General features: G+C 33.5%; 10 protein-coding genes and 3 long non-coding RNA genes across 22 annotated transcripts; 7 read left to right on the top strand and 6 right to left on the bottom strand.

The window, feature by feature from the left end:
* The first annotated feature begins 15,018 nt into the window (after positions 1-15,018).
* Positions 15,019-19,772, top strand: LOC105340657 (aquaporin AQPAe.a). 4 transcript variants are annotated; one of them, XM_066084904.1, is made up of 4 exons: positions 15,019-15,159; positions 15,266-15,802; positions 16,615-16,737; positions 19,000-19,772. In XM_066084904.1, exons 2-4 carry the CDS (start codon positions 15,347-15,349, stop codon positions 19,192-19,194), a joined length of 774 nt encoding a protein of 257 aa, XP_065940976.1. In that variant the 5' UTR covers positions 15,019-15,159; positions 15,266-15,346; the 3' UTR covers positions 19,195-19,772. The 4 variants fall into 4 exon arrangements, with proteins under 4 accessions (XP_065940976.1, XP_011445128.3, XP_065940975.1 ...); XM_011446826.3 differs by lacking the exon at positions 15,019-15,159 and having other exon boundaries at positions 15,166-15,802; positions 16,615-16,695; XM_066084903.1 differs by lacking the exon at positions 15,019-15,159 and having other exon boundaries at positions 15,166-15,802.
* Positions 19,773-36,843: 17,071 nt separating this feature from the next.
* Positions 36,844-50,858, top strand: LOC105340656 (protein OS-9). Of its 3 annotated transcripts, XR_010713960.1 has the most exons (17): positions 36,844-37,015; positions 37,740-37,922; positions 38,885-38,948; positions 39,248-39,324; positions 39,425-39,532; positions 42,554-42,755; positions 43,693-43,743; positions 43,926-44,147; positions 44,332-44,560; positions 45,005-45,096; positions 45,252-45,376; positions 45,652-45,757; positions 46,294-46,389; positions 48,276-48,530; positions 48,677-48,792; positions 48,966-49,129; positions 50,565-50,858. XR_010713960.1 is itself a non-coding variant. In XM_034455309.2 (16 exons), exons 1-16 carry the CDS (start codon positions 36,872-36,874, stop codon positions 49,074-49,076), a joined length of 2,178 nt encoding a protein of 725 aa, XP_034311200.2. In that variant the 5' UTR covers positions 36,844-36,871; the 3' UTR covers positions 49,077-49,960. The 3 variants fall into 3 exon arrangements, 2 of the variants coding, with proteins under 2 accessions (XP_034311200.2, XP_011445125.3); XM_034455309.2 differs by lacking the exon at positions 50,565-50,858 and having other exon boundaries at positions 44,335-44,560; positions 48,966-49,960; XM_011446823.4 differs by lacking the exon at positions 50,565-50,858 and having other exon boundaries at positions 48,966-49,960.
* A 1,733-nt stretch (positions 50,859-52,591) lies between these two features.
* On the bottom strand, positions 52,592-62,305 carry LOC105340655 (uncharacterized). Its single transcript, XM_066084214.1, has 9 exons — positions 62,028-62,305; positions 61,831-61,921; positions 60,423-61,652; positions 59,958-60,295; positions 59,022-59,181; positions 58,800-58,859; positions 57,857-58,712; positions 55,745-57,756; positions 52,592-53,194 (listed from the first exon to the last, which is right to left on the bottom strand). Exons 1-8 carry the CDS (start codon positions 62,100-62,102, stop codon positions 56,565-56,567), a joined length of 4,002 nt encoding a protein of 1,333 aa, XP_065940286.1. The 5' UTR covers positions 62,103-62,305; the 3' UTR covers positions 52,592-53,194; positions 55,745-56,564.
* Positions 62,306-66,210: 3,905 nt separating this feature from the next.
* Positions 66,211-68,900, top strand: LOC109620289 (uncharacterized). The gene is made up of 2 exons (XR_002200977.3): positions 66,211-66,269; positions 68,303-68,900. It is a non-coding gene; the product is annotated as an uncharacterized lncRNA (long non-coding RNA).
* A 3,829-nt stretch (positions 68,901-72,729) lies between these two features.
* LOC105326351 (uncharacterized) lies at positions 72,730-77,982 on the top strand. The gene is made up of 11 exons (XM_034455271.2): positions 72,730-72,886; positions 72,977-73,161; positions 73,428-73,602; positions 73,896-74,083; positions 74,184-74,328; positions 75,128-75,364; positions 75,687-75,803; positions 75,936-75,998; positions 76,247-76,303; positions 76,421-76,493; positions 76,574-77,982. Exons 1-11 carry the CDS (start codon positions 72,820-72,822, stop codon positions 77,874-77,876), a joined length of 2,610 nt encoding a protein of 869 aa, XP_034311162.2. The 5' UTR covers positions 72,730-72,819; the 3' UTR covers positions 77,877-77,982.
* Positions 77,983-78,758: 776 nt separating this feature from the next.
* Positions 78,759-87,949, bottom strand: LOC105326350 (cubilin). The gene is made up of 15 exons (XM_034455264.2): positions 87,791-87,949; positions 86,347-86,534; positions 85,865-86,039; positions 85,390-85,580; positions 84,991-85,144; positions 84,535-84,743; positions 84,115-84,262; positions 83,529-83,713; positions 83,245-83,368; positions 82,730-82,914; positions 82,279-82,474; positions 81,037-81,138; positions 80,290-80,340; positions 79,784-79,850; positions 78,759-79,425 (listed from the first exon to the last, which is right to left on the bottom strand). The coding sequence occupies exons 1-15, from the start codon at positions 87,837-87,839 to the stop codon at positions 79,302-79,304; spliced, it is 2,148 nt and encodes a 715-aa protein (XP_034311155.2). The 5' UTR covers positions 87,840-87,949; the 3' UTR covers positions 78,759-79,301.
* Positions 87,950-89,916: 1,967 nt separating this feature from the next.
* Positions 89,917-92,032, bottom strand: LOC105326346 (adenomatous polyposis coli protein). The gene is made up of 4 exons (XM_011426325.4): positions 91,900-92,032; positions 91,741-91,773; positions 91,479-91,575; positions 89,917-91,104 (listed from the first exon to the last, which is right to left on the bottom strand). The coding sequence occupies exons 1-4, from the start codon at positions 91,949-91,951 to the stop codon at positions 90,150-90,152; spliced, it is 1,137 nt and encodes a 378-aa protein (XP_011424627.3). The 5' UTR covers positions 91,952-92,032; the 3' UTR covers positions 89,917-90,149.
* Positions 92,033-93,269: 1,237 nt separating this feature from the next.
* On the top strand, positions 93,270-104,374 carry LOC105326345 (INO80 complex subunit D). The gene is made up of 11 exons (XM_011426323.4): positions 93,270-93,404; positions 94,335-94,594; positions 94,852-96,386; positions 96,575-96,689; positions 98,405-98,623; positions 98,909-99,012; positions 99,528-99,661; positions 99,940-100,111; positions 100,303-100,569; positions 101,367-101,459; positions 101,597-104,374. Exons 2-11 carry the CDS (start codon positions 94,374-94,376, stop codon positions 102,697-102,699), a joined length of 3,963 nt encoding a protein of 1,320 aa, XP_011424625.3. The 5' UTR covers positions 93,270-93,404; positions 94,335-94,373; the 3' UTR covers positions 102,700-104,374.
* A 3,583-nt stretch (positions 104,375-107,957) lies between these two features.
* Positions 107,958-110,930, bottom strand: LOC105326344 (uncharacterized). Its single transcript, XR_899856.4, has 3 exons — positions 110,863-110,930; positions 108,734-108,884; positions 107,958-108,437 (listed from the first exon to the last, which is right to left on the bottom strand). It is a non-coding gene; the product is annotated as an uncharacterized lncRNA (long non-coding RNA).
* Positions 110,931-111,091: 161 nt separating this feature from the next.
* Positions 111,092-116,169, top strand: LOC105326343 (transcription initiation factor TFIID subunit 11). The gene is made up of 9 exons (XM_034455232.2): positions 111,092-111,253; positions 111,749-111,913; positions 112,094-112,164; positions 112,816-112,885; positions 113,222-113,363; positions 113,801-113,858; positions 113,959-114,030; positions 114,579-114,735; positions 115,834-116,169. Exons 1-9 carry the CDS (start codon positions 111,171-111,173, stop codon positions 115,895-115,897), a joined length of 882 nt encoding a protein of 293 aa, XP_034311123.2. The 5' UTR covers positions 111,092-111,170; the 3' UTR covers positions 115,898-116,169.
* Positions 116,170-121,637: 5,468 nt separating this feature from the next.
* LOC136275783 (uncharacterized) lies at positions 121,638-123,546 on the top strand. 3 transcript variants are annotated; one of them, XR_010714276.1, is made up of 5 exons: positions 121,638-121,798; positions 122,132-122,204; positions 122,416-122,461; positions 122,637-122,837; positions 123,249-123,546. It is a non-coding gene; the product is annotated as an uncharacterized lncRNA (long non-coding RNA). The 3 variants fall into 3 exon arrangements; XR_010714274.1 differs by having other exon boundaries at positions 122,416-122,485; XR_010714275.1 differs by lacking the exons at positions 122,637-122,837; positions 123,249-123,546 and having other exon boundaries at positions 122,416-122,515.
* A 4,356-nt stretch (positions 123,547-127,902) lies between these two features.
* LOC105326341 (AAC-rich mRNA clone AAC4 protein) lies at positions 127,903-129,903 on the bottom strand. The gene is made up of 3 exons (XM_011426321.4): positions 129,328-129,903; positions 128,789-128,951; positions 127,903-128,547 (listed from the first exon to the last, which is right to left on the bottom strand). Exons 1-3 carry the CDS (start codon positions 129,448-129,450, stop codon positions 128,357-128,359), a joined length of 477 nt encoding a protein of 158 aa, XP_011424623.4. The 5' UTR covers positions 129,451-129,903; the 3' UTR covers positions 127,903-128,356.
* A 1,423-nt stretch (positions 129,904-131,326) lies between these two features.
* Positions 131,327-142,976, bottom strand: LOC105326340 (signal transducing adapter molecule 2). 3 transcript variants are annotated; one of them, XM_066084021.1, is made up of 17 exons: positions 142,825-142,976; positions 141,418-141,499; positions 140,999-141,074; positions 140,426-140,524; positions 139,981-140,066; positions 139,749-139,815; positions 139,390-139,465; positions 138,585-138,706; positions 137,972-138,057; positions 137,328-137,422; positions 137,112-137,191; positions 136,487-136,632; positions 134,784-134,928; positions 134,346-134,557; positions 133,318-133,627; positions 132,586-133,259; positions 131,327-132,515 (listed from the first exon to the last, which is right to left on the bottom strand). In XM_066084021.1, the coding sequence occupies exons 1-15, from the start codon at positions 142,865-142,867 to the stop codon at positions 133,423-133,425; spliced, it is 1,620 nt and encodes a 539-aa protein (XP_065940093.1). In that variant the 5' UTR covers positions 142,868-142,976; the 3' UTR covers positions 131,327-132,515; positions 132,586-133,259; positions 133,318-133,422. The 3 variants fall into 3 exon arrangements, with proteins under 3 accessions (XP_065940093.1, XP_065940092.1, XP_065940094.1); XM_066084020.1 differs by having other exon boundaries at positions 132,586-133,627; XM_066084022.1 differs by having other exon boundaries at positions 132,586-133,624.
* Positions 142,977-144,179: the final 1,203 nt, after the last annotated feature.

Below are 144,179 nucleotides of genomic sequence, written 5' to 3'. Positions count from 1 at the left end.
AATAATTTTAAGAAGTTTATTTGGCAATTTTCAAAGAAATTTCCAATTGCTGATGAGCTTTGATATGAATTCTGCGAAAAAAATTATTTTTATTTAAGATATCAATTTTGAATTTAAAATACGAACTGAATACATGTACTATGCTTTCCATGAAAAACAGTACCAGTTTTCTTTTTTTCAAACGAGGAATCATTACACAATGATTGCCAATTTCACCTGAAACGTAATTGCATGGGAATTTCATATGAAAATTAACTTCCAAATCCAATGCTTCGTGCCTATGTCTGCTGATTTCAGACAACGGTATTTCTACTGCTAATCTTGTAATTTCACGAAGGTCGCGTTGTCAGTTTCTTCTTAGTGTATAGTGTATCCACCATGAATTCCCCAAAGGATAAATTGTTGTACGTAGTACACAAGGTCCAAGACCTTAAGCTCCGTCTGGCAGGATCCAATAATTCCCCAAGGGTTAGCGTGACGGGCCTATTTAACGTCGAGGAGTTTTCAATATCCTTTGCGCAAATATCATCAGCATTCATCTTCAGGCGGTCATATTTTATAACCATACTAATGAAATCGTGTAAGAAATCTTTCAGGAGTATTGTTCCATAACTTTTAATTTGACATCTTCTTTTGGGTAACCACAATGAAAGAGTTCGGCCATGGCATTACTCTACATAACGTATCACCTTTTCCCTAATAATGCATACATACTGCAAGTTAATGTACATCTTTCCTCACGTAATCTGTTATTTTCGTTAGCAAACGCTCTTTAATATTGATGAATTCGTACAAACATATTCCTGAACGAAGCCAACATTAATTAAGTCAACGTCTGCTAAATTACACACATTTACCTCTTAGGAGAGTTATACCGATATGGTACTTGTAATGACCATTGAGACTCTGGGTCTCTACAGTTCACCTCTTCGTGACGCAAACAAGTACATGTATACATCCCATCGAGAACGGGGTAATTATTTAAGACATACCAGAAACCAACTATCGTGCTGCAATTTCATGACTAAAAGCTCGACAGATATTGGGTCCCTAGGCATGCGGTGTAACACCGCCTTGTTCGTCTATATGTCTTAAGCTGTTTACATTGTCTAAATGACGAAGTCCCTAAACAAAGAGGTCAAACGTACATGTATCTTGATTGACTCTGGAAAAACGAACAGGAAATATATTAAAGGATGTGTCAAAATGGAAATTTTATCCTCAACTCACATTAAAGCCGACTGCGATATCTGAAATCATTTTATTTCTCTTAAAGTGCATGTCAATATTCACAAGGAAAGAGGTATCTTTATGAAGTTATCTTATTGCATTTTAAAGTGCACAAAGCTCTGAAACCGACGGCATACCCTTTCAAGACCGTTTATTGAATATTAATCTAAATGCATTCTTATGAACTCGTAGTACCTCTACACCGCATAATAATGGAATCCGACTTGATATAGTATGATTTATTATAGTTATCTGCCATGTTGCGATGAGTAAGATAAGAAGCGAACAAGTCCATAACCTACTTTGGAAATTTCTTAACAGCATTGCTAGGAACGTTTTGTCCCTCGTTTCTTTTTATTATAAAAAAATCAACTCCATTTAATACAAAAGGTCAACACAATTTTGTTCAGTTGCGAGATGTAATTATTTTTTTTATTGAATTCAAACCATTGTACTATGGCCGTTCCATTAAGGCGCAAAATTCGGTTTTGCGATGATATTGTTTACTCAGAGAAAGAAATAATGCCTCAAGAAAAAGCTGCTGGAGTAGTTTCCGGAGGAGGCAGGTTTATGTGGCATTGTATCCTCTTTAATTTGGTAAACAACTCAATCCACATGGAATAATCGACTTTTCTATTTGAAATATTGTTGCTGTCGTTTTACATAATAAAAGACAATTTAAAGAAAAAGAACAGTGAAGAACTCGTTTCAAGTAATTAAACCGTATAATCTTTGTTTCATCATTATCCGAAGAGAAAATTTATGATTATACATGTAATCATTAAAGGGACTTGGACACGATTTGACTTAAAATTTTCAAATTTTATTTTTCCATTTTCAATGTTTATACTGATGTAGAAGTTTATAATACTATGTCAAAATTTGAAAGTAAAATATCAAGTTATAAGCAAGACACAGAGTTCATAATTCTTTGTAAATTTGTAAACAAAGCTCGGATATTGTCATTTTTTACATATGTATTGTATTGGTGTAAGTGTCAATCAAATGTATCTTCCTTTAGTTGATAATAGACTAAGTATTTATGAAGATATTGAATTAGCTTAAATAGTTTTTTACATGTCATTTTGTCTACGAAATGGTAATTCTATACATTTTTGAAAACAACTATGAGACTCGAGCTTTGTTTACATAACAACCAATTCTTACTTCTGTATCTCGCTTGTAACTTGACTTTAACATTCAATATTTTGGTCAATCGTTTTAAATGCACCAGTTAACCATTTTATACATAAAAAATAAGAATATTTTTTTTTATCTCAAATCGTGTCCAAGTCCCTTCAAAGTCATTCCAATAGCGTTATTGCGGCCAGTAACCGAAGATTGCAACCATTCATGTACAAGTACGTATATAGATGTTTACAACTTCCTTAATTCATTGTATATATCTAGTAGTCGTCACCCCATCTTACTTCATTCTACGTATACGTTGCACTGAAAGGATCAGGTAAAGATTAAATTATTTATTTGATATTTTATAGATATTTGTTCGGACGAATTAATAATGCGTAGGATGTCATTGTCAATTTTTCGAACGAATAATCTACTTATTTTGACGGGCTGTCAAATGTCTGCGGAAGAATTAGTATTTCGCTCGTATAAAGAACATATTGGGAAAAGATCTTAGAATCTTTACTCTCATAAGAAAAAAAATATTAGAAATAAAGAGTCTTATTGTCCCCAGATTAAATAATTTGCTCATTTCCTTGCCAAATCCAAAGAAAAAACCAATTGCTAAGTACTTTTTTGAAAATTGAGCATTTTAGATTTATATGGATTTCTAAGTGTGATAAGTCAAACAATCGAATGTGACCCAAAACTTTTGTACTGAGGGTTTGAATATGTTGAATTTAAAAAGTTATATAATTTCTCTTAGATGTTCTTAGATAAAAAGAGTTGTGCAAAGGGGGGGGGGGGGGGGGGGGGCAAACTATGGGTATGAATTTTTAAAGGTGTAAAACTTGAAGTTATGCAATAATATATTTTGGAAAGATGTTATTGATGCTTGGCTTAATGTAACGAACAAACACTTTTTACCAAATGTCTAACTCCAGCAAGAATATAATATTTGATATTTAGCGTTTAATTTCCGAATCAAGTAAAAATTGCAGCAATTATCATTGAGCGCATTTGCTATATTGTATATATTTTAATGACGTTCTTGCGCATTTCATTCACCGTAGCAAAAGTTACCTATAACAGAATTTCACCAATTCTAAATCAAAAGAAACACATGAATCAATCAATTATAAGTTGCCTTTAACCCCTTCTCTCTTTCCTAAATGTGCATGTAAAAGGTGTAAGACATTACAAGTATACAATATATTGTAACATTTTTATGCGTATCTAATGCAGTCAAAGTGTCATATTTTTTTATTTGTGAGTCTGTGTTTCATATGGTCCTACATTGTATTTCATCAATATTAAAATACCTTAAAGTGTTTCATTTTTCTTACTAAATGATCTATCTAATGAATTGAAAGCGGTTGCCATCAGTTCAGCAAAACAAAAGCTCCTAACCGCATTTCCATAAGTGTATCTTTTTCATTATATATCTGATATATCGACAACACAGAAATCAAAGAAAAATAACAATTACTTTAAATTCTTAATGAAAGTGGTGTTGAATGGAAGTAATCTTTTTTTAATATGATAACAACGTAGTAAAAGGTATGCTACCCCCTGACTGAATTGTTATTTATACACCTATTAACCTGTCGTAAATATAAGAATACGAAGTGCCCACGCAATTGTTTTTACGATTAAAATGGATATTGTCAATTTCATGATATTTGTTTTGAGATTAAGTTCGTATTTCTATATTTGTAATGTATAGCTAGTGTATTTAGTATCTCCACATTGAATCAGTTTCAAGTTTATCAAACGTCCCACTCTAGGATGATTTATTTACCAATAGTTATATTGATCCGATCAATAACTCCCTTTGCGGACTAAGCTTTACATCATTACGATTAAATTATAAACTAACGACGTTATCACAAAAAGCAAACAATTTATATTTAAAGTTTGAAATATTTATTATCATCACGCAATAAAGATGTTTTTGAACAGTCAGTCAGTTGGTCCTGGGTTTTTTTTATATTGGGGTTTATCTGTAAGCGCAACTTCTCTTAATTTATCTCCAAAGACTTTTGGACAGATATTGAATATTGAAATGAATAATTTGTATAATTCCATTAGTTTTATGGGATAATGTAAACTTAGAATGTTGGCCATAATTAAAAATAGAATTTAATGGTTTGTAAGCGCATCTTCTCTTATCCCGCTGGAGGTAATTTCGAGAAAGGTACCTAAATTAGGAATGTATGACACGATGTGTAGATGTGAATATTACAATGTACCAGAAAGTTCCAATTCCGTTTTTATTTAATTTAGAATTTGGTTATTGTTAAAAACAAAAGTATAATGCATACATGCGGGAAGTTTTTATGTGCTGATTTTTGGGGGGATTTATGCCCCTATATTTGTTTATTTTGTGTATTTAAAGCGTACCCAGCCAATCATGTGTAGTATTGTCAAGTAATGGGGGAGGTGAGGTATGTATGAGATATATAGCGTGCTCAAGGTTTTTTTTTTTATTAGAATTGTTTTCATTTCAGAAACCCGATATGGAAACAAAAATGGAGACACAAAACATTGTTGCAAGTTGAAGACCCTCTGCATTTTGAATAATAATTTTAACCAATGAAATAAAGTCAATTGTTAAAAACAAATTCATGTATATAAATACATACTATTTTTCTTTCATACTCGACAGAGTTTTCATTCCTGAACGTGAAGAAATGTCAATTTAAATTGCTTTAAATCAATTCTATACCAATTTTATCTGTAGCTTATATGTACATGAAGTTAAGTTATTCAGGTTGTATCAAACACAAATTGGAGCAATCAAACATATTCATAAACGATTTTTCTCCTTCAAAGGACAATGGAAGTCGTTTCTTATTGACAAATATCAGTATGACAAAAAGCACGGACGAGGAACACGGAATTTGACACTAAACACGATAAAAGCTTCCTGTAATTAATCAATGAATTGGTTTAATGAGAATCACATATTGACCAGTCTCAAGTAAGTGGCCCTAAATAGCTAATAATAAAAGACAAACTAAAAAGCGGTTCTGACAACCTAGGACAGATAACTGGGTTATGTTTAATGAGGGTTTGGTAAATTATGACCTATATATTAAAGCAACATAGTAAAATATTCAGAGTACAGTAGATTAATTCTGATAGGAGTTAAATTGGCCCCGCAAATCAACTACCGGTATTTGAAAAGTATATTAAGTACATCAGAAATCAAAACAAAATGATACAAAACTATGGTTTTCTGAGCAGAGTGCATTTGAATAAAGTTAAAAATTATGAAAAAGATTCACCCACGAAACATAAATATGATTAGCGTAAATGTGATTTATGGGATTCAAATCAATGGCTTTTTAATGAAAAATAAAGTTTCTTTATCACTTTTATTTTTTATTTCAACCACTCATCCATTAAATCAGAGGTCTTCTAGGACACTACCCTTGCCTCCGAATAAGATCCAGTGGTAGTGACTCTCATATTGATTAAAAAAATATCTTTTTTCTATACTTGATCTAGAAAATATGGATTGTAAAAGACCCTCAGGTGCCATTCCAAATGTTTAATTAGTTATCACATCATTGAAGTACGTGTGAGAAGAAATGTTCGATTTTCCATTCCAAACCGTTCTTGTTAAGAGACAGATAAAGTTAAGTCAATGCCCTTTACTTACACGACAAAGTACTTTTTTTTTAGCAAACAAGATAATATCTAATGATAAATTAATAATTATAATGGGTTCAATGGATTCTTTTTATGAATACATATCTTATTTACCCCTTTAAATGAGAACTCATTCCAGGATAGCACTATGTCATAAAAATGGTTTTTCATTCTCCTGTCAACAAAATGACGTACTCTTTTAATGATTAATGTGAGAACACATCTAAAATAATTTTTTATAAACATCAATATTGTAATGTCCTTTAGTTGGGTACAAAACAGATGTTATAAAAGTTCATATTAAATTAAAATTTTTCATTGCGTTAAGAAAAGGTAAAATCAAAAACTCGTACGATATGCTTGTTATACCCCTTTTTATCGAATGTTACAGATATGGTTTAAGTAACAGTCAAAGCGTATTTACATTATGCATTGAGTTTGCAATATGTTTTCGTAACAGTTGTATATTTTGACTTATAATTCTCTTCGGGGTTTTGCAAGCATCCTCTGGGTTCATGCTTATTTTGAATTGGAGATGATCTTTTGTTTTTTATATAACGTGTGGGAATTGGTTTTTTGCCTACAAATTGCGAAGATGTGATCCATGTGTCATATGATGCTAAGACAAATATATTTCAAATATCAATTAATATGACCATCAGGAGTAATGCTGTCAATAACGCAATAGGGTTAATCCAACGGTTTAAGTCACTTTGTACGGTATATTATGTTTTGACAAATATGTTTTGACCAAGCCTGACGAATGAAAAAGCAAACTTGTTTTGCACTGGCTTTCCGTACTGAACGACTTCTTATACAAGTACCGTGAACCGCAAGTCTGTTAATTATTAATGAGTTATGATGAGGTCGACTGTGATGAAAACCATGCAATTACCCTGACATTGTACTTGTTTTGTGAAACTGCATTTAGTTTAAACTGTTTGAAAAGCTCATAATGAAAAAAATAGAGCATAATGACGTATCTAAGCAAAAAAAGTTATCTTATGTCTTCTTAAAAATATAAATATATATATAGCTACACCGAACTAAATAAGTTTGGTGACAGTACATTTATTATAATACTATATCAAAATATTTTAAATCCTCCCTTAACTGTTTCTTAGGTGCATTTTCTAATGTTTGTGTTGTTTTTACAGACATTCGTTGAACCAATTGAATGTTTTTTATAGTTAAGATTGTGTCCACAAAAGCCCAGAAGGCTCATTCAAGATTTGAAATACGAAATTCGAAACACGAGCCCTCGGGGGACAGTTCCTATCTCAGGTATGATAAAAGAGCCAATGGATAAGTGTATAATATGAAATCAGTCCGACTTTTTAGAGCAACCTTTAGTCATTATATTAGTATTGACAACCTAAAAAAAAATTGCCTTGACATTGGAAGAAAACCAACTGTTTCTCTGATGAGCGATGTGGCCCATGGAAGTTTGTGTGCTTTGTTTTTTTTAACTTGATAGCATGTTTTCGTTTTAATAATGATTTTCTCAGGTGTGATATTATAAAGTAATCATGGCGACTTCAAGAATATTCTTATCACCATTTCTTCACATATAGGGAATAAATAAGAAAGTAGTTACAAAGATGAAAGTTCCATTCAGTGAGGTTCAAGAATACGAAGTTTCATGTCCGCGAGGCTGTACTACTCATACTGTTACTAGATGCGACCATCTATTTTCTAGATAAACTTTCATATTTAATTCTTATTTTCCTACGTTATGTAATTGCCTACCTGCCGTGCTTATACAGAGGATAAATAAATTGATAAGGCACATCATGTAGTTAACTTTTCAGGTGTATGTGTATTATCTATAAGGTGTTTTTTTAAATAAATGCCAGTCAGTTTATGTTATATCAATGGCGCATCGCATGCCATACCCCGTGAATTTTTTTACACATCCTTTTTACATTAGACTAATATATATATTTGATTTATGACGATGATTTTTCTATAGCATTCATTTAACGTTTGAACTGTTTATGGACTCCACTGTAATATAAATATTGGATACTATAATTAACTGTAAGTAGAAAATATAAAGGGCAACTACTCTGCTAAATGTATTTTGACATCATTACCTGTATTATTAATAATCTTTTCCTCTTTAGAGAAAAGACAAATGTAAATACTGAGTTTTTTTATATAATAGTTTGCAAAAAACCTCAAGTCAGCAGCTGCTATTATTTGCTCCCTTTTGGTGTTAACAGGTTTAAGGTAGAATGATGATTTGCAATGCAGTCGCCCAGAGATAAAAAGAGCATGCGTCCCTAATATAAAACATCTTTTAACGGAAATAAAACAATATCCTTAAATGTATTTTATTGCGGTAATTGTACAGTAGATTTGATTCCCATTTACTTTCAGCGCAATACTTCGTTTAAAATGTCTAGAATACGACATCGCAATTATGGGCGACGGTCCAAATTCAACATTTTCGCGTATCTGCACAGAAACCCGCGAATACGTTATGAGTATGACCGCCGTAATTACATACATCAAAGTTGCCATTGTCCGCACCATGTCATCAAATAAGGTCAAGTTTCACAAACTAATGTTTTTATTTCAGATTAAATTTCATAGTTGAAAAAGTTGAAAATTTGAGGACGCTAAAAACAGTATCTATTCAAAAAAATTTATATACATGTAGAGTAAGAAAGTTTTTTAAAGGTTTATTTATTATGCAATACTTGAGGCAACAAAATTAGCCATCTCTTGGAAAAAAACAAGATAAAATGTTTTTATTGTTAATATACCTCTCCAACATTCAGCCTGTATCATGAGATTCATCAAAAGAGTTCAGGTCGTGATTCATCAGCAACCGCCATCGGGGCCGAGAAGCTGATTGAACTGACCTCACCTGTTTGGACATACCCGCTTCCAGAAAATCATTCATGCAGACACTCCTGTGCATAGCAAGCAAGAAAGTGGGGCTAAGCAAATTGGACATTAATGACAAGATACAAAAAGTCAAACATTACTCAAGGACACTCTGAAAATGTCATCAACTTTTAAACTGATGCGAGGTACAACAGTATCACCATCTTTAGACAGAAACCCCTGGTCAGAATGCCAGTCAAACCTTTTCTCTGGCAGTAGAAACAAATTCAGATAGAGAGTACGTTCTTACCTGTGATATGTACAGAGCAAACTCTTCTGGACTGGTGCATAGCAAAAGAATATAAGTGGACTGTCCCAGCTTGGCCTGCAAGATGCTCTAGTCTGATAAGTTACCTCGGACGGCGATACCTGGTGCCAATGGAGTGGACGATGCCATGCGGACTCTTCATCCCTTTTGGAAGGTAGAGCGCCTAGCATACCCTGTCCATCTTGGGCAATCACAGTTCCGTGCCACCAACCGAGCAGTATACAGCGATGAAATGTTCCATTCTAAGACAAAAGAAGAAAAAAAGAAGTTACAGGGGGTGTTTAGCAATGACTTAAAATCCAGATGTTCATTCGTAGTGAAAAAGCTATTCACCAAGTTTGGCAGAGACCTGGAGAAAAATAGCAGTTTTTTACCTAGAGTCCTGGAAGCAACAGTTGCGTGTTACGACAGAGACGGTTCAATGTCTGCTATGTGTAAAATACTGGTATATAACGTAATTTTGGTACTAGTATATAACGTAATTTTGGTTTTCATGTAGGACGATCTAGATCTAAATTAGCACCTTAAGGCAGATGGTCGTGACCATTATTAGACCATATTATTCTCCATTATTGAAGAGCTCCGAATAAAGATTAAGGAAAATATTATTTAAAGTCATATATTAATTACATGTATTTGATTTCTCTAAAATATCAGAAAACACTGTAAATATTTGAAGTAGATTTTGCCAGTAGATTTGGCAGACAATTTGTGATAACTTTAGCCATAACATTAGTGTTTTGGAATAGTCAGCGAAGAAGCGACCAGGCTCTAAATTCTTCTAAATCGCAAACATTTTATGCAATATGATCTAACATACAAAATATTTGCACCAGTTAAATGTTAATTATTACTCTTGTTTTTGGCTCTCTAAGCTGTCGATCGAAAAGAAGATGGGGAATAAGATAGCGCAAATGCCTATTGTGTTAAGTCGTTAAATACAATTTCAAATTTATTTTTTTTTCCAATTGAATTAATTAGATAATGTTAAAATACAAGTTTTAAAGTACAATTTCTAACTATATTATATTTAGTTTTAAACTCATGGTGGTATCGAGCCCATTAACTAAAAACCTAGTTCTATAAACTAACTTATTGTCAGGTACTCTAACCATTCACTCATTTCAGTCATAACAATGTGCATTGGTTAAATACTATATGCGACTTTGTTTTGCCTCGGACTAGAATGACGCGACGTCATTGGATGAAACGCGTCACGTGGCTGCCTTACAAATTTCTTTACAAGGCAAGCGTCAAAATTTATAGCGCAACATGGCGGACGTAACGTTATTTGAACTGATTTTCTACACAAACGTTTGTTTACATATCAAACTTTAGGTCCTCGACAAAACAAAACACTTATTAGGTTTGTTACTGACTGTTTAAAGAAATTTGTGGGGTCGGTAAAGTCCATAGAAGGCGAGGCGAAGCCTCGCCTTCTATGGACTTTACCGACCCCACAAATTTCTTTAAACAGTCAGTAACAAACCTAATAAGTAATATTGGCCACGAATTTGCGGACTTGCATTTGTTTTTGAGAATGTTCAATTGTTGGGATACAAAATTATGTTTTTAAAGTATAGTGGGTCATTTCTACACGTTTCTGTTGATTTCGATTTGATCTCCATTAGACCTTATTCAGACTATGACAAAAAATATCGAGCCATGCGGCAACGCACTTTAAAAAAAATTAGGCAATGTGAAAGAAAATTTCAATGTGCATTAATTTTAGTGTTACAATGCACTTTGAAATATTACGCACTTTGAAGATTTTTTTTCTAAGTGCGTTAATTTTGGGACCACGTCAACGCACTTTGAAAAAAAAAAATTTTAAAGTGCGTTGATATCGATATTAACGCACTTTGAAAAAAAATTGAAGGGTCTGGTCGAAATAATTGATACCTATATATACAATAAACAATCGGATTAACCTTGTTTAGCTCAATGGGATATATTTAAAAAAGAACCCAAGACATTCTCAGCTAACTTGATAACCAATTTCTCCTTTAGACTTTTTCCTTCTTTTCACAGCTTATGTAGTTTCACAATTTATACACAAAAAGAACAACTTGCGAGATTTGTATTATCAAAATATGACATAAACTTTATGATTCGCTTAGCAACTTGGCAACTTATAAACTATTGTTTATTGATGATATGTGCAATGCATGACACAAGCGCATGCTTGTCATTGATATGTAGTGTTTTGAAATGGGTGTAGATGGTTGCTAATTGAATATAAAATGATGTCAGAATTGTAGCACTTTTCCACTGAGTTGAGATGCGGACGATAACTACCAATTCTTTTAAAAAATTGATCACGTGGAGAAAAATAACGTTTACAGTACAACGAATTATATTTCATAACAAAAATATTGGAGAAAGTTGTGGCTCTTTAATTTGGAATTGATAGTCACCTCAATGCAAATTCTCTGCGAGATCCACTTCAAATGGTATATCGCAGTAGACACTCTACAGAACCAGTCCTCATAAAGGTCCACAATGATACTGTTACAGCACTAGCTGGGCCAACAATCTTCAGCAGTTTTGGTCCACTTATATATATCCGCTGGTTTTGATGACATCCACCACAACATTCTGTCCCAACGCCTGACTTTATCATATGGATTTCGTGATAATGCTCATATGTGGATTGAATCATACCTCCAGGGTGGGCGACAGTGTGTCACTGTTGGATCCATAAAGTCAGACTCTCGTCAAACTTCCTTTTGGTGTTCCTCAAAGATCTGTGCTTGGACCCAAACTGTACTTTCTTTTCTCCAAACCAGTTGAAGCCATATGCCATCAACATAAAAAGTTGTATCGCTTGTATGTAGATTATACACAACTATATATGATTATCAGACCACTGGTAAATTCTAAAGACTATTTCTCTCGACTCGAAGACGGCTCTTGGGTGACATCGAATCCACTAAAACTTAACCAAGACAAAACTGAATTAATAACCTTCATCACAAGGAGGCATCACAAGCATCTACCAAAATTTCAGCTTAAAGTTGGCGATTATGTCATTGAAGGTGAACGTAGATGTAATTTTCGATTGACATCTTACTTTGGACAAGTAAGTATCCTTGATCGTCAAGTCGTGTCATTTTCAGATATGCTTCCTCACAAATGAAGCCTGCAAAGCCATGGTTAACGCTGTAATCACTGCCAGACTGCCTTTTATATGGAGCTGCAAAGTGTGACCGCGTAGATTTTACGGTGCTAGAGAATTCGTCTGGATCTGCATCCGTCGTGTGCGGTACGAAAGGGGTGAGGGAATGTGGGCGTTGAGGGTATAAGGTATAAGGTTGTGGCGCGTTGTAGGCCGTAAGGTAAAAACGAAGTGTAGGTTTGCCGTATTCCAGAAGGTCCACCAGTATACAGTTCCAGAGAAATAAACAGGCAATTGATGCAGGATCATTCTGAATTTTTTGGACGCGAATCAACGATGGCAACATTATAACAATTTAACAGACAGTCATGTTACAAACAAGTCGGATATGGCCAGTAGTTGCCTCCGGACTAAAGACTCTGGGTGAGTCGGACGGGGCCGAGGCTGCCCGCCGTATTCCAGACTGCCAATTGACAATTGTACATAACTATATAAAGGAATTTGAACAATGACTATAAATTGAGGTGATGACATTAGTAAACTGAGTGAAAGGTTCACAGATATAAAATAATTAAATAAACTTAATGAGTGTTTAATGTCCAAGACATGAAAAACTGATAAATGCACAATGTTGTTTTAAGAGATAACAGTCCTTGAGACATGGCACTCTGTCTCTTTGAAATCCCATATAGAGTCCGAAAAGTGTCAATCACAAAATAAATAAGTAACTTTGTAAGAAATAAACTGTGAGGAAATATTACGAAACAAATGTTGAATTTTAAAAGTATTAAGTCTAAAATAAAGTTATATTTGAACAGTGAATTTTGCACGGTGATAAAAGCACGACAATTACAGCTGCACCCTTTGAAATAATTCAACGAGTCCAAAACACAGCAGACATTCCAAAGGCACCTGACGTTAAAAACATTTCTTTTGATAACAAAATTATGGTGGCATATCTCTGCCCCTTGTGTGCAAGTTATTTTTCTATCAAATATGTCGACATGCAAGATAAATATGTTGACCTGCAAGATAATTATGTTAACATGCAACATAACTATGTTGACATGAAAGAAAATTGCAATCAGATAAGAATTATACAAAATCTCAAAAAATCTCAAATATCGCCTACCTGTGACATCCAAGAGGCTACATGTTACCTTTTTATGTCAACATGCAACTTATTTATGTTAACATGCAAGATAAATATGCTGACATGCAACTTATCTATGTCAACATGCAACTTATTTATGTCGACATGCAACTTATTTATGTTAACATGCAACTTACGTATGTTGACATGCGAGATGAATATGTTGACATGCAACTTAGTTATGTTAACATGCGAGATAAATATGTTGACATGCAACTTATAAGTTGTATGTCAACATAAATAAGTTACATGTCAACATATTTATCTTGCATGTTAACATAACTAAGTTGCATATCGACATAAATAAGTTGCATGTCGACATAAAGAAGTTGCATGTTAACATAAATAAGTTGCATGTCAGCATATTTATCTTGCATGTAAACATAACTAATTATAAGTTGCATGTCGACATTAATAAGTCGCATGTCGACATAAAGAAGTTGCTTGTTTACATAAATAAGTTGCATGTCAACATACTTAAATTGCATGTTAACATAACTAAGTTGCATATCGACATAAATAAGTTGCATGTCGACATAAAGAAGTTGCGTGTTAACATAAATAAGTTGCATGTTGACATCAGTTGGTAGCGTATCTAGCATCTTGGATGTCACATGTTGGCGATATTTGAGATTTTTTATAACTCTTAATATTTGATTGCAGTTTTCTTGCATGTCAACATAATTATGTTGCATGTTGACATAACTATCTTGCATGTCAACATCTTTATCTTGCATGTCGACATAATTAAAAGAAAAATAACTTGCACACAAGGGGCAGAGATATGCCACCATACAAAATGATCCTCTGCACTATGATAGTACTGGGGATAATCTATTATTACATGTTAAAGAAATATTTTAAACTTCAGGCGCCTGACAGCTTGTTATTTAACGAGAACATCGAAATGGGAGCATATCACACCTATCCTGGCAGATCTCCTTGGCTACTTTAGTCCGCAGTTCAAAATACTGACATATATGTCTTAACAATCGCTCCACGGGAATTTCTTAGGTAGCTGAAGGTTTCGACGGAACGATAAACTGTTTAGAAGTGGATCGTGTAAATCTTAGCTCAGTGTCAGTTTCTTTAGAGCTTTGAATCACAATCGACGAAAATATATTTTCGTATTTAAGTTAAAAAAATCATGGACCATTTGCCTGTAAAATGAAGTCATCAGGCGTTAATATTTTATAAAAAAAAAATGTGCCGTGACTTATCGGCGTTATTTTTTCACTGACATGTCAGTCATAATGCGTAATTATCACACTTAAATGTAATATCGTTTCATTTAATCAATTTTTAAGCTGTATTTTGTGTATGCAATTTTCAATTTGTTTTTCGGAAGAAAAAAAAAAACTCGTTTTGAAATTTTGTCGTGAAGGGTTCATTTTGCTGGGGGAAGATGACCAAAATTCCCTATCCCCAGAACTAGCACATTAACTTGCTATGAAATTAGACATTACCGAGAAATACGCTTACGTTAGTAAGCATAGGGTTGAATAACATCTGCTGCAATGTAAATCCGCTTACCGCGCGGCCTATTTAAATACAAATGCACACACACACTTGTAAACTTTCCGCCGATATGCATCATATCCTCTTTTGCTTTTGAGATATACTGTATGTAAACAAAACACGCGTGTGGCAACAGGAATTTAACCGAATAATTTAAATATCCTTATGTTATAAGCAGACCGGAACGTATAAGTATGTTTATAAATGTATCTGTATATATGTTTTTCGTTTCTGAAACCAATATCACTTGGTAAATTTTGTGATGGCAAAACAGTCTATCCAGGAGCATTTGTTTCAGAGGGAAGTGAAGGATGTCAAGTCTCTGGATCTCTGGCGCGCATGCTTAGCTGAGTTTCTGGGCACGGGCTTGCTATGTTTTATGGCTGTAGGGGCTGGGCTGGCGCCGGAGGGTAGCCCCCCAGTATCCAGCGTTCACGTCGCTTTAGAAGCCGGATTCTTTATTGCAGCAATCATCACTACCTTAAACACAGTAAGCGGGGGTCACGTGAACCCAGCCATCAGTCTGGGATTCCTGCTAACTGGTCAAATAGGACTTGTGCGCTGCTTTCTGTACATAACATCACAGACTGTGGGTGCAATTGCAGGATGCGGTTTACTTCTGGCCTTGACACCGGAGAACCTTCAACAAGGCAGTTTCGGGGTCATAGCCCCGGGTCCAAATGTCACGGCAACACAAGCTTTTGGGGCAGAGGTTGTGATCACTTTTTTGTTGGATTTTAGCACTTTTTCATTTGTGGACAACGGAAGACATGATCTGTCGGGATCAGTGCCATTTATAATTGGCATCATTGTTTCATTAAACATTTTTGCCATGGTAGGTATAATTAAAAAATTAAGTGCTAACTATTCTGTTTGACTATATATATACATCTACGACAAAAACGCCCCCAGGTCTTTCTTTAGAGTATAGTTAATTTTCTAACAAATGCATGTATTTTCTTATACAAAAAATCCTTATGAAAACATCATGGGTTTTAAGTTGATAAACGAAAGTTAATTATTGACTTCGGTCTTTCATGTTTTGTTTGTTTGTTTGTTTTTTTAATCCTGTTAAACTTTATTTGCCACAAGTACTGTAAGGGCTATTTACAGCAATAATTTACCTGGAGAAACGACTTAATTCTGACACTCGTGTCGTAGGTACATTTAACTTCGTTTGTCAAGATCCCATTTTCGGAAATGAACGAATACGGAAACACTTTGACAAGCAAATAAATGTAGCATCTAAATACATCTACAAACAAGATGAAAAGAATCAATTCATCATTTGTTATGGACATATCTTGGATTTAAAAAAAAAATAGAATCAAAAAAGGTAATTTTTGCATATTAATGTCTTTTTGAGGTGAAAATGTACATTACAATTGAATAATTATATACCCATTAGATGCAACATGACGGATTTCAATGCTTAGTTATACTGCTGCAAAAGTACCAATTTCTCACTAGTACATGTACATATAAAAAGTGCGAATACATATATATTTCAAATCGATATCAGAATAACTTGTTTATTATTATTGTTGTAACAGTCTGTTGTATATCAATACTCATGTGTAAACAGTTGTTTTATTTGCCTGTAAGTAGAACTACAGTCAATGTCCTGTATAATTTTTTCCCTTACAGTTTAACGTTTCCGGGGGTTGCATGAATCCTGCCAGGAATTTCGGCCCTATGGTGGTTACGGGGAACTATGCATACGCTTGGGTAAACGTGACATCCAAAACTTCATATATAACTAATGCAAATGTATATCGCATTTTCGTTTCCTAATATTATTCTTGGCTGTCTAGAAAGCGTGATTAAATAATCGTCAAAAATGTACTAGTATTTAAAATTCCTGAAACTAGTCAGATCGCGTAAGAAAGACCTTGAGTCTTGCATTAATTACCAAAAACAAAAACCTCATAATTAATTCCATGTATTGTATTTTCCAGTTTGGAAGAAAATAAACAAATTGTAAAGTAAACGATAATAATAATTTTTCCTCAACATTACAATTTTTAACAAATGGTGAAGGTATGATATTACTAGTATTACAATTGTTTGGCGTTCTTTGTGACGCCTTTTTTTAAATGGACCGTCCTCTTACCATTGCAGTTATGATACATGTAACTAAAGAATTTATAACACCAAATTCTGAATGCTCTAATCATGCGCTGGAAAACCAATCTGTAAAGTCAGATATTCACATTTCGCCAGTACCCAGACACGAACAAAACGTACAGACAAATACATCTGTATCAGATTTATCAGATCGTTTTTATTTCAATTTTAGACGTTTTCAGTATAATTTTCTGATGTATGTATATTAGACCATCCTTTGGACATCAATCTCTAATTAACCAGATTTGACATTTTATCATGTATTGCATTGCTACATTATCTCTAGCAAACTAAGTAGTGACATATTAAATGAATTTCTCGTGATTTTTGATGAGAAATCAAATCAAACAGTGTTTTATTTTGCATTTTTATATGTTTGTTTTACTTTTAAGTATATACAGAATTTCTTGTTGGGTTGGAAGGGAGGGAGGAGGAACAACGTAATAAGGGCACGAACAGATTTCTTTTCATGTGAATTATTTTGAATTAACAATGAACTACTTTTCGAACGTATGTTTTTAAATCTCCTTGAACCTGCTGAGGAGCATTAAACTTTTAGTAATCCATATTATTTTCTTGTAAGAAGAAGGGTAAATGAACGTCGAGGACGATACTGTATACAAAGTCCCTTGTAATGATATACACTGTACCCTTCATACAAAAACCTTCCTATCAGCGGGAGTTCAAAATGATTTCGATGATGCGGCGATAAAAAAATCCACTTAAAATATACAGACTGTGTAAATCTAGGAGAGAAGGGATGATTATGTATCTTAATGAGCTCATTATATGTACGAGAACGTCTAGATTTTTACGATTGAATACACTATTTTATACCAGTTTGGCTCCCTACTTATTTTTCTAAGGTAGACTTTGGGCGTATCATGGTTTCAAACATTCTTTTTTCTTTTTTTTTTAAATCGTATCATTTATTAACAATTTATTTTGTAAAAAGCCGAATGTTGTAAGATTTTATACAGGATGAATTCGAAGCTGCTTCGAAACGAGAACAATATCTATATTGAAGAGTTTACCTTTTGACCCATAGGGTAAAAATATCCTCAAAATGGTCAATATTTTTTAGCAATAGAAACAGTTTGATTTTTATATGTTCTTTCTGATTTGCACTTTTAAAGTCTTCCAAACACTTTTCTGTTTTAAAGCGGTAGCATTTACAGATTTTGCAGAATAAGTAGTGTGATTAGTTATGTCATGGACCTTCAAGAACGGACCTAATGGAATACATGCACGGGAATATAAATGATGTCCAGTCTTGACCAGTCTTTCGTAAAAATGACAACATGATATATGTATATGCGCGTTTGCTCGGCGTTAGTGTTCTTTGGTGGATGGATAGTATATAAATAGTGCCTGTTTGGGAGGGTAACAGTTGAAATTGACACCCCGAGAAAACCATTGTCAACCGACGCGAAGCGGAGGTTGACAATGGTTTTCGAGGGGTGTCAATTTCAACTGTCATCCTCCCAAACAGGCACTATTTATTTTGTTACACTGAATGTCTTAATTTTTAAGAACATTTTACTGCTTTTATATAGGAATAACGTGAATTCTACCGCGAACCGTACGCGCATAATTTTCGCGCATGTAACAATTTGTAATGTTACCGGTTGCTAAGTGCGTTGCTAACGCTGAGGGTAATAGAACGGATTATGAACTGCGTCTTAACCAATCAGATTTCAGTATTTAACATGAAAGTATAACAATGGAAGATATTGACCATCATACTTATTCGTATTTTATGACGCGAACAATCTGACTCTATACAAGCTGGCCTCTATAACTATGCGTTATACATATACATAACCACAATACAGTCCCACTTACATGCCAAATGGATATGTTCAGTGATATAAGGAACTCAGTTTGATTTGTATGATATTGTAGGTGTACTGGGTCGGTCCAATGGTTGGTGGGGGCCTAGGTGCTGTACTGTATGATAAACTGTTTTCTACCAAAGTCTGCAAATCGAGACTGAAGAGCTGTGTGAGTGGCGAGACCAAAGACACCAAGGAATTGGAGATTACGGTGGAAGAAAACGACAACAATATCAAACTGCTTGAACCTGAGCGGACATCGTGAGATAGAGGCAACATGATGGTTACGAATCTATGCAAAAATATGATATTTGTAGACTGCCGTAGTAAAATATTACGCAATATGTGGCGAACGATGAGCATCTATTAACATTATTGGATTCCTTAGATTCACAATGATGTAAATCTATACTATAACATACTGTACTAAATTAGATACACAAAGATGTTAATCTATTAACATACTGTACTAATTAGATTCACAACGATGTAGATCTATTAACATTACTGAATTCGTGAATCTGTTGTAAATCTATCAACATTATTGGATTCATATGATTCACAACGATGTAAATCTATTAACATTACTGGATTCGTGAATCTGTTGTAAATCTATCAACATTAATGGATTCGTTAGATTCACAACGATGTAAATCTATTAACATTGTGATATCCGTTGGATCCACATTAATTTTGTATAAAGACTGTGTTCATGTTTTTGTATATTTCAGGATAAAAACAATACATACATCGACATATGTTAGATATTTAGATAGAGTTTATTATTACTATTTTCATTTTGTTATTGTGTATGTTAGAATAAAATGTGCAATGTATTTCAAATGTTTTGTTTTAACAGTAAAAGACGGTGATCTAAAAAGTTAAACATGCGAAATGTTAAATTTGTTTTATCTAAAAAAAAAAACAGGGAAAAAAAGATATAAGTAAATGTTGATATGAAATTGAAGCATATATAATTGCTAAAAACTCGAAAACTCTAGTAATGCAAAGATTGAGAAAGAATCGATAAGATCAGCCCTGTAATTATCTATTAAAGATCGTTTACCCTGAAACCATGGTCACCTAATGTTCATGGTCAGATAAATGAAACTACATTAATGAGGTGTGGGAATGGAAAGTGGCCGCAGGGGGAAATAACCATCCAAAATTGGGGGAATGTAGAATTATGGAAGGAATCACGGCAGCAGAACTATAAGGAAAGGCCATTGCTTGAAATGATAATTGATCGCCGTCAATATCCTCATGCAAGACCGGGTTTGCTCTTATCGTATGAATAAAAAATCAGAGGAGGTTAAATTTGGGAAAATACAGCTTTTTTTAACTGAACTCCAACATGGCCATAGCAAAAATAGATGGATACCCCATCGGATATTAAAATGTGTATTAGACAAAGTAAATTGATACGGATTTCCGGAACTTCCATTCATTAGATATCACATCCAATTTATTTTCGAGACTTTTGGACAGAGATGTTTAGAAATTAAATATAAGAATACTATGCTTAAGCGTATCTTAGATTAAGTTAATGTATTTCTGATCCGGTTGTTATTTCGGAAGTTTAAAGGTAATGTATTCCAAATTCAGTGCAATTTATCAATATCATAAAATGAAATACAATTTCCAATACTCTAGTTTTGAAACTATATAAATGCTTGAGTTTAACTTTGTGGGATTAAACATGAACTATAGAGAGGTTTTTCTCTGCATTGTGATTTCTAGGACGGCGGGGATTACTCAATATGGTTGGATAAGGTTCAACGAGGTCAACTTTTGCAACTAACTTAAAACTTGAGTTTCTTTTGCAAAGATTCTTCTTCTTTGATGTTCTAATACTAATTGCCTAGGAGAGGTTCTCCATATTTAAACAAAATGATATATTTCAAGAAGAACAATGTATAAAGATATACACAATTGTCATTTGATAAGATTCTTTTACGAGCAAACTTACAATAATTACCTACATAAAACATGTTTTTACATGCGCCGGGTTATTTTTTTCTACATGACATGGTATGACAAAGTGAAGTATGAAAATAGTCAATGCATACAGACGACCATGCACTCAATGTGACGTGTTTATACTGGTTTTGAATTATTTATATATGGTGAATGACCGAATAATGGTACTACATGTACATGTACAGTAATTGTGATTTTAATTTAGGTGTTTGAACTAAGAATGTCTCAACAAAGCGCGGAGTGCTGCTTTAGATCGTATTTCATAGGAATCTAATTCGAAAACAGCTTTTATTAGGGATAAAAAAAAATGGGCTGATTATAATTAAGATGGTTTTATAAATCCAAGGTTTCTGACAGAAAAAAAACTCTATGCTATTTTCTTCGAAAGACTTTATTTCAGAGTATGTTCATGGTAAAGGCTTCCTCAATTGCCATCTACGTGTGCATGTAATTGAAAAAAAAAATGGGTTTCCGGAATCATATGCATATGTTATCTATGGAAAATAATGATACAACGAAATTGCAGTAGCAGAAGTTAATTGAAAAAATTCAGAAAATAATGGAAAAACAGTAGAATGTATACACTTGCAATGTTGAGACAATGGATAGGAATCTCTGATCCTCACAGTACATCGGGTTTTCATTAAATAAACAAATACTAATCTCTACTTGTTCACTTATCTTTAACAATGCAAATAAAAAATTGTTTGTTTCAAGTGTATTTAATTACTGTGATTTTTTATCTGGGTTTTCCGTAGGAAAAAATCTTGTAATTGAAATGTTGAAAATGGCGGAGGGAAGGGGTGGGCGAACGACTGCCAGATGGTGCCCCTTTTGTACGGTTAGCCCTTCCAACAGTTTTTTAAGATAGGAAATTTTGTTTTGCAGATCAATTGTACATATATCAAAGATGTGCATACTGCTTGGATTTTGATCTTTGATAATTTATGCTAGCATTACCAGCTGTGTACCTTGCTACAGTTTACAAGATAAGAACTGTTTTGTTTTGCATTTCCATTGAACATATATACAAGCTTTGTATATTACTTGTATTTTGTTTTGTGAGTATATGAGAAAAATGCCAGCTATTGAATTTAGTACTTTTCATCCATAATATTGCACACATGGTGCATCATTTGTTCAGATAGCTCCTATTGCAGTTTTCACGATAAAAGGTTATCTGCATTTTAATTGTAAAAATATGCACCATTGAGGTAATTAAACATCATCTTTCAATTTTTTAAATTTACCAATGTATTATGGTTACTGATCCCACAACAGAAACCCGGATGCTGTCACATTGACAGCTTTTTCTTGTTTGACAAATGTAATGTAAGTTGTTTCTTTATCCAAATGAATAACTTTTCGTTTTAAACGTATGGCGGTATATATCTTCAACATAAAACATAATTTGAAGTTCTATTTCTTTCAAAGGATTGATGAAAATACGATTCTAATACTCATAACACTGTACACCATCAAAATGGTACATATTATCAGGACATCGATTAATTTGTGTTCAAATAAGTGAAGAATGGTTCTTTTCCATAAATGTTACAAATACATAAAAATGTACATGTGAAAAAAAAGTAAACCTCTTTTTTCATTTCTATTGATTATGTATACAGTAAATCAGTTTCTGACTCAAGATCGCATGGTTTCGGCAATATAATTCCTAAACTTATTTTTCCAAATCATCCAATACCTTACTCAACCCCTTAGTGCACTAGATAATGACTAGTGTCCCTTACACAGCCAAAAATATCTATTTCAATATACGTCAATTATAGGAACCTCTTCCGTCCATCAAGGAAATTATAATGCTATAGGAGAAGTTAAGCAATTTGTTATTCGAGCCTCGTGGACTTTGCGGTATACATTTGCTGTAACAAAAGGCTGATCAGGTACAGAAACTTGATCAGAATCCGGAAAGGGGGGCGGGGGGTATTGGGGAGGGGGGAGGGTGGGGGTTTAAAAGGAATGCTATTATGTCCTTTTACTGACTGTGTTGGAATCAAATGTCTGACGTCTTGTGGGGGAAATGACGAAGTCTTTGGCCAATTTTAAGGACAAATTTCCCATTATTCTTTGTCATTGTAAAGATCAACACGTTTTCCCGCATAAGACCAATCACTTTTAGCAAAGCTTTACTGACAGAATTTTTTGTTTTATGTTATTGCATATATGAATATCAAGCGGATCTGTTAGATTTGCGGAGAGAAAGCATTACTGTTTTGATAGATATAACCTTATCATCTGCATGGCCTTACACAAATGTATATGTCATATTTGGAAGATCTGCACCTTTTACAGGCAAACAAAGATAAAATGAGATATAATACTTATAGATATTTAAATAAATTTCTTAGATTTGGCAGAATTCCTATTCTTGATCATGACTCTCGTTCCTTACTTTGGGGAGAGACTCACTCAGTGTGGATGAAAATAAATATCTTTTTTTTCAATCGTTCAAAATATTCAAGGTACTGGCAGATTTGAATAATCACAGATCACATTTTTGTTGATAACATTTTGCTTATTTATCTTTATTTATCTCATTCATCCTTGCATACATGTTAGACTAATATTAAATAACATTAACTTTTTACTATCAAATATCTAAGCACTGCTGTAATTTATTATTATATAAGTACAAACTAAGACCTATTTGCAATAACATTGTATTTGTTGTTACACATGTAGGGAGAGGGCGAATTAAGTTTTTATAACTTGTGCCCAATCACATTATAATATAAAATGCAATAAAATATGTTCAAATCAAACGCATAGATTCGTTTATGCATGTATGAGTATATCTATTTAAAAAAAAAAATATATCGTCTAGCGGGCATTTGAACATCTTCGCTAGCCAAGAGTTTTCGGTTTATTGGGGCCGATAACCCTTGGCTAGCGAAGATGGCATTTGTAATATTTTAAAACTACTGCCCATATGTAACAAATAAAAATTACTTATATCTATACTCCAAAAATCGTATCAAAAAAACAACGTCGATTTTCAACATCTTCATTGAAATGTTATCGCTGATTTTATACAAACAATTACACATGTATGTAGTGGTCACTTTATCGCGAGAACGACAACGATTTAAAGTACTAGTAATCGGAATCTCACTTGGTTACAATATACATAATTACTAGTATATATTAGATACATGTACTTGCCAAAAGTAGTTAAGTTATAACCTTTAGTGTGATGTTTTATTTACACAGAAGTATTTCAGGAATCCGTCATGTTGTAAATTTTGAATTTACTGGGTGGGTGTAAATACAAAATTTACACTGTCATGTTGTAAATTGTAGATTTTGTATTTACACCCACGCAGTAAATTCAAAATTTACAACATGACAAATTTATCGCACTTCAGATTTAAGTTGTTACGTACAAATTTGATTATCGAAAGATTTATTTTGTTCAGGACAATTGTCTTTACATTTTTTCTTGTGTTATAAATAAGGAAGAAATGGTCCTATTTTGAGAGATATCAATTATGATGATACTGCTTTCAAGCATGTACTAACTCATTTACTAGTATATCAGACTGCCAAAGGTAATGCGTAGACAGCAAAAGGAAAACAAAGGAACGGTGAAATATTTTGATAAATGGGTGGGTGTAGATACTCGGAAATGTTATGAGACCTAGATAAAATAAAATAATTCGAATATTCAATTTACATACTTTATTTCCTAAACACAGAGTTTATAAAACTCAGGTAAATATAATATCATAAATGATACTTATCATAAACAATTGTTTTTATTACATGTACACAATAGGAGAAGACAAGGAGAAATAAACAAGCACAAACAAAATACATGTATACCTAAAATACCTTTTTGAATGCGTTTCTAAATCTGAGAATTTTATTAAGCTTACTGTAGCAATAGGCACTGAGGAACATTGAACCTCAAAATGCCATACATATATGTACAAAAGGATACATTCCCCGGAAAGCATTGTTAGTATCTTAAATGGTTCTTTGAACTAATTTTCCATCAATCCCAATTTGCACCTCAATTTCAGGAAGTGGAGATGAATGGAAGTCCGATAAGTCTTGTTATGTATGTCATTAGCTTATTTTTTGCCAGAAGTATATTGTTTTGAGAGAATTCTTTTTTCAATATTAATTGGTTTTGCCTTCAAAACATAAAATAATCATAACGTATACCTTCCATTGCTTTGAACATCCCAAGGTTGAGTACATTGTACAATATGTCCCCTGGCAAACATTCTCTTTAATCAATACGTTGTTAATGGAATGTGTCTAAAAGTATCGTTAATTATTCTGTTAAAGCTCTTTACATTTAAAAAGCGTTACCAGATAATAACGTAGTTTTTCGTTCTTTTGTTGCACAAAAACCGCAGCAAAAGTTCAAAGATGGGATTTCTTGCAAACATTTCCACAAGGCCATGCACTAGATGGCTAGTCGGCTGCATTTTTAATAATGTCTACAAAATATCAGAAGTTTTGGTGTGAAATAAGAAAGATATTGGGCGAGTTCGATCATTAACTAGAGTTTAACCACGGTAGTAAGGAAAACTTATGGTGCGCATGTCTGTGTTCGAACGCACATTGGTCGATGTCTGGTTGAAAAAATGAGAAAGATGTTAATTGCTACTCATGATTTTATTGTTCATGAAAAAAGAAGGAAAATTATAACTTGCAAACACATTGAATCATATGTAACTATGTACGCTAAAATTTAACACATTGCATGTTGTGCTGATTAAAATAAGCAAAATTTGGAGGTTTCCGCCGCCATCTTTAAACTACCTGACTAGAGACAGACCAGAATCTCTCCGTTGGTTGGACCACGGTTTCATTTTAGTCGGACTAAAGTGAGTTCGATCTCATTTAAGTCGAACTACGGTGACCGTAGTTTGTGATCGAACTCGCCCAATATAAGTTAATATTGAGCGAGTTCGATCACAAACCACGGTCGCCGTAGTTCGACTAAAATGAAACCGTGTTCCAACCAACGGAGAGTCTCTGGTCTGTCTCTGGTCAGGTAGTTTAAAGATGGCGGCGGAAAGCGAAACCTCCAAAAATTGCTTTTTTAAATCATAACAACATCCAATGTGATAAATTTAAGCGTGCACACATATGATTTAATGTGTTTACAAGGTATTGTCCGTCCTTTTTCATGAACAGTAAAATTTGGGTAGCAATTAACATCTTTCTCATTTTTTTAACCAGACATCGACCAATGTGCGTTCGAACACAAACATGCGCACCATAAGTTTTCCTTACTATCGTGGTTTAACTCTAGTTAATGATCGAACTCGCCCATTTTAATGCCCCTTTAGCTTTTAAGAGAGTGTACATTCATGTATATAAAATTGAATAACTTTTTCAGTCCATAATCAGAAGTTTAATTGATAATTCCTTTTTTTTCAAAAAAATTAACTGTATAATAGTTTCTGTGTTGTAGATATACAAATTATCATTTAATATGTATCTTTTGTATCAAACTAAATTTCCTTCTTTCTGAAAAGGAAAAAAATCTTTATGGTATTAATAATTTAGTGAGTGAGGACCCTTTTCTTCATAGAACACAAAAGGTGGGGGAAATCGCTCCTTTTTTAAGTACCACAACACACTTATGATTAATTGATGTAACATTTCACATAAAACAGAAATAAAAAGGATTTTTTCGACAAACGCTTTCCTTTTAGGTGGGACTGTGTGCTGAGATTGGGGTAAACAATCTCTGGGGGGATATTGTTATAAAATCTTCTAGGAGACGCAATTCTAACACATTTCATTCTTTATAAAAGATAAAAACAGACAAATTTGTAATTGATACTGGGGAGTTTAGATGTTTCCACTTTGGTTTAGGAGGCAATATTTCTATCTCTGAATTTTGAAGTATATAAATGAATTTAATCTGGGATGAAAATATATCATTGCAAATAGTTATTGTATCGACTCAGAATTGAAAGAAACAGAATCCCTTCAAATGGGCCACCTCGTGCTAAAATAGAACTTGATATTATTTCTTTGTAACTGTAGGCCGTTACGTATTATTTACGACCTTCTCGTTTACTTTATCCCTTTTAAAATAGTGATATGAAAACCATTCCTTTTTGACAAGGGAAACGTCGTCTTTTTTTAAAAACTGAAACCAAACCCTACGTCCTTTAGATACTCTGTTTTCAAATATGTCACTAGATCTGTGGAGGCTTACATATACATGACCTTATAGACTTACATTTGTGACATACAGGCAAGCGACTAGATATAGGTTATTATGATTAGATTGCCGGGACATCAGCGGGGGTAAATGATTGCATTGCACCACTTGTCCCATTCTTTTTCATCTTATGACCATGACTAAATTTCCAATTAGAATTCCGTGGGGAATATCCTACATAGACCTCATATTTTCTGGCAAAACTAACCAGCATAGTGTGAAGTGGGGTGACAGTAGGGATACCCGTGTGTCCAATTACTCAGAAAAATCATTAGTATGGGGCTTTTTTCTCACTTGATTTTCAGGTTTTCATGCAAATGTGTCCTTGCCTATAGTAAATAGTATTTGCAATCCATCAATTGTATCAGAAATTTGATTACCCTCCTCCCAAAAAAAAATGAAACTGTGCTATTGTCCTTTTTTGAAAAAAACCACCTATATTTCAGTAATCAAACGTTTTGAACAAATTCTTTGAAATAAATGAAATAGGTGTTTTAAAAGGGCTCTTTTAAATATTATATACTTCTTGCTGTTGAAGTTTGTAACAATGTTTGTAACCTAAGTATTGATAGGGTGAAATGCTTTAAAAGAATCTAACCAAAGAAAGACAACATCTTTACTTTTTCTTAATTTCTGTAATGTTTATAGACAGATAGCTCGATCAGTATGAAAAATGTTACGTTTCTACAAGCGAGTAAAATCGATGTTAGTGGTTTGTTTTTAGGGGATGGGGGTGGATGGGTTGGTATTATTGTTGTGATGGGAAAGAGCTGTTTACAAGTATTTCTCGTATTGATTTGTTATTCAATTAATCGCATTTTTAAACATCGGTTTTTATCACTGATTTCATTTTATGATGGTACAAATTATTATTAATCGTTCGACGAATACTGCGTAATGGGGCATTTATTACTAATTCTTGCGCTAAAAGGAATCAATTCGAAATGATCGGCATGAATATGAGATAATCATAAAAAGTTTTGCTATAATTCGCTGCCTTTTCTGAGTGCAAAACAAAGCTATTAGACCATTTATTATACGTTGACCTTACTCGTAAAAAGGGAATATTCTTGTGGGTGTTGAATAAATATATTTAGAAAACTCTTTTACTGCTATATGTAAGGTCAATAAAGACAGCACTCTATGATATATTGACGCACTACAGTTGTGATGAAAATAAAAAATACCTCTTAAGAAAACATCGCACCCTTACGTGCATTCCATCCCAATGTGGTTGCAATAATGGTTCTAGGAGGTGAAAGGTTGCATTTATCAATGTTGAGTAGCTGCGATAGTCCCAAATCAACTCAACACTTCTTCTTTGGGTGTCTCGACAAAATCAATCCTGGTAGACTCTTAATTTTTTACATGTACCTTAATTTTCTAATATAAATGCAGAATATATTTGGAAAAACCAAGGCATCTTATCCGACCAACCAAATGATATTTCAAACTGCAAACAAATTCATTATCACCTCCTAACGATTTAATGTTTAACTTAGCCTTGAAGTTTTTCCATTTGATAAGTATTTCATACTTCTTTTTTTTCCAACTAACTTCATACTACATTAAATTGGGCAGGCAACTTCGAACACAGAAGTAATTTGAAGAGAAGGAAATTGAAAGTATACGCTTCATCACTTGTGTCAGAAAAATTTTGTTGATTAATTCGTCCTACTGTGCATTTATGTATCGTATCTCTTTTTGCAATATAATGTTTTTATAATACAAATACTTGTACTTTTGGATTCCATATTTAATCCAAAAACTGGCATTTATATTTTATATAAGTCGGTATTTATATAAGTCGGTTAGTTTTGTGTTCACGTCAACACCACATCTTAAAGAATCCGCCATTTATAATGACCCCTATCGATATTTAACCTTTTCTGGACATCTAACGAGAATTCAAGAGCCGACTTTGTAATAGATGTGGAATTCCTCCTATATTTCAAACGTAAATAAAGCGGTAAATATAAAAAATCAATATTGAACGAATTTATTTTTTTGACGTTTAATGAAGTGATGGCATTAGGCAAAGCCTCTTGTCTACACTGATTACAAACTTTATCAAACCAATCAATTGTACAGGTAATTTATGGCTGCTGAAGAATCTGGAATTTTATTTTATTAAAAAAAAAGTACAACTTAGGGCCTATATACACTATGTGTTTTAAAGGTGCGGTCATGAGTAGGAAAAATAAATTTCGCATTATTACAAAGAGCAACCGTCAGATTAAAAAAAATCAGTGAGAACTTTTATGGCATTTATTACATAACTATTTTTTCTGATTTATACTTTTCCTTTGAGTCACCTTATGATTTGGAATCTAATATCGTTGTACATGACAGAAACCCATTCATCGCCGTATTGAAAATCAAAAACCATTTCCATGAGTCTAACAAGGATTCACTACTTCTAATCATAAGAAATCATCATTAAAGGGTCTTTTTGACTGTCTGCAGCAAAGGGAGTGAGGTAGGAGGGAATCAGCGAGTAGAAGAGACGCACAGACTGGTGATTACTGCCAACGGCAAAGCTCGGCAAGAAGGATTGCATATAGCAAACAACTTTGTCTAAAAGTGCAATTGCAACGTCTTAAAGTGGACTGCAGACAGATTAAATATCTGAAGAACAGCAATTGGGACAAAGAAATTGAATTACTAGTAAATATGATATATTTATGGGACTGTATAAGATAAGCCAATCACCAATTACGAAAAAGGAGTACATGTAAATGTAACCATATCTGTATTCATGACATATTGTCCTTCTAGAATTATACGCCGTCCATTCTGTTGTGTCTAACCGATGCAAGCAATAGAAGTCTTGTATAACTGATTCCAATGAAGTCTGCTCCTAACATGTACATGTATATTTGACCTCTGTCTAAAGCTCTTATTTAAGTCACACCAGTGTTCCAACAGAGCAGGTTCAAAGAAACATTCACAATACGTTTAAGGATCACTTCAAAATATATTTGTTAACACAAAGTATATGAACTGAATTTCTTGTATATTTTTGCGTAGAAAAACAAATTATTATTGCACGTTTGTTGAGTTTAATTTAACACACAGGTATAAAAATACGCTGTTTGCTCCTTGCTGTAAATATTATAAAAACACAAATAAAATATTTTATATCATGTTCCCAATATATTCAATTCTAATTGTGTTTTTTCACATCCTTTGATTTTGTTTTTTATTCCATTTTTTCCTAGTAAATTAATAGTGTAAGGTGGAATGTCCCTCTGATAAGAGAGATAACTTTATAGAAAATATTCCCACTTTCTTTCTGATAACTTAAAATTATCAAGGCATGTAGCAACAAGGAAGGCGGTACTTGGCCCAATTTTATGCTAGAAAAAGGCGGCATTTTTTTTTTGAAACTCAAATATTAAAAGATGAAATTTGAACGGAACGAATTGAACCCCAACTTTTACCGGGGGGGGGGGGGGGGGGGGGGGGGGGGCAAAAAGTTAGAAAAGTTTTACAAAAAATTACAAGAAACCAGTCATATTATATTGATCAAATTTTTATGAGATAATATCTACATGTATACCCCTCCCCCTTCTCCCACCCCCCAATGCATTGTTGTTGTTATTGTTGTTGTTTTCAAATATAACTAAATTACATGTACTAGAACAGTATATGAACAATACGTGTTTGATATTTTGGGCCAGAGAATCTTTAGATGGAAAATTTTATTTTATTTTTTGTTTTTCTCGTTCACAAAGATAAATGAACTAAAATTTGAAAAAACATACTAAGACAATTGCAAACTTAAGTCTTAATCATCATCATTTGAAACTTAAAACATTTCAAATGTTTAAAGTTGAATCGGGTTTTTCTTTTCTGAAAGATCAGATATGGGAAAGCAAAATTTAAAACAAAGAACAATATCACATTTGATTCAAGATAATATATCCCTATATTGAAATTATGCCAATTACGGGAAGATCATTCATTTGATCCCCTTTTTGTGTTATAAATAAAATGTTCTGGTTTACAATTTTAGCAATCTAAAACATATGAAATTATTTACTATTATCTTATCAAAATTAAAAAACAGAAAAACTTTTCTGAAAAATTAAAAACTATGGTAATTTATCATATACTGTATGTAAAACCTGCATGCAAAACCTTCAATAGTTCAAGATAAAGAAAGATAACTCTTGCTGGTTGAAGAAGTTTTTGTTACAAACCCAACAAAGTTGCTATTCTGAACTAAAAAGTAGCGCTTCACTGTGTTCTGTAAGATGATTTGACATTGTATATAACTATATATTATTTTCATATGTAATTAATATTTTTAATTTTATGTTGCGATGGTAAAATTTTGGTTTTATTAATCACTTTGTCTAATTTTTTTATATCATGATTACACACATTATCAATTTTTGAGAAATCTAGCAGCGCTTCATCACTTTAACTTTGTTTCATTAGAATCTCTTGGTATTGACTTTGATGAAATTTTTTTTAAAATATTTGGTAAAATTAATAGCTGAGGCATTTTACACCTTAATTGAAACAGGCCGCGCTTTATATGATTACTTATTGACATTGACATTGACATTCTTACTCAAATATGTAAGATGATTCAGGACAATGGAATATGATTTTAACAAGTATATCTTAAAGCATTTTATTCAACTTATGTTTATCATTTTACACTCACAAGCTGTGTTGACTGCATGGGGTACAAGACTGACTGTCAAGTTGCCAACAATGCACTGACAGTTCAATAGGCATTGTCCCTTGGTGCCCCCTGTAGTCAAGACAACACGTCAAAAACTTTTGTTCCTTTAAGCTGGCCTGAGTGCTTAGGGTACAAGACCGCACAGATATGGCTCTGACGAAATGCATAGCCACATGCTGCAATAGGCATTGTCCCTTGGTGCCCTATGTGGTCAGGTCAACAAAATTACAGTTTTCACTCCTCTATATAAAATACTATCCTTCCACTAACTGTCCTACCTTGAAAATATATCACAAATAATGTCTACATACAATTGTATATAGAATACAAATACATATGTGGGGCTGTATATAATGTGTTTGTATCAATAATAACACATTGCTTTGATTGATTGTGGACTTGCAAATAAATGTATACCCTTGCATATGTGTATGACAACTTGATGTATGTTATATCACATGTACCTCCCATTGTAACTTAGTATGCCTACTTAACTGTACAATATTTATATATTTCATCCATTATTTGTTATAATCATGTTGTTTTATTGTTATAATGCATATGCCCCCCGAGGGGCCTTGATTGCTGAATAAACATATATAGAGATATTGATAAGCAGCGTAGAAAGATGTGTAATAGAACCATTTTAACAAAACCTTGGACTTTCCGTTTGACGTAGCTATCTATTTCTTGCGTCAAAACAAGTTGAAAATGACGCAGTTTCAAGCGAAATATGCACCGATTGCGTAGTCTTAGATCAAAAGCCAGACAAATCTTGTTGATTTCAAAGAGCAGTGGCTGAGTGGCCAGCAATGAAATAGACAAGCCTACGTCACATTGCTTTTTTACACATCTACCCAAAGTCCAAGCTGTTGTTAAAATGGTTCTATTTTTCTACTGATTTTTTTATTGACCAATCGTGTTGCATATAAAGAAATAGTACGCGTATAATTTACATTATTAAATGAATACCGGTATCGTGAAATACACAATAGATTAAAGATTTCAAAAAGAAGGTTGCAATACACATAAAATTATGTACTCTATTTAATTGATGAACTTTGCAGCATCATTAAAAAAATCAAGCAAACAGTGGCGCGGAAACCAGATAACATGCTGATCCAAATCTTGTCTGAAATAATCCATATAGAGTTCACATTCAAACACGTTATAATCATGATCCCCTGGGATTGGGTGTGGTCTCAATAGGAGATTGAATTTTTATCCAAAAAAAAAATTGAGAGAAAAAATGCCACTCACTGCTCTCCGAATCTTTTTGGAAACGTTGATATAGATTAGATTCAAACATCTTAAAAACACGGGATTGGGTGTGGTCACAACAGGAGGTTTAATTTTTTATAATGAAATCGATAATTGGATAATAATGCATACTGTACACAGGGTAAGAGATATAATTTGTGATATTGTGTTTAAAGATATTTGTGTATATTTACATTTTCCTGTGTCTTTGCCTGTGATAACAATACGTATCGATTTTTTACTATATAACTCATAGAGCCAAATTGAGGCGCCAGCGGGGTTGCTTATTTATATTTAAATATTTAATCGTAAGATGCTTTAAAATAATATAAATATAAGTAAAAAGAAATCATTCTTTGAATATTATGAGGTGATAATTTCGGTCGGGGCGTGATCAAATCTATCATAAAGCCCTTCGGGCTTTATTGGATTTGATCACGCCCGACCAAAATTATCACCTCATAATACTCAAAGAATGATTCCTTATTCCTTATTTAAAGAGATATGATTTTAGACATTGTAATTCGCCCAGCCTACACTTCGCCCGCTGACAATGAGGTCGAAAATGGCGAAAATAAAACGGGGGCGAATATTTCCCTGTATACATTATCACTGTTCTCCGTAACCAGTTAACAAGGTGATGCAAAACTTGTTCGTAATCATCCTTATATAATATTTATTTTAAAATTTAAAAACATTAAAATCATGATCCCCGGGAAAAGGTTGTGGTCCCAATAGGAGGTTAAATTTTTAACCAAAAAATAAACAGAGAGAAAAAGACAACTCACTGCTCTCCAAACCAGTTCTAGTGTTGATCCGAATTTTTATGGAAATCATCCTTATATAAATTAGATTCAAACACATTAAAATCATGATCCCCGGGGATTGGGTGTGGTCAAAATAGGAGGTTGAATTTTTAACCAAAAAGTAAATAGAGAGAAATTGCAACTCGCTGTTCTCTGAAACCAGTTTACGTGTTGCATGATCCGAAACTTGTCAATATTGTCTTATCTATAGATTAGATTTAAACAAGTTAAAATCATGATCCGCGGGGATTGGGTGTTGTCAAAATAGGGGGTTGAATTTTTACACTGAAATAGAGAGGTAAAATGTAATTCACTGTTCTCAGCAACCAGTCAATGCGAGACTATTTGGAAATCATCTTTATATTATTAAGATCATTTTAAAAATGGAAATCATGTTCCCCGAGAATTGGGTGTGGTCCCAATAGGCGGTTGAATTTCTTAACCAAAAAATAGAGAGAAAAAATACAACTCACTGTTTTCCGAAACGAGTTTACGTGTTGATCCAAAACTTGTTAAAAATCGTCCCTCTATAGAAAAGATTCAAACAGTTTAAAATCACGATCCCCTTGGATTGGAAGTGGTCGCAATAGGAGGTTGAATTTTTATTTAAAAAATAAATAGAGTTGAAAAAATGCAACTCAGAGATATCCGAACCCAGTTTACGTGTTGATCCAAAACTTGCTGGAAATTATTTAAACAATAAAATGCTTTCTTTGGCGATTCATTCGGGATATGAAGGTAGCGACATTGCAGAAAAAATACATAACCCGCGTTAGCGGGTTATGTTAATTTTTTTCTGCAATGATCGCTACCTTTAATTAAATTAATTAATTAAAGAAAGCATTTTATTGTTTATATTAACATCTTTCTTTTAACTTATTAATAAATTGATTATGAAAAATTCACTAAATTACTGTTAATGTACATAAGTACGTTAGCTAAACGAAACAGTTAAATCGTCTCCTGTGACACTTTGAGTCTGACATCATCATGATTATGTCGTGCATTCCGTGATTTTTTTTAGGCTTTGCCCAATCGATAATCAGGGCGTGTCCATTTCAGTCCTGACAATTTCTCGCTAGTTTCAGCCGCTGTAGATTTCGACCAATCGATAAACGGGACGTGTATATTTTAGTCTGGCTGTTTCTATAGAGCTATGAATTAACTATAAGTTTCCGTAAGAAATAGAGGAAATAATACTTGGTCGATGTAAATATTCTTATATACACTAGTAGATTAGATTCAAACAAGTTAAAATCATGATCACCGGGGACTGTGTGTGGTCACAATAGGAGGTTGAATTTTTCACACTGAAATAGATAGAGAAAAAAATGTAAATCACTGTTCTCAGCATCCAGTTAATATGGCACGCCAAATTCACAAAAATGAGCTAAACATAGTTTCACAGTCGATAAACTAGGTTTATCAGCTGTTAACTATAGTTTACGGATCCTAAACTATAGGTAACGATTCGTTAACTATAGTTTACATCTGTGGAACTATATTTCACGAATGTAAACTATAGTTTACGAATGATAATCATAGTTAATCTATCTGTTAAAAACGTTAACAATAGATTTTGCTGATAAATATGGATTCACATTTGTTAATTATTAATTTACAATCGTAAACTCTTGTTAAGAGTTGTTAATTATAGTTTCACAAATCGTGAAACTACATTTATCAGACAAATTCACAAAAATGAGCTAAACATAGTTTCACAATCGATAAACTAGGTTTATCGACTGTTTACTATAGTATACGGATCGAAAACTATAGTTAACGACGTTTATCTATATTTCACGTCTGTAAACTATAGTTAACACTGAAAACAATCATTTGCGATTGTTAAACATAGTTTATCTGATAAATATAGTTTCACAATTGTGAAACTATGATTAACAACTCTTAACTATAGTTCACGAATGCAAATTGTATTACTTAGACATTAAGGCGCCAAATTCACAAAAATGTGATAAACATAGTTTTACGTTTGTAAAGCATGGTATAAATAACAGTTAACTATAGTTTAGAACCGAAAACTATAATTAACGATTGTAAAACATAGTTTATCTGATAAATATAGTTTCACAATCGTGAAACTATATTTCTCAACTCTTAACTTTAGTTTACGAATGTAAACTATATTCTATAGATGTGAATCTAAAAACAGCAAAATCTATTGTTAACGTGTATTTCCAGACAGAAAAACATAGATTTGCATTCGTAAACTATAGTTCACAGATGTAAAATATAGATTAACGTCGGTAACGTTAGTTTAGGATCCGTTAACTATAGTTAACAGCCGATAAACCTAGTTTATCTAAACTATGTTTAGCTCATTTTTGTGAATTTGGCTTCCCAAAAGTTAATGTGTTGATGCGAAACTTCTTGTATAAAATCATCATCATAAATATTAAATTCAAACATCAAAGTCATGATCCCCGGGTATTTGGTGTGGTCACAATGGAGGTTGAATTAATAAATAATTAAGCACCATCCTAGATGGATTCGCAGACCTTGAGGAAATTGGACACTGTGATATTGTCTTGAGATAGTGCGAAATTATATATATATAAATCCTGTCATAAGGATTATATATATATATATATATATATATATATATATATATATATATATATATATATATATATATATATATATATATATATATATATATATATATATATATATTGGTTGTTCCTAGAAAAGTATTTTTAGTAATTTTAGGGATATTTCGGTAAATTAGCGTATATCGCTATAAGTCGAATTCGTTTAAGCTCCTCTATAAAGTTTAAAAATTAATCAAAAGACCAAAAAAATATAAAAATTATATCATATTATCAAATATTTTATCATCAAATCACAAGAATGATGCTTTTGAAATACTTCAATAGTTTTATTTTATTTTTACAAAATATATCCCATCAGGTCAATAAGGACATAACACTCATTCAGGTCATTAAACTCTACCGTATATAAAATGGAAACAAATGCGACTAGCTTCTTCTGTCTGTTATTATTAATAATAAGCGCAACAGTAACGGCCTTTCTCGATATCGATGAACTCAGGAATATAAAATATGGCATAGATATACTCAACAAACCAGTTCTTTTATCTACACAGGTATGCATTATGCAGAATCACCGTACGATGTAACCGTATGTTTTGGCATCTTGTTGTTCGAATTTTCTCGGTCTTTTCTCTTTTTTTCGGGGGTGGGGGTGGAGTGGGAGAGGTAATGTTTATTATTTTTTAATGGAGGGTTCCTTTGACCTTGGAGGTACACTGGGCAGTTACGGATAATTGACAGTAATAAGCTGATGAGTTACTTTGTTCAATCAACAGATCAAAACTGGAAAGAATGTTTTCAACAAAAATCTTACGAGCGAGGACAGCTTTCAAACTCTTGACCCGAAAATCATTACGTCATGACATTTTCTGAAATTTCATACATAAATTACAACGCCCAATGCGCTTCTGTTAGCCACACTGGTACAGCAGCCATGACTTTCAGCTTATACATGTTACATATCAGGTCTCCTTAGCTCATCGGTTAATTAGAGTACTGATACTGTACATGTTCACCAGACACACAGGGTTTGAGTCCCAGTTAAGACTTCACTTGTAGCATATGTTACAATAAAAATACATGTATTTTTTTTATGATGTTTAGCTACAAGTTTGATAAAGAATACTTAATAGTTTATATACGTGTATATTGCACAATTTAATACAAAGACTAATTAAATCTAATTAAAATGTAATCTTGAACTATAGTAACCAGTTACTGGTACTAGAGTTATGTGATGATGATGTCTGTTGTATTTTTTTATATTTATCTTTTTAGGGTATTGATAAACAACTAAGTGAAACAATAGATGTGACATCAAAGCATGGCCAAATATATCGCTGCATCATTCCAAGTCAGATGGAGGCAGAAAAACAGAAAGAAGAAGAGGAGAAGATAGCTATGGAGGCTGGAGTTCCAGAGTTACTGAAACCAATGGAGTCTGGCCCATGCCTCTTCAAGGTTAAAAATCATTCCACAATTGGAGCCCTAATGGCCTATTAAATAATGAATATTTTTTATTGTTTGAAAGTTAAGGCATTTTCCTAGTTTGATTTCAATTCTTGTAGGATTACGCAAATAATGATTTTATAGGAATGATGCATTAAAATTTGAATGCTGTTTAAACACCGTAAACTACTGCATTAGGATTTGTATTTGGTCACTCCAGGCTTTGGGATGCACAGGGCTATAAGTAGTACATGCATGTTTGTTCATTGGTCACTTTGACTGTCAACGAGAGAAAAAAACTTTTACTGGTCTAGTATTTCCAGGTTCACAGACAGAGTTGACAGAGTTATTGAAAACCTTTTAATATGAAGAATTCTCTGAACTGACAGAGACAAAAAACAAAAATTAAATTATCATGATTATATTTCTAGTTTAAGTGCCTAAAACAGACCTCCATCTATGATCAGTGATATTATGACACATGATAACTCATGTTGTTGAAATGTTAAAGATGACTACATCTACATTTTTTTACTCCCTCACAATTGTCCAACACTATTCATAATTGACAACAAAACTTAGAAAAAAGAGTTAAATTGTATAACAATAATTACTTGTGAATTCTTTAAAGCACATATTTAAGATTACATTTCATTTTTTGAGAGAGAGAGAGAGAGAGAGAGAGAGAGAGAGAGAGAGAGAGAGAGAGAGAGAGAGAGAGAGAGAGGGGGAAATGCAATTTGTCTCATAGAAAAACCCAATTTGTCTCATTATTACACTATTTTTCATCATTTCTAACTGGTAAAAAAAAAAAAGTGGTTGGAAAACCTTAAATGACTGGAATCATTAAATGTACTGGTGTGCATCCTTGTGATTGTTGTAGTATAATAAACTTGTATTTAAAAAGTAAAGATGAAGGAAATAGGAAAAAAGGAGAATGATTTATTTATGTGCCTTGTTAAATTTTATTACAGACCAGAGATTGGTGGAGTTATGAGTTCTGCTATGGAAAACATGTTCGCCAATTTCATATGGAAGGTACTGTACTTTAAACTGTTGTGTATCTTGTAAACATTTCATTTTGAGAACACATGCTTGACAGATACACAATGTCAAGCCCCTTGATTGACATTGTGGTCACTTAGTAGATCATACAATATGGTGTCTGACAAGTTTATATCTTTCATATTGTTTCTAAAAACTAAATGGTTTACCTGGGAATTTTACAATTATACCTTTATTTAGTGTAAATACAAAAAAGTTTGATCTTTTAAAAAAAAAACAAAAAAAAATTGCGTTATCATTAAAGATTTTTTTTTTTTAATTTTCAATTGTAGATGGTAGAATAGTTGGAAATGTTATCATGTTGGGGTACTACGAATCTGAGTTTGATTGGAAAAATGAAACAAATATGGTAAGTAAACAAACAAATATGCTAATTTATTAACCTGTATGGTGTAAAGAACTTTCCTTCTTTTGCCAACTTGTAACATCAATTATGTTTTAAATAACAGGAAATAAAATCCAGGAACAAGAACCGATTGAATCGCTACCACAGCCAGCAGTATATTAATGGCTCCAAATGTGACCTTACAGGAAAAGCAAGGAGAACAGAAGTCAGGGTCTGTAGACAATTAAATGGAAATAACATTCTAAATGTTGTATACAATGCCCCTTATGGTAGTTTGTGTTTGTATAAACTTTAATAATTTGTATGCTGAATTAATTCTTGTGAAAACAAAGTAGCATTGTTCTGAAAAGGAATTAGTAAATAACTCATTTCTCAGTTTGGTTTTTTAGCTCACCTGAACCGAAGGTTCAAGTAAGCTTTTCTGATCACCCGTTGTCCGTCGTCCGTCCGTCCGTCCGTCTGTCTGTCCGTCCGTCTGTAAACTTTTCACATTTTCAACTTCTTCTCAAAAACCACTGGGCCAAATTTAACCAAATTTAGTACAAAGCATCCTTATGGAAAGGGGGTTATAAATTTTAAAAATAAAGGGCACAGCCCTTTTCAAAAGGGAAATAATTGCGAAACAGTAAGTTTAGGGTGCATGTCTTTAAAAATCTTCTTCTCAAGAACCACGGCACCAGAAATGCCAATATTTACAAAAAAACTTGTATATATAGTGAAGATTCTAAATTGTAAAAATCGTGACCCTCGGACCAAAACTGGGGCCCCAGGCGGGGTTCAAAGTTTAACATAGAAATACATAGGAAAATGTTTAAAAAATCTTCTTCTCAAGAACCACTGCACCAGAAATGCCAATATTTACACAAAAGCTTTTATATATAGTGAAGATTCTAAATTGTAAAAATGGTGACCCTCGGACCAAAACTGGGGCCCCAGGCGGGGTTCAAAGTTTAACATAGAACAACATATGGAAAATGTTTAAAAAATGTTCTTCTCAAGAACCACTGCACCAGAAATGCCAATATTTACACAAAAACTTGTATATATAGTGAAGATTCTAAATTGTAAAAATCGTGCCCCTCGGACCAAAACTGGGGCCCCAGGCGGGGTTCAAAGTTTAACATAGAAATACATAGGAAAATTTTTAAAAAATCTTCTTCTCAAGAACCACTGCACCAGAAATGCCAATATTTACACAAAAGCTTGTATACATAGTGAAGATTCTCAATTGTAAAAATCGTGCCCCTCGGACCAAAACTGGGGCCCCAGGCGGGGTTCAAAGTTTAACATAGAAATACATAGGAAAATGTTTAAAAATCTTCTTCTCAAGAACCACTGCACCAGAAATGCCAATATTTACACAAAAGCTTGTATATATAGTGAAGATTTTAAATTGTAAAAATCGTGCCCCTCGGACCAAGACTGGGGCCCCAGGCGGGGTTCAAAGTTTAACATAGAAATACCTTAGGAAAATGTTTAAAAAATCTTCTTCTCAAGAACCACTGCACCAGAAATGCCAATATTTACACAAAAGCTTGTATGTATAATGAAGATTCTAAATTGTAGAAATCGTGACCCTCGGACCAAGACTGGGGCCCCAGGCGGGGTTCAAAGTTTAACATAGAACTACATATGAAAAATGTTTAAAAATTTTCTTCTCAAGAACCACTTCACCAAAAATGCCAATACATACACAAAAGGTTGTATACATAGTGAAGATTGTAAAAATTGTGACCCCCGAACAAAAAGTGGGGCCCCAGTAGGGGTTTAGATTTTAACATATGTAGGAAAATGTTTTAAAATCTTCTTCTCAAGAACTATAGTGCAACTGTTTGGGATATTACTATGCATACATGTACATCCTTAAATAATGTAGATTCAAAAAATTGTAACTCCCGGACAATTGATGGGCACCAAGAGGGGTTCAAAATTTAAACATTTTAAAAAACATAAAGGAAAAGTTTAAAAATTATCTTCTCAAGAACTACAATGTTTTAGTTTGTGGAATTTCTATGCATGCATCCTTCGCTTATGTAGATTCCTAATTGGTAAAATCGTGACCCCCGGACCAATACTGGGGCCCCAAGATGGGGTCAAAATTTATTAAAGAAATATAAAGGTAACATGTTAAAAAATCTTCTTCTCGAGAACTACAATGCTTCAATTTGTGAGATTACTATCATGCATACAACCTTGGATAATGAAGGTTCGACAGTTTTAAAATAGTGACCCCTGGACTAATACTAGAGACCCAAGATGGGTTTAAAGTTAAATGTAGAAGTACCGGTATATATGGAAAATGTTTAAAAATCTACAATGCATCAATTTGTCAGATAACTACGTCAGCACCCTCAAATAGTGTATATTCGAAATTATAAAAGCCGTGATCTCAATCTAATACTGGGGCCCCAAGAGGTGTTCAAAGTTTAGCATAGAAATATAGAGGGAAAATGTTGAAAAATCTTTTTCTAGGGAACTATAATGCTTCAGCCTGTGAGATAACTAGGCAAGCATCCTTAAATAATGTAGATTCCAAATAATTAAAACTTTAGCACTGGACTAATACTGTGGCCCCAAGAGGGGTTCAAAGTTTAACATAGAAAGATATATTGAAAATGTTTTTAAAAAGTTTTTCTCGAGAACTGTAATGCTACAGTTTGTGAGATTACTATGCAAGGATCCTCAAATTGTGTAAACTCTAATGTAGTGGAACCAAGAGTTATCTTTCTTGTGTTCTGTACAGTCTGAGAGTTATTCCTCTTGAAGTGGAACTCTGCTATGTTCAGTTTTTCAGGTTGTGTACGTGCGGTCCCACCGCAGTGCTTCACATTTTCATTCCTATGTTACTATTTATGTTGTTCAAGCCAACCATAAACCTTGGACCATAACTGGGTCCCCAGAAAGGGGTTCAATGTTTAAAATAGAAAAAGCATATGCTACGAAATGTAATGTTACAAGGAACTGCTGTTCAGGTGAGCGATGTGGCCCATGGGCCTCTTGTAATTATTTTGTCTGACTTTGCTGTTTTTGTAAATCATAAAAGCTGTTGATAAATAAGAATTGATGGCTACACGGAAACCTTGTGTTTGAAATTAAGTTTTGTAACGATAAAAAAACCTACCAACTTTTGAATTTCAAGATTAATTAATGAGATATTAAGTAAAAAAATTTCCAATTTTCCCTGTACATTGAATAATATAATAAATGATCTGATTGTTCATAATGCTTTTAGTTTCTGTGTGAAGAAGGAACGGGTGACTACATAGCCAGACTGGACGAGCCGGAGACGTGTACGTACGTGATGACCGTACACACCACCAAGATCTGTCACCACCCCTACCTGAAGCTCCCCTCCCAGCAGAAACCCGTCTCCATCACCTGTAACCCCGCCGTCACTGACCAGGTCTACCAGGACTATCTTAAGGAACAAGAAGGTATTCTTGTTCAGTGTGTGTATGAGAATTCATGATGGCCCATTTTTTGTGGATTTAGTGGGTAACTCCTCATCCTCATTCCTAATGTTCTAAACTAGGATCAGAATTTTTTTCACATGATTTCCATATCCTGTTTGTTGCTATCATTCCATGTGGATTGAATGAATGCAGTTTACCACATGCCGGCGATCTTTTAAAAATTTAAAAGTAAAATGTTTTTTACTGATATGAATTAGGCCATCCTTAAAATATTGTTTGTTTGGAATTGCCACCTGGAGGTTTCTAGACCCAGGAGGGAGGGAGGGGCATTTTTTTTTATTTTTCAAACTTGAAGTTTAACTAAGAAAAAATAGGTTTAAAAATAGAAATTTCCATATAAAAAGGTTCTTTATTTTAAGCGAATAAAATTTCATTAGCAGGGGGCAATTCAATGAGACAGGAGGCAATTCCAAACAAATAATAATTTTGTTTGGCCTTACATGTAATTTATTCATGTACTCTATTTGATTTTACACCTTGTACATTTCCACCTTTTCATACAATTGTGCATAAAATATTTCCCTGGCAGTAACACAAACCTTGAAAATTAAAAATATTTTGCAAAATAAAATTTATTCCCTCCAATTTTTGTAAAAAATTGACATCCATGAATTTAAATGATTCCACAGAATTCAGTAAATTACCCCTCTTTAGTTATAATTATAACGTGCTTGAAATTTTATCAAATATAGCAAGGAGGATATATAATAAGTAATGTTTTAAGTTGTTTTTAGGTTAAAGATGTATAGATATATAAAACAGTTTGGTAAATAAATGGTCAAGAATTTCCATGTCATATTTATCAATAAATGTCAGAGAATGAATTAAGGTTTGCATGCTTTGAGTGTTCATCAGATGAATGGTATGAGGATCGTTGAATATTTGTTTTTATTTTTAGAAGAAAAAATACGAAGAGAAAGCTTGGCAGAAGAACAAAGAATCGAAAAAGGTAAAATAATAGGCCTACATGGTAATTTTTGGTGGCCATAGTATTTAAAATTGCAATCATATCTTTACATTATGCTTAACCGATGTCATTAACAAGGAAATATCTTCTTGAATGTGTCTTCTGATAATTGTCCTTTGTTTGCATGCAAAATTTATGTATGGCAGATATATGATTTGTTTTAGAATTAAGAGATGCAGAGGCTTTGTTTAACTCTGATGAAAAAGTTTTGGACACAAAAGCCAGCAGGGAAATCCCAAAGCCAGATTCCATTACGAAAACCAAGAATGGAAGGACATTTGAATTTAAGGATGTTTCAGATTTGGATCCAGATATGTCAAACATAGAAAAACTGATTTCAGAAGGCCTGAAGGATGATATGGTTAAACTCTCAGATCAGTTTGGAGGTAAGGCAGTTTTATTTTCCTTCTGGATTGAATTTAATTATAAATATTTTTTTGAAAATTCAAATAAATTGGGTAACAGTCAAAGTCTATGTAAACCCCATCCAATTACACTGTACTGGCTTGAATAAGTTACTGTTTGATTTAAATATTTTTGGAGTTTCACACTATTGCTGAAATTTTAAAGCAGGACAAGATGCAGACATGAAAATGAAAGTAAAAGTTGTAAAAAATATGGATGACTTGGAGAACATATTGAAAGAGGCTCAATCAGAGGTAGAAAACTTAATGAAGAAGAGGAAGAAGGCCAGTGAGGAGGAAGAAGATTTAGTGAAGGAAGAAGATTTAGTGAAGGAAGAAGATGAATCTTCATTAGATGGCGATGAACAAAAAGACAATACATTAAAATATGAAAAGTAAGATCTTGTTGTACTATTTATCATTCATTTACCGGTAGTTAGGGGCATATAGTATGATTTTTAAGATTGTTAATTACATTTTTCTACTGGTTAAAACGCTTATCTAAGGAATTTCTTACAGTAAACCAAAATTTAAACGTCAGATGTTTCAACTGAGATACAAAGCCCAAATTTCTGTGTTATGTAAACAATTAAAATGGATTTTAAATTTTGATTACTCTTTCAGAAAATCTTAGTAAAACATTGTTAACAAAAATGGGAATATAATCACAAATTGTGACTATTCATCTATAAAGTCTGTAGTCAACTTGTATTTTAAACAATACTTGAAAAGTCAGTCTTTCGTAGTCAGTTCATCGAAGACTTTGAAGTTTTTCTTTTCAAAGTCTTGTCTTATACATAATCATGAAGAGTTTTTGAAGCTTTCAATTTTCATTTTAGGAAATCTATCACTGAAAAAATTCAGGACACAGTGAGTGATTTGGACAAGGAACTTGATGGTGTGGACAAAAAAGTTCTTCAGTCTTTCAAAGGTTACTTAAAACATTTTTAGAAGTCTTGCATTTCAGTAGATAATAACCTAATGGTAGGCCATTTTTTTTTTAGACAAGATGGAGTGCCTCAGATTTTTTGCTTTTCCTAATAATGATTTATAAATCTTATTTATCAATGGAATTTCTGTCTGTAGAAATCAAAGAAGATGAGATCAAAAGTGTTAGAGAGGAATTCACCAAAAATAGGAACAATTTAGCAGCCATCAAAGAATCACTTCGAAAAACAATGGAGAATGAGTTTGATGATATTATTGAAGAGGTTTGTGTATATTTTTAATCGGTAATGACATACCCTGATAATAGTGTTTAAAACATTTCAAAAATTTTTTTTAACTCCCCACGTCATTTCAAACAAAGTTTTGAGGGCATGTTGGAATCATAATGTCCACCTCTCTGTTAGCAAAGAAAAGTTATTCTCATTGTTTCTGTATGTAATTGTATGATGCAATTCAAAGTCACGAAGAATTCCATTGTCATATTTGTATGAGTACAGATGATTGAGTCTTGTGTAAATTTTCGTTTTTGCCCTGACAGGCAGAGGAGGAGACTGGGATTAGGCTTGAGGACAGAGGCGGGGCACAGCGTGAGCTGAGTCAGACCCTCAACAAGCTGGTGGAGCGACTGGACAAGACAGAGAAAGGTGACCGATCAAACTGTTCTTTTCTTTTCTTTTCTAATTGATAATTTTGTTTCGTAGTTTTTCTCAGAGAGAGAGAGAGGGAGAGAGAGAGGGAGAGAGAGAGAGAGAGAGAGAGAGAGAGAGAGCAAATCATTTGAATTGTTTAACTTGCTATTTAGCAAACTAGACATGTTTACGTGATGCTTTTATTTATCAGAAGAACAACACATTTCATGGCTTACCACATTTATATATCACACAGACAAGTAGTGACTTCTTGACAAATATTTGACATCAAGGAGACAGGCATTGTAGCTTGTAAATAGTAGTCAGTAGTTTTATTTGTATTATCACAAAACAAATGTTCCCTCAGTTTAGAAATAGGTAGCGTGGTAGCAGAATTGTATCATATTATTAGAGTGTCTTTCCATTTGATGATTACTATAGTATTCATTGACTTCCTTACAATTAGTACAATGAATGCATCAGTACATGTATATACATGTTTTTTATTTTATGAATTTGTTAGAGGGTTAATTTTTTTAATTTGAATTCAGACATTCAGAATGTTGATAAAGAGCTGGAGAAATTATCAAAGCAAAATGATAAGTTGCAAGAGACATTAGACAAGGAATTGGAGGAAAAAGCAACAGGTAAGAAAACAGGGTTGTTTGTACCATATTGGTTGGATGTTGGCTGTATCATATGATACAATATCATATTATGTATCAAATGTGATACAGTATCATACATAGAGAATAATACATACCCTTTTCCATATCACAGCTTGTATCAGCCCGAGACTCCAATATCAGCCCGAGGGCCGAAGGCCCGAGGGATGATATTGGTCGAGGGCTGATACAAGCTGTGATATGGAAAAGGGTATCTATTATTATATTTATTACATACTTAGTAATAAATTTTTAAAAAAACAACAACTTGAACAAATTGATTATTCATTTTATCTGAAAAAAAGTCTGCACATGTACACATGTATTTAATAAAAATATGAGTTCTTCTTGTTTTAACAAACATGAAGCTACAGAACAGAATTTCATCAGGTTTTAAAAGTTGACTGCTTTAAACATTAGCTAGCATTTGAAGTTTTCAACTGCACTTAAAAATGTCGACTGTAACTGAAAATATGTTATTTTTCGTCTGTAAACATGCAAAAATGCCGAAGCGAAAAAAGGCAGAGGAGTTCCGAAAGGGGTGTGATACGGATCCGTATCAGCCCTAGAGGGCTGATAACCTGTATCAGCCCCGGAGGCCGATACGGATTTTGTGATGTCATCTGTATCGCATATGCCAAAAACCAGTATTTATTACTAAGTATGTAATAAATTATCATATTGCATCATTATTTATTACGGTATTATATTGTATTATATGATATATATTGTAAGTGTGATAAGATACAGTTGTGTGTTTTAAATTATTTTATTACATACTTAGTAATAAATACTGGTTTTTGGCATATGCGATACAGATGACATCACAAAATCCGTATCGGCCTCCGGGGCTGATACAGGTTATCAGCCCTCTAGGGCTGATACGGATCCGTATCACACCCCTTTCGGAACTCCTCTGCCTTTTTTCGCTTCGGCATTTTTGCATGTTTACAGACGAAAAATAACATATTTTCAGTTACAGTCGACATTTTTAAGTGCAGTTGAAAACTTCAAATGCTAGCTAATGTTTAAAGCAGTCAACTTTTAAAACCTGATGAAATTCTGTTCTGTAGCTTCATGTTTGTTAAAACAAGAAGAACTCATATTTTTATTAAATACATGTGTACATGTGCAGACTTTTTTTCAGATAAAATGAATAATCAATTTGTTCAAGTTGTTGTTTTTTTAAAAATTTATTACTAAGTATGTAATAAATATAATAATAGATACCCTTTTCCATATCACAGCTTGTATCAGCCCTCGACCAATATCATCCCTCGGGACTTCGGCCCTCGGGCTGATATTGGAGTCTCGGGCTGATACAAGCTGTGATATGGAAAAGGGTATGTATTATTCTCTATGTATTGATAAACATTGTATCTAATAATACTGTATGAAATGAACATATGATTATCATACAATTTTTTGACATATAATATACAATATTGTGTCAAAACAGTATCCATGATTATCCAAGATCATAAAGTATGATTTTCATATAATGTGTTCAAGGTGGTCTCATTAAGGTGATGCCTCATGAAGGTGATGCCTCGTCTCGGTGAGCTTTGTAATCTTGATTACCTATGTTCCAGATTTAGAATTATCTATAGGCATTTTAAAATCCTCAATTGCTTAAAATATATGCTAATTTTGGGAAAGGTATCCCAGGGTGCATTAAAATCAGAAGTATCCATCAGTGCTTGAATATTACGAGAAAAAAGCAAATTGTTGATATTTTTACATAAAAACAACATTGGAAAATGGCCCATTCTCTATTGCTTAAGTGCACTCGTTCTTCCATGTTTTTGATCAGTTACATGCATATTTAATATTATTGGATTTCAAGCATTTGAAAAAAAATATTGCAGGTCCATCTAAGTTAGATAAAACCTTGTCTAGCAATGAACCAACAAAATCATCAGGTTCCTCCTCATCAAAATCATCTTCTCCTGTGTCATCATCATCCTCATCAACAGCAACATCAAAGGATCGAATCAAAATAAGGGTTACAAAACTGAACAAAGGAGAGTATCAGAAAAATGCACTGAAAAGTACCCCAGAGACTCAAAAACTTGAGGAAGATGTCCAAGATCAGCTACAAAAAGCAGGATTAGATCTTGGAAGTAAGTTTCTGTGTTTTCTACAACAATTAGTTTTTCACAATTTACATGTTTCAGTGTTTTGAATGCAAGATGACAAAAAAATTGTAAACTATTCAGGAGATTCCTGAATTTGTATCTGTAACTTCTGAGCTTGTTTCTTGGATTAGGTGGGAAGATCCAGGTGAAGATTATCACTGCTGGGTATGTGGATGATAAGGATGATGTTCATCTTCTGTCAGCGGAGGATTCCAGTGCATTCAAAAACATGATAGTTTCTATTTTGGTATAGTATATGACTTCATTTATTTGTAGATGATATTTGACTCTGTCTCTCAACCAATTGAAGAGCAATAACATTACAATAATATTACATGTGATTATTGTCATCCCCTGCTTAAGATCTTTCGTATTACATGCAGTATGGTATAATCAAAATGGTGTCCTGCTGTATTACAGGGAGGGGATCATGAAGCAGCACAGGAGGAAGCCAGATATACAGAAATGGAGTCCAATTACAACAAGGTCTGGGGCAAAGACAAAAAGAAACCATCAGGGGTCCTTCCATAGGATAGTCCCCCCCACACCCTTACACTCTGTGTCTTTCAACATTATTTTATATGGTGATTATTGGTGTTGTGTTTTATGTATGAATATGAAGTTTATTAGGTTACACCTTTTTTTTTACTTCTGTGGTTTCAACAATACTTTAGGACATCAAATTTTGTTGATTTAATGAAATTCATATTTTCAAGGAAATGTAAATTCATGGACTATGACTCTGTCAGTAGACTTTCTTATGATATAGGTGTGCAGTCAAATTTTTGCCTTGTTTTGCTTGTCTTTCCCCTTGACCCCATTGACAGTAGTTGAATTTCAAAATTGGGCTAATTGAAAACTGCAACATACTTCATTTTAATGACAACCATGTGAGAGTAAATTAAAACAGAGGAAAAAATTATTTACAACTGTGAGAGGGGGGGGGGGGTATAACCTTGTAAAGAGTATCTTTTTTCTATGAACATTGGTGTTCAAGAAATATTGATGAAACCACAGTATAATTATAATCAAACATGGTGTTTGAGCAAGTTTTGGTGCTTTCTTTCAAGTAATATTTCATCATTTCTGTGTTTAGAATAAATAGCCTGTGAACGTGAAATGAATGATTGTGTGCGTTTTTCTTTTACATTGCATTTGTATCTTTTTTGTTTAAAATGTGCATTTTTCATTGGTGTGGATACTCTTTTGATACCATTTAAAGAATTACTGTGGAATCATAATTGTTTTTTGCTTTTTTGTTGTTGTTTTTTTTTTGGGGGGGGGGGTAATGTTTGTGGCTTTCGTGGGAAACTCTTGCCCTTGAATTAACATCCCCACAAACCTATACACAATCATTTGTTTAATATTTATTGAAATTATCCTGATTACACTACCAACATTAACCCCCCCCCCCCCCCCCCGACAAATAAGAATTATTCCACAGTAGAAGTGCAATAAAATCTTGTAGTAGTTTAAAACCTACAGGTAAAAATACTGGTACCTTGTACATGTACATGGTTCTTGCATATTTTTTGTTTTTTGTTCTGTGATCTGAATGTAAATGCATACAGTCAAGATAATCACAGTAAAGGTGGAAATTATAAATGAATGTTCTTAGGTAGAATATGTTTTGAAGTATTTTTAAAGATTGTTTAAGTTTTTGTTTTGTGCATGGCTATTCACATATATTTGACACATTTATCTTTAAGTTTAGTATAAATAATTTAGATGAAATGAAATGAAATTTTTTTTTGGTTTATGATAATTTTTTTTAGTAAATATTCAATGCGGGATTGGAGAGGTGTGATTTAAAATGATCTTTTTTTTTTTTATATAAATTTGTCTTATTATTTACAATCTTTAAGTACATTCTGCCAGTAAGAAATATTTGTAAATTTTGTTTTTGCTGTTATTCTTATATGTTTACTACAACAATCTATGAATTGTCTGAATTTGTCAGGATTATAACATTCCAAGTTGTGCTCATTGTTTGCTTTACCAGTAATTCTCCATGTTTAGATTTTGTATTAAAAGCCCACCATCAATGCAATGACAGCTGATTCACTGAGTGCAGCATCTTGAAACCACGTATGTGTGAATTGAATTTCATAGAACTAGTCGGTTAATACATGCAGTGCAATCTTGACACTAAATTTCATTAATACTGTAAAGAAGATACAACAGTTATACGTGTATATAGACATTTGTGTGCCTTCAGTCGTTTAGTTTTTATGAACTTGTCAATCAATTTACACATATTTATTGTTTTTCCTTGTCTCATCTATACTACGATATTAAAATAATAGACTCGAATTTTTGGCTTTTAGTACTCGTCTGATAAATCGGAAGAGTACTGTCTTTTGTTTTATATATTTAAAACATCATTGGTACTTGAAGATTACCAATTTGTTTTTATTTTTTCTCAATCGAGCTTCGCTAATTAATAATGAACGAAAATTCCAAAAAAAAAAAAATCCGGAATTTATCTGGATTTTTTGGATTTTACAATCTTGTGCATGCGCATAACATCCATGCTAAAGTCACAGGAGGCTCTTTATTTAGTTTATGTTTCCACATTATCACATTTGCATGGATAAACTCTGAAATAATAATTCAAATACGTGTAAATTTTCATTGAAAATTTGTTACTCTGTTCATCTATAAAAATTTACTATAAAAAAAAATCTCGATAGTTTCGAATGTCAACATGCTGCAATTTGCTGCTATATACATTACAGGTATGTGGGAGGCATTTTAACTGTGGTGAAGGCCTATCCCGAAACACAGTTAGATTATTCTAACTAAGCAGAGTGTAGTGATATTAATCGCATTACTGTAGGCTCAAAGCTTGGTAATGTAAATGTCATCAATACCTGAATACGGTGTGACAATGTATTTATTTCGTAAATATCCCGGCGATATCATATGCAATGTCAACCCGTGCACGCACGGGTCAAAGTCAAGTTTTAACTAAAAAGAATAAAAGTAGATTATTTTAATACTATCATATGCGAACGACATAGTGTTTATAGTAAAAAACTAAACAATAATAAACAGGTCTAGGCAACCTCCGTTTTTGGAGGATAGCTCAATTTCAAGATGGCTGCTGATTTTAACCATATATGGAAAGTCACTTTGCACTGTGGGTGAAATTATCCTCCATTTTTGGAGGATATCATGGGTATATTTCAAAGGCTTCGTGCATATCTTTAATGAGAAAATGCAAGCACCAGACCATATGGGAATTAAAGTTAAGGAAATAAACTAATAATCATATGCGGCGATTTGAAATTCTACGTATAGTATTTTCACAATATGCTTTGAAAAAGTGTACTTCCTGTGTTCAGTTTTACAAATGACATAGACTATTTACATCTGTTTCATTTAATAAAAATCACAAAATAATGATGTTTATTTCTCATTAAAACATTAATGAGTTCATTCACGTTTAGAGACACATAATAGATATCTTGATCTGCTATATTGTACATGTACAAAGTAAATGTTTGCATATACCTTAGGAACTTTGTAGCTCATTCTAATTAATTCACAGGTTATTAAGTATCATTTAAATTTAATCCCTTCACACAAAAAGACATTGTTAAATTTTATTAATCAAAATGATACCATTTATAGATATCAATTATCCTGAATATTGAAAAAAATGTGAGAGTCTTCACATAAAATATTTTTCTTTAAAATCAGCCCTGCAATTATTTAAACTTAAATATTTATTAAATATTATCAATAGATATAATTAATAATAGCTAAATAAGGTGATAATTTTATTGTCTAATAATTATATTTTGTTCATAGTTAACTCCCTTTGTAAAAACAGAGTTAATTGCCCTTCATCTGAAAAGATCCACCAGGGGGCGCAAACATCTATCCATCAATTTTGGAGGATAAAATCTATCCTCCAAAAACGGAGGTTGCCTAGACCTGATAAAATGCATACCCCCCCCCCCCCCCTCAAAAAAAAAATTGCATACTTCATTGATATAATCATAAATTATAGCTGTGCAATTATAAAATGACCAACTGACTTCTTATTCTTAGTAGTTTAATAAGGTAAACATATTTCACAAACATAATTTATTAATTAACTAATAATGTTTTAAGGATGTTCAATCGGTTGAAACTAATATTTAGAAAGCTGGATGGTTTCGAAAAAAAGTTCATCGACTAGACTCGGGTCCGACCTCTCACACGTTTGATATTTCTGACTCCAATACTGGTACATCTCTTCGTTCAGAAGTGAGGACAAAAGGCTTGCCCGGTAGTAGGCCTCGCGACAGTCCAGCTTTTCACAAACTACCCTGACAACATCAAAGTAGTAAGTAAAATTGTCCTGCATCTTTTGCCTACAAAGTCCACGGTAAAGATAAATCAACATCTTGAACTTTGTTCTTTCGTTGAAATCGTAATATTTCTCCAAAATCTCCACTGAACAATCTGGATGGCTTTCACAGTCCATCTTCTCTCTGTACATTGTGTCCATGATCATTCGCTGAAAGTCCAATCCCATTTCATAGTCTTTAACCACACAAAGTACATGTTCAAGAAGACTCCAACGAAGAGTATTCAACTAATCTAGCGTATCTTTGATCTGGTCCGAGAACCAGACTGAGTGATCAATTGTGTTGTTACTAGAAATGAAGTAGCAAGAGATGCATTTATTAGCTCACCTGAACCGAAGGTTCAAGTGAGCTTTTCTGATCACCCGTTGTCCGTCGTCCGTCCGTCCGTCCGTCCGTCCGTCTGTCCGTCCGTCTGTAAACTTTTCACATTTTCAACTTCTTCTCAAAAACCACTGGGCCAAATTTAACCAAATTTGGTACAAAGCATCCTTATGGAAAGGGGATTATAAATTGTTAAAATAAAGGGCACAGCCCTTTTCAAAAGGGAGATAATTGCGAAACAGTGAGTATAGGGTGCATGTCTTTAAAAATCTTCTTCTCAAGAACCACTGCACCAGAAATGCCAATATTTACACAAAAGCTTGTATATATAGTGAAGATTCTAAATTGTAAAAATCGTGACCCTCGGACCAAAACTGGGGCCCCAGGCGGGGTTCAAAGTTTAACATAGAAATACATAGGAAAATGTTTAAAAAATCTTCTTCTCAAGAACCACTGCACCAGAAATGCCAATATTTACACAAAAGCTTGTATATATAGTGAAGATTCTAAATTGTAAAAATCGTGACCCTCGGACCAAAACTGGGGCCCCAGGCGGGGTTCAAAGTTTAACATATATAGAAATACATATGAAAATGTTTAAAAAATCTTCTTCTCAAGAACCACTGCACCAGAAATGCCAATATTTACACAAAAGCTTGTATACATAGTGAAGATTCTAAATTATAAAAATCGTGACCCTCGGACCAAAACTGGGGCCCCAGGCGGGGTTCAAAATTTAACATAGAAATACATAGGAAAATGTTTAAAAAATCTTCTTCTCAAGAACCACTGCACCAGGAATGCCAATATTTACACAAAAGCTTGTATACAAAGTGAAGATTATAAATTGTAAAAATCGTGACCCTCGGACCAAAACTGGGGCCCCAGGCGGGGTTCAAAGTTTAACATAGAAATACATAGGAAAATGTTTTAAAAATCTTCTTCTCAAGAACCACTGCACCAGAAATGCCAATATTTACACAAAAGCTTGTATGTATAATGAAGATTCTAAATTGTAAAAATCGTGACCCTCGGACCAAAACTGGGGCCCCAGGCGGGGATCAAAATTTAACATAGAACTACATATGAAAAATGTTTAAAAATTTTCTTCTCAAGAACCACTTCACCAAAAATAACAATACATACACAAAAGGTTGTATATATAGTGAAGATTGTAAAAATCGTGACCCCCGAACAAAAGTGGGGCCCCAGGAGGGGTTTAGATTTTAACATATATAGGAAAATGTTTTAAAATCTTCTCAAAAACCATCGTGCAACTGTTTGGGATATTACTATGCATACATGTACATCCTTAAATAATGTAGATTCAAAAAATTGAAACTCCCGGACAATTGATGGGCACCAAGAGGGGTTCAAAATTTAAACATTTTAAAAAACAAAGGAAAAGTTTAAAAATTTTCTTCTCAAGAACTACAATGTTTTAGTTAGTGGAATATCTATGCATGCATCCTTCGCTTATGTAGATTCCTAATTCGTAAAATTGGGACCCCCGGACCAATAATGGGGCCCCAAGATGGGGTCAAAGTTTATTATAGAAATATAAAGGTAACAGGTTAAAAAATCTTCTTCTCGAGAACTACAATGCTTCAATTTGTGAGATTACTATCATGCATACAACCTTGGATAATGAAGGTTCGACAGTTTTAAAATAGTGACCCCTGGACTAATACTAGGGACCCAAGATGGGTTTAAAGTTAAATGTAGAAGTACCGGTATATATGGAAAATGTTTAAAAATCTTCTTTTCGAGAACTACAATGCATCAATTTGTCAGATAACTACGTAAGCACCCTCAAATAGTGTAGATTCGAAATTATAAAAGCCGTGACCTCAATCTAATACTGGGGCCCCAAGAGGTGTTCAAAGTTTAGCATAGAAATATAGAGGGAAAATGTTGAAAAATCTTTTTCTAGGGAACTATAATGCTTCAGCTTGTGAGATAACTATGCAAGCATCCTTAAATAATGTAGATTCCAAATAATTAAAACTTTAGCACTGGACTAATACTGTGGCCCCAAAAGGGGTTCAAAGTTTAACATAGAAAGATATATTGAAAATGTTTTTAAAAAGTTCTTCTCGAGAACTATAATGCTACAGTTTGTGAGATTACTATGCAAGGATCCTCAAATTGTGTAAACTCTAATGTAGTGGAACCAAGAGTTATCTTTCTTAATGTTCTGTACAGTCTGAGAGTTATTCCTCTTGAAGTGGAACTCTTCTACGTTCAGTTTTTCAGGTTGTGTACGTGCGGTCCCACCGCAGTGCTACACATTTTCATTCCTATGTTACTATTTATGTTGTTCAAGCCAACCATAAACCTCTGACCATTACTGGGTCCCCAGAAAGGGGTTCAATGTTTAAAATAGAAAAAGCATATGCTACGAAATGTAATGTTACAAGGAACTGCTGTTCAGGTGAGCGATGTGGCCCATGGGCCTCTTGTTTTTGATGTGAGTGACGAGAGAAATTAACAGATAAAATAAGCAATACCCCATACTCGAAGACCAACAGTTTAATGAGAGTTCTTCATATGCGTAGAAAAATACTGCTTTTTAAAAGTAAGTGGTTATGAAAATGTCTCCCAGTCCATGACTGCAAATGACCAAGAAGACTATGAGACAATATCTGAAATAAAGACATCCAATACTCATTGTTCTATACTTTAAAAAACTATATATTTAAAAAAAAACAGAAGTGACTATGAAATCGACTCAATGATTCATACTTTACCTCTGATTTCTGCTTAAGCTTCTTGACAAAGTGTTTTTTTCAGCAACGCCAAAACAAAACGTTACTGAATCAATCATATTAAGCACTCGCAAAAAAGAAATACAAATTTAATGTTTTGACTTTGTCACGGGTAATTGATTTCAATCGTTATTGTCTTCCTTTTTTTAACTATTAATGAAAAGAAATAAATTTTACATTATTCATTTAATAAGGAGAACATATAGAAGTTTTGTATAGTGTAGACTTGTCTGGTAACTTAAGGCGAATGTCAGAAAGCGATGTTGACTTGTTATAAGATCATGTCGACTTGTAGTGTCTTAAATGTACTTGTTAGATGTTCGTGTCGTGTCGACATATAGTGTCTATATATACTTGTCAGATGTTCGTGTCGACTTTTGGTATCTTTATCGACTTGTCAAATGTTCGTGTCGACTTATGGTATCTTTATATTGTTATTAATTATAGCTGTGCAATTATAAAATGACCGATTGATCTCTTCTTGATATAATTTAATAAGGTAAACATATTTCACAAACATAATTTGTTCATTAACTTATGATGTTTTAAGGATATTCAATGGGTTGAAACTAATATTCAGGAAGCTGGATGGTTTCCAAGAAAAGTTCATCGACTAGACTCGGGTCCGACCTCTCACACGTTTGATATTTCTGACTCCAATACTGGTACATCTCTTCGTTCAGAAGTGAGGACAAAAGGCTTGCCCGGTAGTAGGCCTCGCGACAGTCCAGCTTTTCACAAACTACCCTGACAACATCAAAGTAGTAAGTAAAATTGTCCTGCATCTTTTGCCTACTAAGTCCATAGTAAAGATAAATCAACACCTTGAACATTGTTCTTTCGTTGAAGTCGTAATATTTCTCCAAAATCTCCACTGAACAATCTGGATGACTTTCATAGTCCATCTTCTCCCTGTACACTGTGATGCACAGTATCAGGCAATCGACAGCTTGTTTGGTTCTGTATTTAGTTAGCAAAAACCATGCAAGATTGGTTAAAAGCTGACACCTATTGCTAACCATTGGAGCTGGGACAAGATGACTTGCATAATCTTTAGCACAAGCATCCCCCACAACTTCGCCTAGGGTGACTGGCTGCATATTCAAACTCAGCTCGGAAGACATATGCATCCCCAATCTTTCATCGGAATATAAAAGAAACCACCATTGACTGTCTAAAGAAATTCCTTGAACAGCTTCATTGAAAAACGATTGGAACGGTACTTGGTCGTCACATGTAGCCACAGTTAACCTGTCTTCGAAAGCACCTTGTAAAGTACCCAAGGCCTCATTGAATCGCTTTCGTAATATATTGGACCGAGCTATTTTAATCGCATATGGAACAAAACAGTTTAGAACACTTTCTCTAGTGTTACGTGTAATCTTGAACTGTTCTTTGTCCTCCATGATCACTTGCTGAAAGTCCAATCCCATTTCATGGTCTTTAACTATACACAGTACATGTTCAAGAAGACTCCAACGAAGAGTATTCAACTTATCTAACGCATCCTTGATCTGGTCTGAGGACCATTGATCAATTGTGTTGTTACTAGAAATGAAGTAACAAGGGATGCATTTATTTTCGATGTGAGTGACGAGAGAAATTAACAGATAGAATAAGCAAGACCCTATACTCGAAGACCAACAGTTTAATGGGAGTTCTTCACATGCGTAGAAAAATACTGCTTTTAGAAAACCAGTGGTTATGAAAACGCCTCTCAGTCCATGACTGCAAATGGCCAAGAAGATTATGAGACAATATCTGAAATAAAGACATCCAATACTCATTGTTCTATACTCCAAAAAAAACTTTTTAAAAAACGCAGTTGATTATGAAATCGACTAAACGATTCATACTTTACCTCTGATCTCTGCTTAAAGCTTCGTTACAAAGTGTTCTTTCAGCAACGCCAAAGCAAAACGAAAACTCAATATCTGGATTCACACTTGTTGGATGTGCTTCACTGACGACATGACAACCATCCGCAACAATGGAATTGATGATCGTCTCGGGGGGCCATTTTGATGGGCGTTCCCTCGTTATCCACTCGCTTGCTTCTTCTGGCCATGGACACGAAGCTGCTGATTTGTATACGTATGTTGGGGAAAATGTCGGATAATGGTATGCGCTGGCTTCTTTTTTTTCTTCACTAACCATATTTTGTCGCACGGGTGGGAATACAGAACTCTTAGGAATGCAAACTAGGCTTGTTTGCTCCTCGGATGTGCCCGATTGAAACGAGTCGTTCGTAAGAAGGTATAAGTACCCAGGATGTACGCCATCACTGCTTATTATACCAAATTTTCTTCGTGCCTTGTTTGCGTCCCTACTACTTGTATAGATTGTCATGTTATTGTAAAGAAGAAGAGTTGGCACATCAGACCAGTTTTTGTGCTCATTTTTACCCTTGAGTTTTTCTGTCAGAAACATATAGTCAACAAACAACCCATTAACGATATCTCCTATCAGCTTAATAGGTAGCTGCTCCGCTGCGGTGTTTGTCGATTTTGCAGACGTTTCTGGATATTGGTACTCTGAAGAGGCGCTTTGCTGCTCTTGGTATTCCATTGGTATAACTTTATGCATCCACTTATCAGCGTCATTTAACACATTGTTTATTGGTAACAATGTCTTAAGCAGGAATGACATGTGAAGAGACGGTATATCAGAGTAAGGATCTATATAATCCTCAACGAACACTTCTTTCTTTAGGCCATCTGAAATAAACAAGTAAGAGGCATTGAACAATAATCTAACACAGAACAAAATATCTGTAGTCTTTATTATTAAAGTACAATAATCACCTTCAATTTCCGAAAAGTTGCTTAAGAACTTCTCTTCTTCTTCGTCACTGGATAATTCTTCTAAAATAACAAATCAAAATCACATTCGAAACACTGTTGACATTACAATTTGTTTAGCTTAGGCATTTAATCTAGTATTGGTTTCTTATAAACATTGTGAAAATAACGACACAAGCACATTCTAAAAACTAACTAAACTTGTTACAAGTTAAGATAGTATACCTTGGTCTCCATCCTGAATTTCTCTTAGACTCACGTAGTGAAATTCACCGACGTGCCCCAGGTGAAGTGACACCTGGTCTTCCTTTGCTTGAGATGTGTTTATTTTTGTAATTTCCTCCTTCTCGCCTCCATGTAATACTTCAATATTTCGTTTAGTCACCTGAATTTGAAAGGAACAAAATTTACAATACTGGACTCCTTTTAATAAACTTAATGCTTGTATGCTGATACTGTATCTCCAAGGGTCTTCATTAAAAGGTTATAATTTTATAAGTACCGATAATTCGTACAGAATAACTTGTACATTCTATTCAGAATGATAACCATGTTAAGAAATTGCAATAGAAAAAAAAATTAAGACTTTTTTTTTTACATAGACTTATTTCTTAACTAGAATCCATAGGCAAAAATGAAAAATTGTTTTATGTTTAAACACAAACCATGAGTATGCTTTTTTGCGAAATCATTTATATTAAAGCCTTAATCTCCTCTAGCCGTCAACTAGAGCTAGCAATGTTCCATATCAATATTTTCTGTAATATATGTAACATTTTAGCATTAATTTTATGTTTCGCCCTCATTGTTAGTGGACAAATATAAAACAAGAATACGTTTTTGTTGAAAAAAATTGTGTTACAAATGACACAGAAAAATGGAGTTGAAATAATACGGTATTTTGACTCCTCAGTACAATGTCGGAAACTTTTATGGCTGATTACAACACAATAAGCCAAAACCTCCAAATAATATAATTATGTTTTTTACACATGTACATGTACCATACGAGTTTAAACGAACATATGAATTCGGAAACGAAAGGAACTAGTAATTACGATGCAATTCGCATTTTTAATTAACTTACAGTGTTAACTTAGTGGTGATAAGAGTGAAATTTTCTTGGTGCTAAGGGCGTACAACAACACCAATATTCCCTACCTGTGATATCGCCTGAAGCACCAAATGGTCTCCCCACTGCCCTTCTTGAGACATACGATTAAGATAATCAGACCAAGATTCTCCATCCATAAACATTTCAAAGTGAGTCCCATCTTCTGATTCGGGATTGCTTCTCAAGTGCTCCACACATGCTTGACGAAGAGATTTGGAACTAAATGAATAATCGTTATTAAGTTCTAGTTGATCCACTATGGCAGCAAACATACAGTTTCCATCCGGTACAACATTATGAATGGCATAGTTTTTTGACTTTGCAGCTGATGTCATTGCTTTCATAAGCTTCATAAATTGGCCTTCGCAATCTCTTCTGCCACATCCTGTGGTTAAATACACATGTATTTGAGTTTAAGGATAAGATAAAGATTAACATGAATTTCATATTGATTAATTATATCATACTTCTTACAGAACAAAACAGTGCAGATGAAAACATAAGTATTTTACCTGCGCAGGTGTGTTTCGACAGTTTCTTTTTCCTTCGTGCCGACGGAGACGCTGTTTCTTCCTTTTTTATGATTTTATTCTCTAGGTCGGGTGTGCTTTCATTAGATAACTGACGGTCACTTACCGGTGCACCCTCTCTCTGACCCTCTGTTTTTAGAATCTTGTCCCCAACTTTATGTTGTCCACTGTCTTGCAAACTTTCGTCGTCCTTTATCATTCCGGGAGCTGGCAATTCTGTTACTTTTGGTATTTCCATAAGCTGGGATTGTTCAACAGTTGGTAGATTTGAAGTTGTTGACTTGGATGGCAAAGGTGAAATATTTTCATTCGTTTTCAATGATTCAAAATCATTCTTAATAAATTCCATATTCCAGTTGTAACCATATCGAAAATCGCCGGAAAACATACCCCACGGCTGGTCATACATTGAGTTATAATTCCAGTTTGCATCGAGTTCATTGCTTTGTAGTGACATTTTTTTCCATTCTGGTTGCTTTCGTGAACTACTACTCTTATAGTCCGGTAACCCATTTTTAGATTTTTCCTGAACGTTTGGGATATCAGATGATACAACATTCACAGAACTGCGTGCGTCTTCAAATGTTGTTGTTTCTTTATTTGTCTTCATATTAATCTCTTGTTCTGTGTCTTTTTCTCTACTGCTTTGATGATGAGATATGTCTTTCTCTCCATTGCCACTAACATTATCTAGATGCTCAGTGTCTTCAGTTTCTACGGTTGTTGTCTCGTCTTGTTTTCTTTGAAAACCTTGCTCAAAAGAGCACTGTGAACTTTTTTCTTTATCCCAAATTTCATCATCGTTATTTATTTCATTTTTATTGAAGTGAATAATGTTAGTGAATTCATTTAAACTAGTTTTTGATTCTAAGCCTTGAGAAGTCGGAGAAGGAAGCTCGCGCCCTTCCTGTTCATTTATTTTATCGGATGTACAACCAGATGCTAAACTTTTGCTCCCATCATCTATGTTTTCTTCTGCATTGACATTTTTCTCCAAAACATTTAGTTTTCCTGATTGTTTGATGCTGTCACAGTGTGTTCTGTCAACGTGTTCGTGATCCAAACTAGTCTTTTCCGATGCAGGGATCTCATTCCTCGGTAGAGACTCTCTTCTTAAACCCCCGTTGCTTGAATTGTTGCTGATCTTTCTTGAAATAGGCTGCTTTTTCGTATTACATTTAACATCGTGTTTTTTATCAATGTCTGGAACAACTACAAAATATGTAAAGTTGGGAGTAAGATAGGGCACCATCTTTATTATTTATTCTTCGTGTCTGTTATTGAGAAACTCTTCGTTGACCAAATTTTTTTAATATATACTAGCTAGTATAAAATGCAGTGCGTGTGTATGTGTGTGATATTTTATTCTGATGTCTACTAGTTGTATTACCTATTTCCTGTAAAAGACTGCACGGACACTCAACTCCACTGGTCATAAGAAGTAGTTTTGTTTTCATTTCATTGCAACTAACACACAGAACCTGGTGAAATCAAAAGTAGAAAATCAAGGTTCTAAATTAATATAACTAGAAATAAATCTTTAACAGAAATGATGGCAAATATTTAGATAAATAAGGGATGTATTACCCTCTGGCAGTCATGACAGTGAATTCTTTTCCCGTTACAATTCAGTGTTGATCTACATAAATCACACACCTCCATTGCTTCCCTAAATCAGTTCTAAATTTAGTACAGTTTAATGTAGTTGGCACTGTACGATTTGTCGTAAGAAAACATCCGAATTCAGTTTCAATATTCCTATGAAGACAGGAAATTTTTTTCTGAATATGAATTGATTGCAAGAAATAGATCTAGAGTGACTGAACGTTGTTGGAAATTTTCATTTACAGTCTACTTTCGGTTTATATAGGTTTGGGTTTTTCGAAAGATAGTTTAATTAAACTATTTTTAAACACACACACACACCGAGGCATATTAACCAATATGTTTAAATCGTCGATATATTTTTATAATGTTGGTTATCAAAACTTCCTTCTTTTAGTATTTTGATACACACATGTATTGTACAAGGAAACTTTTCCTTAATTGCTTTAGTCTTAAATACAGTTGTATAAATATAATTCTGTGCACATTTTACATGCATATATATATTTAATTAAACCGGCTTAGTCTTCGTTTCTATATTCTGACTGGTAGTTCATCTGAATGATTATTATTTAATACATGATTGGATTATCTAAATATCCAATGTCCAATATTTATTAATGTTATTGTTTCTATTAAACTGATTGTTAGTCAAAACAGGTTTCATGCGCGGATCTAGTGGGGGTGGAGTACCTCCTGGAAAAATCAAATTTATTACATTCACATCGTAAAATAAACTATCAAAAATAGTCTTTGAACCCCCCACCCCACCCCCTCCGCGGGAAACAAATTAAAATGGATTTTTTTTCTCGATCCGCGCATTGATTTGGTTCTCAAGGTATATTTACCATTTAAAAATAATTTAATATCCCACGTTTTTAAACGAAATTTAAGGTAAAAGCGAGTATTATCGTTATAACTTAAACAGTGTTAAGACTTAATTTGTGGCATGGACCACAGGGGCCAAGCCCGTTTTGACATTAATTTCAATGTAATCATAAATAATTGGTTACTTTAAATTAATGTCAAAACGGGCTTGGCCCCTGTGGTATGGACAGACCCTGTCGGGCAGAATCATTTTCAGAGAAGAAATTTAAGCATTTTGCTATAATTTTAAGTATAAGGAAAGATTTTCTAGCAAATAAGATTTGTCAAACCTATAAAACTATAACTCCATTATATATCTAGGGTATTTTGTATTTTATTTTTGTTTTGTTTTTGTTTTTGTTTTTCAGTTTTATTTGGGGTTTTTTTAAAGAATATTTACTGACTAGAAAGCACGACACACTAACGATGCAAACTGTCCTGGTTATGCAGTATTGCATTTTTATATTTCAAAGAATTGAACGTTACACATTTTAATTAATTGCAAATGTTGTAAGATCCGATTTAGAAATATATGTTAAGAAAAATATAAATATCTTTATTCTTGATGATGATGTTTACTTTATAATTTCTATTAATCGTCATGTCATTAACATATCGCTATGGAATGGCGTTTTCAATTTGTATCACATAAAAGCGAAAAAAATTTTATTTCTGATCATGATACGTTGTGAGCAATGCTTATATTATATAAAATTGTATAAATTATCTGTTCTTACCTTGAACCGCCATTGGACACTTGCAACATAGTAGATCAGTCGGATTAAGTGTTTAAAGTCAAAGACTTAAAAAAAAAGAAAGATTATCATTGATATTTCTAGTTAATCAATACAAGAAATCATATACAAGAAATGCTCGGAGAAGGGTAGAAAGGCGCATTTGCAATCCCACTGGACCATGCACGTTTAATCTCTCTCATGATGCAATATATGCCAGTCCCCAAAATAATTATACAGTCGTGTGCATTTTATAGACATCGATACATATCAACTGCTGTGAACACATTTCTTGTAAATTTATCACTAGTATTCAAAACAGTCTTTATTTTACTCATAACTCTCCTCTAATTTTTTTATGGCGCCTTTTCAGCATACTTATTTACAGCCAATCACTATCCACCTTCTGAGAGTTAATGTTGCCGACTATAAAATTGAAAACCGATATAAAGTAAAAAAAAAATTGAATAAGTATACATGTACAGGCATTGACTTCATTCTTGAAAAAAATAATACATGGGCATTGTTTATTATACAAACTCGCAAGTTATCAAACAGCTTTGACAAAGCTAATCAGGATTCTAGAGTATTCTGTCCTCGGTTATTGTTCCTAGTGCCTGTTTACTACGTTAAAAAACAAATATTCGGCAATGCGCTCACAAGAAGTTGTGCACAAAACTAAATTGTCTTGGAATCTTGAAATTTTGCTGTAATGGAGGAAACCATTATGCAATAATTTAGATATTTCCAAACCAATGGTTTTTGATGAACCAAATATCAACCATGATCTCCAGACACTAATGCAAACGAATGTCATAGAAATCTATTTTCACCCGCACTTGTCAACGGTACAAAAACAGAACAAACTTTTCCGTGGCTGAGTGTGGAAATTAAGAGTGCACATTTGAGCCGCCCCTACTTTACCCATTTCCGATATCCAAATGGCATTCATTAGGTAGCCTAATGGTATTGTGACACTGTTCCTGTCATTTCGCAGAACCATGAAACGCTTATTATCTTTTCCAGAGACAAAAACTTACTTTAAAAGTTTACTTTACCTGTAAGTTTATTACATCTTAACTTAGTAATCTTTGCGAGGTTTACTTTATTCATTTTCATTGGAACAAATTCTATTGATCGTTTATTCTTATGTTTCATCTGCCCTGTAATTTTATTACTCATAGCAACAAATTAAAACGAGTACTCGTATTGTAATCAAAAGAAAAACTAGCAAAACAAAAACGCACTGTAAGAATGTTTAATTTGATTATAAGGACACGTGACAAATATACACCAACAATAGTTAAAAGAAAGAAAAACATCAAAATTCATGCCTTAAAAAAATCTTGGGATACTAAATTATCGTATGAGTGTTACAGTTCTTTTAAAAAGCAAAGAAAAATTATATAGACAGAAAAAAAACCGTTAACGTTAAGGCTTGAAGATGCTCTTTGTCACTTCTCTTTTTTTGGGGGGGGGGGGGGGGGTTCTGCGACAGCAGTTGAATGGTAATCATTTGTCTGGTCAGACAAAAAGTAAACTCCATATTTAAAATTTAAGCATGCACGTTTCTTAGTTAAAATGAAACCCGAAATTTCAGTCAGGATTAAAACAAAATCTCGAAAATTAAACCATTTTCAAATAGCACTGACTGTATAGGTAAATCATTAACTTTAATTGCAATGTCAGAAAACATTCTTCAATATGCATTTTTGCTTAGGAAAATGTGAAAGCGTTCAATTTGTAAAATAACATATAGAGCCAATGAATCTGGATTTTAATTTCATTTTCAGGACTGCAGGGGGTGATAGTGTACTTCAAATTTTAATGTCATATTTATATTTTAACTCTTATTCTTATAATATTGCCATTTTGTTAGAATGATTTACTGTTCATCACTTAAATTGGTTAAATTCTAAATGATCTTGCATATTTTTCCATACAAAACCAACAAAAAATATCTTAACAATATGTTAAGTTTAGAGAATTAAATTAAATTTTTCTAACGGTGCATAAAGCTCGCTGTTCTTAACAAAATTCTTTGTAAACGAAAACATAAACATTTACGCATGCGCTGTGAAGAGACCAGTGACCGGATAAACAGAGCATGATAAGAAGTCATTTTCTCTGAAGACTTTTTCAATCAGATAGATTTGTGAAACATAAATCATTTTCTTAAAAGCTTCAGTGTATGACAAGAATAAATCACCCATCAAACAAAAAGATATTATTCCCTCCAAACCAGTTGACTCTCTCCTCACGCAGGCGGTCAGTTTACACCCCGATTTGTGTTGTTCCGTTCACATCAAAGTCTCAGTGCATCATTAAGTAGATTAGGCCAGGAGCTGAGGAGTCTAACTTTCGGTCAGACCTTATCAATAACTAGTTAATTTGATTTGATGACGTCCCCCTCATTAGGGAATAACAGGTGAAACATACAGAAGCAACTAATTAGCGATCAGCGTTTACATGTCTTTTAACGAAGTTACGCCTATTGTTCAACTTTGCTTTTAGGCTTGGCTTTTAGGGATTTCAAATATATAGGCACGAGCGTTAGTAAAATCAGTCCAAGAGAGAAATAATACAGCAGCAGAGCCGAAAGGAAACTCTAACGAAAACTTAGGTAAGATGATTTTTACACTCAGTTTTCGGCATATTTCAAACTGCCAAAACAACAAGAAAAAATCAAATTTTATATTTCTTTTTTAACTGTAAAGTAGATTTAGATCTAGTTTATACATTTGATGGGTAAGTTTTGAATTCTTTTTTTTTTTTTTTAGAAAAGGCGACACAAGCGATATTTTACTAAATGATTTTGTAAAAATATTTAATAAACTAATTTTAAAAAAAATAATAAAATTCCTAGAAAACATGTTTCTCCCATAGACTTTAACTCAAGCAATACCTTAAAAGTATGAGACACATTGCTTCGTTTATTTATTTATTTATTTATTTATTTATTTATTTATTTTTGCAATTTACAAATTTATACATCAGCCAATTAGTAATATCCATGTATTTAACAGAAGGTATTTCATCAAAATGATTTTTAATCAAAGGATTGAAAATATTGTAACATCTATCGGTTTTAATAATTGTTTATTTTTAATTTTCTCTTTTGGTTTACTGTTGTTATTTATTAAAACAAAACATGCTAATTTGAAATTGTTCTGAACAGAGGGAAACAATTCCTAAGTCCATGATCTTCTTTAATTCTTTTATGCTTTGAATATAATACATACATGTATGTTCAAATTTTCAATTTGTTATATATAAAAAAAAACCAATTATCAAATTTTATACCTGTATTAAATATAACAATACAGTCATTATTCATTGTAAAATTTTGAGTAACGGTGGGATTTTAGAATTTTTCTATTCACTCTATTGTTTCAATTTAGTCAACTTGAACAGAATCAAATTCACAAGGCTTCTGTGACTTTCTGTGTATTCAGACTTGGAGAATGCTAAAAATTATTATTTCTCCCCTTTTATCTGTTATATCAAAATCAAATAACTAACCATTGATTAGAACAGAATCTGAGTTCCATGATAACGATTTGGTTGATATTTTAGAACCATTTTAACAAGACCTTGGACTTTCAGTAGGACGTAGCTTTCTAATTCTTGCGTCAAAACAAGTTAAAATGACGCGGTTTCAAGCGAAATATGCACCGACTGCGTAGTCTTAGCTCAAAAGCCAGACAAATCTTGTTGATTTCAGAGAGCCATGGCCGAGTGGCCAGCAATGAAATAGACAGACCTACGTTACATTGCTGTTTGACACAACTACCCAAAGTCCAAGCTCTTGTTAAAATGGTTCTAATTGAAATACATTGTAAAGATGAAAAATCCTTCAAACTATTCACAACCCCTCAATTGCTTTAACTAGTCAGAAAAAAGGTTTCAAGAATTTCATAATACAATTCTTAAATGATAATTCTTTTTCAACGAAAAAAAAGTTTGGAAGGTTGCGTGCATTTACTAAATGATCGATTTGTCTTTTTTGCACTGACATCTTTTTTCAAGTGATGCTAATTTTGTTTCGTCGGTTCATCAAATAATACCGCAAAGATCAGACATCAAAGTGGCTTGATTAACTAACATAAGTTAAATGAAGTCTGATCTGTATATACATATACTGTTTTTGCGTTTCTTGCAAGGTGATAATTAATCTTTCATGAAATTCTTTAGTTTTAAATGACATGCAGTTCGTGTATAAATTGAAATTAGAATCACCAAAAAAATCTTTAAGTTTTTAAATATTTAAAGTATACTCACTTTGTAGAAGTTTAAATTATTGCCGATATAACATATATTTCGATAATACAAAAAAAACCCCGTTATTCTGGATTATACAATATATTATTCATATTACGATGGAAAAGTTTAGAAAATTTGAACGTTACACATTTTCTTTCAAAAACTGTCATCTTATGACACGTCTATCTAGCATTTTTCAGTTCATGTAAGACTTCTTGAAAGGAGAGTTTATAAATACTTTGTTTTTTTAATTAGAATGATTGAAAATTTCATGCATTTATTTCAACTCAGAGGGATTTCAAATGTGTATATTTATACATTGTATGTTCTTAAAATGATAATATTGTTATTTTTTAAATCAATATATTTTTTTATGAATTTTAACCATAAAAGAAAAATGAAGATATACTCGATCATCTCCATCGTCATCGCTTTGGTAGCAGTCATTGTTCTCAAAACGTCAGCATCCAAAGAAAACTCCAGAGGACTTACGAGACTCGTCGGACAACAGCCATTGCTATTCGGAAGGAGGGGAATGAACCCTAACATGAACAGTCTATTCTTTGGTAAACGGGCCGTGGACAGATCCACACTGGATGATATCATTGTTGAGAAGTGCTCTCGAATAATGGCTGCATGTCAAGAATACGCACATGAAAGAATGGGTGAAGACGACATTTAGTCTAATGTGTTGATTTTATGAACAAAACGAAACTTGTATATTGTTATCTCTTTTATCGCTGTACAATCTACGGAGAATTTGAATCAAAATGTAATAAGCATTTAAGTCAATACTTTATTTTTAAATTGATGACGGATTAATAAACAAAGCAATTGTTTCAATATTATCAAAACAAAACCTGTTAATTGCTAAATATGCTTTCTAAAACTGTTTGTACATCGTTGCTTTTGATGATTTGATGATGTCACATACATATGTCACGGTTTATGAATTTATATGAAATACATAAATGAAAAACATGTACTTCAATGCTTTGATTGATTTCATTCGCATGGAGGGCCGCAATGTTAATAGTATGCTAAAGTTTGGTAAAGTAATACAGACTAATAATTAGGGTGAGAACCTAGTAAGTTGCAAGAACTTGTGTTCGAACCCTTTGTATATTATATATACAATAAAATATGTTCGAACCACAGACTGTTAGTATATACTGATTTTTTTGTTATCCACTTGATAGTAACTTGTCACATGGTGATACTAGTAATGTGACGAATAGATGCCTTTTCTCTTTATCTTGAGCAAACGTTACGTCAAATATATTCTCCGAGGAAATGTTATTAATGATACTCATAAATAAAAGAATTCCCAATATTCTTACATAATTTTTAAACCAATATGTGGATTATTTCTAGGCACAGTCACATATTTCGTGAAATGAAAGCAGACACTATTTCGTTGACTTGTAGGATGCTAGCATTCTTCTGAGGAAAGCACGACTCGATTAGAGAATCATTAAAACGAACAGAAATATAAGTCCTTTTTACACTGAATGAGAAAATAGTCATTGGTGACTGCAGAAATAGCAGAGAATCAGACAATGTTCCCATTCTAGGGGTTCATAACCGGTGAATCACAAGGAAATTTAATTCTTTAGGACCAAAATATCTTAATAGAACCAGAAATACCATTAGTCTTTTAATATGAACAATGTCATATCTAGCATCCACGAGATGGACATCACACAAACCGAACAATTAATAGTGATCCATTTGTATACTGAATTCAAATAAGTTATTGTTAGAGAAAGCGTATATTTTCATTACACGAATAGACGAATAAGGAATTTGAAATCTTTTTGAAAATTACCGATTAAAAGAATAAAACGAATCTATGAATGACATTGAACAGTATAGCTATGAAGTCATGAAGAAATTCATTAATTTGATGCCATCAAACATATACTGATTACTCAATCCATATATATAAGCCAACCATAACTTTCCAGAGGAAAACAGCAAACAATGGTGAAACATCTTTTAGATTTAAAAGGACTATTGCGTGTTCAAAACGATTTATTTTCCACACACCTCGTTTGCCTACGGCAAAATTAAGTAAAAAAGTAAAAATACTTCATAGAAATCCCAGATCTATCGAATTAAATCAAAGCGTTGATTGTTGGATCAAATTAATCATTGATAAAAGAGCCTGCTAGTCTCCTGTAACCGATTTGAAAACCTGTGTACAGTTATACAGTCACGGACAATTAAAAGTATTTAAGTCGGATCCACATTGCCGTTTCGGATTATGGTTATGTTTTTTAAATGAATTTTTGGTACTAAATTAAGATCAAGATAAGGGACACGGAGACTTCATTAAGAAAATCTAATTTATAATGACGTGTTCGCTCATAAATTTGATATGCCGGAAGTTGTAAATTGCAAAATTTAAAACTGTCACCTTAACAGAGAGGAAATGAGATTTTTCCGGTTTGGATTTTCTCAACGAACAACAGTTACGGTCTACAGATAGGAAAATGGTTCGTCTCTGATATCAAATATTTATAAAAGAATGTGCTAATCCGTCTCACTAAATTGCATACAGCAGGCAGAAAATAGGATGAGTTTGAAAGTGAAATTAACCGATTTTTCGATCGACTCAGTTTATCACAAAATTAAGAAAATTTATTTTGATTTGCTTGAATAGAGAGACAATTTTGACAGCTCCTTTAGGAAACTGGATGAACAACAAATTAACCATCAAATATACCTTAAATTTTTAGACTTGGTTATAAGTCGTAAACTATTGAATAGGGAAAAAATCCAAATATTTTATCATAAAATAAGAATATTTCCCTATCATAATGTCTTTTTACAGAGCTCTGTTTCTCAAGGAGAATGACATTGTCTGAAAAATGGTCAGGTCCATCCAGCCCTCATAAGATATGAAATATTAGAACCATTTTAACAAGAGCTTGGACTTTAGGTAGTTGTGTCAAACACCAATGTGACGTAGCCTGTCTATTTCATTGCTAGATCTCAGCAATGGCTTTTGAAATCCACAAGATTTGTCTGGCTTTTGAGATAAGACTACGCAATTAATGCATATTTTGCTTGAAACCACGTTATTTTTAACATGTTTTGACGCAAGGAATAGATAGCTACGCCCTACTGAAAGTCCAAGGTCTTGTTAAAATGGTTCTCCTTCTGTGTGATTACCAATTCGGCGGCATGCAGGGTCAGCGATTTTCTTAACACGTCATAGTTTAGTTCCTTTTGATATAAAATGAAAGAACAAGAAACTCTTCAATTATGGTCAAGAAACCCCGTTGCCATTAACCAGGATTACAGTGTCGGCACAATGATGTCGTAGGAAATTATCTTTTAGGCATCAAAATGACCACAAGAATTTGGAAATGGTTTTCTTAACGTCGTTGAAAGACCACATGTAACTGAATCGATGTAATAGCTAATCAAAATTCATGCAAACTAAAATAGAGAATTGGTCCCTTAAAAAAACGAATAAAAAACCAAATTAGTATTATAAGTGGATCTTTGTCGGAATGAGTTGTCACCAAAATTGACTCGTACAAAGTCAGGATTCTTGCCTCTGACTTTCTGAAAATATGCTTCCGGACCAAAAACATCTTTTGAAGCATATGCAAGCACACAAGATATGCACGGAAGATTCACAGTAATCTACTGTTATCATTGGTATGACCTTCTGAAATACCGTTAATTCATTTAAACTACTTAAGTTGTGCAAAATATAATTCAATATCTGGCTATTTGTCATTCCTATTTTCTATGAAAAAAAAATTAAAAAATTTTATGAAGGACAGTATGCATTGTTAAAACGCACTTTGAAATTTTTTTTTCAAAGTGCGTTAATTTTGGGACCAAGTCAACGCACTTTGAAAAAAAAATTTCAAAGTGCCTTCATATCGTCGATATTAACGCACTTTGAAAAAAAAATGTTCAGGGTAAGGTAATTGATACTTTAATAGACAATGAATGATTGTTTCATCCTTGTTTAGCTTAATATGATTTATTTTTTTTAAAAAAACCCATTGTATTCTCAGCTAACTTGATAAGCAATGTCTAGATGAGAATTGTTTCCTTTTTGTTCTTTGGGAGATTTGAATTACCCAAATATGAAATGAACTTCATCGCTAAGTAACTGTATTTTCCTTTTTTGAGTATGCAGTAAATTTACTTCTTACCTGGTATATTGGGTCATGCCAGAACGAATATGATTTAGATATATTGATAATGGAGATCAATGTATAACATATTTCAACTGGCTTATTGCATGTGTTTGTAAACAAACATGATGTGAACAAAAGATACGTTTGTTATCTTTTTTTAAAGTGGGTTAACTGAGTACAAAATTTAACGCACTTTGAAAAAAAATTTCAAAGTGCGTTGATTTGGTCCCAAATTTAACGCACTTTGAAAAAAAAAATTTAAAGTGCGTAATTTTTTCCAAGTGCGTTGCAACAATGCATAGATATTATCAGTTCTGAAAACTTGATTAAACTCATATTCTTAATATGCAAAAATGCTTACTCAAATAGTAAAAAGACAATTTATCTAACAAATATTTGTATTAATATATATCACAACGATAGTGATATCGCTGAACATTCGGTCGGTGTTGTATTAAAAGGAACAAAAAAGGCCCACATCATAAATATTAGAAAAAGAAGTAATTGACAGGCAATATTCTCTCTGTGATCCCCCTGAATGATTAAATTTAAATCCGCGTATGCGTGTCAATGTATTGCACAGTGTGTACGGATACATTTATTACACGACAGCTTAGATCATTAGCAACCCGGACTTTCTAGACTGTAGTAACCTATGCATATATAATCATAATGTAACAAATCATCTGAAGGCTTTTACTCATAGACACACAAATGTGATATTACTTTTTGTTCTTGTACAAGATGTCTTCATTTGTCAAAAGTTTCTTGATATTGTTTGCAAGTATGGCCGGTCACCGCACTATTGGGGGTAAGTATCCCATAATAATCAAATGTAAAGCAAATGTAGAGCAAAATGTTTTGGAAAATTTAGTGTGACAAACCATTTTTCCTGCTGCAGCTTCGTGCGGAGGGGTCCTGACAAATTCCTCTGGGACAATTATGTCACCTGGCTTTCCGGTAAGCTATGCCAACGACCTGTCTTGTGACTGGGATATCATCTGTCCAGGTGGTAACAAAATTATCCTGACGTTCACGGACATTGATGTGGAACACGCGGGTAGTAATTGTTTTGACAGCATTAAGGTAAATTTAACAATGAAAGAGATGTATACCTACTTAGTATATATATATATATATATATATATATATATATATATATATATATATATATATATATATATATATATATATATATATATATATATATATATATATAAAAGCAGGCAATGACGCAAATTAAGAAGTAAACATCAACTTTCGAAGAGAGAAAAAAAACCAATCATTTAAACTGGTAAACCAAGAATAGAGAATGTTTATAGAATGTATATATTTTGTTAAATTACTCATAGATATTTGAAGATATAAATGCCTCTTCGACCTACGAGGTATGTGATGGAATTGATAGTGCAAGCGACAAAGGATCCTCCATTTTGTTAAGCTCGTCGACCGTCAGAATCCGCTTTACGTCGGACACGACCGTCACTAGGAAGGGGTTCAAGGCCAACTATACTTTTGTTCCAAACAGTAAGCTAATGGAAGCAGGGCAAACGATGAAACGTTACTTAATTGTCAATTTGATGAAATAAGCTTTAAAGAAAAAATGCCTACAGCTTATTTGGGATTGAATCAGGTGCCTTTCACTGAAAGGCGTTTATTAAAATGTTATGCTGCAGTTTAACGTGACCAAGCAAAATAATACAAAAAGATGCATTTTATTGATCATTATTAGAATCATTTTATTTTCTTCTTAAGTTGAGTGAAAAGGAGGGACAAAGTATCTAGATATCATCAACCTCTTCTATAATTTGGTGTTTTAGATTGTGTATATGAATACAATACTTCATCTGGAATCGTTTTGTCACCAAACTATGCCGGTAGATATCCCTCCAACATACAGTGTGTATATTCATTCACTTTTGGGGCGAGCCAGCTTTTGTCTCTACGATTTCTGTCCTTTGAACTCGAAAAGGAGGTCAAGGACGGATCCTGCGCCGATTTCGTCAGGGTGAGTGTTTATAGTGAAAAAGATAGATAAACTATAGTATTTTGTCATTCGTTTTAAAAGTGTATATAATTCTACACATTTATCTGTAATAATATTTCAGCTAAGGAATTCTGACTTCAAAATGTATGGGGAATTTTGTGGCAAGACGATGCCGCGAAGCTTCTCTTTCTATCATGGAAAAGCGTTGATGATGTTTTCCAGCGACAAGACGAAAACCGAGGCAGGATTTAGTCTGGCGTATGAAGGTACATTCCTAGGGTATAATGACTGTCGTATAATGTTTGTTTATTTTGCTTGAAATGGTGACCTAGATATTTGGACATATGCTGTTTTTCTTAAACTCGACCCAAGGTTATTAAATATTCCTTTAATTTGTTTAATGCAAGAGGTGAATAAAATGCAAAACCGTGCAATCATTGAAATTCGTGCTTGCCATTTTTCATGAACTGTAAGTTTTTGGAGTTTGGGATTTTTTTTCTTGGATTGGCTTCCATGTGAGTATTTATATACTAGTAATCTATTAGGAATGCAAGCTTATGAGTGACGTGCTCCTACGAAATCCACGAAAATCGAATTACATTGTACGAATATGAATGAAGCAATATTACAAACGTAATAGAACCATTTTATAAACAAGACCTTGGACTTTCAATAGGATGTAGCGATCTATTTCTTGCGTCAAAACAAGTTAAAAATGACGCGGTTTCAAGTGAAATTTCCACCGGTTGCGTAGTCTTAGTTCAAAAGCCAATAGACAGGCCTACGTCACGTTGCTGTTTAACACAACTACCCAAAGTCCAAGCTCTTGTTAAAATGGTTCTAAGTTGAAAAAAAAACGCCCTGCTATATTGCCAACACAACCGGTACCAGCAAACATGAAATGTCTTGCATCTTGATTAACCGTCTTGGAATACTATAAAAATGAGGTTCAGCTGATCAATTGTAGATTTACTTTATATCAAAAGCTTTTTAGAATATCATATTTTTGTCGTCGTTATTAAAATACTAGTATTGACTAAATTTATTCACTTATCCTCAAAACAGTGAAAAATATCACCGAATGTCTCCAAGATCCGTCAGGGGAAAGTTATGCAGGTCAAATCAACGTCACTAGTAACGGCAGCGCATGCGCACGCTGGGATAGCACACTTGCAATGAAGAACGGGTTCAGTGAATTGTTAGATCAAGAGAACTACTGCAGGAACCCTAATAACCAGCCAATGCCTTGGTGCTTCAATGCGGCTACCGAACATCCCGAATACTGCAACATCTCATTTTGTGGTAAACGGCAATCCATTTTCTAATTTTATTTTACGTGATTGGGTGTGTCTAATATTATATTGAAAATTATTTTCATTATAATTTGCGCTGTGATAAATATGATATTTACCTTTCGGATTACCTATATGTAAGCACGTCTAAGATTATCCTTACTTTTGAATTCAACGAATTTCATGTACTTTTTGTGTATTCATACTTGTGATCTCCACTCGTGAAAACTGCATGGGACACTTGTGCAAAAATTTCCAATATTATAGTTTTGCAAACTTTAAAAAATCGTAAATATATTATGATACAAGCTTTTTTTGGAAATACCATTCAGACTTAACGACCACCACACAGAAAACGACAACAACGACGACGACAACAACAACAACAAAACCAATAACTACTACTACAACAACAACCTCCAAGACAACAACTCCATCGACAACCACAAGTAAGACTGCTATCATTATCTTGTGTTCAGCGTAAAATCACTGGTTTAACAACTAAATACCTATGTGTTCTCTCCATTGTTATTTCTGATTCTATTTTTCAATGGCTATCTATATTTGTGTGTGTTGTTCAGAAACCCAAACACCAACAATCTTATCGACCACTACCAGACAGAAGAGTAATCTAACAGGACCAGGTAAATATATGATGTCTCTTGCTGGTCAGTTTTGTTATGTTAATGTTATTTTTTCTTAAATAAAATACTGTATCAGCTTTTGTGTTAAAATTCATATTTTTAAAATCTAAAATAATTTGGATAGTATGTTTACTCTAGAAAAATATGGCAAATATAAATTTTGGTTTTGGGGTTTTTTTTTCATATCTAAATATGGAAAATGTAGATTTTGTTTTCTTTCATATCTATATTTGCTCCGAAATTTTCAGAACCTATGGTTCTTTCGTCTACCAAAGTTTCAACAGACTTCATTATCATTGTAATTGGTGAGTTTGATGTTTCATTATGAATTTATGTTTATCGCTATTTGAACCATGTGCTTTTGAAGTTCCTGTAGTATATTTAAATTGATTTAAATACATACTGTATAATTTTTATTTTAGTGGTTCCGGTCCTGCTTTTGATACTCATATTTGGAATTGCTATTGCAGTTGTTCGCTTCCTTGTAAAGAAAAAGTAAGTTGTGTACAAGTAATTTCATTGATCGCAATTTAGCTTGATTTATAAATCCTGCAATTATTTTTTTCATTTTACAGAAAAATGAGCGCTCCAATAACGCAACTTCGGTCAATCGTTAATCCAAACTACGTTTCCAAAGACAGCGTTGTCGACGGCTACATAGAGGCTCTCGAGAATGACGAAATTTCCCGACAATCCATCGTAGCAGCACACGAGTCAGTACTGCGCATGTCACGGAAATACTCCAGATCTCAGCCGGCTGACTCCATGTATCAGTCGTTAGAAGATGTTGGTGGCTCAGGTACCCTGGAACGAAAACAGTCGAGTAAAGAAGAGAGCCCATATGTGGAGGCTATGAATACATATGACGTTTTAAGGCAGAAAAGAGGAAAGAAAGTTGATCCTAATGACTTTAAAACCTACAGCGAAGTCTCCATCATCAGCGAAGGAAACGAAGACTATGATCATACAAATACTACTAGTAAAGTATTTGAAAATGACGAAAACCAGGAAATATATACGAACACACCTTCGCTTTTGGAAAATGTCTCCGTCGGCCAAAGAGCTATAGATGCTAATGTGGACAAAACGAAAACGAACAATATGAAAAATGAAATGCCAAGTTATGCAACTCTCAATAAAAAGAGACATAGTTCATTTGTCAGCCCAAAATCCGTGCTACCGGAATTGACCAGTGCAAATAACATTCGTTATTCAACCGGAGAGAGAATTTTTAAGAATTCTAATAAATCAAATGGGGAAAACGAAAATGACCAACCTATATACAGTCAACCTGATAAGACTAGAGGAATGTTGGACGATGTTCTCTCAGTTCTAGACGAACCGGAAAACCCCAACAGCGATGATGGAAACACTGGGGGTTCCAATGAGCAACCGGTGTATGCAACTGTGCACAAAACTCGTCAAGGTTCTACTAAAAACCCCAAAAAACCAAATGTACCAGACCCGAAAGACGTAAAAACGAGAATGTCAACTAGCGAAAAATTAGGAGGCGACGTCGAGTCGGAAAGTCAGCAACAACAAGATAAGGCCATTGCATCTGTTGCTCCGGAGGAAGAAGAGGCCATCTACGAGGAAGCTGATGTTCAGTACGACCAACTGCGGCGACAGCGCACGCGCCGCAATAGGAATCTTGGTGTGAAAGTGTCAATTTACAGTGAGATACTCCCAGACACATCAAATGACGAAGGCATATATAGCAACACAGAGAGTGGAGGAAGAATGATCAAAAGTGAGCAGGTCATGGAGACTAAACCACCCCCGTCAGTCGATGAGCCGGTGATAAAGACTGATGCTGATTCAGAAAGTCCTGCGGAACAAGACACTAACGATGCAGTGATTGAAAGTTCAAGATTGTAAGCATGTTTGAGTTCGTGGACTTCGTTTGATTAAGAACTGTCTAATAAATGTCCCATAATACACCATAGAGATCGTTTGGTTTAATTTTATTATCTTTGAAGACAAGAGTTGCATGTCTTATGAGTCATGAACATGATCAGCATTTGTCCGATTTGTCCAATTTTATGATAAACACAAAAAAGTCCTTTTGAATTATTTCTTTTCATTTTTAATGTATGATTAGAAGAATAATGTTCTTTACCTTGAATTTTACAATCAATTAAGAGTAATATTCTACATCTCAGAAAGAAATACGTCTAGAAAGTTTGATAGGAAAACGGGGAGAGATAAAAAAAAAAAAAAAAACTCCAATACTGTTGTTTCATCAATATTCATTGAATACCAATTTTTGTGGATTTCGTTTTTAAGTTGATCCATGAAATTTAATTTTTATTGAAATGCAATGTCTGCTATGATGTTGTATTTGATAGAATCATTGACAACGAATTTACGTATCCATGAAACTGTGATGTTCATTGATTCCACGAAAAAAAAAAAGAAACTACAATATACGTTATTTTGCCGTAATATATTAGCCATGAGAAATTTGAAATAACATACACACCAATTAATTTGGATGAGAAAGTGAAATTCAGTATTGACGAAATCTGTTTGCATACTCTACTTTCAAATCAACATAGCCTGAAGTAATGCAACACAAAAATATTCATGTACATGTAATTAACAAACGCCAGTGCATCTTTTTTATATTATATAGGAATAACTGAAAAATCAGACAGGGATATTTGAAGAAAGTTTATTTCACAAATTTTGGAAATCAATTTATAATTTAATTAAGATTTAAAATACTAGTATTTACTATACATCTTGAAAATATACCAGATTTAATTTACATATATTTCAAAATCATTTAGAGAACACTTTTTTAAAAAATATATACATCTTGAAAATATACTAGATTTAGTTTACATATACATGTATTTCAAAATTATAGAACACTTTTCAAAATCTTTCTCACCGGATTAACATGCATTGTCAGCGCAAACACTGGGTTTGTACACTGAAGGTTGTAGAGTTGTACGCGGTACAGATTACGTACGTCATTCACAATAAATGCGATTATGAACAGGATGCCCAGCACAGTTATTGCCAAATAGGTAACATAAATCCAAATAACGCATTCATCATTTTGTTTCTACTAGCTAGTATACGGTACATGTAACAAAACAAAAGATCATCTTTGCACAATAGGGGAAATAATATGATTCCGGATGCATTGTCGAACGGCTTTATGCGTTGACCCTAATGAATAAATGGTCGATTACGCAGTCAACACTGTATGACAAAATCACAACAAACTGATGTACAATGAGGAAATCTATAATTCATATAGTAAACTGGGCATAGATCCAGATTGTTGGATTTCTATTTGAGTTCTCCCCGGTTTAGCTCTTCGTTTGACTCGTAACTTGGGTTCAGTACGGCACAGGACTGTCGGGTTCTTCGCACTGACAGGATCTTCAAGTTCTCAGAATCATTTTTTGAACTCCTAGAAAAAAAAGTAAACAAAAAATAATTTATTAAAATGTGAGAGTTAAAAAAAAAATTCAAAATGAATTCAAATAAAAATGAAAATTTAAAGTTTAAGCATGACATGTACTGTATACTGGTAAATATTCGCTCCCGTTTTATTTTCGCCCCTTTCGCCCTCGTCGTCGGCGGTCAAATATAAGACTGGGCGAACTCTATGTCGCATATAATATATCTGTTAACATATCTGCATCTGGGCGAATTCAAGATGGGGCGAAACCGTTTGCAAGTGTAGAAAGGCGAAAATAACACGGGGTGAAAATAACCCTGTATACAGTATTAATATTTTTTTCTGTGAAATAAACAACCATTCTTACTTTGACTTTACGATGCAAATAACGGCAACGGTGAATAGCAGGACGCTGACGACGATGATAGCAATGACTGGAGGAAAAAAATAACAAAGTAAATGATATAGTACATGGAATACGTAAACGATTTCATGATTTTATAAATGTGTATGTCAACCTCTCGGTAGCATTTCCGAATAGTCTTCGTAAGTTTCTTGAATTCGTCATTTTTTGATTTATTTAATTCCGTTTCATGTCTTGAACAAATCAAGTCTCACAACCATAAGTATATCTCATAAAAATTTGAAATTTTGCAGAAATAGAGCCACACTTTGACAAGTATCTAATCAAATATTGAAATGTAGGAAAACTCTATTCGAATTTTAAAGACTGAAGAATAGACGAAAGAGAAGATGATTGCAACACAACTTATTAAACGACTTTAACACACGAGGATAAACCTAATTATGTTTATTATAGTAACCTATGAAACGTTGAAAGTACAATAATTACTCAAAGCTTCGACTACTCACTGATAGGTAAGCTGGCTGACGTGGTATTGTCTTTCGTCCCAGGTCCACCAACTGAAATTGAAGTAGATACTTTAGAGCTAGATAGATAGATACTTTAGATACTTTTGGAGTAGATACTCTCGCTGTAAGCTTTGTTGGTCATGGAAATGATTGCTTTGAATTCAAAATCTCGTTGGATGATTGATTTTTTATATTCATCCCATTTTAATTAAAAACCACCGCAATGTTATATACAGAGCGTAAGATATTGTCTCACAACTCATCTAACACGGTGTCGCTCTGACTTCTTGATGACTTAACATTACATTTATATAAGTACATAGAAACCTACATTTTGCAGTGACTTATTAAGTTCTTCGTAGAATAACGGAAATTTAGGGGTATTTAACATAATGACTCTCTCGGTCACAAAATCATCTGGGCAATGGATTTTAACTAAACTGCGAACATCATTATGATATTGTTTCATAGTGATGTATAAGCGAAAGATAATGTGATTGAAAGGTTTAATGCTTCTTGAGGAATCATTAGAATTCGTGATGGCTTAATTTTCGTCGATGTCTTACGTACTTCTGACTCACGAGTTAACATCTTCAACCAATTACAGTCTTTGTTCTATGGTATATATAGGTACATGTAAATCTACGAAATTACGTCCCAATTATTTAATATTTAAAAAAAAGTACAAGAAAATCCCAGGTCATTGCGTTAAAACCTGTCAATTATCGTGACGTTATAATTTCGTACCTCCTGGTGTTGAGGATGTAGGCGGGGCTTGTGTTGTGGAGGTGGTTGGTCGGTTGGTCATGATACCAGTGGTAGTGGTTGTGGTTGGAGTGGTGGTAGTTGCTATAGAAAACAAAGATACAAAGATAAAAAAGGGAACTTGAAAATACTGCAATGAAGAGGAAGTTGAACACAATGCAATAGAAAGGATCTTGAACATATAACAAAAGGGAAGTTGAACATAAATTACGATAGACAGGGTTCTGAACACATTGAAAAAAAAGAAAATTTGAACATATTGCAATAAAAATTGTCTTTAACATATTGCAACAAGAGGCTTAGGGGTCACATCCCTCACCTGAACCACAATGACCATAACAGATCAGAAACGCTGTAGACCGTCTTTAGAGTTTCAAGTACAGAATATCTACACAACTTTAATAGTAGAGTGTATTTTGTTTATAAAAAATTTCATAAGTTTTTCTCTATTTATTCCAATGTAGAAACTACCCCCCCCCCCCTTCTCCCAGGTATCATGATTTGAACAAAATTGACATCAGCTCCCATTGTGAGCCCACCCTACCCTTTGGACTTTGATTAGAACAAACTTGAATCTGCCTTACCTGAGGATGCTTCCACACAAGTATAAGCTTTTCTGACCAAACGGATTTTGAAAAGAAGATTTTTAGAGATTTTTCTCTAAATATTCCTATGTAAAAAAATCGACATCCCATTGTGGCCCAACCATACCCCCAAGAATCATGATTTGAACAAACTTTAAACTACACTACCTGAGGATTCTTCTACAAACGTTTTAACTTTTCTGGCTTAATGGTTTTTGAGAAGAAATTTTTTGAAAAATATCAACAAATTTTCAATAATTCTAAATTATCTCCCCTTTAAAGAAAGCATGACCCGTCATTTGAATAAACTTGAATCCCCTACAGCCAATAATGATTTGTGCCAAGTTTGGCTGACATTGCTTCAGCTGTTCTAGAGAAGATGATGAAAATGTGAAAAGTTTACAACGACGATCACGACAATGACAGACAACGGACATATTTTGATTAAAAAAAATCTCACTTGACCCTTCGACTCAGGTAAGCTAAAAAGGGAACGTAAAAAAAAAAGGGGGGGGGGGTAAACAAATTGTTTAATTAAGAAACTTAAAATATTGCAATATAAGGAACTTGGATATATTTAAAAAGAAGAAACTTTGACATCTATAACAAAAAAAGGAACATAAAAGAGCAAACTGCTTACGTATGTCAGTAATATTAAAATTCAAGTTGAAACCCATTGTGTTGTTGCCGGAGGCAGAGACATAAGTAATTCTGATTTCCCTGGCTTGAACTGTGACGTTAAAAGGAGCTCTGTTCCCACAGAGCATGGTCTCCTTCATCATCTGCCCTCCCTCCATGGTCGCTACTTCTATGTCTCCTCTATGTGGATCAGTTATCTAGTAAAATGTAGGAAATGGAAAAAAAAGCTTAAAAATGGATACTTATATTAATATGAATCCAATGTCAACGAGTAATCTAGCTCTCTGCTATCATTTGATCATACATTTATTTTGCATGATTGTACGACATTCACTTTTAATTATACTTAGTCTAGCATTTAAATAGAATATGAAGGCTGCGTGAGTCGCGATTATCGATAGAAATGGCGGAAAAGGGTTAAAAAAAGAAGAAGAATGTTAGATATGCATTACTTTGACATAGCTGTCACACATTCCGTTGACTTTAGAGGGAAGATCGAATTTTGTGAAGTCTATGTCAAACATTCTGTGCTGGGACTGTCTGAGGGAGTAGATGCAGGTGATGTTGTCGTAGGTGACCGCCGGATAGCCCGGGGAGCGGAGAACACCAGAATCCTCCATGATGGTAGTGTTACAGACTACAGACAGAAACACAGACATCATTATTTACCGAACTCAGAAAAAAAATATGCCCCCCTCCATCCCAAAACGTTTTTTTATAGAAAGAATTCTCAAGTAAAATCTTGTTTTGGAGAAGGTTAATAAAGAAATATTCAATTAATTCAGATTTTCTTCCAATTACAAACATTTCTATTTATTTTGTGATTAATGTACACGTCTTTTTTTTAACTTTTTGCTAGTCGTTTGCCGTTGCTTCTTTTCTCTGTGATTTCTGAGATTATTTTTATGCAATTACCAATCTTTTCCTGTATTAGTTATCTTTATATAATGGACTTTTGGTTATTTACCGTCGTACTGGGCTTGAAATCCTGCACCGGATAGAAAAAAATCCGACTTGAATCTAAAGCTAGTCGATCCGTAGAAAATGTACGTCTTTGGGTTCTGTTCCCCGCATATTGTCTCAGTTCCTATCTGTTGGCAAGCACAAGTAACAAAGACAGTTAGAGACTGTTACCATTTATTCTACATATAAGTAAGTAAAGACCTTTTGTGAAACGTTTCACAGAGAACAAATGTTAATTATACCTGATTTATTAATTTTTTAAAATCATAAATGGATGTTAGTGTTTACCTGTAAATAATCAAGGCATGTGCCATTGATGGGTTCTTGGACTTCGAAACTGAGTATGGATAGCAGGATGGGTTCGTTCTGGGGCCTGGTAATGGTGTAGTTGCTGTCCAGATTGTGTGCGTACATCCCTTGATACTGGGGAGGTGTTATTAATCCATTGTAATCCGTGAACACAGTATTCCTTTCTGTTAATTATGTAACAGCAAATTTATAGGTTGATAAAACTGCAATATAATTAATTGATATCTAGTATTTTATTCTGTATGAAATCAATCAGTATATATAATTCTAAACCCTTTATGTATTTCATTTCAAAAAAATAGATTCTATTTTTAAATCATCTTGTAAATTATTCATGCATTTGAACCTCACAAAATAAACGTAATATATTCACAAAATAAAAGTAATACATTCATTTCTATTTAAGTTTGTTGCTTGTAACTGGCAATTAATTAGAACTTTTGATAGAGTCCTTTATATTTAAAATATGAACAATGAAAATGTGCATCTAAGTTAAGGCAAAAAAGAATATTAATGATAATTTGCCATTGCTGAATAGCATGGTTTGTCTGTAATAATTTCAAACCTATTGTTTCGTATTCTGCTACGAATCCTCGCCGATTTATCGCTAAATTAGACTTGAACATTAGAGTTATGCTGTTGTTCATCGATAGAATGCTAAACGGGTTCCTCAGCCCACAGTAAGACTCCAATCGGCCAGAAGAATCATATATCTGAATAAAATAATTTATAAAAAAAAAAATATATTGAAAAAAATGAAAAAGGTCGCACTACATTCCAGAAACCATATGCACAATTTTTTCTAATACACTTGTTTTTGTGATAACTACTTATATAATTTCAAAATTATATATTTTCACGCGGTTTTTTGTGGGTTTTTTTTTCAAAATTTGTTATGAAGATTACTTTATGTGCGTAATACAACTACATGTATATTTATAAAGCTATGTCGAAAACATCCACATGTATATCATTATGATTATACCTCCAGTAGATCGGCGCAGTTTTGTCCCGGCATGCTCGCAACGTCTTGCACAACCGCTGGTTCCAAATCAAAGACCGAGAACTTTAGGAACACTTGTTTGAATGCAGGTAACGTGATGGTGTAGGTAATGTTGGCATTGAATGGGTACATCCCGCCAAAGCTTGGGGAACTTACCATTCCAGTCGGGTTCGTATAATACCTTGTGTTTTCTAAAAGTAGCATATTGTCATGTTGTAAATTTTGAACTTACCGGGTGGCAGTAAATACAAAGTTTACAACATGACAACTAAATTTTGTATTTACTGCCACCCGGTAAATTCAAAATTTACAACATAACAGTATTAAGAATTCAGTCCAATGTTTATGTTACAGATCACTGGTGAATTGTTTTAATCTTGAAATCATGTTGGGAATCACTGTTTCACCTTTGCTATGAGGTAAATAGTTATGACGTACCTATAACATCCCAAAGGACGGTAAACCCTTGTGACGTTGTGGTGTTGTCAGAGGAGAACCTGAGCCACATGGTGTTTTGTGACGTCATCACGCTGAACCTGTCCATCTCCCCGCAATACTTTCCTAGATCTGTTCCCATCGCTGTCTCCTTCACCTGAATATAACCATTATTTATATTGATAGTGTCTATTTATTGATAATATTGAAGTGTCATACGAGATACACTTTTGATGCGTAGTTTTTACCATACCGAATAAAAAGGGAAGTTAAAAATTTTAAAACATGATGACATTTTAATTGCAAACTGTTGTGTTGTTCTTTCCTACACAGTTCAAATTGGTGTAGCATTCTATAACGGTATAAGTCGTGTTCTCCTAATTTAATAGTAATTGTTCTCACCTCTAGGAAATCAGAACAACCAGTCTCCATTGATTTGTCCTGCAGAATCAGTCTGTCCACCTTCAGGAAGATGGTGTACATGGCGGGAACCGTGATCTGGTACACACAGTCGGCGTTGTTTGGATACATGTTGTTTACGTCAGCCGGAGACGTTATGGTGCCATTCATCGTTGCATAGTTCCCCCCGCATTCTACAGAGATAGATTAATAATTGAGTTAACATAACTATAAACATTAAACTTTTCAAGCATTTACCCAAAAATGTTACAGTTTTATCCACTGTGAGTCTAGTATGTAAAAATGTCCTACGGTAAGATAACCGTCTCATATGACTCTGTTTAGAGTCTAGCATGTAGAATGCCACAAGACAATCTTTTGACTAAATATATGAAGACTTTTGAGTTCCTTTTCTAAGGGATTATTTTGTTTTCACTACATATATTGAGTTCCTGTTATAAAGGTTCTGGAGTCTTACTCGATATGGAGGTGTAGTTGGCCCGGAATCCAGTCAAACCCCCCTCCTCGTTGCTGGCATCCGTTACAAACACCACGGTGAGGGCCTCCCCCGATGACATGACAGAGAACGGCCGACGATTCTCCCCACAGTATGTCCCAATAACTGGACTTGAGGGGTCAGGCCCATCTAGTACCTGTTTTTTGTGTGGTTTTTAAGGTATATTATTCCAAATCAACTGACATGTCAATATACGATTGTGATTCATAATACTCCAAAAGAAATTTAGAAATAAAAAATTTATCAAATTTAAAAATGAAAATTATGATTAAGAAAAAATTGAGTACTACAGTTATTTTTGTTTGTTTGTTCTGTTCTGTTCTGGTTTTGTTTTTGGTTTTTTTTTTTGGTTTTTTTTTTTTTTAATAATTATTTATTTTTTTTTTTTACTAAAATTAACATTCAATTAAATGTTCCCATTCCTCTTACCAAATTCTTATTACCTGAACGTAATCACAGTTACAAAACTCGCAGTCTTCCAGCATGACGTCACTAAATGTGAGAATAACCTGCTCCATCGCTGACGCCCGGATGGTCCATGAACAGTTCAGATTATTGCCGTAGTTCACCGGATAGCCTTCACTTTGTATCATACCATTTCCCGCCATCAGCTGGTTCCCATGGCAATCAGCTATTCATTTTGTATCAAAATGTTTTATTTTTTATCAGTGTTATGAAAAAAACGTATACATATGTATACGGCTTGGCGGGGGGGGGGGGCTTTAAGACATCTATTCAGGGAGAAAAATAAGACAATATTTTTGGTTGAAATAGAATATCATTTTTCTGTACAATATAGTATTGCTGTTAGGCCTTTATCAAATATATGAAACTTTAACCTACAGTGAAATGATAACCTTGTATCATTTTTCATTCCGAGGCTTGTCAAACACAACTATTTTTGGGAGTTGATTTTAATCAATTCTCCTATGCAGTTACTCTGGCAAACCGAAAGTGAAACAGTGTTTGGACCTAAGCACAAATCATCACCGCTGACAAGACTTAGTTCTTGAAAATAATGGAAAAATTCGATGTAATGTATGCTGAAGCATTGTTTTTCAAGGAAATTTATCTATAAACACTTTGAAAATAGTCAGAATTTATATAATACGAAAAATTTAGATGGTATTGTAGTCTCATGTGTTCCTACGCCAGAGTTTAATAAAGTCTCGTTCAACCAGACGCTCGGCTGTCTCCGTATATCTCCGACAAGCAGAGAGGCTCTCTTGCTTGTCGGAGATTAAAGGAGACAGCCGAGCGTCTGGTTGAACGAGACTAGAGTTTGATATCAATAGTGCTTGGATCCATACGATTTTTAGAATTGTTTCGATTACTAATACATAGTTTGAAATCTATCTTTAAATATTGCACAGCATGATTCATATGGGGTTTCTCGAAATTCTTGTCGGAAAAGTCTTAAAACTCATATATATAATAAAAAGTGCGTAATTCAAATAATAGAAACTAATTGCCATGCAAGATAAGTTGATCTTAGAATAAATGATAATCGATAAAATCAACTCCCGTCAGTACTTCAGTACTTTGATTTTATATTCAGCAACATTCATTTCAAAATTATTGGGCACGAAGCAACCGGGATCAACACTTTTTGAAGCTTTTTTTTTAAATATTAAATCGCTTATACAAATAAGAAAGATTAAAGCAAATTGCCCACACCAACTTTTTAAAAAAGTTATGAAATGATGATATGAAAAACATATTTTAAGATACTAGGCCACCCCCCCCCCCCCCTCCCCGCCACCCCAATCATTGATAAGGAATTGAGAATCTGAGGGATTAGGAATTTGAGAATCCGAGGTTTTGTCAAGTGTTTTTTGTGCCGCCTCCCCCCTGACTTTCAAAAACCATGTCAATATCATCACTTACCTTTTACAAGAAGCGGAGATACAGAAGCCAAAAGGAAGAAAAAAAGCATTTTTCTTTTCCCTATGAAAACAATATTGAATTATTGTGGTCCTTTGCAAAGTCCGGTTGTCAGTTTTTGTTAGTCACGTGACTGGTCAGTAGGAAGTTACAATCAACTTTGTCAACATCCGTAAAGTTATGCAAACTTTTCTATCTTTATATTGGCGTGAAATACATAAGTAACATATTTTCTTCATTAGACAGGCTCTTCTTATAAAAAAAAATAGATTAAAAAAAGGCAAAACGTGTATTTTTCATGAATACATTTATTTCAATAATTTAACAATACCAATAGATACACTTGGTTTCGTTATTTGTTTGAGTCTGACGCACTTTTGGGGCGATGATGTCCGTATTATTTTCTGCGTCAGTGTTCATAAAGATTATTCTTTATTGTGTAACGATTTGGAGTCCATATCCTAGACGCATATGTAATGTGTTGGAGGATTCATCATTTCTTGTTTTTGAATTATCTAGACACTAAGTGACATCACAGGCTGTTAAACTTTATAAACTTATGTTTTCTTCGACAATTTTTGCATTATGTTACTCAGCTATTTGAAATATCTTTTCATCTTTAAAAAAAAGTTTTACGTTTAAAAATGTGTGTCTGCAGTGTTTCCGAGTATTTTATATTCATTGTATACAGATGAATGCAAAAGGAAAATTTTCTTATATTTAAAACAATTTAAAAATAATTCAACGTCAATGGTTTGATCTTTTTAAATCTTTTGTTACTAAAACATGAATGAAAAATAACATTTCCATCCATCTCCACTATTTGCTGTTTTAAACAAAATGAAGCACTTAAAGCCCTTTCCATCTTAGTTTGTAGTGTATTTGGGGGTTAGTCATATTTATTTAAACATATTTGAACACGAATCTATTCGAAATTTTGCTGATTTCTTAAAGTTAGTTAGTGATTTTAATTGAAAAAAAAATATAATAAAAATTTGATGTAAAAAATAATAGATATAAATATTGCTAAATAATATATCATAATAATAATAATTTTAATTTAAAAAAACCAGTGTGGTCGATCTTGAGTCCTTAGCAAGCAACACCATGTAAACAATATCGTCAGCTATAGAGTGTTGTAATATAACATATAACTGCTGCCTATAAAAGAACTTTATTTTTTAACTTTGATTTTTATGTATATTTAAAGCTGTCGCACGATCAAAAAAGTATAATTAATTTGCCATTTCGCTCTTCTGTAACTGTATATTTCTAGTTTTATCAAATATATGAACGGGAAAAAAACCAAATATGTCTTATCTGTTTTAAAAATATATTTTTGTATCGGTTAATGCCGGTATTTTTCTGTTAATTGTGAATTTCAATTGTTCTTTTGCGGAAACGCCACTATGATATTCATGCGCAGATCCAGAAAATTAGAAAAAAATTCCAGTGCTTGGTCCGAGGGATATTCATGCTTGCCGGGGGAGGGGGTCCAAGGTATATTTTCGCTAATTTTACTATATAAATGTAAAGAAATTTGAATTTTTCAGTGAGAGATCCCCCCGACTCCTCCATTAGATCCGTGCATGATATGTATCAATAGTTAATAACGCTGGTTTCTATTTATTGCAATTGTCAATGGAGAGGGGCAATAATTATCTTATCTTCGTTTTGCGTAAGTAATCCTTACTGACTTTTAAATTGCTCTTTATTCACGACTTAAGAAAGACACATTCTTAATCTGCATACAATAGTTGATTTTCAATAAACAATCAAACATAAAGGGGCTTTAATCTAAAATTTCCTTAAACCCAAAGTCTCTTATTTTCATTTGTTTGCTGGAATACAATCCCCATCTAGAATCATTTCTTCAAAGTAAAGTGTGTCTTATTTTTGTAAATATGATGAAATTTTTCTTGATAATGAAAGTGAATTTATTAAAACTAGTTAGTAAAGATAGGGCCATTATTAAAGAACGATTGATGGTAAGAGATCGAGTCTCTTATTTTTTATGTTCAATTTGTAAAAATCTTATTCATTCTGCATTTGTTTTACAAGTTTAGATCAATTTGAAATAACAAAAATGATCAATATAACGTCATTTCCGGAAATATGTAAGTTTTATTGTTGGTGCATATGTTACACACTTGTCGTAAATCCAATAAAACGATAAAATCTGAGTCGTGTATAAACGATTTTTATATTCTTTCAAATGGTAAACAAAAACTTGATAATTAAGAAATGTACAAGATATGATATATCCGTAGGCGTTAAGTTTGCGGATGAGATCCAGTAGAAAAATCACAAAATACCCATTTATATAATTTACTTCGTTGTTCCGTCAGTTCTTGATAGAGTTTCATTTATTTATAACGTTTCCCAGTTTGGGACTGGATTTGGGGCTATTTTTGGGACTGTTTTTCTGTGACTTTGGGACATCGTAGACGCCTGACAGAGCTGTTGGGATCAGTGGGGGCCTATCGTACATCATCTGCCCGGGGAGGGGCCGCTCGTTAGACGGTGGGGGTACGTCGTACATCATCTGACTACTGGCAGCAGAGTTAACGTTGCTCCTGGGAGCGTCGTAGTCATTGAGCGGTGTATTACTTCCCGGGACATCGTACGTTTCTTGAGTCTCGGTATGGTTTTGAGAAGATGAAGGCGGCACATCGTACGTTTCTTGGGCCTCTGACGATTGTGACGTGTGGGATGGCGGCACGTCGTACGTTTCCTGCGGATTTAAATTCTTCTTGTGACTTCGTGGCACATCGTACGGAATCTCGGGTTGCTTCTTTCTCCTTAAACTAACTTGTTGATATGGAATTAGCTTGATTCCCTTTGTCTGGTTCTCGTTTGGAATCGAGTTCTTTGGTCTCGGTTGATTCAAATGGTCATACTCTCCCTCTGTCAGAGGCATGTATACATTGTCGCTCGGTAGGTGGCGAGGGAGCGTGGAGGAGGATTTACTAGCCTGGTCACTGCTCTTCTTTTTGTTACCGGGCTTGTTTACAGTCGAGTAGCCATACTTCCCTCCTCGTTTAACTCCAGTTGTTTGTTTTGGCTCGTCCGTTACCGCGAACGCTTGCGTCTCAGCGTAATGCCCCGTGCCCCCCGCCTCTGCGTAATGCTGTGACGCATCGTCTGTCATGCGCACGTTTTTCGTCAGTGGCGTCTCGGCCTCGGCGTAGAGAGCCGACAGCACGGGCTGCGAGCTCGGCTCCATTGTGGTGTTCTGCTGTTTGTGTCTGGAATTTCTCGAATGGTTCTTTCTCTCCGATGGCCTCGGTCGACGCATTGGCGCTCGTTTAGAAAAGCTGTTTGAAGATAAATTTTAATTAGTGAATGTATTTGCAAACTTCTGGAGAAAGTGAATGGCAGTTGGGGTTAATTAAACAGTTTCATAATTTCAATATATGCATTGAGCTACTAGTTTTCCGAATTGTAAACTGTTACTGGGGCTACTTGTATCAGCATTACAGGATTTTCATCATGATTTCAAAATTGTACTTAATTCTCTTCGCATTCATCTTTGATACACATGAGTTATGCCCGTTTTCTAATCTCTCTTGAATTTATTCATAAAAAAAAATGTTTTATCACTCTTTTTTACAAGTATATTGATTATATCGGGCATTATTAGAAACTGGTCAGCACTTATTGTTTGGCATGAAGACAGACGGATACTAACCTGAGTTTGACCACCATTATAGCGAGTGCTGTGACCACTATGATCAGGAGGCCTAATACTCCTATCAAAGCCATCGACATCACACTCAGTCCATTGTCTATAGAGAGTAAAACAGAAAAACAGGGGCTGGTATCAATTCACAGAATTTGACTTTTAAATATAATGAAAATTACTATTCAAAGCATGTATTACTCAAAACAAAAACTATAAATGTGCATCATAGTTCCGAAATATCAGTAATTAAAAACAAATCGCTACATACCCTGTGTAGTGCAATCGCATGATAGGGATACAACTGTAAAGAGATAGAGAATAACCGTTTTAGATATATGTTACATATATTAATTTTTTTTAAAAGATACAATTACGGAACCGTAACATTTGTGATATTCAAATTAAAAATCAAGAATAAAATAAATACCTTTGGATGTACATGACAAAATCACAGTATATAAAATAAGAACGGAATTCATAATCTACACAAAATATCGAATCGACGGTAAATTGATTGGAGGCAACTCCATCGGAAGTTTTAAGGTCGTGTGATTGCAAAAGGGAGGATATCCTAGTATAGCGGATCTGTTGTAACCTTAAAATCAAACGTCACCTCGTGTTGGTTGTTGAAAAAGGTGGCGGATCCTAATGATATCATATACTGGTAGATATATATTCGGTCCCAAAAAACTAGGTCTAATTGTACATTTTGAATATTTCGATGTATTTTTAGCAAAGATGTCTGGAAAAAATTGCTATTCAAATATTTTTTTAAACACAAATAATTTATTTCTGGTTGTAATAATCTATTTGATTGGCTAAATAAATAGTTTAAATATCGTATGAAGAATGTTGCCTGACTAACATCAAAACGTATCAATTGACGTTATGAAGAGATTTTGTATATGTGGGTTTTATCTAGACTCAATAAACAGGCACATGACATTAAAATATTTGTTTTTATAATATGATTATCCTCTGTATTTTACTTCAATAAATTATTGCTCAGGGAATCAATAGTCTTAATATTATAAAAATAAATATCTTTTCTTTTAAATTTAACGTTATGTGTGACATTATAACAGAAATTTGAAAGTTAAGGAGAGTTCTACCGAATATTTACTTTTATAAACTGTGTTGTATCAGTTAACGCTTTTTTATAAAACCGGCACCAAAGCAAAAACTGACAAAACCCAATTAATTATTTTCGTATAATTATATTCTCTACATAAAGTAATGAAAAAAATGTTGAATAATTACAGATGTTATAATACTTTAAATTTGAATTTAAATCTGTTTTTAGTTTATGATTATGAAATATAGCCAGAAATTATTAATATTGTAACGTATTATATAATTATATAAAATATATAATTATTATATATACCCTATATATATATCGACGTTTTGAAGTTTGAGATAAGGCGGTGCCCGTTACTGGTCAACATAATGGCAAAGTATATATACATATAGGACTGTATCCAGTAGGGTTTAATTTAACATAACGTTATACATATAGTTTATAAGAATTTGTTAATTAAGTATTTTAATTTTTTTTTAAGGATATTTTTTGGTGTAAGAGCCCTGCTCGGCCCCTCATCATAAACAACCAATCAAAGTTCGTGTTACATATTCTCTACTATCTCTCCTTTGCGAGCGCGAATAAAGCTTTATTTTTGCGTAAAAGTAAGATTAATTGCTCAAAACTATTTCTTGTAAAATCCACACATTAAAAAATAATGTTTATAAACATTATAAACTGTTGTTTTCATAATCGCAAAATACTTTCCCTTTTGGTACCTCACTACCTGTAATAAATATTCATAGTTTACAGAAATATATCGGCAGCCATTTTGATGGAAGACATTTGCAATTATCTTGAAATAGAATTAGAAGGAACAAAATAATCAACATTACCAACACAATGTGAAGGTATGTACAATTGTTTGGAAACTAAAGTGTTAAAAAGTAGATTATTAAAAATGAAAACTAGATTTTTTAAATTTTTAACATAAAAATAATATGTAAAATTTTAACGACGAAAATATGGAAAAGTGAAAGAAAATCGATCAATTTTAAGTATGGTATAGAAATATGAATAGTCTAAAATAGATTATTTTCACACAATTCATAATTTATATCATTATATAGCTATAAATCTATGTATTTTGAATTTATTTACTGTATATTTCACTGTATCATTGCTTCCGGTAGCAATGTTTACATTGTCGTGTTGAACGTATCAAAGCTGTTTCATATTATTTACTGTGTAAATCCATACTTAGCTTATAAATTTATACTATAGTGGATTATCTTTGATAATTTATTATTTGATACACATCATACATATTGTGGTAATTTCTACACTTTGGTTTATCTCTGAACAGAGGAAATTCTAGTTGCATCGTAGTTTTTTTTTTAACATATTCTCTTTATATTGACGATTCTTTTTATGCTATTTATTTGCAGAAGACCATTCATTAAATTCAGTTGACTAAGTGATCTTAACTATACTCTAAATTTGACTAACAGAAGAAACCAAAATTATTTATTACATTTGAATTGAACTTGGTCGTTTGAACTAAATTAGAGAAAAAATGTTACCTGTCAGACATACATATACTGGCTGTAGATCAGTTTTTTTAAGTTCTACTGGCGTGCGACCAGTTCTCGCCAAGTACCATTTCTCGCCAGTACATTGTGACATCATTTTATCAACACATAAAATAATAGACGAAAAAATGACGTCACAATGCACTGGCAAGAAATGGTACTCGGCGAGAACTGGTCGCACGCCAGTCTCAGAATAATAAGAAAATAATTGATACCTTTTTTTTATTCAATGTTTTTTTTTTTTTGCAGAGTTCACAGAAAGTTTCAACTCCCTCCGTTTTGGAGATAATGTATGAAGGCAAAAACATTCACTATACATCTGGAGCTGATCACAAACCCTTATGTTCATTTAGTGCCAAAGTATGTAATCAGCACCGCCTCAATGGATATGGCTTTTGTGTACGCCACATTTTGGAGGACCCCACAGCACCATTCAGGCGATGTGCATATGTGGCCAAGTCCAGTAAACAAATGTGTACCCAGGCAATTCCTCTGCATGAAAAACGAGAGTAGGTGTTCTTAAATAAATGCTTTTCAAACAAACCATAGAAAAAAGTTTACTCTGATTTTGAAAATATGATGTTTAAAAAAGATATTTTATCATGGTCAAATAATACTATATTTTAGCTTACCGGTAAATGTACTGACTGAAAGCAGTTTTTATTCATACCCAGTTGATGATTTGTTCTTCTTAATTGATTTCTTTTTCAATCATTGTATATGGAGTTACTAGTTAGTATATGTTTTTTTTTACATTTACCAACAGATATTGCAACAATCACATGCAAGTCTTGGGAATGCTACCAAAGAAAGAAAAGAAACAAAAGCCCCCAAAACAACCCACAGTGCAGCAGATGCCCATGGTCCCAAGAGAAAAGTTACCTTTCAAGGATAGAGTGTCCAGATTCAACTCGAGCAAAATCAACTGTGCCCCTCCTGGAAATGATCTCAGAAGATTAAGTAATGTTTTAAAAAGTGATGTATTTAATGTAGAGACAGAGGATGTAGATGATCCGTACGCTTTTCCTGATCCCGGTGGTGAGGAGAAAACCAAAACAACAGTGAATACTATTCTTCCCTCATCTAGTCCCTATCATGAGGCCCCTCTCTCAGTTGGATCTCAGGGTTCACATGGTTCAAAGTCCCCGGGAGATGGGGGAATGGGAGTGTCCTCCATTGCCAAACTCTACCCAGAGCTTGCTGAAAAACTGGAAAAAATTAAACCCAAGTTTGATACTGGAAACAAAAGCAAAGAGAAGGGAAAGGCCAAAAGCTCTCGAACAATGAACAGACTACAAACCAAAATTGCTCAGAACAGAATCAAAGACAAGTTAAAACGAAACCAAGAATCAAATTCTCAGTCACAATCTCCTTGTTACAACTTTAATAGTTCATCCTCATTAAGTGCTGTTAACCATTATAACTTCATTGACAGAACAGTGCCAAGTAGCTCCACTGAAACTTCACCTTGTCAGCAAACACCAGGAATTCTAAATTCTATTAGTCATAAAAGAAATTCTCTTCCTGTATATATAATGCCACAGAGTGTGAATGGTCTCCCGGAATCAACAACAAATTTCAATCTTCCAGGCCACGGATTTCTTCCTCAAGGAATCCCCCATGGAATGCCATTGGAATTACTACCTGGAATGCCCAACTCGGTGCCAAAACTACCAAAAGATTTTATCAGCTCTGAGATGGTAATGGGACTAAATAGTTTTCCAATTCCGCCGCAAGAACAAATTCAAAATCATGTGGGATCAACATCTCTACCTCTCAGTAATACTGTTGCTCATCTGTCCACACAAAATTCTGTGAAAAACAAGGTGTCTCCTTTGGGAGGTGAAACACCAAAGCAGAAAAACATTCAGGAAAATGAAAAGTTTAATACAATGATACCAAGTAAACAGCAGCCCCCGCCTGTTCCCCCTCCCCCTTCCTACTCACAGTCAGTAGCCTTAGGATATCCTCCCTCTGTCACCTCATTGACCTCAATGCCAGAAATTAAGGTGGAACCCAAACCTGTGTTAGGGGCACCTCAGGAGGATATTCCCCCACCGCCACCATACGAAAGTAAGCCTGTGAAAAATACCAAGTCCAAGAATTCTACACAAAGTCTGTATGGCTCCAATGTGATAAAAGATCTCCCTAAAAAAGATATTACACGACCTCACAAATTTAAGATGGAAAGTGATAGCAGTGCTGTATTGAAGAAAAAGTTCAAGAAGGATATGGAAGTCCTGGACTATTACCAGGATGTTGTGAAACAAAAGAAAGAAAACCATGATCTTGTTGGTGCAGGTGGGATATATTGTCTGTTCATAAAGATGTGAACAAAGATGTTTGTTTTATTCATTTCTCTAAATAATGAAGAAAACGATGCAATTTTTTGTATTGTTTATGTATAATGGATTGATTGAATTGTCATTGAATGTTGTATCCATTTTCAAACTTTATAAGAAATGTTAAGAAGTAGTTTCCATTTCCAGGCTTTGATTTTTCTGATGACACCAGTGACTCTGACAGTGATGATGTAGTGTCATGGCAACCTGACTGGTTCTCCCCCTCTTCAGACGAGGAAATGCCGGAGGATGAGGAGGAGGAGTAAGTTCATATGAAATGATTAAGATTTAATTCTTGTTGTGGCGTTTTATTTGATTGGCTGTTATATTAGTGGAAACATATTAATTGGCTTGACATTACATTTGAATTTTGAACTTTGAATGTAGAAGCACATATTTTCGTTGGGTCAAAATTTCGTTGTTTTTGAACCAAATAAAATTCGTTGGCATTCAATTTCGTCACATCATAATATCTTTGTATTCATTATTACTTTGGTTAAAAATTCTTCATGGATTTAATTTCGTTGATTTCTACTGCCAACGAAAAAATAACGAAATTAAATCCTCAATGAATATTTCTGCTTCTACAGTAATTGTCTATTCAAAGGTCAAATGTCTATTTTACTACACAGTGGATAGCAGAAAATTCAGTTATAAGGAGTCACCCAATTTTTACTCAAACTGGGTTAAAACCATGAGAACAGTTATTACTTTTCAATGAAATTCTTGAAAGTTGATAAAATATGTAAACTGCCTCAATACATTGTAAGTGAATGGAAAAGGGTTTGGTTATTTGTAGCTTATCAGCATAGTTTTATTTTGACACATGCGACTGGGGTTTACCATGTTACAGGATATAACCCAAGTGAATTTAGGTGTTCTCTTTTTATCATTTCTCAGAAAGGAGGTTTTTATCAAATTGTATGTTTGCATTAAACAGAAATAACACCAAATATTGTATAAAAAGTAAACACACATGTATTCTAAATAAGGAAGTGGGTGATTTTATAAGCCGTTTTATCAATAGAGATTATTATGAAAACGAGACAGCACATTATTAAGAATTTATAGTTAGGGTCTTCCGTCTTCAGCGGAAGACCCTTTTATTATTCTATTGTTTCTTTTTCACTTTTCCTCTATTATTCTTTTTTTTTCTTACCGATTTTGTGCAGATGATTTCTCGGAGATGGCTGGATCGATTTCGCTCAAATTTTCAATATTAACGTGTTTTTATCTAAAGCTGATACATATTTTTTTTATTTTTGAAAAAAACACTTCCGGTCAGAAGTTATCGTCCGTTTACGATTTTACAAAGTCAATTTTGTCTATCGGGTTTCTCAAAAACGAGTAAAGATAAAAGGCTGAAATTTTCAGAGATGATAGATCTAGCGTTTTTCTGGTGCACCTCGGTCATGAAAATGTCCGCCGTCACTTCCGGTCGTCACCGGAAGGAAATTTGAAAAATTGAATTTTTCGACTTTTTTATTTTTCTGATATTTTTCTTTGAAATTTTTACACCTTATAGTGACCCTTTCACTGATTCAGAATATGTAATTTGTTTTAAAATCGATCAAGGCATTCTCGAGGAATTAAGCGTCAAAGTTCTGAAGCGAGAGTCCGAGTAGCTCAGTCGATAGAGTCGTGAACATGGCCCTGGCGACCCGGGTTCAAGCCTCGAGTGCCGCAAATTTTTTAAAAATATTTTTCGCTTAGATCTACGTTTTTATCTTTGAATTGATAAGTTTGATCTAATCTATTCAAAAATCGGACGGAAGACCCACTCGTTGCTCGCAACAAGATCGAATCTAGTTATTATTATATTTTTAATAGGAAAAGAATTTTTGTATATTGATGATAACTGAATTTCGTTGTAGGAGTTTTATTTCCATTATTTGTGACCTAATTTATGGGTACTGAAAACATTTTAGAAACCATGTACATGTATTTAAATTTCATTTCCTCATTAATACTTATCAGGGCTGCAGATATTCTTAGAACGACCAAACTCGCATTGTTGAGGGCGCGTTTACGACGGAGGTGTTTCCAGTATAGAAAGTCTCACAAGTCCAATAACAGACAACAACTTTCTAAAAACGAAACCACGCTTGCCCTTGTTAAAGCCTCTAAAGAGGGACCCAAGGCAACTGTATCCGTTGTCAAGGAAATGATGCATCAGCAAAATAAGACAGTTGACAGGTAGAGTAAAACATATCAAAGCATTTCTCAAAAATATAGTTTCTATATAACTCTCTATAGAGTCATGATAGTATAAATTTGGTACCATGATATATTATTACAATGGAGAGTAAACTTATTTTGACACACATATATGATTATAACCTTGTTGACATCTAATTCTATTATGTAAAGCTAAAAAATAATTTCTCTAATCAAGATAACTAAAACATGAAATATCTTGACAATTTATTTCTTGCTAGTTCAGCAGTAATCCACACACCAGGTTTGCTTGTATATTTACAGGGTTAAGAAGCGGAGGCTTGAGAGGCGGCAATGTAGCTACAAGTCTGAGAAAGAGGAGCAGTGTAAAAACCCTGTCCTTCCATACACAAACCATTGTCTGTCTCGTATCCTTTTCTGTCCAAGATTGACACTGGTGTCTATTATAGTCTTAATGTGTATCTAATTTACATTAGGATCACAAGGAGACCAAATTTCAAACACAAGTGCAGAGATACGCTTGTTGATAAGATATTTAGTGCCATAGTAAAATTTACCTGCACCAGAGTAAAATTTACAGGGCTTTATAAGAATCTTCCCCTGGTACTGATGCTAGCGTCATAGTGTAAGATAAACTTGTATACATTTTAATACTGGTAAAAGAACATGAAAAGAAAAGATGCAGATTAATATAAGTTTCACTTTTTCATTCAATGTACTGTTCCGGTACGTATATGATTACCCCAATGTTGGTTTTGTCCGTCATTGCAACAAAATGTCACTACACAATATGCTTTGATCCTGGTAAATTTTAAATGATGGTTAACCTGTTGACCTGTAAGTATTACAAGGACTGATGTCATGATTAATCAGGTTAATTCCTTTGTTGATGTATGTGGTTTTTTCCTTGATGGCTGTACAGATATAATGTACAACGTTGACCAGCAGCTGTTTGACTACTGCACTGCTAAGTTTGCTGACAACACTCAGTGCTGTACTCCAGTCTTTGATATTCGCCACGAGCTGCCCCTTTGTATGGAGCATGCGATGAAAGCGGTGAGTGATCTGAAACAAAAAAGTGTTTAAGAATAATCATACAGGTGACTGCTTAATAGGGGTGACCGCTTTGGCAGTTTTGACTGTAGTTGTTACTAATACATGTATCATCTTCCCTTAAAATTGCTATGTATTTGCTGCTTGAATTTTCTTTCCCAAGATGATATGCGTATTAAGACAATACATTTATTAATAAGTGTTTTAATGTCTTTGTGATGTACATGTACTGATCAAGTATGGTAAACATGTTCACTATTATAATTTAATTTCATATTTAGGATAACTACTCAAAAGACCAGGATTCTGAATCCAAACAGAAGCGAGCCAGGAAGAAGACCAAGCCTTCAGCCCTGACTAGACCACCTCGCAAAGGGAAGAAGAAGAAGAACGCACGTAAACCTCCCCGCCCACAGAAACCCTCCCCTCCCAGCGAGCCTACAGGAATAACAGGTCAGTTTTGCTCAGCTATACTTTGTAGGTATTTGTAAAGGTAATCTAAGTCTTGGAGATATGACCATAAACGGTGCTCTAGCTAAAAGGTTAATAGTTTTTCTCTTAAGAATTAGTCCTTGAATTCTGATTGGAAAAAATTAGAAATTTAAAATTCAGTGTTTGAAGGAGGAATTGATGATATTTTGTAGGAATGCCAGTATCCGCCACAACGACAGTCAAAGAATCCCCTCCCCCTCCCACGCCCAGTAGTGCTGGGGTTACTAGTCAGTACACCACCCCACAGCCCGAGGAATCCATCAAAAACACTGTGTCTCCCGTGACTGTACCCCCCAAACCTCAGAACAGTCCCCCAGTGGCAGCGGTAGGAGGGGTTCAGGTGGCCAGCAGGCAGGAGAAGAATTCCTTGTCTGAACTATCCGAGAACATGTTGGGTGGAGTCGATAACTTTAACACAGGTAAGGCTAGAGGGATTGAAGGCCAAAAAATTTTCATATAAATAAATGTGAAAATGATAATTGGTAACTGGGGAGAAGGATTTTATTTTGAGATGGGAATCAAATACAGGATTGCTAATGGGTTATTGGCAATTAGTTTCTATTGGTTAATCTTATCAAAATATTCAAACGTATGGTCTTTTGTTTATTATTTTTATCAGTACAAATTAAAAGTAAGTACAATGTACTTTTAATGGTACTTGTAGCTGTACTCTATAGTGATCATTAATTATTTAATAAAGGCTGGATAAAATGGGCTGTGACATGATGTTTTTACATTAATTCTATGAATATTTACTAGAGTTTGGTGGACTGTTACACTGTAGTGATATGTATCTTTATTTGCCATGATACTATGTGTATCACAATAATTTGATTTGAATTTAAAATTTGTTTTTTATTATAAAACAACTTGTCTGTTCTCGAGTTAGAATAATTCATCAATTTTAGGATTAAACGTAATAAGGTAATTACTTATGATATATACATGTTCCCGATGTATTTTCGTGTAAGAAATGTATATACGCCTTGATCATTTGACAAAATTATTAGTATGATTTGTTGGTATTTTCTGAATGATGAAACAAGTAAAATCCATTATTTTCATATTTAATTTCTGATGAACTTTTAGAACACAATAATGAATCATTTGAGTTGTATGGTTCAATACTGGTAAAAATTAGAAAATTAGATTTGAAACTGTATCAAGTCACTTAAGGTTTTTTAAAAAATGTTCAAAACTTAATTATTTACTTCAGAATTACCATTGGAGCAAGCCTCAAAACTGCTTGAAGAACCAGATTTTCAGGATGTATTCAACAAACTCCCAGATGAAGCATTTAATTTATTTGGTAATAATTATTTATTGCTTTACATATGACCTCGTTTATTCAATTAAAGAATGTCTTCAGTCATAATTCTGATATTCCACATTTAGGAAAATTTGTAAATTTTTAAAGTAACTATTTACAATGTATGTTTGTAACAGGTAAAAATGGAGACTTCAATCCTACAAGTGAAGAATTTGAAGAACTTGAAAGGCATCTGGCAGCTGCTAATATGGATGTATCCAATGCTCAAAAGACACTGGAAACATTTGATCTGGATTTGGATGAAGAGCAACTAAAACAGATTTTATTTGGTTCTAATACAAGCACATCCAATAGTGGAACACTAGGAGGAATGATTAATGGGGAGGACCAAGAAAGTATCAACGCAATTGCTCGAAGTCTGTCAGCTTCTGAGCAGTTGTTGCCAAAGACAACAACTTTATCGGAAACCAATATTCCATTTACTGGTGCTAATATGAACTCCTTTCCCTATTCCCAAATACCTGGTCAGGTTGTGACTCCTCCAAACAAAGTGGTCACTCAAAACAGTGTGATGTACTCCAACAATTCACAGTACTCTCAGTTTCAGACACCTCCTAGCTATGCTGCGAGTCATATAGTGAACAATCCCCCTGCGTATGCTGTGAGTCAGGCATTAGTGAATCAGACTCCCCCTAGTTATGTTAGTCAAGCGATGGTCCATCACACACAGCAGCCTAGTTATGGTGCCAGTCAAGGATTGCCGATTCATTCGTACCCTCAGCATATTGCCTTGCAATCTTCGCAAATTCGACCAATGGGAAGCCAATCAAACATGTCAGGAGTTATGCAGGCAGTTTCCTCAGCCTCAGATTTAAAACTACAATCCAAAATAGATTCACAACAAAATGCTACGCCGATGAAGGTGGTGCTAAACCAGTTACCAGAGCTCAGTAACAAGACTTCGACTTTACCGGTTTCCATGCAGGGGTCTCTACCACTGCCTCAAACTCCTTGGCCAATTACTTCTGGGCAGGTCCCTCCCTTTCAAAATGGCTATCCTGTGCATGGAATGTATCTTCAGGGAACAAATGATATGATGACAAACTTGAAATATAACATGAATGCTCAACACACAGAACATGTGAGCCAGGTGGGTGAAGGAAGTGCACCCCCACATCACGTGACTCTCCCTCCCGCGGGAAGCTTGCAGGGGATTCCTGGCTTTAGTCACCAGCAGTTTGTAAAGTCATTTACGGCCTCCAGTGGCAAGGGCTCATGACAATAGGAGGATTTTAGTTTTTTTTCACATTTTTGGCAAATGAAACATGTTTGTTAATATTAGTGCAGTCTTTTTTTTTTAATGAACGATAAAGAATATTTTTAAAATATTTTTTGTTCCTGAAAGAATGGTAATCTTTTGGTTCTGTTGAGTTTAACATGTAAGATGTGTTACAGAAAAGATCTGACTGTTTGTGATATTGTTTTTATAGTAACGTGTTGTAGCAATGGATGTATATAATGTGATTTCATTGTTCGTGCCATTCCATAGATTTCATAGTTTTATATACCATATTCCCTCATCTTTGTATGTTTAGTCATAGATTTTTTTTATACACTGTTTTGAATTTGAACACAAAAAGTTTAGGACATAATAATACTAATATTAACAGATGTTCATTTTATAGATGTAACATGTAAAATTGTTTTGTTTGTAGTATTAGGACTGCATGAGTGAGAAAGGGTTAATTGGTTGTTTTCTGTTTTTTCTTTTAAAACTGCAAATTGCTCTGAATGTCATTTCAAAGATTAATGTGTGATTGATGTTCAACCTATCTCATATAGCTGTTGGGTACTATGTACTTTAGTTTTAACCACTCGTTATAGCATCAGTTCCACATTTTTCAAAAGCATCTCAGTTTTCAATGTCACTTGCTGCAGAAATATGTTGCTGATTAAGTTTCTACCTGCTAAATAAATCACAAGGGAATCTATTTTTGCAATGATGACCCGCAAGTGATTTTTAAAAAAATTTTTTTTGTTTAATGAAGTACATTTTGTACTATTAAAACAGTTATTTCAGGGTCGAAAAGTGTGTGAAAGTCTTCAATATATATAGTATCCCTGTTCTGTTTGTATTGGTGGAATTGAGTGTTTTTGGGGTTTTGTCGTGTTATGTTTTTTTTTTCTCTGGCAATTGGGAAGTTTGTGGATGAAGACAAAAAATTGGGTCATTGATACAGGGATTTTAACTTAAAAACCAATATTTACTCACCTATAGCAGTATCTCTAGCTTATTTATATATATATTTAATTGACTAAATAGAGGCAGCTCTGTGTTATGGTTGTAATATTGATTATTATCTAGTATTTATGGCCTAGGTAGGGGAGAACTCATCTACCATCATATTTCACCTGTGTGATGAATGTACTTCGTACAGCTGTTTGCATTGTTTTGTATCTTAATAATTTTGGAGAGAGAGAGAGAGAGAGAGGGACTCGTAAGAATATATTTTGTTATAATGATATGTACCGGTATATGCATGTACAGTGTACATGTATTCTGTAATAGATAAGGTAGATTGTTAATTTTTGCTGAACTGTTTTGTGCAATGCTTTGCACATCTTCCTTCCTCTCTCATAAAGTATCAAAGATCACTGTAACTTCATACTGAAGTAATTGTACAGAGGAAATCTGCACGTATATCTGTATCATGTATATGTACAGGGGCTCATTATTATTGAACTTGCATCTGCAATACATTGTAAACACACAAATTTTCAAGTTACCTCCAAAAATCCAAAGTATGAACTGAATTCTTTTGTGTTTTACGTTTTACTGACATCTTAATAATCAAAATTGTTCAAATTACTGCTATAAGAAAATCATACATTAATAATTTCATTTTTAGTAGATAATTATTAACACAAATACCGTGTGTATATATATATATATATGTATATATATATATACATGTACAGAAGTAGACTTCATCAATTCTAAATATTTTTTTTTGAAAATATTTTGCTATTTTTGCACCATGGTCTTCATAAGTTACTTGCATAATACCGTACAGCAGTCCAATGATTGTTTCCTGTAGTGATTGGTGTGCAATTTTTTCCCCCCATAATATTTCTTATGAAATTCATCATGTCGATTTTGCAAATACAAGGAAAGATGTATTGCTTTTTGATACTTTTTTTTGCAGAAAGCAAAAACATTAATATTCTTACCTCCAAATTACATGTATAATGTTTAAAGTGTATTGATAAGCTAGAATAATTTTATGGTCTCTATAGGTACTTCAGTAAAGCGCCAAAGTACAAACTTTAGTTCCTTACCAGTTGGATATTGGTTAGAGAGCGTGAACTGGGTGCATTTTTATACACTTGACAGTCATAAGTATTTTTGGGAGGGAAATATCATTTTTAATTTTTAGATTTGTATGTTAAATAAATCTGTTTCAATTTTGTTTTTGATTCTTGCGTATTTTTTTTTTTAATGGAGTGCAATAGTCAATTCTTGTATCAGCTATTTCAAGTTAGAAAACACTGTTAATTGCCTTTATCTCAAGAAATGGGTGACTGTTTTGTTTTTGTTTTGATGTTTTTTCCTCTTGACTTTTTTGGCTGTTTACTGATAATTTTGCTGTGCAAAATATGCCGAACCAATAAGGTAATCTTTTCCACTGAAACAATGTACATTTCAAAACAAATTTATCCAATCTCTTGCAAGCATTTTGAAAATTCTGTACACTCTCTCTATTCTCCCACATACAATGGTAAATCTTGTTCATCTTCACTGGCATCACCAGATTCTATAAGGCTTAAATTGACCCAAATGTAATTCTTTTTAACAAAAATATATATTTAATTTTGTCAATTACTAATATTTTCACTAGATTTGTTTTTGTTTTTGTTTTTTTTTTTTTTTATAATATATTGATACATGGGAATTTGCAATCGGTTCATTAGTGAGGTTATCTTGTTTAACTTTTTTAAGAAGCAAAAACTGAGGCATGTTATTTAACCTCTGATTGTTCTAGCTGCATCATGTCTAATATTCCAACACTGTAATTCAAGTAATCTCTTGTCTCACAGTGTGCTTTATCTGCTATAGAAAAGATTGTGTGTACATATCATTGTTAAATTTTTACATACAAGAAAATCATGAAAAGTGTAATTCTGAAAGGCAGGCTTATCCCCTCATCCATTAAAAGCCAAGGAGGAACCTTGTATTGTCATTTTGTGATCTGATTTCTTTCATATGAAGATGTAGAGTAATGTATGGTATACATATTTTGTGTGAATGTTTACTTTCTTACGAGTGAGAATGTTCTTGTTTTATTAAAGTTGTTATGAAGTTGTTGTAATTATATAAATTATAACATTATTGTGTTCAAAACATGACCTAAAAATCTAAATAACAACTCTGAATATAAGTATTTGTTGTTTTGTTATTGGAATGATTTGTCCATATTGCTCCAAAATTTTAATTCTTTTAAAGATTTGCATACAAGCCCAAATTTCTCCTACTTAGAGATACAGAATTCTAGCATTGATTCTACTTGAAAATGACAGCAAGAAAGGTTCAATTTAAGGGGGAAAATCAACTTTTAAGAATTAAAATGCTATATCCATTGTGCTGCAGAGATAGACAATCAAATTTTGCGATATGAACAGCAACACAATGGCTTTAAATTACCATGCAATGAACCTTCATTAAAAGTAAATCAAAGAGTCATGCACAAGTTGTCGAGAACCCACAATACCAAAGAGACACATGACAAGACTTATTTTCCTTTGATCAGTAAGTTGAACTACATTAGGGTTTGGAAGACATACAGTAGTATTTATTTGCATGTATATATTATAAACAGAAGTTTATAACAGGATAGGAATTATGACGACCAGACTGGGATTTGAACCTGGGCCCCCTAAATCTCTAGTTAGGTGCTTGACGACTTAGCTAATTGGTGCAGGTGATCAAGCTGTCCTGTCACAGGTGAATGCTAAAATGTTTTGACTGGATATATGGTAAAGTTTCACATTGAGAGAATTGAAAATATATTATAAACTGAAGGCATCAAAAGCAAAGATTGCTTTCCTCCAAAATCAATATAATGAATACACAGCCAAAATGTAGTACGTAATATAGAATTATTTTTTTTTAATTGCTCTGATTGTAAATGTTTTAATCAAAATTATGATAACTTGCATCAACAAATTGCATGGCTATTCGATATCATTTTGATGCCAAAAATGTCTTTGAAAGAAATCGGACAAATTTGTCAATTAATCCCATGAAAACTTGATTAAGCATGAAATGGTTAGCTAAATATAATTTTGTAAGGAAAATTCACACGACCATTGATTCAGATCATTTGTATTTTCTCACTGCACTCAAAGGACTATATATGATATGGGCTTAAAATGGCCCCCTAAAATGAACATCATTTTTCTGTAATTCTTTGTAAACATATACAAGTAAAGTTATTTTATAATTTTCCTTTGCCCACAATTTAAAATTTGCCATCACAAAGCTAAACTTTTCCCGCAGATTTCCATTTTTAGCATAAAACAGCTTGTTTTAAACAGTTTTTCTTTCAGAATACAATGAGCGCATGCTTGAAGAAACAAAATATTTTTATCAAAGGTTTATCTTTCCAAGACTAATAACGAACAAAAAAAAAAAAGAGTAAAAAAAATGTCAACTTTAGAATGAAATTGATTAAATTATAACAAGAGAAGTTTGTGAAACTCTTATGCCCCCCCCCCCCCCCCCCAAAAAAAAAAAACGTTTAAGATGAAAATGAACCAATATTAAACAAGAGCTAGAAATTATTATCATGATAAATTTTATACCAAATTTAATTTCATTATGTGCAACCTCTGTGAAAAAAATGAATGGAAACTGCAAATAAGTGGAATTTTTCTAAGTCCAAGGGGCATAACTCTGTCAAAAATTGCTCGAATGTAAACAAAATCAAACTCGACCTAGAAATTATTATGGTAAATCTGTATACCAAAATTCATCTCAATATGTGCAATCTCTGCGAAGAAAATGAATGGAAACTGCTAATAAGTGGAATTTTTCTAAGTCCAAGAGACATAACTCTTTTGAAAATTGCTTGATCGTATCCAAAATCACACGTGACCTAGATATTATTATGATAAATCTGTATACCAAATTTCATTTCAATATGTGCAACCTCTGTGAAGAAAATGAATAGAAACTGCAAATAAGTAGAATTTTTCCTAGTCCAGGGGGCATAACTCTTGTCAAAAATTGCTTCTTCGAAGGGAGGCATAAAAATTGAATAACTTGTGACGTCATAAACTGCCAGCGAGTGCAAACAATTTAAATAAATAAATAAATATATATGTTATATCAACTCTTCAAAAATATAAGATAACAATTTAATGTACACTGTACCTGAAACACTTTAGAAAAGGGCAAATTATGACCGATGTCATATATAGTTCTTTATGGAAAGCAATAGACTGATCACACAAGCAATACAAAACATATAAAGAGAATGGGTCTTTTAGAAACTTTATTTCCAATCCATGAGTTGTGTAAAAATATGTGTCCTGTAAAATCATTTTGATACCATGTCCAATCCTAATTTCACACTACCTTGTAAAAGTACATTCTTCATCGTACCATACATCAAATTTTTTAATCCCCCCTGAAGAGGGAATTTCACTCCCCAATCGTCAATGATAAATTTGGATATTTTATAACAACAGGTCACAAAAACTCGCATAAAAATTTGTACAATACATTCTGAATGAGAGGACCAGAGTCTGTGATTACTTACAGACTAGCACACCATTGTACAACATCGCTCACTATCTTCACCCATACAAGCTTTCACATTTACAAAATATGTACATCCACTAGAGATCACTATGTTGTCTGAAATCCAAGTCTCTCTTTTTCTGCCTTTTCTTGTAGTTCAGCCATCCTCTCTGCTTCTTTCCTCTTGTGTTCCTCAAGAAATTTGGGTTTATCGACTGAAATAAAAAATATCCATTAATCCTCTAATAAGTTTACCATTTTCAAATAGTCTTCGAGAGGTCAAAATTCAAACATTTTTATGATTTTAATAAAAATTACCAGAGTCATAAAATGATAAGAGACTGATATAAATTTAGTCTACCAGAGATTTTTAGAATTGATCATTTTAAGTTACCCGGCCTGTGAACCACTTAAGTATAGTAAATTTAATTTGTCTTTCATATTAACTATGAGCCCCCAAAAACTTGATGGGGTGGGATTGTGTTGGTTGACAATATTTCGATGGGCTTACCTTTAACATATCCGACCACCTGCACAATGAAAAGCCCCGTCAAGAGAAAATATGATACGTGCAAGGCCTTCACTGATGATTGAAACAACACATCATATATCCGATGTCTTGTCCATTTCTTTGGAGGTCCTATTCTCTTCATTCTGATTTCCTGTTGAAAATGTGGAGACTTTTTTTAAAGTACATGTATGATTTTTATAATAATAAAGTGATTATAACAATTCATTGAGTAGTTCAAAAGAAAATGTTGATGAATTGTCATGATATTTAACTGTTTCATGATTTCTCTATAAACTTTCATATACATGTATTAATGTTTTCCTGACTAACATATTTCTTGTGACAAAACTGTGGCATTACACATTACTAGCATTACTTTGAAAATATGTAATGCATTGCAACGCATTACCATTACATTTAGCAATACCCCAAGCCTGTTCCTTTCTATATAAAAACACTGTAATACATTGTAGTTCATTCCCACCACTTCTGTCACTTTTAAATTTAAAGGGGCATGGTCACAATTTTGGTCAAATTTTTATACTTTTAGTGTTTTATTTATTAATGCTTTAGCATTTTGTTAGTGAGGCATTTCTAATAGTCAACCAAAATTGCAGTGTCAGTCATTCAGTTATAGAATACCGGTATGTACTTTTTCACTAACAAACTCAGGTTTAAGTGAAATATGCTTATAAATTTATATGATTTATCAGAGACATAAATAACATGTCTCTGGATTTAGAACACTATTAATTAAAGATTTACCTGATCCCATCACTGCATAGTTAACAAAGTACATGTTATGCAAAGTGTTATGTGTGCGCTAATAGTGAAGTTTTCCAGATGCCTCAAACGGACACAACTGTGATCGGCCAAAACCAATGACAAAAACCTAGCTGCTGTCACCAGAGACATAAATAACAGAGATTGGCAACTCCGCCACTAGTGTGTTTTGTTGTTGAAAAATGTTACGGGACTAACCTTACTTTGAGAACTACATATTAGTAAACTGAGATTAAAAAAATTGAAATTATATTGGCCAGTCATAAAACTTCGGCAAAATCTCAGACGACGGGTGGCCAACTGCCTCCTAAAACTCCTCTTTTAATATTGTTTATAAGACATAAACTCATGGAAATATAATATTTTGAATGTTTTGATAATGGGTTTTAGCTGTTTATAGATATTCCTTGATATAATTGTTTATTAGAAAGATATACTGATTTAAACTGGGAATACTTTACAATAGGGACCACAAGATTTCGATCAGTTGCCAATCTCTGTTATTTATGTCTCTGCATGCTGTCACACAACACTCCATTGCAAGGGCTCGATCGGATGTGCAACAACTTTTGTGCTTGTGCAATAGCATGTTGTGTAACATCTGTATCATTGCATTTTCAACACCATCATGATATAACATAAAACAAATCGCAGGCCTGTGCTAAATCAATTATTAAATTAGTCAACATGTCAACTCCTATAGTAAGCTTAAAGAATCTTCCCTAGTTCATGTACATGAAACCGATGGTAAAGATTTGCAATTTTTTTCTTTGAATTATGATTTTTAAAAAAACAGCTTATCATATCACAAGTATATTGTACATGTACTACAATCCTATCAATTTCAAAGACGCATATGCAAACATTTACAATGTTTTCATGGCTTAAAATTAATATGTAATTTCAAAGGAGTAAAAATGCTCCTTAAAAGAACAGTGTAGTTAAAAAAAAAAAACCTGATAAATCCAGAGACATTTTGTATAAGTCTCTGATAAATCATATACGTTATATTTATAAACGTATTTCACTTCACCACTTCAAGCTCAGTTGGTAAGTGATAAAGTACATACTCTATAAAATAGCAATAATTATTCTCTTGTTGCAAAGGCAAATAATTTACCCAAAACTGTGAATTTCAATAATTCCACACAAAACGGTAAATCCATAGGTTATAAAATGACCCAGATCGAATTATCTCTGTTTTGTCATATTTCTATTTCGTAACATTGATTTTTTCCAATGAAGCGTGTTATACTTTGAATATTATACTATGTTAATGTCCAAAATCCAAAAACTTATATATTATTCTGAAATTAAATGATAAAATAAATTATAAAACCACATACGTGACTTTGTATTCCTTTCGGCGCATGTATGCAAAACAACTGCGTTATTTAGTAAAACCCAAATCATTAAAAACATAAATAATTTTAAAAAAATACATATTAATGCGATTTTGTAGTGTAATGTTAATATTTTTTTTGATACAAGAATTTTTTAAATATTTCTTTTTTTTAAGTTCTCATTGAAATATATTTATATTTTTATTAATTTTTTTTTATGATTTCAGGATTTTAGCAGCACCTTATCACAACTAACGTAAACAACATGGACGCCACCGCAAATAAATTAGGCTAGAGAAACAAATTTAAACATGAGTAGACCAGATAGAATTAAAGACCCTCTTCCCATTTTGGGAGAAGATGGCACAGTCTTTCAGTACGGTGATTATAAAAGGTAATTCTGAACAACTATTTTATTGAATGGTGAAGATAAAAAAAAATAAACCTATAATTTTAAGGAGTTGTTCGTATACAAATGTGTTTGTTCCGTATAAAAGTGGATACATGTATTATGATATGCATTGAATGTTCGTTGTCTGCTCCCTAGAGCATAAACTGAAAACAGACTTAAGCCCAAATTTTGAATCGATATAATTATTAAAATACTTTCAATAACTTAAGTAAATTAAGATAGATCAATTTTAACTAAAAAAACCAAAACAAAACAAAGCAGGGACTTATAATATTAGCCAAGAATAAATTTAAAGTATTTGCTAAAATAAATACTTAGGCTTGGAGAGATTGCAATATTGTTGGATTTACATTATTATATAGGACAGCTCCAAAACTCTAAAGATGTAAGATCCATACAAATTGCTGTATAAAACCAATCTTTTTGACAAAAATTGTCAAATAAAATACATGTTATAATTGATGAATATCTTTACAGAATGCCGCCCCAGAATCAAAGCAGTTCTCAGAGCAGAAGGACCCCAACCCCTACCAAACAGGTTAGTTTACGGTCAGTCAGCAGAAGAGAGGAGGATTCACAAGGATATGAAGAAACTATAGACATGGAGGAATTGAGGCAGTCACTGAGTCGAGAAAATTCAAGGTGAATATGCATTTATGGATTAATAATTGTCTGTATATCTGTGCAAAAAGAACAAGCAAATTGCCAGAATTATAAAGGTAATTTCAGCTCTGCATAATTCAGCAGGTAAATGAATTACAGGTACATAAACTTATACTCATATATTTTTTCCTTTTCTATATTTTAACATTCTTTTTGTAGAGTATTTGAACCTCAAGTAGAAAAAGAAAATATTCAAGGAGCAAATTCAAAAGTATCAAGAAAGGGTCACAGTATGTTTTATTTTCATACAAGTTTTAAAACTACTACTGAAGTTTTATCATTAGTTGAATTATTTTCTGTTTTGTGTATACTATATGATACATGTATTGATTTTTGATATAAAAGCATTTCAAAAAGTTGTTTGCCCAGCTGAGTAGTAATGGAATAAAAAAAGGAAAGTGGAGAATTTTTAAAAAATTTTGATCAGCAATATTTAGGGTTATATTCAAGGATGTAAAATCATTGATCTTTTCTGATATTACTGAATTCATTCTTGTTACGAGAAACTAATTGTCGTTACCTGCATATATTAAAAACATAAATTCCAGATTCATGAATTATTTTAATATTTGAGGAGTGGACATCAATTGCTAAGGTGGAATGCTACACCCAAATTAAGTTTATGGCTCATCAAAATATCATTTCTCATACACGATTTTGTTGTTCAAAGAAGGATACATACTTATTTCATTATACTATATCAATCCATAAAATAAAATTTTGGTGTAGCATATTCCACTTTTAAATTATTTAAAAAAAAATAATACATGCATCTTGATGTTGATTTGTATTTTTCCAAATGATACATTGAATTATGAAAAATTGTATGTTTTAATACTCTTGAATTCAATCAGAAATAAGCATAATGTCCATTCTTGTAGGTTATAGTAATAATGATGGGAACAAGAAGCCTCCTTTCGTTGTGTCCTCCAATGCATCAATACCCCCGCCGTAAGTTTTCAAAGTAATTGTATCATTATTGATCCTCTAAATCAAGGGTGCGAGCATGGCATGTACAACTGTAAACAGTTTCTGTGAATGTAAATCAACAATTTTTAAATGATTAAGACTTTCTGTGCATTTAAATGTACAGTTGAACTTCGATATCTCAAACACTGATATCTCAAATACAATGGATATGTCGAAGTGATTTGTAAGTCGCAATCACTTATTTTTTAAGTATTTCACCCTTGATATCTCCAATACTTGGATATCTCAAGTATTTAAACAGTCCCACTTAGTTCGAGATAATGAAGTCTGACTGTATCTGTTATTTGAAACCATTAGGAAGCCTGTGAAAGCTCTTCCCAAACCCAAAGAGAAACCACCCCCTGAGGGCGCCACTGGTGGGGAGGAGTCTGAGGACAGCAGTGATAGTGACAGTGAGGAGGAGGAGGAACGGAGGGCTCCAAGTCAGCTCCTCATGGAGGTACAGAAAACAGAATAGGAATATTGAATGAAAGCAATGCATATACAGGTCAGATCAGTACAATGGCTCCAAAATGGAGGCACATTATACAGTACAGCAATAGTACATATACTCATATAGGATAAATAAATACAAAGGCTACATGGCAGCTTGTTATAGAAATACAATACACAAACAAACTGTACAGAAACCAATACAGTCATGTATAGTTCAGTGATGAGGAAAGGAAATTTAACTTCAAGTTGATTTCTAGCTGTTGGAACTTGCCAACAGTTCCTAGTGGAACCTTTAGTTTCTTCCTAATTCTCGACAAAGAATGTGACAAGAAAAAATAATACTGACAGAGACAAAAATTAAAACGTGTGTGCATGAATTGTGAGATGGAAGAATGTATATATGGTATAAAGATATACATTCTTTTCTTTTACGTGTTTCAGTTTCTAGAATGTTTAATGAAGAAGGAATACGTTGTAGCTGCCAAGTTGTGTAAAATGAGTGAGTAAAAAAAAAAATAATGAATAATTTTGAAATAAGTAATTCTCTATATTTAGAATCACAGTTGTTTACTTTAATTTACCGTATTTTTACATTATAGTTTTGATATATGAGCCCAGTCATCCTACAGCCCTACAGTTCCAGCCAGTTCTAGAGGAAAAAATTCTAATAGGTAATATCATGATACATGTACGAAAAGCTTTTGTGGGCACTGGGCAGAAAATTAATGTGATGAAGGTTATTAAGTTTGGAAGACTGAACATTCCGAATGACAGTTTACAGCAAGATGTTATGCACACAATGCATTATTTTATCTGTGAACTGGTTTGTAATCGTGTGGTATAATCCAGCTAATAAGTTGTAGTCACTTTTGGAATCCATGAGAAGAATTTTAAGAGCTTTATATAAAAATATTGGAAAACACACAAATTTAAAAGCTAAAATACACAAATGGAATTTTTATTTACTAAACAATAGTTTACTGCTTTACAAATTATATCTTTTATAAAGTTTCAGGTAAAATTAATGGGTAATTTGTTAAGCCTCCTTAAACAGTAAATAAATGGAACCATTTTAACAAGAGCTTAGACTTTGGGTAGTTGTGTCAAACAGCAATGGTGTATGTTTCGCTTGACACCAGGGTAGAAACAGATAGTTACATCCTACTGAAAGTCCAAGGCCTTGTTAAAATGGTTCTAATATGAGATTAATCTTTTTCAGAACAAGAGAAAGAAAATGAATCAGGGAGTGATGAATCAGGAGATGAAGACGATGAATCAGATGATAGTGGTGAAGATTCGGATGATGAAAGCGAAGATTCAGATAGTGAGGAGGGGGAAGAAAATGATGATCGAGAAAATGAAGAGGATAGAAATAGGTAAAACTTATTGTCTCTCTTTTAATTTTTTTTTTGCTTTTATGGTAATGAAAGATTTGTTTATATTCATATAGAATCCAAACTGTTTAGGTTTTTTCTCTCTCATAGCTCATTTTGGGATAAATCGCTTGTATATGAATGAATAAGAGATTTGTGAAATTTTGTAGGTATGTAGGGTTCAATGTAAAATGTGCACATTACTAGGGAATTCCGATTCTGTTATTTTTCTTAGAATTTCGGAACTATTGGCCACATACTAAATATAGTGATGAACAGTTTGTCAAGGCAACTCCTCTTAAACTGCTGCATAGAATTCCTTGAATTGTAGGGATTTTTTTTTAGCTCACCTAAGCCAAAGACTCAAGTGAGCTTTTCTGATCAAGAATTTCTGTTATCTGACGTTGGCATAATTGGCGTTTTAAACTTTTCACATTTTCATCTTCTTCACCTAAACCACTGGGCTGATTTCAACTCAACTTAAAACAAAGCATCACTTGGTGAAGGGGATTTAAGTTGATTCAAATTTAGGGTCAGGCCCTCTGTAAAGGGGAGATAGTTTAGAATTATTGAAAGTTGGTTCAAATTCTGGTCCCCAGGGGTAGGGTGGGGCCACAATTGGGGAGGGGGTGTTAAATTTTTACATGGAGATCTTTAAAAATGAAAGTGGGCCACAATGGGGGGGGGGGGGGATTTTAGGGAATAGAGAAAAATGTAAAGCAACAAAAGGGGCTGGTAATTTGTCGTGTAATTTGATGTGTACGCGGTAAGATCTTCTGTATTTAATTGTCAAGATTTTTTTAATTTGATACATGTACTATAATGCTCATCTAATCACAGTCAAGGCTATTGTTGCTCAGGTGAGCAATGTGGCCCCTGGGCCTTTTATTTAAAATTCATGAACTGATAAATAAGTTTTAATTCTGAACTGGAAAAAAAACTATATTTGACTTCAAATTGATTTACCATTTAAAGTTATTATGAGCCCTTTCCAATCCAAATGATTTTTTCAAGTATTGATTTTAACAAGATCCAGTAAATATTTATTTTACATTTTATTGCCAGTGCTCAACATTTGTACATTTCAATCTTCTTTTTCAGTGCCGATGAGTTCTTTGATGATTTTAAACAAGATTCAGGTATTGCATCAGCATCATCAGACTGATACTGGGAACAATGGGACCATCATGTGACTTATTTGGAGAGGCGGCTATGTGTTACATATTGATGGGAGATCACAAGATTTCATAAAGTAAAAATGGATTAGTGGGCTTGCCTTTGCTGGAAAAAGATTGTGCCAAATATTTTTTTTTCAGTATTTCCCTCAAATGTAAAATGGTTATGGAAAAGTGACACTTTATTGATATTATAGAAATCAATAAACATTTTGTAATATTCCGTCCAATTGTATCCAAAAAATTGCCTTTTTTCATTGTAATTTATTGTTTCATTTTGAATAAATCCTGTTTAAATAATTTTTTTCTTAATTTGGCGGGATAAGCAATGGAATATTGATGAAAAAATATAAAGATCCCTTTATCTTGTTTGTAAAACCTTAATACCTAAAGTATTAAAAATTCTGAAACAAGAAACAGGGCCATCATTTAAAATGTCTTTGTTTCCCTTAAATCGACGGGCGTCTGTAAAGTGCGAAACGAAATCGAAATGAATCGTAACCGAACAAAACGAAACGAAACCAATCGAAACCAAACGAAACCAAACGAAACCAAACCAAAAATCGAAACGAAACGGAATTAAACAAAACTAAAAACCAATTTTGACAACATAAAGGTGAAACATATTTATTTGAAATAAAATTTTTAACCATAAATTCATGTACAATGTATAACAACCTGTATGTGTCAAATTTTCATAACGCGCTAGCGCGCGTTATTCAATTTGTATGCACACACCGATGCAGTTATGAGACTATATCTTTCAAAAAATAATGATTCAATGCTTAAATAGAAACAGCCCGACTGAAATCTACACGCCCTATTTATCGATTGGTCGAAATCTACAGCGGCCGAAAGTGACAGGACTGAAATTGACACGCCCTGTTTATCGATTGGTCTGAACCTACAGCGACCTTAGTAAAATCCCGGACTGCACGAAATAATCATGACGATGCCAGACTCAAAGTCTCACAGGATACGATTTGGCTGTTTCTTTTAGCTAAAGTACTTTTGTAATTAACAGTAATTTAGTGAATTTTACTAACTTTTCATAATAATTTTATTAATTAGTTAAAGAAAGTTGTTAATATAAACAATAAAATGCTTTCTTTGATGATTCATGTGGGTTATGAAGGTAGCGATCATTGCATGTCTCCTTCAGAATCATCATCATATCTCTCTCTCTCTCTCTCTCTCTCTTTTTTTTTCTCTCTCCCAAACTTGCGTATATATACTTTGCTATGTGATGTCGCTGATAAGTTTTAAGGCATCTCTCTCTCTCTCTCTCTCTCTCTCTCTCTCTCTCTCTCTCTCTCTCTCTCTCTCTCTCTCTCTCTAAACGTCTGAATATCATTTAATGAAACAAATTAGAAACATTAAAAGGTATAGAAATGTATATCAGTTGGAATCATTTTAACAAGAGCTTCGACTTTGGGTAGGGTGTCAGACAGCAATGTGACGTAGGTCTGTCATTGTCATTGAAGGCCACTCATCCATTGCTCTTTAAAATCAACAGGATTTGTCTGGCTTTTGAGCAAAGATTACGCGATCGATGTAAATTTCACTTGAAACCAGCGTCATTTTTTAACTTTTTTGACGCAACAAATAGATAGTTACGTCCTATTGAAAGTCCAAGGCCATGTTAAAATGGTTTTATTTACATCATTATATATTTATTGCAAATTTCGGATAATCGGCCTAGAAATTTACAGCGGCAATCTGAAACATACAGGTAGTTATATTTCATGGTTCAAAAATTTATTTCAATGAATTTATTTTCACTTTTATGTAGTCAAAATTGATATTAGTTTTGTTTAAATTCCGTCTCGTTTCGTTTCGATTTTTGGTTTCGTTTCGTTTCGATTGGTTTCGTTTCGCACTTTACAGACGCCCTAAATTGGCCTGAAATTTTGAAGTTGGGTAGGTATAAGTACTAGTAGCTAGATAAATATATTTTTTTCCTGCCAGGGTATACATCATATACTTAAATACAAAATAAATCAATTTCTTTATTTTAATATATTAAAATTCACAATTTATTATTTTCCCCCCTAAATTTAAACATGTTTGTGTCAAGACTAAGTGTGCGTGACTAGATAAAATAGTTCATGTTTTTCAATGTTGATGTACATGTCAACCAAGATTCAATATCATTTTAATGATAGTGTACATGAATACTAGCTATCCATTAATTTCTTTAAACCACTGACAGAATCCTTCAATTCCCCCCTTATAATCCTTACCAAGTATCAAAAGAAATAGATATCCTTTAATATCAGATATGGTAACTGTTACACACTTATTTATGCAAACGCATCAATGAAAATGGATGGGGAATACGTCAAGAGTTGTAACAACATGTATACCCTTGCCAAAAAAATGAGGCTTCTGATGAAGTGTTTGGTTAATCTGCTGCAAACATTTTTTTCTAATTTTTTTTTATTTGGTTTGTCTACACATGAACAAGAGATTTAGAACCATTTTAACAAGAGCTTGGACTTTGGGTAGTTGTGTCAAACAGCAATGTGACGTACGCCTGTCTATTTCACTGCTGGCCACTCAGACATTGCTCTTTGAAATCAACAAGATTTGTCTGGCTTTTGAACGAAGACTACGCAATCGGTGCATATTTCGCCTGAAACCACGTCATTTTGAACTTGTTTTGACGCAAAAAAATAGATAGCTACGACCAACCGAAAGTCCAAGGTCTTGTTATAATGGTTCTATTAATAATGAACACTGCAAAGGTTTTTTTTTTTAATTTATACCAATTTATGGTACGTGGCCCTCTTCAAATATGTCGACATGCAATTCATTTATGTTGACATGCAACTTATTTATGTTAACATGCAACTTATTTATGTAGACATGCGAGATAAATATGTTGACATGCAAATTAATATTTTTGTTAACTCATTTATGTTGACACATCCGCCCCTCTCTCTCTCTCTCTCTCTCTCTCTCTCTCTCTCTCTCTCTCTCTCTCTAGCCATGATGTATATTAGAACCATTTTAACAAGAGCTTGGACTTTGGGTAGTTGTGTCAAACAGCAATGTGACGTAGGCCTGTCTATTTCATTGCTAGCCACTCAGCCTTGGCTCTTTGAAATCAACGAGATTTGTCTGGCGTTTGAGCTAAGACTACGCAATCGATGCATATTTCGCTTGAAACCGCGTCATTTTTAATTTGTTTAGACGGAAGGAATAGATAGCTACGCCCTACTGAAAGTCCAAGGTCTTGTTAAAATGGTTCTAGTTATGCGTCTAGCCATGGTGAAGATGAGTTATCCGTCTAGCCATGATGAAGATTAATTTTCATCGTGGCTTGATTGGCATTGCTTTAATAAACAAAATACGTCTGCTGGTTATTCCTTTGTATCAATAATTCATATTTTATGCCAAAATCAATGCAGTCTGCAAGGTAAATTTCTGAGATAGGTAGCCTCAATCTGTGACGTGTTTCGTTATGATTTCCTCCTTTTGGCGAGAGTTGAGTGTTATGTATTCAATTAACAACGTTAATGTGATTGTCTGATGTCATACAGGGAACTTTCCCCATTAATTGTAACTTTCAACCGGTAAATTGGGTATATGGCAAATATTTCATTTGAAGAAAATGAAAAATGAGGCTACATGTGGTAGTTCTCTAAGATTGAATATTTCCCTTTCAAATGTTTTGTTTTAGTGGTTATAACTGTAACCCTATTAATTACGGACTAGTTCATACATGCAAGTTTGTTTCACCATCTGTAGACGCAATATCTATTGACTAACTCGTACCTACAAATTGAATGGTTTTTAATTTGCGGATCACTTTCATTGTTGTTTAATCCTATTTTGTTGTCAATGTAAACTCCAATTTTTTGCTGGGTTGGTTTTGTAACAGAAAATGCATGTATGACGATTGCTATTTTCGAATATTCGTATATATACTTTGCTATGTGATGTCGCTGATAAGTTTTAAGGCATCTCTCTCTCTCTCTCTCTCTCTCTCTCTCTCTCTCTCTCTCTCTCTCTCTCTCTCTCTCTCTCTAAACGTCTGAATATCATTTAATGAAACAAATTAGAAACATTAAAAGGTATAGAAATGTATATCAGTTGGAATCATTTTAACAAGAGCTTGGACTTTGGGTAGGGTGTCAGACAGCAATGTGACGTAGGTCTGTCATTGTCATTGAAGGCCACTCATCCATTGCTCTTTAAAATCAACAGGATTTGTCTGGCTTTTGAGCAAAGATTACGCGATCGATGTAAATTTCACTGCAAGGTAAATTTCTGAGATAGGTAGCCTCAATCTGTGACGTGTTTCGTTATGATTTCCTCCTTTTGGCGAGAGTTGAGTGTTATGTATTCAATTAACAACGTTAATGTGATTGTCTGATGTCATACAGGGAACTTTCCCCATTAATTGTAACTTTCAACCGGTAAATTGGGTATATGGCAAATATTTCATTTGAAGAAAATGAAAAATGAGGCTACATGTGGTAGTTCTCTAAGATTGAATATTTCCCTTTCAAATGTTTTGTTTTAGTGGTTATAACTGTAACCCTATTAATTACGGACTAGTTCATACATGCAAGTTTGTTTCACCATCTGTAGACGCAATATCTATTGACTAACTCGTACCTACAAATTGAATGGTTTTTAATTTGCGGATCACTTTCATTGTTGTTTAATCCTATTTTGTTGTTAATGTAAACTCCAATTTTTTTCTGGGTTGGTTTTGTAACAGAAAATGCACGTATGACGATTGCTATTTTCGAATATTCGTCAATTAAACCCATAACAAATATTTGTCCTTTGTTCATTTTTAAGGTAAATTGATAACTTTTTCGAAGTTTATGTAATTTATCATGATGCAAATATTTCCTTTATATGCCAGATTTACAAGACATAGATCAACCGGTTCTTTTTAGATTAGTAAATGGTATTACATTATAAATCCTCAAATTATTCTTGACAACTTATTGTATTTTGTAATTTTCCATTTCAGGGGGAAGTCAGTCCATCTTGTACATATGTGGACAAAAAATGTAAACATTTCTTAAACCGACTTGTTCATGGCAAAAACTGACCATAACTGTTGTCAAAGATAAAAATGAAAGCAATGAATATGAGGTTTTACAAGTTTGTTTTGTTTGCAAATTACTCACACAAGTGCAAACCAAGCCTTTTTTGATACAGTTGCGCAGTCCCAAATTGACTGCGCATATCTGAAAAAAAATATATGAAAAGCGGTAATACAGGTGGTTTTTTTACAATCACATTTGAGATTATATCGATGTAATAAGTCTTTAGTTGAAGATTCCCAACTTCAAACCAGAGATCTACCGGTTCGTTCAACACTGCAGTAGACCTAGAGAACTACGTATGGAAAGCCTCAACTGCCTTATGTAGATAATCTTCATAATATGATGATACTTCAACACTACATGCTGATACTTTAACATTACATGATGGTACTTTAACAGTACGTGCTGATACTTCAACATTACATGTTAAAGTACCATCATGTAATGTTGGAATATCAGAATGCAATGTTGAAGTACCACCATGTAATGTTGAAGTACCATCATATTATGAAGTTCCATAACTACGACCTAGCGTCTAAGCTAGCTGTTGCGATCTTGAACGCAGCCAAGGTGCTTCATGAAAAATGCTAAAATGCTACCCCGACCTTGATATATTTTAGTCAAACGCCTCAATGATCAAGAATCGCGTCTTTTATATTGTGACGTCACAATCGGAACTACGTCATAATACCGTTTCAGTTGTGTAATTGAAAGGCGTAGTTTGTTTCCAAAGAGAAATTGAGTGGCGATACCCGCTGTTTTCCCTAATATTCCAACAGAAAAATATTGTATTCATAGATCAACTGGTCCACAGATCGTGTGAGTAGTTTTAGTAACATACTAATGTTGACTCCGACATTTACCCTTGATGACCTATCCGTCTTCATGTAAGACCTCTGTTCGTGTACTTTATTTACAGTTTGTTTTCATTATATCAACCAAATAAACTGATAAAATTCTGGGCTGCATTTTACAAAAGAACTTACGATTTACGACCAAATTAACGGATGCTAATTGATAACAAACTAATCAGTGTTTCAATTTAGTGCCATCTAAATATAATAATAGACATCAAAATATTTGTGATTTAACGGTTTTATTAAAAAATGTATATATTAATATGATATATAAAGTACCGATCGGCTTTTATAGATATCCACCATGATTGGATTCACAGTATTTGTGATGGTTGTTTTCGAGACCTTTAAATGGTGGAGAGGGGATGGTAACTATAATGATTATGAATTCGTTATGCGATTATGATGTTAAAAATATCGTGTGTCGGGGTAATAAAATTTTACATAACTGACAAACCATTGAAATGCCATTAAAATGCCATGCATATTTCAAACAAAACAATCATGCTGAGTTTTGTTTTTTTTTTTTGCTTGATTAAATGTTTGGGTGGGTTTTTTTTTCCATCTTTTTGTTTTCAGATGAAGCAGATGTTGACAATGAGATCTCTCGGGAAATTGATGTGATGTTAGAAAACATTCAAAACTCTTTGTAAATAAATAAACAAATATATTTATGATACTTATGATTTTATTGTGTAGTTAATATTTGCACTATCTGATTAAAAAAAATAGCATGTCGAACATTTGAGAATGTTCCGTGGCAACCTTTTACAATAAACTCTCTATAATTTACTCTCTAGGTTGAAAGAATATGGAACTTCATCTAAGAAAAATAACATGGTACAATACAGTAGTTTGTGATGTAATTGTGCCAATATCCTGACGACACAAAGGGGGCCCCGGGAGGGGTGCAAAGTTTATTTCAGAATACGTGAGTGGTGTCAACTCAACATAGAAAAATAAAGGAAAATATATTTTTGTTTTCTTTAAAATCAACAAAGGTACAGTCAGTGATATTACTTTGCAAGCTACTTGATTTGATATAAAATTATGATAAGATTCTCATTCTACAAAACAAGATTCTACATTTAAACGTTCGGTTCATATGAAGTCAAAAATACATCCCTGAATTCCCAGGCACAATAGTTTAAATCAATTCTTGATACAAAGCCTCGTGATATTAAAAAAAAAAACAAAAGTAATTTGTATTGAAGTGACTTATTAGCATATCATTTTAACTGCCATACTGTCCTCTTCTTTTTTCTGCAAACAAGATTGTCATAGAAAAAGGCGATGTTTTACTGTGTCATTTCATGATTTATTATTACGTATAAACAGGTATTCAGATCCACTAGCTGGGTATTGAGTTATCAATGTCATTTTCAATTTCCCCAAACTTTCACCCCTTTCAGCGACAAAAAGAAACCAATATTGCCAAACACTTGAATGAGAAGGAACAGCCAGAATAATAAGAAGTCGAATGCTGCGCACACAGCTTTCCACGTGACCTCATTCCGTCTGACTGATTGGCCAATATTATTCTCCGCACCACAGGCTTCATTGTCTCGAACACGCACTTTTCCAAACAAACACCTTCTTTTACAGGTCATGAAATCCACAATTTTCACTACAAATAAGCAACTTCGTGGAATCGTTTTGCTCTCGTTGCTATGGACCGTCCGGAGTAAAACGGCAGTCACGGTAATAACAACAACACCAAATACGTACTGATATGTAATGTAGTAACTTAAAAAGGACATATTCTCTGAGTTGGCGGGTACGTTGTCGACAAGAATTCCCGTATACACATTGAACGATAGAAGAATAGACACTGAGTATTGTAACTTCTCGCCGGCTTTAGAGGGAACAATAAACACAAACACGTTCAAAAATCCAATTAGAACAGTTGGTACTATGAGATTTATTATGAGAAATGTGGGTTTTCTGTTAGCTCGGATAGTGCATATCAACGAGTTATTCGACAATGTATAACTAACCTCACTATCTGTCCATTTTGAATTCGAGTTTTCCATCGTACATAAGCTGTATAAGAACTGAATTTCCGAGGGCCAACTAGTAATTTCAAACGAACATTCTTGGGCGTCAAAGGGGAAATAAGTCATGTCTATTTCACAATGAGATTTAAATCGGTGGTGTCCAAACATGTCTACTAATCCATAATAATATAACGCAACTCCATATAAATTAGTAAGGTTGCCCAAATACGATTTTTGGCCTATTGCATTTCTCAGCAAAATTGTCGGATTCCATAGTGAGAAATCTTTTTTCTTCATGAATATTTGATAATTAGAATACTCGGATATATTCCAATAAAGTGTTTCGTCATACCAATAGAAAAGAAAAAGCATATTGACTTCTAATCTATTCTCAGTATCGTAAATTTCGAAGTCTTGAACAACGCAAATAATTGAGACTGTGGTCGGTTGCAACTGATTCTCTGCTGGACGAACGTCTGCGTGCCTCGGATCATCTGCCAAATCCTCGAAAAGTCTTCGCATACCTGAAAATGAAAGATAGCTGTGAGAACCCTGAACCGCTACTACCCAAAGGTAGATCAATGTTCCTATCCTCCACATTTCGTTTCAGTGTGTTATGGGATTGGCCACCTGTAGGACCGCGCAGATAGCTCCAAAGTTGCTGAGCTGATAGCTGATGAGGGACTGGTCCTTCAATATATTGTCGGAACTATCTCTAGTTGCTTGGCTATCAATACCTCTGCTGGTCATTTCTTAGTATCAATAATTCATTTTATGTAAAAATCAATACATTTTTAACGTATCAGACATGCAATACGAAGCCTCAATAATTATGCGATGATCCTTTATTTGCGGTTTTAATGCTCTGTTTGGTGACTGTATTAATGCTATACATGCTTTTGTAAAGATCAACACCTATCCCTATCAGAAATGTCAAATGCTATTTCAAAAAAAAAAAAGCAGGAAATGCTGGTTTAGATTATATTTCCACATGACGAAGACTGGTCAAACTTCTCTGTTACCTTGCCTTCACAAAATTCTTTTTATTGGCCATCATCTCAAACCATGGTCCTTATGCTATAGTGCTCCGACTCACAAGCGTAATGACATCTGCGAAACAAATTACTACAGAGGTATAATAATGACGAATGCTATTGGCAAAATGTTTAATTAAATTCTTGACACTCTATTAAATCTTATATATTATTAGTGAATGCCAAATAGGTTTCATCCACAATGCATGAAGATCCTATAATATGTTTATTCTCAAGATTATACATGTAATTGACTGTACTGTAAACACTGTAAAACCAAAGACGGTCGATTTTATATACATGTTTCACTTTGGAAAAGCATTCGAACCTGTGATCCAAACGGGACTCAAAATTAAGCTTCTTAAAACAGGAGTTGGAACAAAGTTTTATGATATTATTAAACTCATGCAAGCATCAAGAAAATCTTGTGTCCGACTTTATATGAATTTATATGAATATCATATTATATTTTTCCAAATTAAAGTTGGTATAAAGTAGGATGATATCATCAGTCCTTTTTTCAAGATATTTGATATCGATTTATCTGAACCAATCTCCTGACCCTGTTATTTTGAACTCGCTCTCTTTTCATTGGTTGTTCGATATATATGCTGGTGACATTGTTTTCTGTCATCTTAAGCTACTGAATTTCAACAAATATTCTGCATGGAATACATTAAAGATTCTTAACTTAACAAAACACTAGAGTTATGTCCCTGGTTCATTCTCCCATACACAAAAACAACTATGTATAGTTACCAAAAAGCTATCACAGTCATTCTCAGAATTGCTACTCCATTATACTGGTTACGCTGTTAAGAAATCAAGTTTGCCAGATTGTTTTTTAAATAATTTGGTTTTCAAAAAGAACATCAACTATGATACGTTTACTGAAAATTATTCCCACATAAATGTTGTATTTACAAATCTAGCTCGGCTCGGATTATTTGCATGGGGGAGGGGGTGAAATCACAGTAACGGATGTTAATCTTATCAAAGCAGTGTTTTATTCCAGCAATAAATAAATAAATAGTAAAAAAAATCACTAATTCTATATAATGTTTCAAATTATAATGAAGTCGATTACTAAAACCTTGAAAAGCGAGGACAATTTTCATAAAACTGCAAAAAGTTGAATGGGCAGCACGCATGGAAATTGAAGCAAATTTGATTATCAACATAAACCCCATTTCAAAGTCTTTTAATGTGATAATTACTTTAATGTGAGAAACATATGTTTGTTTATGAAGTACTTACGTGCCTGAAATATCTATGAAAGACTATTGTTCAATTTTATATATTTATATAAATTTAAGATTGGCACAAAATGAAAAGTTAGAGTAACGGATGTTAAATGAAACTTCAAACTTCATTCCTTTTTACACAAGGTAAGTATATCTTCAATAAGTAATTCAATATTGCTAATAATATTGGTTTGTCAAATAATGGTAATTTACAAAAAATTGTAAAGAATGAAAAAATACTTTTCTTTTCCCTTCTCATGTATTTTTAACCTGCCCTTGATTTTTTGTGTCCGATATCGACGATTGTTTTTCCGCTGTAAAAAGTACCATAGAGTAAAATAAGAATTTCATGTTATTTAAATCAGGTAAAGTTTAGGTTACTGCTTTAAGAATATCCATATAGATATTATCATTTAGGAATGCAAGTATTATAGACGAATTTATATGACGTTTTCAATTTCAAGTTTTACTGAATTTGTCTTCATTACATGTAAAACGAACATGAGCGGATCCAGAATTTTTTAGAGGGAGTGTTCGAGTGATATCTATGTTTGCTGTCGAAGGGGGGAGGGTTCCAGGCCTATTTTCGATAGAAATATTATGTAAATATAATTTTTCAGATGGAATCCAGACCCATCCCCTTCCATCTAGATCCGCACATACGTACAGGATTAAAATTGAAATATGTTTTTTCCAATGAAAATGTTATGTCATGGTAGCCATATGAAAATTCCTGTTTAGTAATATTCATATCAAAAATAAAAAGTTATAGTACTGTAACGCTTGTTAACAAAATTTCATATATTTTATTGCTTTTCTTTACATCATTGCTTTACTTAGTTTGAATATCACCAAAAAAAAGGCGATACAACTATCTAAAGAAGTATAGTGTCATGTTGTAAATTTTGAATTTACTGGGTGGCAGTAAATACAAAATTTACAATATGACAACGTTGTAAATTTTGTATTTACTGCCACCCAGTAAATTTAAAATTTACAATATGACAATAGGATGGGATTATTTCAGGTATATCGTTTACGCAGAGAAAAAGCGGTAACGCTTGTTAATCCTTACTCATATGACAGATATATCTAGATGAAACTTGATTCATACAATATCGTTTTTGGCTTAGTTCCTATCGGAGGGTAAAGTTTGGTAACATGGGTAACGCTTGTTAATGCTAACATTGCGACAAGTTTTATCAATCCTTGATTCAGAAAATATTGACAAGTGGAATATACTTAAGCCTTTAAAATGTTGGGGTTTCATTGCACCAAAAATCTATATTTTCATTTTTTCCTTTCCCGACTTCGGCGGAAAGGGTGAAAAAGACATTAATGCAAAACGAACAACTAATTTAAAAAAAAAAACATACTTAAATACGAAACAGACCAGCTTAAAACGAAACCAACAGCCTCCTTTACAAAATCAAGACACTCAAGTGCAGAACAAACGATCACCGATGCGGAATTGTCGTTTGGAGAAAAAACTCTCTGGTGTCGGTGAATTAACTTAGTAGGGGGGGGGGGGGTGAAGTGGGGGGGGGGGGGGGGGTCCAGGCTTTGTATGGATTTTAACTTTGGTTAATTAACTACACAAAAAAACTTTTCTTACTTGTTATTCAACTTAATATACTGAAATAATTAGGTTCGTAGGTAATATTTCATTGCAGCGAAATATTGAATTGCGTTAGATATAAAAATACTTTTAATTGTTTGAACTCGGGTCAATATTCCGCGATTTCAAATTAGAATAATTATATTCTTGACGTCATTAGAAAAAAGAATTTTATCAAAATTTTAATTGCCAAATTATTGAAATTATTACAATAATAGTCCAATTTAAACGTACAAATAACGTAATACTATATAGCATTAATAAATAATAAATGTTTTGCTGGAATTTCCTAGTATCTCCTCTATGCTTAGCATCAGTTCCTTTCAACCGGATCTTGTTTCCTAGTAGCATCCACATGCATTTCCCTCATTCTATTTCTTTAATTGCGATTAGAATTTAAGACGTCGAAAAGATGTTTGCACACCGTTCATTGCATGTCCATTGACTCGGATGGGCCAGAGGTGCAAGCTTAAATTTCTCTGTACCGACTTAATAAAGAGCCTGTGCATCTTCTCAGGAGTTGTAGAAGATGAAGTCTGACCGGCGTCTTCTCAGGAGTTGTAGAAGATGAAGTTTGACCGGCGTCTTCTCAGGAGTTGTAGAAGATGAAGTCTGACCGCCGTCTTCTCAGGGGTTGTAGAAGATGAAGTCTGACCGGCGTGTCCTGGAGACGACCACCATGGTATTAGTGACAAGGTCTTGGGGTAGGTCTTGCCACGCCCTGGTGACCAGATTAGCTGCCTCCTTGTTCTGGACCCACACGTGGAGGATCTGTTTGTTCCATCTTTCCAGGGTGTTTCTATTGGCTTGGTTTACCCCTTAAAGGTTTCCAAAAAAAATTCTCGTTTAGTATGAATTAAGTGCATATCATGTTCACAGTAATCAGATATGATATGTTATTTATTTATCGTGGCAGTAACAAAAATTAAATCCCAACCTACCCTTACGCCCCCACCCCTTTCCAAAGTAAAACCGGTACCACCAATGACAAAATCATAATTAAGTTTTGTACAATTCATGAAGTACACCTAAGTCTGTTTATGTAAAATGTATGTATACCTTTCAGTTTTTTGGTAAGAAGATTTGTGGCGTCCTCCTCCGTGTACTCGCCCCGGTACTTCATGGCGCGGGTAACGGACACGCCCACTTTGGTGCCGAAAATATCACACACGTAATCCGTGATAGAGCCTCCCTCCGGAAAGTAGGAGACCTCCATCTCAGTCTGGAAATTGATAAACATGAATGTTATAGCCTATCTGAATTAACGCAAATAAATATAGAAAATTGAAGGCTTAGTATGCGTTTGTTTTATACATGTGTTTATATCTACCAAACAAGAACCCTCGGGGGACATATATATACATATTGAAAACAATAATTGTAATCAAGAATATATTCATAGTAACAATTTATAAATTTATATTTACAACATTAATTATTTGTGTATTTGCTTTTACTACTGATAGCGCATGATCACTAAGTTAAAACAAAACAAAAAAACAAGACAAATAAGTAACAATAAAATATTTTCTTTCTAATATTAACACCTTAAAAATATACATGTATTTACATACAGCCTCAATGGGCACTCTCCTTACCCTCAAAAGTTCAGCGTGGAAACATCTGTGAAATGTTTCAAAAGAAAGGACTTCCGAAATCACAGAGTTCCCCCCAGCGTTTGGCACACTCCAGATTTTCTCAGCTCCCTCGGAAAGCGTCATGGCCTTGAAGTGTACGGCTGGGTCGAAATCAATGTGGACCAAACCCCCTCTCTTGTTATTCTGAATCGAATTTTGTAAATCGAAAAAGTCGTAAATTCGGACACAGAAATTATTCCCAATGTAGAGATTGCAAGGGGGAGATTTCACTTGAGTTTTCCCAATATCGTTTGTCCCCGCCGATGCTAATTTCACAGTCAATTTCCTCTTGTTTGACACAGGAGTTCTCAGAGACCCGTTGGTGAGGCGCCTGGCCGGAGAAAAAACGCCGGGGAGGGGGGTGTCCCTGGCGAGGCGGGTGGCCCTGCCGGTGGCGGTGGTGATGACGAGAATTTTGCTGGTCGTTCATTGTCATAATTGTTAAAGTCATAATCTATACGAATCGCTCAGTACTAACGATACTTAGAAGTGTTATCTGCTATCCAGGGTGGGTATGATGAAATATCGGGAAATGATTCGTACGTTTTATACACAGTCTACATGCGGCCATTTCTATTTTTAACTCCTCTAAATATATGAGCCAATCAGAATGCAATGCATAAATATATGGATGTTGTAATGTACCTATATAGTCATCGTCGGAAACCCTGGCCGTAGACTGGCAATGCCTGTCTGATATGCGCGATATCACAGGACCAGTCTACCCTGGTGTAAAATTGAATAGATTCGCTTGACTACGTACTGCTGTTGTGTATGGTTAAAAGGGTGTGTGGTAGTGGTTACCCAGTATTTTATAATTTAATATTTCATAGGCGGATCAAAAGGGGACTGGGGAGGGGGGACGTGTGTCCCCCTTTTTTTTAGCCGGGAATCTCCGAAAGTTGCACAGTTTTGTATAAAATGTAACATGCTCAAACCATACTCACTTAGTCAGTTGAAATTAATACCAATTTGTAAAATACATGTATAAAGTTTCTTGGTTGATGTAAATACAAAATTAGTAACAATGTGACATAGTTATTGCAAATCCACCAAGTAAAGAAGAAATTTACAATGTATGACAAAAGGCGAAGTTTTCGCTTTAAAAATGTGGCCAGTCAAATTCTTGAAAAATAATAATTTAAAAGTAATCAATTTTTAAAATTAATACTGTACTCTAGTAACTACTATATCCATAGGGAGGGGGTGGTGGTGGTGAAAATATGCTATTATGATAATTCTGCCTGTAACTAAATATTATTTTGAACAGGATTAAAACAAACCAAGTAATGTTTCTGCGATGAATCATCAATAACCAAAAGGACACAGTTGGTTTCTTATCCTGCCCAATTTAATTATTTCGTGCATTTATATGGGGGAGCATAGGAAAAATCTGCAAGTCTAGCATAGCCCGACGTCTTAACAATAAATACTGAAATTTTTATTAATTTATCTATGTACTTAATAATTTCATTGCTTTGGCAAGAGAATATTTGACCATCCAAACTGTTTTAGTAGTCTTTATAACTAGATAAATTTAAAAAGAATAACAATCATTTGTCATAGTTTCGAAGAACTTAGTTTTTTAAATCATCTGAAACTTGGAAAAGTCAGCCCAAAAGTGACCTGGGTGTTAATTTCTCTGTAGATAAACACAAGAAACAATTGGATTTTTAAAAAATGGAGGGCCCAGGGTCCAACCCAGCCCCCCCCCCCCTCCCTTGCTGCAATGTGATTGGTGACAACAAATTCCCATTTTTACAAAGCTATGGACTTTCCCTCCTTAGGGCGACTGTTTCAGTTGACAAAAGTGATATTACCAACAATTTGTATTTAAAAGACATGATCAATGCAAATTCTTTGTAACAAAGATTATCAACAAAAGTATCTTCTTTTTTTGTGTTGTCTGTATCAGTTCAAAGTCTAATCACAAATGAATATATACAAGTCAAAACTGATGTTGTTCTGTCTTGTTGATTTATATTTCATAACTGTATTCCAGATTACAGATAATAACTCTTTCTTCACAGTGACTCAAAACTACATCAAATAGCAATGAAAATATTAGATATCTTTATATTGGTACAATGACAATGTGGACACAGAAAAGCTACATATACATATGAAAACAGAGATTTAGACTCCATTTTGAATAAACACCTTAATTGCTTGTTGATGACAAGCTGCACAGAAGAAAACATCACTAGACTGTTAACATTACTTTATGTGCAGATAAATTAACCAAATACGTTAAAATTTCATTTTCAAACATACGAATGATCTACAATTATCATTCAATGCGCTAGTGTTGTGATAAAACTTTGTTCCAGATCAAGCTCTGTGTCTTGCCAATGTTTGATTTGTAGACTAAACAATTATCAGAGTAAAAACTGTTCTTCTATGAAAAGATGTACCAAACTTGACAAACATGCAATCATATAAATACACAGCCGTAATAAACATATACAGTATTATGTACATGTATTCACTGTATTTCTGTAACAATCAGACATCGTATAACACCGCCAGTATTTCCTACACACTACAGACACCCATCTATATCACAGCTGACTGTTGTTGCACACTGCCACATTCACCTCTCACACCGCCACAGCACACCAAGTATTCTGAGATATGTCACATAAGATGAAGGACTTACTACATACAGGAAAATAGTTGCCCCCGTTTTATTTTCACCCCTTTCACCCTCTTTGTCAGCAGGCGAATTTAAGACTGAGCGAATTCCATGTCTCATATTACAACTCTTTTAACACAAGTGAATATGGGTGAATGTAAGATGGGACAAGGCCATTTAAAAGTGTAGAAGGGCGAAAATAACACGGGGGCGAAAATAACCCTGTATACTTTACATAGTCATGAAACTTTTAATTTCTTTTTGATGAGTGGTAATAATAGATGGAGAAATGCACAAATAAAGCAGGAGAATATGATTTTGAAGGGATCGACCATTTTGAACATGGCCTCAGCGTAGCATTATTTCCTAAATTCTTAGGTAGAACCAATGTCTTTGTATTTACTTAACACTGGCACACACAATGGAACATTTGACAGTATTTCTGATGTAAACAACATTCTATGGTTATATGTACAAGTGTATGAAGTCTTATACAGTAAGCTTACAAAGAAATCTTTATCTTTATCTTATACAGTAAGCTTACAAAGAAATCTTTATCTTATACAGTAATCTTACAAAGAAACCTTTATCCTGTACCATCTAACCAAACAGTGTCAAGATTTATGCACTTTAAAATACACTATCAGCTTTCACATAGTGTGCACACTTGGTAACATTTACATTGATAATCATTCATTATTCATTTGAAATGCAAATTCAAGCTCTAATTGCTCCAGATGAGAGCAATAACATTAAAGGAATATTAACTGCTAATAAGTGTTTTCAAACCACTTTTATTCTAGAGAGATTCTCTGTTATGAAAAAAATCCTGAAATATCATATCTTTGAAAGTCAATTTTTCTATAATTTTTTGTAAAACTTCCAAACAGCTTTAAACCATTAAAAAAGATTAATACATATAACTGATATCAATGAACAAGTCCATGCGTTTAGACGTAGTTGTTTCCCCAACTCTATACATGTATACTGTATACAGGGAAATATTCGCCCCCATTATTTATTTTCGCCCCTTTTACCCTTGTTGTCAGAGGGCGAATTTAAGACTGGGCTAATTCAATGTTTCAAATAATATATCTGTGAAGACAACTGTAACTGGGCGAATTCAAGACTGGGCGAATCCGTTTGCAAGTGTTGAAAGGCGAAAATAACACGGGCGAAAATAACCCTGTATACAGTATCATAAATGTGCAAGTCTGAACAAAATGAGAAAAAAAAGACAATGCACGATCCTTATTTTCTGTAAACACTGTCAATAAATGTTGAATTTACAGCAATGCATGTACATTTAGTTATACTTGTAAACACTGTCAGTAAATGTTGAATTTACAGCAATGCATGTACATATAGTTATACTTGTTAACAACAAAAAATAAAATAACAATTAAATCATATCACTGATTTCATAAGAGGGGCTGTTGTTGAGGTTGAGGTGGGTAAAATTGTCTGCCGTCCATTTGTGACATTGTGTATTGAAAGTTCTGTTGGGGAGCCCCACTAGCTGGGGAGGTAACGTGTTGTGGCAATGATGGATTGTGGGCTGGGGGCATTGCACTCTGGGATTGAACTGATGGATTGTAGCCATTCATGCTTGAATCTGCTGAACTGCTGAAATAAAAAGATATATATGGAATTCAAAAACAAAAAAATGAGTGAACATATTTAAATTCACTGTAAAGTTTTGTTTGCTCATAATCACAAAATTGCAAAACCGATTTCAAAAGACTTTCAAGAGAATATAAATGTACAAATGTATCAATCTTACATTCTTACCAATGAATACAACCTCTTGAAAAAAGGCATTACAATAAAAGATCTACAATTATGATCATCTATGACTACTGTAAATCAATTTTTATTTACGACGACTTTATTTCGCGATTCACAGTACATAGACTGATTTGCAGCATTTGCGCAAGTGAGATGTAAATTATCTGGTAAATATTTTACAAAAGATATTTAAGGACTAGTTTGCAGCAAGAACCGAATGAGGACAAGGAACTTGCTAACCTTGCGAAAATTTCTCCCATGTGAATAAAAGTTTGTTTACAGTATACAAAAGACTCACTGCTGTAGATTCCTAATTACACGCAAGAAAATAATATCCGCGTAAAATTGCGAGAAGCATGTTTCATGGATTTTAAAATTTTGCCATTATTTTCTGAGAATTGACAACTACAAGAAATAAGGAGAAGAGTTCCGCGTTTGTATTTTTATATTCTCACGATTTGATGCAAAACAGAGGGATAGCAGAAATAAGTACTCGCGTAATATAAGGAATATTACAGTATTTAAGAGTTGACATGACTAGAAGCTGATTGTTTACCTGTAAGACTGACTACTAGGTCCTTGAGGCATATAACTCTGTGGGTTGATGGACATCTGATTTGGGGGCATCTGAGGCACCATGCCAGAATTCTGAGGCATGGCCCCCTGGGGTAATGGCATGGGTCCCCCAGGCATTGGACCCTGAGGTCGAGAAGCTGGCGGCAGCTGACTGGGACCAGACTGGAATTGGGGCTGACCATTGTACGCACCCTAGAACAAAGGGAAATTTAAATTAAATAAACATTCTGTGTACATTCTTTCTAAACATCTTGACAATTTCAATGTAAAATTTGTCTATGATGAAATCAAAATAAAGGACAAATAATTAAGACAAATAAAGTGCATGTAAATGAATGGAGCTGTGACTTTTGATGTAATTGGCAGTTCATGTTTTTTTTTCAAATCGTTCATGATTGAGCTGGATGGTGGGCTGTACCTGACTGGGAAAGCTGTAACTGACTGAAGGCGGAGGCTGCTGGCCTTTATAGCCGTATGGAGCCGGTGTCTCCTTCATCAAATTGTGATACATCTGCATCGCCTCTACCACTTTAGAATTTAATTCACACAAGCTGGCATGTTTTCTGTACAAGGAAAACAAAAGGTTACATCACTTTACATGTAGAATCTACAGAGAGCCAGGGTTTGACACTAAGGCACGTCCAACCGACATTGTCTAGTAAACGATAGGTCCGGTCAGGTTAAATGTCTGTGTACTAGCCCAACTGGTCATGTGAAAAAAAAGTGTGTACATACTTTTTCTGTAATATTAATATCAATAGAAGTAAAAACACTTTTTCCTAACAGGCATAAATTCTACAAACTGTAATTTAAGTACAACCCAAGGACTAACCTAGAGGATGAAGTGGGGGAAATGCTCCCTTTTTGATCAGCAACTTCGCCGGAATTTCCTCCGGACTAAAAGTCCAAGCCGCCCTGTACACGAAGTTCATATAATCGTGTAAATTAACCCCAAGGGCAATAAAATGATAATTATTTAATTCTAAAGACGTCTTCACAAACTCAGTTTATGCCTCTTGTGATTAATTAATCTAGTCTGTCTTATCTTTAGGGGTTATAAATAAGGGTGATGCAACCACACGCTGTACAAGACGATGTTTATTACTTTAAGGCTAGTGTTGATTCTGTATAGGTAACTTGTAATTACCTAATAACACTGCCAAATTTATGCTATAATAATCATAAACCCTTTGTTTACAGTTATAATATCTTTTTAAAAAATATAATCCTCAACATAATGGTTGGGTTGGGCTAATGCCACCAGAATACACTAAAAACAGAGGCTGATTTTATTTGTCATTTTAGTTAACACAATTACAACACATTTTATCTATAAAATGTATGAATACATCAAATAATTTAAATTAAATAAACTTGATGATTTTTTTTTCAATTTTTAGAATTTGTTTTATTTTTTAATCATAATGACTTGTTTCAAATCTAATTTAAATTATTAAAGTTTAAATCTGTGAATATCATCATTATTGCTATGCCATTGTCAAGTTATGAAAGTTTCCCCGATTTCTCAAACTTCTCCATGTTTCTCTGTTAAGGAGAAGTAAGGGAAGTCTCCCTAAAGTTTTGTTGGTCCCAACCATTGAATACTTGTATCATTATTAGTACAGTTTGAATAAAATTAAATCTTAAATAGTGTTTGAATGATTCATTATTGGTAAAGATAAACAGGTATTTAAAATTTTATGTTTGTCATTACTTATAGTTTATTTTTGTCAAAATTGGTCAGGGCTAGTGGTAAAAGGGTCAGGGCTAGTGAAAAATTGCTGAGGTAGCCCGACTGGTCTAGTGATTCAAAAACTAAATGTCAAACCCTGAGAGCCTAACAAGTTCTCACATGTTAAATTAAATACTGTGGAATCTTTTAATTCATGTGGCCCAATTTTCAATTTTGTTTAAATGTCAATTATATATAGGGTAGATTCTGATAAGACTTTAATTATGGATTATCCTATGTGTATAAAGAGAACATGTTTCATAATTTATTGGAGTTGTTGATTCAAAGGCAACAGATACCCACAAAATCCACAAAATAAAATCCACCACAAAATTCTGATTATTCCACAGTAATAATAAACGTGCAGTTTTACAACATAACAAACTGACTTGTCTATTTTCTCCAACTCCGTGTCGATCAGTGGGCCCATTCTAGAACACTGGTTCTCAAGCCTCAGCATTTCTGTGGAGTCGGTTTGTGTTTCACCTGTAGGGTCAGCATTCTGTATCAGCTGTAATGCTTCATCAATCTTACCCTGAAACATACAAACGGAGTCTTGATGTGTGTGTGTTTTGTATCTTTATATATCAACTTTGACTGATACAATACAAAATTGTATACAGTAAATTCCTTATTTTACTCAGGAACTTAATTCCGCTGTTTGGCATCAAATCGAGAAAATATAAAATTTTCTTTTACTATTTCATATAGTTCAAAACTGTTTGAAAAAATAAAGGCAAGATTTTTCAAATCCACAAGGGATGCTCGTCTCGATTTTATGTGGAAATCAATTCAATTTGTTTAATAAGAAATCTACAGTTTATTAACCAAATATCATCAAAACAATTACATCTTTAAAATTTCGAAGGACAGCTAGCAGACCAATAACATAGAATCACTCAACCAAACATCAGCCATATTTATATTTTTTTTAAAAAGACTTAAAACCATTTTTTTAACAATACAGGAGAGCTGCTGAACCTATTGGTAATCAGACTATAATGAGAAAATTACCTCATCAATTGTGACATCATCAGACTCAAAATCTAGAACCTGGACTTCCTCTTTGAATTTCACAGCCTTTTCTGCTTTAGCTAAAATAAACACATAAATCAAAACAATAAAACTGAAAAGTTTCAGAACTACACTATGTACGCATGATTAGAATCGTTGCTTCAAATTCAGACTTGAACTTTTTTTCCAAACTAAATCAAAAACTTGGAGACTTACATTCCTCCGGCTCCACTGTCAAGTCAGAGGTGACAAAATTGGCGGGAAACAATCCCTCTCCTCTATGGTTGAAGCCTTTCCACCAGTTGGCGTCACTATAAAAACATTTTTCAATTATGAAACAATACCATCTTGCAAGTACATGTAATAGAATCCACAAAAATACTTTCCTCGGTTTAGAATTTTCAAATTTTACAATTATTTAACAAAAAAAATATGTTTTGAAAATTGTTGGAAAGGTAAAAATTTTAAAATCTCAGTAATCGAACTCATGACTTACAGATTGGTAATGAACCCTCTAACCCACTTCACTACGCTATTAGGTGACAATTTTGGGAAGGAAACTATTTATAAAGTCACACTTGATTTTATTGGCTTTTTTGATAAATAGTATGCACTATATGGATGTGTCCCATACAACCTTAAATAGAGCAATTTCACAAACAGTACTTTGAAATAAAGTCTTCTCAAGTTCGATCAAAAGGGTGTTAGTGAATAATATTTATGTTTTGTTTGCAAAGAATTCATATTTAAAAATAAATTATAACCCTGATAATTAATTCTCATGGCAAAGTTAAGAATACAAACAACTAGAGATTTTAAAAGGAAGAAAGCTGTATTAGTGTCCATTCAGGAGAGGTTACCTGTCGTCAGTGACACTGATGAATTCTCCTGATTTAAAAGTCAACTCATTGTCCTCTGCTGCTTCAAAGTCATATAGGGCTCGAACCTGCAACAGTTCACTTAATATATAATACACAAATATTTATCTCATCAACACATTTCCTACCAACAACTCCACAACATTTTGCTTGATTTCATAGGGTTGAAATATCAGTTAGTCTAGAGGGCCAGCTATTCTCAACAGTTGCCAGCTCTGCTCAAAATTTGCCAGTCCTGATTATTATTTAGAAAATAACTGTGCCCCTATAAACCAAATAGTTTTCCCTAATACACAGCATAATAAATGTAAAAACATGTATGATAATAACCAAGTGAATATATAAAGAGATCTGAAGATAATCAAGTGAATATATATAAAGGGATGCTGAAACTACTAAACTCCAGGAGACAAGACCCTCTAGTATCCTTATATTAGCATAACCACAGAGCCATCAGCTGAAATTTTGTCCACATTCTAGACAATTCAAATATACCATCTCGGGCAATTGGACAGGCTATAATTTCTAATCCCAGTATGTATGCAGTTTTAATAGCGGGTCTTGGGGTTTCTTAAAATGATGTATGCCGTTTTACCTTTCTAACCTCCTTGGGTTTACTGCTGGTGGCATAAATGGCTGAGGAGTTGATTCCTGTTGGATACAAACTAGTGGTTTTGACACTTGATTTCTCGGAATCTTTCAAAGAGAGGGCAATGGCTGTTCAAAAGTCAGAGAAAGAAAAAAAATTATAAAAATTACAAACAAATTAATTATACATGAATGAATAGATAAAAAACCTTTTGTCAGCAACTAATGAAAAAAACCCCCAAAACAACAAAGTTAAGAAATATCTGTTCCGAGTTATTACTTATGAATAGGTTTGTTACTGACTGACTACAGAAATATATCAGGTTGATCAATCTCATAGATAGCAAGGTCTATTAGATTGATCAACCCAATATATTTCTGTAGTTGGGTCAGTAACAAACCTATTGTTTTGTTTTCCCGAGGACTATCAAGTGACACATTTATTCACAGGATGAGATGATCTACGCAAACTCATGTACAAATTGCCTAACATCTTGTCCAATTTAACTTAATCTCACCTTTCAAATACTATAATATTAATTCTCACTGAGCGTACATAAAGGCAATCTTGTGCTATATTAAAAGCAATGAAAGTATGACATTTCAGTTCGAGGGAAAACAAAGTTCACGTTGAATGTCCTTCACTTGTACATATTGATTTACCTTTGGCAATTGTACACATTGATTTACCCGAATTGATTTACCTTTGGCAGTTGAACGTATTGAATTACCATTGGCAATTATACATACTGATTTACCTTTGGCAGTTATACACATTGAATTACCTTTGGCAGTTATACACATTGAATTACCTTTGGCTAAATCATCTTCCTCCTGCTGGCTATTGGCAACATCAGGATTAGAGCTCAACTGTACAGTCTTTTTAGTCTAGAAAATGCATGCAACAAGTCAGTCACGTATTTATGATATTCTCAAAATGTGTACAATTTCATTCTAAACCTGACTTACTTCATACAATCTGTGTACAAATTGCTGATAATGTGCATATAAGTTTATCATTATACAAATACATTTATCAAACCAGTTTCACACTTAATATGAAGTACCAGTATTGACAGTATGGTAAATGTATTTCTATTCTAAAAGAAGCACCTTGTTTTAAAAAAGAAATTCATTTTTTAGCATAAAGTCAGTTTTAAGGCAGACTCACCGGAGCATCAGGGTCATTGAAGTCGATTCCTTCTGATTTTAAGCTGCTATAAAATGACGGTATCAAACTGCAAAAAAATGAATTTAAAATATCATTTTTAATGCAGCAAGATACATTTATGCAAACCAATCAATAATTTTGCATCATAATCTATTTTTGAAATTACACCCATCTTTGATTATTAAATTGACAGGGTTTTTAAAGTTGTCTTTATATCTCATAAGATTTAGACCTTAGTGTTGGTTCATCTTTAAACTCTTTAGATTCAGCCCACTTTTTGATCATCGATTTCAACTTCTGAGCCACTTTTGGATGTGCCTGTTAATTGTACAAAAAAAAAATAGGTATTTTTTTTAATATATCAATAAACTCCACTGAAAATTTCTATATTAGAGATGTTGTGCACTGTAGATTCCTTATTTCAAACAAGAAATTAATTCTGCTCTTCTGCAATATTGCATCAAGCTGTGAGAACGTAAAATCGCAAATGCCATATTTTTTATCATAGTTCATTTAGTTTACCGTTGTCTGAAAAATAAACGCAAGATTTTAAAGTCTGTGATATGTGCTTCTCACAATTGTACAAAGATATTATTAATTCCTTGCAATTAATTAGGAATCTACAGTATGCCCCTCTCTCTCTTTCATAAAACACTTTTGAGTTGAGTTCAACCTACTTTCTGATTTATCAGTGTTCGACATTCAGAGATGAAGTCTCTTGATGAAACTTCTAAGTGAAATGGCCTGCCACAATTGTTGACACATGCATCTAAAAGCTAAAAAAAAAAAATAATACATCTTAATTAACATCAAACATCAAGTACAGTAGCAAGAATTACAAGGTATAACAAAGAATCATCCATGTACAGCAGTCAAAAATATCGGCAACATTTTCTTGTTAAAAGTCAGAAAGGAAAATGATAGCAAAAAAAATCATTAGTAGCTACAGTTGCAACACCGAGATCTAGCTTTTTATTTCATTAAAAATTTTAATTTATCTGTTACAGAGAAAACGGATAACACATCACTGCTGATATAGTTTATATTCTAGAAAGAATGTAAAGAAATGACTGGGCAATACCAGTAGAACTGCCCGTACATTTTCAATATTATTTCCATAACTTCACATTCAATACAACTAATACTGGCAAAGCATATCACTTCATTAAAAATAACGAACATTTTTCATGTATAAAACAATCATTATTAATCTTGACTCACTTCATAGTCCCAGCCTAATCAAAGCTTACCGTTAATGCCTGCATGGCCACAAATGGTACCCGGTGGTTCAGCCTTTTAGCGATTGAACGCAAGCAGTCTTTTGATCTACAACAAAATTGAGTACAGCTCTTAAATGAGGTTACATGAACTAAAGATACATTAGCTATCTTTATATTTATTTGGTTATCAACATATCATGGGGTTATAGCCTAAAATAATCAATATGATTTTAATGAAAATTTTCACCATCTTATTTAATATTAAGGAAAACACATTTAAATACATGTATGCTACACAATGTTTAAAATCAGATTTAAAATTCAAATACATCAGCTTTCTGAAATTCTCAATTCTCATATTCAGAAAGTATATTCATTTGCAAATATACAGAGGTCAAGTAAAACAAGATTAAAGGTCTGCATGGTTTTTACTGCAGACTTCCCCCTACCCATTTGTCGTGTTGACCTTGTCTACAATGTCCATTATGACAGCCCAGTTTTCTTCTGTGTTCATCTCACTGGTTGCCTTTTCTGGAAATAAATATTAAATGATTTGAAGCAAACCTAAGTAAGGCCATTTATACTGCATTGGGTTTGTATGCATTACCTTTATTTATTTCCATTACACTATCTTGCACTAGTAGTAACATAATGCAGTGATATATTAGTGCTTCAATTCATTTTAATAAAAATATTGATAAAAGATATATATGTTTCAATTTGAATTTGGATGTATTGTGATTCCATTAGACGTAAATCAAAATCAAATATCATAACCATTTTCATTTTTGGTAGTGTTCAAAATAATCAAAATATTATGGTGGGGGGGGGGGGGGGGAGGGGGGGGGGGAGGGGGCAAGAATAAATCAAAATCTGGACATTATCAAGTTGGCAGAAAATATCAACTAGCTTTTTATCAAACTGTCAGTAGGATTGGGAATCGGTGAGATTTTCATAGTCGATAATCGGTTTCTTGTAACTATCTAATAATGGATTATACTCAAAAGTTTTTATATTTCATAGTTTAGTGCACTATGCTAAATAAATGTAAAGATACAATTAATTTACTTGTTAATTGGCCTTTTTGTATTTTAATCTACTTAGTATTTCTTGCCATTAAAATGTTGTACTCAAAATAATTTCTTTAGTATGCGGTCATATTTTAATCTTCATGAAAACAAAATATGTCCGAGCCCGAGAATGTGCTTTAATTCACAGGTAAGGATATAGCTTGTCTGACATGTCAGCCATTTTCAGACCACGTGCCAATTTGGGGTTTTGATAGTGCTCGTCTATAATATTCTGTCTATGATATGATTTTCCAATTCAATCGATGACTGGAACATCACTACCTGTCAGACTTTGTGGATAGTAGACTTACAACAAACCTCTTATTTAATGGTACTACAATTTTACAAAGTAGATAATATACTCATTAAAGTACCCCATCTCATATACCAATAAGTACTGTGACAGCACTGCTCTGTTGGCCACTTTTCATAATAATATATAAATGAATTATATTTTGATTCTTCTAGAAATTATAAAAATATGACTTACACTATTTTCAAAACTGATTATCGATTTTTAAAAACCTTTCTTTCCATTTGAGATAGAACACCGTATACCGTTAAGCGGAATCCAAAAAAAAAAAAATCCGTTACTGAACAGATTATCATCATCTTGATTATTGAGTAACATGACAGTCAGACAGATGATAGGCCACCTGTCTTTGTGATTTGTCATTTCTTGTGACTCTGTTGTCAAACCCTTTCATAATAGCCATTCTATCTTAAATCGTACTTATATCCATTAGAGGGTTATTCAATTCGATATAAAACATAAGTAATTCTTACCGACATCTCCGTCAAAAGGCGTTGTTGGGGTAAAAAGTGGCATAATTCTAGTATTTTGCTTTCAGTGTACTTCTGTCTATGAAAAGTTATTACGGAACTATACTATTGCGCATGACCTGACGTCAGTTTTTGTTTACTTCCGCAAGTCAGACCCACATGATAATTACGCCATCTACGAGTTATGTACCTTTGGTCATAAGTATTAAAATTAATGATCATCACAAGCACACAGAAAAATGATAATAATACTTATCATCCCTGAAGTTTACCGTTGACTTAGAGGTATAAGTTAAAAGGTCTAAAAATATGCCGCATGAGCAAGACCCTTAATTCCAGATTATTGGATCCACCCCCATTCCAATGGCAGGCCAAATTGACAATCAAAGTTCTGAAAGTACTGAAAGTGAATGGATTTTCCAGCTACTTTATATAAATACAGAATCTTATCTTTTTAATAAATGATGAAAGTGTATATTTTTTTAATTGAAAATTAGGGGGGGGGGTTGAGACTCTAAAATAGTAATTTCATAAACATTAGAATTTTACGTGTACCACTACAGTTTTTCGACTGTTAAGTGCGTTTTATTTTCCAGAGACGACCCTCCTAACGTAACCATCGCAAAATGCTCCGACTTTTTTGTTTTTTAACTGGAAGTATTTTATTTAGAGATAATCATAATCTGTTTCAAATGATATTTCCCAAAAGAAAGTCGTAAATTTTTAAAACCATACATGTAATTGACCATCAATTAAAAACTGTCAAACCGTTTCTGTGTGTTTTCTTAAAGAATACTGCAGGTATGTTTACGAAGCCGCTATCTTAGGACTACAGTGCGTCTCAAAAGTACGTATTACGATATGTCTTAGTCTTGAAGCTCTCCTAAATTTAGGAACCGCAATAACTTTGTCCTAAATTTAGGACATCTTTTTAGCTTGTAATCAGAAATCCTAAGGTTATAAAATCACGTTTTACTTTTATATTGGGACTGTTGTGATTCTTTTTCTTCTTAAGACCGGTAGAACAAGGCAATATTTTACTAGTATTCAGTTCCAGCATTTCTGACAAACATCAAATTCCTAATTCGGTAGGGGGCATGGTCATTTATTCTATCACGTGCGTTTGTTTTAACATAATTATGTGAAGAGGGATCCCGAACCCCCCCCCCCACCCTTTCTCCGAGGATACATGCCTGCCTAGGATCGAGCTGACAAATTAAACAATTTTTTTCTCTCGCTAATGCTTTCTCAGTTATGCGAAATTATTTACTTTTTTGTAATATATATCTTAAGTAAGTTACATTCATTGTTTTGATTACTAGTATTGACCAAAAAAATATTGTGTCCTTGGCTAAAGA

The sequence above is a fragment of the Magallana gigas genome, chromosome 5, assembly GCF_963853765.1.
Source record: "Magallana gigas chromosome 5, xbMagGiga1.1, whole genome shotgun sequence".
NCBI classification, from domain to species: domain Eukaryota; kingdom Metazoa; phylum Mollusca; class Bivalvia; order Ostreida; family Ostreidae; genus Magallana; species Magallana gigas.
The sequence above is the reverse complement of the archived record's forward strand: the minus strand, read 5'-3'. Positions and strand labels throughout refer to the sequence as shown.

Bases quoted from the DNA above. Each gene is read 5' to 3' on its own strand.
- LOC105326341 (XM_011426321.4), bottom strand. From the start codon at position 129,450: ATGACGCTTTCCGAGGGAGCTGAGAAAATCTGGAGTGTGCCAAACGCT. The intron at 128,952-129,327 runs GTAAGGAGAGTG...ATCAATTTCCAG, and splicing joins TCCACGCTGAACTTTTGAGG to ACTGAGATGGAGGTCTCCTA. The intron at 128,548-128,788 runs GTATACATACAT...GAAACCTTTAAG, and splicing joins TCTTACCAAAAAACTGAAAG to GGGTAAACCAAGCCAATAGA.
- LOC105326343 (XM_034455232.2), top strand. From the start codon at position 111,171: ATGAGTAGACCAGATAGAATTAAAGACCCTCTTCCCATTTTGGGAGAA. The intron at 114,031-114,578 runs GTAATATCATGA...AATCTTTTTCAG, and splicing joins AGAGGAAAAAATTCTAATAG to AACAAGAGAAAGAAAATGAA. The intron at 114,736-115,833 runs GTAAAACTTATT...CTTCTTTTTCAG, and splicing joins AATGAAGAGGATAGAAATAG to TGCCGATGAGTTCTTTGATG.
- LOC105326340 (XM_066084020.1), bottom strand. From the start codon at position 142,867: ATGCCACTTTTTACCCCAACAACGCCTTTTGACGGAGATGTCG. The intron at 141,500-142,824 runs GTAAGAATTACT...ATTTATTTCCAG, and splicing joins GCCTTTTGACGGAGATGTCG to AAAAGGCAACCAGTGAGATG. The intron at 141,075-141,417 runs GTAGGGGGAAGT...ATTTTGTTGTAG, and splicing joins AAGGTCAACACGACAAATGG to ATCAAAAGACTGCTTGCGTT.
- LOC105340657 (XM_066084903.1), top strand. From the start codon at position 15,230: ATGGCAAAACAGTCTATCCAGGAGCATTTGTTTCAGAGGGAAGTGAAG. The intron at 15,803-16,614 runs GTAGGTATAATT...TTTCCCTTACAG, and splicing joins CATTAAACATTTTTGCCATG to TTTAACGTTTCCGGGGGTTG. The intron at 16,738-18,999 runs GTATATCGCATT...ATGATATTGTAG, and splicing joins CATATATAACTAATGCAAAT to GTGTACTGGGTCGGTCCAAT.
- LOC105326350 (XM_034455264.2), bottom strand. From the start codon at position 87,839: ATGCTTTTTTTCTTCCTTTTGGCTTCTGTATCTCCGCTTCTTGTAAAA. The intron at 80,341-81,036 runs GTACGAAATTAT...CTTCAATTTCAG, and splicing joins TACATCCTCAACACCAGGAG to TTGGTGGACCTGGGACGAAA. The intron at 79,426-79,783 runs GTAAGAATGGTT...TTTTTTTTCTAG, and splicing joins ATTTGCATCGTAAAGTCAAA to GAGTTCAAAAAATGATTCTG.
- LOC105326346 (XM_011426325.4), bottom strand. From the start codon at position 91,951: ATGAATTCCGTTCTTATTTTATATACTGTGATTTTGTCATGTACATCC. The intron at 91,774-91,899 runs GTATTTATTTTA...ATCTCTTTACAG, and splicing joins TTTGTCATGTACATCCAAAG to TTGTATCCCTATCATGCGAT. The intron at 91,576-91,740 runs GTATGTAGCGAT...TACTCTCTATAG, and splicing joins ATGCGATTGCACTACACAGG to ACAATGGACTGAGTGTGATG.
- LOC105340656 (XM_011446823.4), top strand. From the start codon at position 36,872: ATGGAAACAAATGCGACTAGCTTCTTCTGTCTGTTATTATTAATAATA. The intron at 39,325-39,424 runs GTAAGTAAACAA...TTTAAATAACAG, and splicing joins GGAAAAATGAAACAAATATG to GAAATAAAATCCAGGAACAA. The intron at 42,756-43,692 runs GTATTCTTGTTC...TTTTATTTTTAG, and splicing joins CTATCTTAAGGAACAAGAAG to AAGAAAAAATACGAAGAGAA.
- LOC105326345 (XM_011426323.4), top strand. From the start codon at position 94,374: ATGTATGAAGGCAAAAACATTCACTATACATCTGGAGCTGATCACAAA. The intron at 99,662-99,939 runs GTGAGTGATCTG...TTTCATATTTAG, and splicing joins TGGAGCATGCGATGAAAGCG to GATAACTACTCAAAAGACCA. The intron at 101,460-101,596 runs GTAATAATTATT...TGTTTGTAACAG, and splicing joins TGAAGCATTTAATTTATTTG to GTAAAAATGGAGACTTCAAT.
- LOC105326351 (XM_034455271.2), top strand. From the start codon at position 72,820: ATGTCTTCATTTGTCAAAAGTTTCTTGATATTGTTTGCAAGTATGGCC. The intron at 74,084-74,183 runs GTGAGTGTTTAT...ATAATATTTCAG, and splicing joins CCTGCGCCGATTTCGTCAGG to CTAAGGAATTCTGACTTCAA. The intron at 75,999-76,246 runs GTAAATATATGA...CGAAATTTTCAG, and splicing joins GAGTAATCTAACAGGACCAG to AACCTATGGTTCTTTCGTCT.
- LOC105340655 (XM_066084214.1), bottom strand. From the start codon at position 62,102: ATGGAGGTGTGTGATTTATGTAGATCAACACTGAATTGTAACGGGAAA. The intron at 58,860-59,021 runs GTATACTATCTT...TTGTTATTTTAG, and splicing joins AATTCAGGATGGAGACCAAG to AAGAATTATCCAGTGACGAA. The intron at 57,757-57,856 runs GTAAAGTATGAA...TCTTTATTTCAG, and splicing joins GCTTTAAGCAGAGATCAGAG to ATATTGTCTCATAATCTTCT.